At 48.1% G+C, this 121,896-nt stretch overlaps 2 protein-coding genes across 3 annotated transcripts; both read right to left on the reverse strand.

The window, feature by feature from the left end:
- Positions 1-4,999: 4,999 nt before the first annotated feature.
- Positions 5,000-60,792, reverse strand: cetn3 (centrin 3). 2 transcript variants are annotated; one of them, XM_072516249.1, is made up of 5 exons: positions 60,616-60,792; positions 45,505-45,640; positions 42,314-42,428; positions 36,862-37,053; positions 5,000-5,450 (listed from the first exon to the last, which is right to left on the reverse strand). In XM_072516249.1, the coding sequence occupies exons 1-5, from the start codon at positions 60,630-60,632 to the stop codon at positions 5,407-5,409; spliced, it is 504 nt and encodes a 167-aa protein (XP_072372350.1). In that variant the 5' UTR covers positions 60,633-60,792; the 3' UTR covers positions 5,000-5,406. The 2 variants fall into 2 exon arrangements, with proteins under 2 accessions (XP_072372350.1, XP_072372351.1); XM_072516250.1 differs by lacking the exon at positions 60,616-60,792 and adding an exon at positions 54,926-54,948.
- A 13,202-nt stretch (positions 60,793-73,994) lies between these two features.
- On the reverse strand, positions 73,995-113,633 carry mblac2 (metallo-beta-lactamase domain containing 2). Its single transcript, XM_072516251.1, has 2 exons — positions 113,158-113,633; positions 73,995-76,958 (listed from the first exon to the last, which is right to left on the reverse strand). Exons 1-2 carry the CDS (start codon positions 113,615-113,617, stop codon positions 76,582-76,584), a joined length of 837 nt encoding a protein of 278 aa, XP_072372352.1. The 5' UTR covers positions 113,618-113,633; the 3' UTR covers positions 73,995-76,581.
- Between the last annotated feature and the right edge of the window lie 8,263 nt (positions 113,634-121,896).

Genomic DNA, 121,896 nt, shown 5'->3' on the forward strand with positions numbered 1-121,896 from the left:
TACAGGACAGGCATGTTCCTGTGAGGAAGAAAGACAAATACGGCAATTTTCGGGAACCTTGGATGACGAATGATATTGTAGGCCTCGTCAAAAAGAAAAAGGAGGCATTTGTCAGGGCTAAAAGGCTGGGAACAGACGAAGCCTGTGTGGCATATAAGGAAAGTAGGAAGGAACTTAAGCAGGGAGTCAGGAGGGCTAGAAGGGGTCATGAAAAGTCATTGGCAAATAGGGTTAAGGAAAATCCCAAGGCTTTTTACACTTACATAAAAAGCAAGAGGGTAGCCAGGGAAAGGGTTGGCCCACTGAAGGATAGGCAAGGGAATCTATGTGTGGAGCCAGAGGAAATGGGCGAGGTACTAAATGAATACTTTGCATCAGTATTCACCAAAGAGAAGGAATTGGTAGATGTTGAGTCTGGAGAAGGGGGTGTAGATAGCCTGGGTCACATTGTGATCCAAAAAGACGAGGTGTTGGGTGTCTTAAAAAATATTAAGGTAGATAAGTCCCCAGGGCCGGATGGGATCTACCCCAGAATACTGAAGGAGGCTGGAGAGGAAATTGCTGAGGCCTTGACAGAAATCTTTGGATCCTCGCTGTCTTCAGGGGATGTCCCGGAGGACTGGAGAATAGCCAATGTTGTTCCTCTGTTTAAGAAGGGTGGCAGGGATAATCCCGGGAACTACAGGCCGGTGAGCCTTACTTCAGTGGTAGGGAAATTACTGGAGAGAATTCTTCGAGACAGGATCTACTCCCATTTGGAAGCAAATGGACGTATTAGTGAGAGGCAGCACGGTTTTGTGAAGGGGAGGTCGTGTCTCACTAACTTGATCGAGTTTTTCGAGGAGGTCACTAAGATGATTGATGCAGGTAGGGCAGTAGATGTTGTCTATATGGACTTCAGTAAGGCCTTTGACAAGGTCCCTCATGGTAGACTAGTACAAAAGGTGAAGTCACACGGGATCAGGGGTGAACTGGCAAGGTGGATACAGAACTGGCTAGGCCATAGAAGGCAGAGGGTAGCAATGGAGGGATGCTTTTCTAATTGGAGGGCTGTGACCAGTGGTGTTCCACAGGGATCAGTGCTGGGACCTTTGCTCTTTGTAGTATATATAAATGATTTGGAGGAAAATGTAACTGGTCTGATTAGTAAGTTTGCAGACGACACAAAGGTTGGTGGAATTGCGGATAGCGATGAGGACTGTCTGAGGATACAGCAGGATTTAGATTGTCTGGAGACTTGGGCGGAGAGATGGCAGATGGAGTTTAACCTGGACAAATGTGAGGTAATGCATTTTGGAAGGGCTAATGCAGGTAGGGAATATACAGTGAATGGTAGAACCCTCAAGAGTATTGAAAGTCAAAGAGATCTAGGAGTACAGGTCCACAGATCACTGAAAGGGGCTACACAGGTGGAGAAGGTAGTCAAGAAGGCATACGGCATGCTTGCCTTCATTGGCCGGGGCATTGAGTATAAGAATTGGCAAGTCATGTTGCAGCTGTATAGAACCTTAGTTAGGCCACACTTGGAGTATAGTGTTCAATTCTGGTCGCCACACTACCAGAAGGATGTGGAGGCTTTAGAGAGGGTGCAGAAGAGATTTACCAGAATGTTGCCTGGTATGGAGGGCATAAGCTATGAGGAGCGATTGAATAAACTCGGTTTGTTCTCACTGGAACGAAGGAGGTTGAGGGGCGACCTGATAGAGGTATACAAAATTATGAGGGGCATAGACAGAGTGGATAGTCAGAGGCTTTTCCCCAGCGTAGAGGGGTCAATTACTAGGGGGCATAGGTTTAAGGTGAGAGGGGCAAAGTTTAGAGTAGATGTACGAGGCAAGTTTTTTACGCAGAGGGTAGTGGGTGCCTGGAACTCACTACCGGAGGAGGTAGTGGAGGCAGGGACGATAGGGACATTTAAGGGGCATCTTGACAAATATATGAATAGGATGGGAATAGAAGGATACGGACCCAGGAAGTGTAGAAGATTGTAGTTTAGTCGGGCAGTATGGTCGGCACGGGCTTGGAGGGCCGAAGGGCCTGTTCCTGTGCTGTACATTTCTTTGTTCTTTGTTCTTTGTTCATTCTTCTGAATTCCAACGAATACAATCCTGACTCGATCTCTCCTTATATATTAGTCCTGCCATCCCAGGAATCAGTCTGATAAACCCTCGCTGCCCTCCCTCTACAGCAAGAACATCCTTCCTCAGATAAGGAAACCAAAACTGCATTCTCGGTGTGGTCTCACCAAGTCCTGTATAATTCCATGAAGATATCCCTGTTCCCTTACTCGAATCCTCTCGCTATAAAGGCCAACATACCATTTGCCTTCTTTACTGCCTACTGCACATGCATGCTTACCTTCAGCGACTGGTGTACGGGAAACCCAGGACTCAGTGCACATTCCCCTCTCCTAATTTATGGTCATTAGGATAATAGTCTGCCTTTCCATTTTTGCTATCAAAGCGGAAAACCTCGCATTTATCCAAATTATACTGCATCTGCCATTCATTTGCCCACTCACTCAACTTGTCCAAATCACACTGAAGGATCACTGCATCCTCCTCACAGCTCACCCTTCCACCCAACATCGTGTCATCTGCAAATTTGGGGATATTATAGATGTAATTCAACGGCTTTGTCTTGCCCGACTTGGTGACAAGGAGATTTTTTGGTTGAACTGTGCCAATAGTTTGTTCCCTCATCCAAATCATTGATATATATTGTGAATAGCTGGGTCCCAGCACTGATCCCTAAAATACCCCACTAGTCTCAATCTGCCATTTGCAAAAAAGATCCGTTAATTCCTACCCTTTGTTTAGTCTGCCAACCAGTACCCAGTCGAGGATGGCTTGTTCTCCAGTTGGTTCCTCATGTATTGGCCCAGAAAACCATCCCATATAAACTACAGTAATTTCTCCTCTAACTTGATTTGCCCAATTTTAAAAAAATCTTTGTCACAAGTAGGCTTACTTAACACTGCAATGAAGTTACTGTGAAAAGCCCCTAGTCGCCACATTCCGGCGCCTGTTCAGGTACACTGAGGGAGAATTCAGAATGTCCAAATTACCTAACAGCACATCTTGCGTGAGGCAACCGGAGCACCCAGAGGAAACCCACGCAGACACGGGGAGAACATGCAGACTCCGCACAGACAGTGACCCAAGCCGGGAATCGAACCTGGGACCCTGGCGCTGTGAAGCATCAGTGCTAACCATTGTGCTATCATCTGCCCATAGGCATATTAAAATCACCCCAAATTCAGATGTTCTTTTATCGTATGCATGTCTAATTTCCTGTTTAATGCCATCCCCAACATCACCACTAGTTTGGGGGTCTATGTACAAAACCTATAAAAGTTTTTTGCCCCTTGGTATTTCTCAGCTCGGCCCATAGACTCCACATTGTCGGAGCGAATATCCTTCCTCACTATTGCATTAATTTCCTCTTTAACCAGCAATCCACCCTTTTCCTTTTCGATTTGATTTATTATTGTCACATGTATTAGTATACAGTGTATTGTTTCTTGCATGCTATGCAGACAACGCATACCATACATAGGGAAGGAGAGACTACAGAATGTAATGTTACAGTCATAGCTAGAGTGTAGAGATAATAATAATTGTCACTAGTAGGCTTCAATGAAGTTACTGTGAAAAGCCCCTAGTCACCACACTCCGGCGCCTGTTCGGGGAGGCCGGAACGGGAATTGAACCTGCACTGCTGGCATTGTGCTGCACTGCAAGCCAGCTATTTAGCCCACTGTGCTAAACTGTCCTTCCTTGTGCCCTATCCCTCTATATCCATGTGTTTGGATGCCTTTTAAATGCTGTTAATGTATCTGCTTCAACAACCTCCCCTGGCAACGCGTTCCAGGCACTCATCATCTCTGCATAAAAAACCTGCCTCGCACATCTCCTCTAAACTTTGCCCCACGGACCTTAAACCTATGCTCCCTGGTGACTGACCCATCCACCCTGGGAAAGAGTGCCTGTCCATCCACCCCCCTCATAATCTTGTCATTCTAATGAAAATAGTCCCAGTCTATTCAGCCGCTCTGCATAGCTAACACCCTCCAGACCAGGCAATAATCTGGTAAACCTCCTCGGCACCCTCTCCAAAGCCTCCATATCCTTCTGGTAGTGTGACGACCAGGATTGTGCACAATATTCCAAGTGCGGCCGTAACAAGGTTCTATACAACTGCAGAATGGGTTGCCAGTGTTTATACTCGAAGCCCCGTCCAATGAAGGCAAGCTTTCCAAATGGTTTCTTGACTGCCTTGTCCACTTGTGTTGCCACTTTCAAAGATCAGTGGACCTGCACGCCCAGCAATGAAAATCCACCGCGTTTTCCTTGTCGAATTTGCACTTGTCCCACCTCCCCCAGAACTGTGCCCAATACTCGAGGGATCTGAAACCCTCCCTCTCATACCATCTGTTCAGCTATGTATTGAGTTCTAGTAACGTTGAAATCAGAACTGATTCTTAATTCACTTTATTCAAGTACTGCCTTAAATGTATTCATCAATCATCTATTCATAGAACACCTAGTGCAGGAGGTCATTCAGCCCATCGAATCTGCACCGACCCTTCAAAAGACCATATTGAATTCTAAAGGAGGGTCAAAAAACCAAATGGCTTGCTCTTTATAATTTTAGAAGATGGAGTTAAAAACCCGAAAGTCATTTAAGAAACTACTCTATGCAGGGGGAAACCTGGAGAGGTTCTTTTGGAACAATGGAGGAAGAATGTGTGAAATTAGCTGAAGTGATCTTAATTTAGCTCTTCGTGAACTTTGGTGACGCTATTTTGGAAATAAATATTTTAAATCAGTAATGCATTTTGAGCTGGGTGGGGTTGAGGCACATCACTAAAAAGAAACTTTGCACTACATTCAATCTAAAATGCTTGATGACAATGGCATTTAGTACCCAAGTGAAGAATGATCTGTTCCAGTTTCAATTAAAGGATAGAAAAGAATTTCACAAAAGAATAACAAACTTTGATAAATGCATGTGACAGATATCTTTATTAAAAACTACTTGCAGTACCCCACAATGGTATTAATACAATCATTTTGAAAGGTATCAAAAGGAATGGATTGAGTGTAAAAACTGTGCTAAGGTCATTAGTAATGACAAAAATAAAATTATGGTATTTAACACTTCAAGGTTTCTAAACAAAGTAAAACTACTAACAATTATACAAACAACTGAGAGAATAATGACAAAGTGAATTCAAAATTATTTCATAAGCAGCATCAATTACATTTGATTGGTTTTGAGGAGGTTAGCGTAGAAATCCTCAGGATCCTGTGCTTCTTTTTCCTCCGATGCAGTGCTTGAGCAGTGACAACTAAAAAGCCCTCGAGAAATTCAATACTTCTGCAGTACCTTTTTGCATAAAGGTTAGATGTCTCCAGTCATAATAGCAATGAATTCTTCCTGGTTAACTAAGGAAAATAAAAAACATTTTACCTAGAAAAGATTTTTCAAATACAATTTTTTTTAAAAATCAAGGTGTTGACATTCATCTAGATTAATGAGATGGCAGGAATATTTTAAGCACATTAACCCAGTGCTTAATGCACCATAACTGCATGCGTGACTACAAGAATATATTTAGCATTTTTGATGTTGGTCATATCTCATGAAGCTTATAAAGAGTGCAAACCGTAATAGTGTTAAGAGACAACACTCTCCTATCACAAGGTCACTCAGAGGGATACTAGCATCTCATTCTATTTGACTCATAGAATTTACAGTGCAGGAGGCCATTTGGCCCATTGTGTCTGCACCGGCCCTTGGAAAGACCACCCTACTCAAGCCCACACCTCCACCCTATCCCTGTAACCCCACCTAACCTATTTTTGGACACCAAGGGCGATTTAGCATAGCCAAACCACCTAACCTGCACATCTTTAGACTGTGGGAGGAAACCGGAGCAACCGGAGGCAATCCACGCAGATATGGGGAGAACAAACAGATTCCGCTCATGCAGTGACCCAAGCCAGGAATCAAACCCAGGTCCTGGCGCTGTGAAGCAACAGTCTAACCACTGTGCTACCGTGTCGCCCCTTCGATTTTTAGATGATGAAAAAGTGATTGCTCTAGCATAACATATTCAAAATATATTGAATCATAGAATTCCTGCAGTACAGAAGAGGCCATTGGCCCATCTAGTCTGCACCGACCGTCTGAAAGAGCATCCTACCTATGCCCACTCACCCCACCCAATCCCCATAACCCCATCTAACATGTTTGGACAATGGGATAATTTAGCACGGTCAATCCACCTAACCTGCACATCTTTGGACTGTGGGAGGAAATCAGAGCACCCAGAGGAAACCCACACAGACACAGGGAGAAAGTGCAAACTCCGCACGACGGTCACTCAAGGCAGGAATTGAACCTGGGTCCCTGGTGCTGAGAGACAGCAGTGCTAACCACTGAGCTACCATGCCGGCCACTGTGCTGTTTTCTGCTACATACTGTAGCAGAGACAACAGGATACGGAATCTTACCAATCATTAAGCCTATTTTTGGGCTCCTCATCTCGTTAGGAACCAGTAAATAGTAAAGATATGTGAGCCGCCGGCGCAAATCCCGTAATAGCTGGTAAATCTCGAGAGGCGAAAACCAGGATTTGCACGGCGAGGTTTCCAAACTCAATCTTTCCAGCCCCCACCCCCCCCCCCCCCACCCCCACATGACACGATCATGTTCACGCCCAGGAAGGGTGAGAAACCTGATTTGCATGCATTATAATATACTTATCAAGCTTACTGTCACATCCTCCATTCTCAACGAATCTTCCCACCCACCAACTGTAACATCATGGCGGCGCAAATCATTACTGCTCTTTAAAAATGACATGACATCCAAGAGGGAGGATGGAGATGAGCACAACTGGGCACCGGGGAGTCTAAGAGGACAGAGATCATTGGGCAGCCCCAACAGGGGGAGTGCGGGTGGAAAGTAGGAGAAAAGGGGAGGGCAGCTCGCAGGTGGCCACTAATGTCGTGTTCTGTGGACTATGAGCACAAACGTTGCGGCTGTAGAATGAGAGCTCACTCGCTGTGGTGGGTGTGGGGCCCATGAGGTGGAATAAAAGCTAATTACTGCGGATGCTGGTATCTGAAACCAAGGAGAAAATGCTGGAAAATCTCGGTAGGTCGAGCAGTATCTATTGGGAGAAAAAAAGAGCTAACGTTTCAACTCCAGCTTTGACAAAGGGTCACCTGGACTTGAAATGTTACCTTTTTTTCTCTCCCTACAGATGCTGCCAGACTTGCTGAGTTTTCCAGCATTTTCTTTTTGGGCCCATGAGGTAGCGGTGGGATGTGGTAATCACCTTGAGCCGGGTCAGACTGGCTAGGCAGGGTGCCTATTTGCACTGCATGAAGGAGGAACCTATTGTACGCAATTGGTATCCTGAGCTTCATGCAGGTGAAACTAATTGACCCTCACGAGTTAACCCTTAGCACCATCTGCACTCCATGGTTTCAATTACAAGGCTGAGACTCAGTTTTAGGTTTCAGCGCTGTCAGCTCATGGCTCTGGAACAAGTGCCAAGGAGTCACATAACCCCAGGTCAAGGCACCTCCAACAACATCCACCAACCCACTGCCAAGGCGAACCTCAAAGACCAAACGTCCATGGCCAATTTGCGATGACAGAACAGATTTCCTTCCAGAAACCGAGTTCTCAATATATATATATATATATATATATATATATATATATAATAAAAATCTTTATTAGTGTCACAAGTAGGCTTACGTTAACAGCGCAATAAAGTACTGTGAAAATGCCCCTAGACGCCACACTCCGGCATTGTTTTGGTACACTAAGGGAGAATTCAGAATGTCCAATTCACCTAACAAGCACGTCTTTCGGGACTTGTGGAAGGAAACCAGCTCCAATGTAAAGTTGTTGTTTTTCTTACACTCAACAGGGTAGTCACTAAATGTCCCATTTTAGTTGACACCGCAGAAGATATTCAAAATTGTGGCTTGGGTCGCAACATTAGAGACACTTCTGGAACCAATCATGCCTCCAAACAGAAATCCAATAGGACTGCTTTCCAAAGGAGGAAGAAAACATGGAGAAGCAAGTGCAAACTGGTAGGGGCATGCAGCAGTGCCCTGTCCAGCAAAAAAGATATTACAAGAAATTCCAGGATTTCTTCAAAAGCATGCAGCAGTCCCTTTAAAAAGCTCATGGGTAGACTGCTGTAAACTGGAAAAACTAGCCAGATGTGCACAAGTCTTATGCGCCAGCTCTTCTACTGATTTAGCAAAACGGACTGTCATGATATTTAGATCAGCATATGATGGTGCAATCAAATGCACACTGATGGACATGCAGTAGGACCAACCAACACACACACACATCGCAGCCAATCACCAGTGAGAGCACACACACTATAAAAACAGGGGACACTACAGTTCCCGCTCATTCTAGCAGCAGCCAGCTCAGAGCACCGAGCTCAGAGCCTGCCACTCAGACATTCACCATGTGCTGAGTGCCTCACCCAGATAGTAATAGGACAGGGTCCACAGATTAGCTGGTAATGTACATACCCAAGTTAGCAGTGTGCTGTTACAGTTGAGTAGTTAATAAAATTGAGTTACACCATCTCCAGCCGTGTTGGATCGTTTGTACATCAGAACACCCAACACGACATGATACCAGATGTAGACTCAAACCAGCGCCTGTGAGACCTACCTGCAACGTATCAGCAATCCGCCGTCCTGCACCACGGAGTCATATCAGACACCCTGCGCCAGCAGCTCCTTCAGGTCAAGCAACTCACCCTGGTGACTGCCGTCGAGTCCTGCGTCCTACATGAGAACGCCACCAGCCGGTACTCACACATCCAGGCGGCCGAAACAGCGCGGCACGGGCCAAACGTGGCGAAGCGGGTCCCGACGATCGAGTACCTCCCGGGCCACGGCCTGGAGGAGGCCGGCCATTTCGCGTGCTTTCCGAGGCCTTCGCGCTTGTACGCGCAAAAAGAGGGGACGCTGACGCAAAGGAACACGATGCGCAGGCGTGCACTACGCAAGACCGCACTGCGCATGCGCGGTGGCGCAACGAACGCACTGATGCCACAGTTGCTGCACGTTGTGACTCCGCCCATTTAAAGCGGCAATGTCCTGCCAAAGCGCGACAATGCCTACGCTGTGGCAGGTTGGGCCACTATGCTGCCTGCTGTCGAGCAGCTCACCCTGCCAACTCGTAACCAGCCTCGCAGAAACGTTCGGGCAATTCAACCCACATTCACCGATTCCGATCCCGACGTCACACAGACCAGTGACACTGAGGACAGGGAGCCCTTCCGCGTTGCTGTCATCAACAAGAACAAGCCGCCCCGAGTCGAATGCACCAGCCGCTGTCAGTGCACAGCATTGATCCGGATGACGAGTGGTGTGCCACCCCGACGGTCAACCGATCCCAGATCAGATTCCGCCTGAACACTGGTGCCTCCGCCAATCTCCTCACGTGGTCAGTATTCCAGACCCTGAAGGTTAAACCACCTATTCTGAACTCCAACTGTCAACTCGTTGACTATAATGGCAACGTCATCACCGCCACGGGGTCGTGCCAGCTCGAAGTGACACACACAACTCACGTAAAGCCACACTACCATTCGAAATCGTGGGCTCCTCCAAGGACTCTTTGCTATGCGCAAAGGCGTGCAAAATCCTCCACCTCGTTCGGCGTGTACACTCTCTTTCTCCAGAAGGCAGACTTTAGGGCGCAGCTCAATTCAATCCTCACGCACAACCAGGATGTTCGCGAGGGCATGGGCACACTGCCCTACACGTACAAAATCCGGCTTAAACGGGATGCCACCCCGGTAGTTCACGCACCTCGCAGGGTCCCAGCACCCCTCAAGGACCACCTCAAGCAGCAGCTGCAGGACCTTCAGGACCAAGGAGTGCTTTCCCGGGTAACGGAGCAGACTCCATGGGTCAGCTCCATGGTTTGCTTCAAGAAGCCTTCCGGCGAGCTCCGGATCTGTATAGACCCGAAAGACTTAAATCGCAACATAATGAGGGAACACTACCCCATACCCAAACGTGAGGAGACTACGTGCGAGATGGCTTGGGCAAAAATATTCACCAAGCTTGATGCCTCAAAGGGCTTCTGGCAGATTCAATTGGATCAGTCCAGCAGGAAGCTGTGCACTTTCAACACTCCATTTGGCAGATACTGCTACACTAGGATGCCATTTGGCATCATATCGGCCTCTGAAGTGTTCCATCGCATCATGGAACAGATAATGGAGGGCATCGAAGGGGTGCGCGTCTATGTAGACGACATCATTATTTGGTCCACCACACCGCAAGAGCACATCAGTCGCCTCCAGCGCGTCTTTAAATGGATACGGGACCAGGGCCTGCGTCTTAACCGAGCCAAATGCTCTTTTGGACAAACCGAGCTGAAGATCCTGGGGGACCACATCTCCCAGTTGGGGGTGCGGCCGGATGCCGACAAGGTGGGAGCCATCACGGCCATGCAGAAGCCCACAGACAAGAAGGCGGTGCTACGCTTTCTCGGAATGGTCAACTTCCTGGGCAAGTTCATCCCCAACCTTGCTTCCCACACTACAGCTCTCCGGCACCTAGTCAGGAAGACAACTGAATTCCAGTGGCTTCCCACCACCAGCATGAATGGGAGGAGCTCAAGGTCAAGCTCACCACCGCCTCGGTACTGGTATTTTTCGAACCTGCAAGTGAGAAGAAAATCTCGACTGACGCCAGCCAGTCCGGCATTGGGGCGGTCCTCCTGCAACGGGACGACACCTCATCATGGGCTCCAGTCGCCTATGCGTCACGGGCCATGACTCCCACAGAGCAGCGTTATGTGCAGATTGAAAAGGAGTGCCAAGGCCGGTTGACTGGCGTTGACAAGTTCCATGACTATGTGTATGGCCTTTCCCAGTTCACTGTGGAGACTGACCATCGCCCGCTGGTTGGCATCATTCAAAAGGACCTCAATGATATGACCCCTCGCATCCAGCGCATTCTGCTCAAACTCCGGAGGTACGACTTTCAACTTGTCTACACCCCCGGGTAAGGACCTCATCATAGCAGACACTCTGTCCAAGGCAGTCAACACGCCGTCCGACCCTGAGTGGTTCGTTTGCCAAGTCGACGCACATGTAGCCTTCACTTCTGCCAATCTGCCGGCTACTGATGCACGCCTGGCCCACATTCGCGTGAGACTGCGACCGACCCCCTTCTGCAACGTGTGATGCGCAACATGATGGACGGGTGGCTCAAGGGACAATGCCCACAGTTTTGCAACATTCGGGACGACTTGGTAGCCGTTGATGGTGTCCTCCTGAAGCTGGACCACATCGTGATCCCACACAGCATTCACCGGCTTGTCTTAGAACAACTGCACGAAGGCCATCTCGGCGTTGAGAAGTGCCAGCGGACGGCCCGAGAGGCTGTGTACTGGCCGGGAATAAGTGAGGACATTGCTAACACTGTGCTCAATTGCCCCACCTGTCAGCGGTTTCAGCCGGCACAACCCCGTGAGACCCTTCAGCCCCATGAGTTGGTCAAGTCCCCCTGGTCGAAGGTGGGCGTGGACCTGTTCCATGCGCTCGGCAGGGACTACATCATCATCACTACTTTTCCAGCTATCCAGAGGTCATACGCCTGCACGACACCACGTCATCGGCTGTCATCCGAGCCTGCAAAGAGACCTTTGCTCGCCATGGCATTCCGCTCACCGTGATGTCAGACAATGGCCCCTGCTTTTCGAGCCAGGAGTGGTCTTCCTTTGCCAGCTCATACAACTTCACACACGTGACGTCCAGTGCTCTGCACTCAGTCGAATGGCAAAGCAGAAAAGGGCGTCCATATCGTTAAAAGGCTCCTCTGCAAAGCTGCTGATGCAGGATCGGACTTCTGCCTCGCCTTGCTGGCCTATCTTTCGGCCCCACTGTCCACGGGCCTATCGCTGGCCCAGCTGCTTATGGGTCGCACCCTCAGGACCACTGTGCCATCCATTCACGTCCCAGACTTCGACCATGCTCCGGTACTTTGGCGGATGCAGCAACAGCGTGAGCAACAAAAGGCGACACATGATGCTCGGGCGACTGATCTTCCTGCCCTGGTGCCTGGAGATAATGTCCGCATACACCTTCTGGAGGGTGGCTGGTCAGCAACCGCTGAGGTTCTCCGACAGATAGCTCCCCGCTCGTTCCTGGTTCGTCTGTCTGATGGCTCTATTCGCCGCCGCAATCAGCGTGCCCTTCGGCTGGTTCCATGGTCGCTACGTGATACTGCATCGGTGCCGCGCCCTCCTGTTGTCCCTGCAATGGACTTTGTTGACCTTCCGGACACCCTGCATCCTCCTCACTCGACCGTGGCCCGGCCCGTTCCTCAGCCGGTGGATCCTGACCCACCCTTGAGGCGGTCAACCCAAATTCTTCACCCACCTGAGAGACTTAATTTATAAACCTTTTCATATTGGACTCACTGACTTGTTCTGACGTAATGTTTTTGACTTTTTGCCATACTGTTTAAGATTTTGTTATTGTTTGTTAATAATATTGGTTTCGTTCTTGGTGTAACATAGTTAGTTTCTGCACCTGGCACCTTCCTGTGTATATAGTATAGCCACATATACATATTGTTGTAAATATTGCACACACATGATTAGATGCACTCACCACACTTCCTTATTTATTATCATGTAGGCACATATTCTTTGCGAAAAGGGGATATGTCATGATATTTAGACCAGCATATCATGGTGTAATCAAACACACACTGATGGACATGCAGTAGGACCAACCAACACACACACACACACATCGCAGCCAATCACCAGTGAGAGCACACGCACTATAAAAACAGGGGACACAACAGTTCCTGCTCATTCCAACAGCAGCCAGCTCAGAGCACCAAGCTCAGAGCCTGCCACTCAGACATTCACCATGTGCTGAGTGCCTCACCCAGATAGTAATAGGACAGGATCCACAGACTAGCTGGTAATGCACGCACCCAAGTTAGCAGTGTGCTGTTACAGTTGAGTAGTTAATAAAATTGAGTTACACCATCTCCAGCCGTGTTGGATCGTTTGTACATCAGAACACCCAACACGACAGGGACCCTACAGGAGCAGAAAAGAAAAGAAAAGCCAAGAGATAGTAGCTTTCTTCTCCGCGGCGGTCCTGACGCCAAATGGCACATGGCTACAGAAGCCTGCGCGGAAGGAGGCCCCCAGGCCGAGAAGCTGGCCTGCCGATCGGTGGGCCCCAATCGCGGGCAAGGCCGCAATGGAGGTCGTTCCCCTCCCCCACCCCCACAGGCCGCACCCGGCCCCTTCAATGCGGAGGTCTCGCCGGCCCAGAGCATGTTAGAACGCCGTCGGCGGGACTCTGGTATTTTGCTACAGCCGCTCGGCCCATTCAGGCCGGAGAATCGAGAGGCGTGGCACGATTCGCGCGGTGTCCCGGGGATTCTCCGACCCGGCGGGGGGTCAGAGAATCCCGCCCGAAGTTCGGAAGGGCTGGAAAAATAAGCCTTTCTAAAACAAAATCGAAATCACGTGAGGGTAAATGGTAAAGAATTGTTTTCACTGGTTTGCAAATCATTATGAAAACAGGCAAAATTATGTGGGGTTGAGGTTACAATTAGATCAGCAATGATGATCTTGTTGAATCGTGGAGCAGGGTCGAGAGGCTAAGTGGCCTATTTCTAATTTGAAAGGGAATATAAAAAGAAACAACGCACGGAAATGATATTAAGAATAGATAATATTAGTTATCTAGCAGCTGTTTATATGCATTCAGAACATTGGGGGGGGGGGGGGGGGGGGGGGGGGGGGGGTTAGGTATATGCTGGTGTGGGGCTTTGCAAGGAAGGTCTTTCTGACCTTCCCAATCGCACCTGCATCCTCATTGTTGGCGGCGGTGCTGTCAGTGGGGGGGTGGGGTCATCTCGGCGATATACGGAAGGATTTTGGAGGAAGATGGGGTGTCCAAGGCAAAGTGGGAGGAAGAGCTGGGGATGGAGCTGGAGGAGGGATTGTGGTGTGAGGTGCTGCGGAGGGTAAATGCCTCGTATTCATGTGCAAGGTTGGGGTCAATACAGCTGAAGGTAGTATTCAGGGCACACTTTACAAAATCAAGGATGAGCCGGCTGTTCGAGGGGGTGCAAGATGTCTGTGGGCGATGTGGTAGGGGCCCTGCAAACCAAGTTCATATGTTTTGATCCTGTCGGAAGCTGGAAAGATTTGAGGATGTATTCAGTCCAATCTCAGGGGTTGTATATGTAGATGTGCAGCCCTATCTCCTAGAAGCCATATTCAGGGTGTCAGACTGGCTGGAGTTGGATATTTCAGCCTTCGCCTCGCTGATTGCTCGCAGGCAAGTCTCGGTGGGTGGAGGTCAGCATTTCACCCTGTGCCTCGGCATGGTGCGGGTACCTGCTGGAGTTTTTGACTCTGGAGAAGGTGACGTTTGCGCACAGGGGGGGGGCGAGTGAAGGGTTCTACAATTGTGGAATTTGTTCATCGTCCACTTTCAGGAGTTGGTTACACTTGACTGTTTGAGGGTGGAGGGGTTGCAGACGTTTGTTTGGGATTGTTTTGTATTGTAAAATTGTTGGAAAGTTGCTAAATTAAAAAAAATAACGGTTTGTATGCACACTAAAACACGTAATTGTTATGGCTTTATCTTGATGAGCTTCTACAAGTAAAATCATTGGCCTCAACTCAGCAAGTCCCTGAAAACATAGCCAAGTTAAAAAGAACTTAAGGATGTTCTTTCATATAATTGATAGTTTCAGAATTAAAGATTTACCAATTATTTAGTTCTGTTCACAAGAACTGAGAAATCTGAAGTGTCAGGCTTGGTAGTCAACTCAAAAATGAATTAGAAGCTTCAGATAACCTCTTTGATAACTACCAGCCATTAAATTCACTAAATAAATTCCCATAACTATGATGAAGTCCTAGAACAATGCAAGTTCCACCAGCATATCAATTAGAACAAAAAGACAAACCAGACGACAACCAGCCATGGAGTGAGAGGTCGCTTAGTTGGTAGCTCCCGCTCGTGGTGGACTTTTGGGACCTTTTCACCCCCGACTTATTGGGGATTTGATCGAAAAAATGGACGAGATAGAGAGGAGGAATCCCCCACCGATTTATGGAATCATGGAACAGCAGTGGTCTGCAAAGGAGAGATTGTTAGGCAAAGAAGAGAGTGGAGTCTGCAGCACAGGAAAACATGGCGGAGGTTCCGGGAACTGGGATTGCCAGCCCAGTGTTCAATGGAACAGTTGATGAAATTCCTCCAGGAGAGTTTCGCCAAGCAAAGACAACCTGGACCCGATTAAGACGGGGGGAGCAAAGATTAGAAGCCCAGGGACTGGCGATCCAGAAGATGGAAGAGAAGGTGGCTGAGCAAGAGGACCAGCTAACTGCAATGGCAGTGGAGATGGATCTGATGAGGGGATCACCAGAAAAGGCTGCAGGGTGAAGGTGGAGGATCTGAAGAACAGGTCGCGTAGACAGAATTTTAGGATTGTTGGCCTCCCAGAGGGCATCAAGGGATCGGACACAGGGGCATACGTGGAGCAAATGTTCGAATAGCTGCTGGGCGAAGGTGCATTTGCTCAACCCTTGGAAGTGGACAGGGCACACAGAGCGCTTGAGAGAAAGCCGCAGATCAATGAGCCACCGAGGGAGACGGTGGTACGAATGCACCAGTTCCTGGATAAGGAACAGATCTTGAGATGGGCCAGGCAGACGAGGAGCTGCAAATGGGAGTATAGCGAGGTGCGCATTTACCAGGAATTGGATGTGGAGCTGGCCAAAAGGGCGAATATTAACAAAGTTAAATCGGCCCTCTTAAGGGGGTGAAGTTCGGCATGCTGTACCCAACTCGTTAGTGGGTCACTTACGAGGGTCAAGAACTTTATTTTGCAGCGCCGGATGAGGCGATGAACTTTGTGAAGGACAGGGGACTGGCAGTTGTTGGAGGACATTGAACTTGGGGGCGAGTAGGTCTATACCTACGCTGCTAAATTTATTTTCTTTATGGGCTGTGTATGCAGTGTTTTTGTACCAATTTCTTTGGGAAATTGCTCAGCTTTGTATACGGGTTATCTTTGTGGTGGATGGAATTTTCTTGTGTTTGCTGCCCATTGTGATGTTTTCCATATGTTCGAGCTGGGGAGAGATCAGTGGGGGGTAGGATGCTTGGCGCCATGGGCGGGGGCAGGCTAGCTAGGCGGGCGAGCTCACGCAAGCGCAGTGGGGGGCAAGCATGTGACTAGTTGGATTGGGAGTGTTATTTTGTTATTGGTGGGGGGTGGGGATTGTTCTACTGACAGGAGAAGGGCTGGCGCTGGGAGATAAATTGGAAGTCGAGGACTGTGGGTGCCCGAGGGCGGGCCTGAGGAGGTGCAGGACACAAGCTGGAGGCTGGCTCAAGAAGGGTCATGGTTGAGGGGGGGGGGGCATGCCCCCCAACCAGGCTCATCACATGGAACGCGAGAGGACTGAATGGGTCGGTTAAAAGGGCTTGAGTATTCACGCATTTAGGAGGTTGAAGGTGGATGTGGCAATGTTACAAGAGACACACCTGTGGGCAGTGGATCAGTCTAGGTTGAGGGAAGGATGGGTCGGGCAGGTATTTCATTCGGGGCTAGACTCTAAAACTAGGGTGGGGGTTACGATGTTGATTAATAACTGGGTGTCACGGAGGTAGGGAATATAGTGGCGGACACAGCGGGTAGGTATATCATGGCGAGTGGAATCTGGAGGGGATGCCGGTGGTACTAGTGAATATTTACGCACCAAATTGCGATGACACGGAGTTTATGAGGCGGGTGTTAGGGAAAGGGAGGGTGGCAGCCGGCGAAGGAGCTAAAGGAGTTTATGGAACAGATTGGGGGGTGGGGGGGGGGGGGGGGGTTGGAGGACCCGTGGAGGTTTGGACAACCAAGAGCGAAGGAATTCCCCCCCCCCCCACACCACGTACACAAAGTGCACTCCCCGATTGATTTTTCCATTTTGAACAGGGCTTTAGTGGTGGGGTGGTGGATATCAAGTATTCGGCGATAGTTGTGTCGGATCATGCCCCACATTGGGTGGATTTACGGGTGAGTAAGGAGGGGGGGGTCAGCACTCGCAATGGAGATTGGATGTAGGACAGTTAGCAGATGAGGGTGCGTGGGGGTGGGGAGGGCCGTTCAGAACTATTTAGAGATAAATGATACAGGGGAAGGCGCTGAAGGCAGTGGTCAGGGGGGAGCTAATTTTGATACGGGCTCATCGGGAGAAGGTGGAGCGGGATTGTTAAAGGAGCGGCAAAAGCTGCAGATGGAGCTTGGTCTGTTATCTGCAGGGAAAGCGGCGGGGCAGTTGAGGAAGACGAGGGGGGTGGTATGAGTATTGGGAGAAGGCCAGTAGGATGCTAGCACACCAGCTAAGGAAGGAGGAGGAGGCAAGGAAGATAGTGAAGGACAGAGGGGGGGAAAACACGGTCTTGGGCCCAGCAGAGGTGAATGGGCTGTTCAAGAAGTTTTATAGTCGGCTGTATGAGTTGGAAGCCCCAGCTGGGGTGGAGGGGATGAGGCAGTTTTTGGAAGGGTTGGAGTTTACGAAGGTGGAGGAAGGGTCAGTGGAGGAGTTGGGAGCCCCGATCAGGACTGTAGAAGTAGTAGAGGGGTTGGAGGCCATGCAGTCGGGCAAGGCCCTGGACCAGATGGCTATCCTGTGGAATTTTACAAGAAGTTTTCGGGGGATGCTGGGCCCACCTGCTGGTGAGGGCATTTAATGAGGCACGGGAGCGAGGTGTTCTTCCCCCAACAATGCCACAGGCTTCAATCTCATTGATCCAGAAGCGGGAGAAGGACCCAGAGCAATGTGGGTCATACAGGCCAATCTCCCAGAATGTCGATGCCAAATTGTTGGCCAGAATTTTAGCCTCAAGGATAGAGGACTGTGTTCCGGGGGTTATAGGGGAAGACCAGATGGGGTTTGTTAAAGGAAGACAGCTAACAGCCAACATTAGAAGGCTCCCAACGTGATCATGATGCTCTCTGAGGGGAGGAAGACGTAAGTACTGACCTCTATGGACGTGGAAAAGACCTTCGACTGGGTAGAATGGAATTATTTTGTGGGAGGTCCTGGGAGTTTGGGCAGGGCTTTATTGACTGGGTTTGGCTGCAGTACCAGGCACCAGTGGCGAGTGTGCAGATGAACCGGGTGAGTCCGGACTACTTTAGACTGCACCGGGGGACAAGACGGGTGTCCCTCTCTCCCCACTGTTGTTTGCATGATGGCACGGAGAGCTTCAATCAAATGGCTGGAAGGGGCTAGGGCGTGGAACACAGGGTCTCGTTCTATGCAGACAACCTACTCCTGTATATTTCTGACCCGTTTTGGGGGGGGGGGGGGGGGGGCGGGGGAGAGAGAGCATATGCAGATCTTAGGTGAATTTGGCCGGTTCTCGTGGTACAAATTGAATATGAGCAAAAGTGAGGTTTTTGTGATCCAGGCGAGGGGGGCAAGAGATGAAAATGGGGGAGCTGCCGTTTTAAAGTGGTGGGAGGAAGTTTTCGTTATTTGGGAATTCAGGTGGCACAGGGATGGGAGCAGTTACGTAAATTGACCGGTTAGTTTGAACAAATGAAGGAGGACTTTCGGAGGTGGGACATGCTCCAGTTGTCACTGGCGGGGAGGGTACAGACGTAAAAATGACGGTCCTCCTGAGATTTCTGTTTGTTGTTCAGTGCCACCCCTACTTTTATACCAAAGACCTTTTTGAAGCGGGTGAATAGGGTAATCTCTGGTTGTGTGTGGACGGGTAAAACCAGCAAGTATAGAAATGTGAGGTAATGCATTTTGGAAGGTCTATTGCAGGTAGGGAATATACAGTGAATGGTAAAACCCTCAAGAGTATTGAAAGTCAAAGAGATCTAGGAGTACAGGTCCACAGGTCACTGAAAGGGGCAACACAGATGGAGAAGATAGTAAAGAAGGCATACGGCATGCTTGCCTTCATTGGCCGGGGCATTGAGTATAAGAATTGCAAGTCATGTTGCAGCTGTATAGAACCTTAGTTAGGCCACACTTGGAGTATAGTGTTCAATTCTGGTCACCACACTACAGAAGGATGTGGAGACTTTAGAGAGGGTGCAGAAGAGATTTACCAGAATGTTGCCTGGTATGGAGGGCATTAGCTATGAGGAGCGGTTGAATAAACTCGGTTTGTTCTCACTGGAACGAAGGAGGTTGAAGGGCGACCTGATAGAGGTCTACAAAATTATGAGGGGCACAGACAGAGTGGATAGGCAGAATCTTTTCCCCAGGGTAGAGGGGTCAATTAATCGGGGGCTTAGGTTTAAGGTGCGAGCGGCAAGGTTTAGAGTAGATGTACGAGGCAAGTTTTTTTTTTTTTACACAAGAGGGCAGTGGGTGCCTGGAACTCGCTGCCAGAGGTGGTGGTGGAAGCAGGGACGATAGTGACATTTAAGGGGCACCTTGACAAATACATGAATAAGAATAGAGGGATACGGACCCAGGAAGTGTAGAAGATTGTAGTTTAGTCGGGCAGCATGGTCGGCACGGGCTTGGAGGGCCGAAGGGCCTGTTCCGGTGCTGTACTTTTCTTTGTTCTTTGCTGTTAGAGCAGCACAGCCGAACTTTAGGAACTATTACTGGGCAGCAAATATGGCCATGATTAGGAAGTGGGTAGTGGGGGGGTTGGTATGGTAGCGGGTAGAGGCGGCACGTGTAAAGGCACAAGTTTGGGAGCATTGGTAACGGCTCCTCTGCCGTTCTCGCCGACCCCGGTACTCCATCAGCCCAGTGGTAGTGGCAGCTCTGAGTTTGGGGGCAGTGGCGGAAGCATATAGGAGTGGAGGGAGCGTCGGTCTGGGCTCCAATTTGTGGCAATCACCGGTTTGTCCCGGGGAGGTTGGATGTTCAGAGGATTTGGAGGAGGAGATTGAATTGCTGGAGGGGGATGGTTTTCGATATCTGCAGATAATGGATTTTGTGTAAAGGCATGTTTCGGCCTATTCGCTTCTACCGCAACAGGGGAAACAGGACACGGTAGTTTCTAGAACGGGAGTGGGGGAGGGGAAGATTTCGGAAATCGATAAAGAACTTATGGAATGGGAGGAAACCCAGATAGCTTAAGCGTAAATGGGATGATGAGCTGGGAGGGGAGGTAGAGGCGGGTCCGTGGAAGGATGCTCTTGAGCACACGTCCTCATCATGTACCAGGCTCAGCCTGATACAATTCAAGGTGGTTCACTGGTCACACATGACGGTGGTCCAGATGAGCAAGTATATTGGGGTAGAGAACAGGGGCGAAATTCTCAGTTATCGCGGAAAGTCCGCCGATCGGCGCAAATCCCACTTGCGTCACGTCATAAAAATGGGACGATAGTCTCTGGCCCGAAATGGGCTAGCAGCGACGTAACAGGATCCGCGCTTGCGCAGTGGTTCACGCCGTGCAGCGTCATACGCGCTGCACGGCGTGACGGCTCATAAGGCCGCGCAGCTCCCCCCCACCCGACCAGATCACCCGACCGCAACACCCCGACTGGATGGCTGGCCGTCGCTCAGCCCCGAGGTTCGAGTCACGCGATGTGGAGGCGCTCCTGGACGCGGTGGAGCAGAGGAGGGACGCCCTGCATCCCGGGCACGGCCGCAGAGTTGCGCCACGCCACAGCCGGTGTCTGTGGAGGGAAGTGGCAGAGGCCGTCACCCGCTGTGGCCCTGACACCACGGACAGGCACCCAGTGCCACAAGAAGGTGAACGACCTCGTCAGAGCAGGCAGGGTGAGCCTCCCCCATATCCCCCCTCCCCCATATCCCCCCTCCCCCATATCCCCCATAATCCCCCCTCCCCCATATATCCCCCCCCCATATCCCCCCTCCCCCATATCCCCCATAATCCCCCCTCCCCCATATATCCCCCCCCATACCCCCCCCCCATATCCCCCCCCATATCCCTCCTGCCCCCCCACCCCATATCCCCCCCCATATCCCCCCCTCCCCCATATCCCCCCCTCTCCCCCATATCCCCCCCCTCTCCCCCATATCCCCCCCCTCTCCCCCATATCCCCCCCCTCTCCCCCATATCCCCCCCCTCTCCCCCATATCCCCCCCCTCTCCCCCATATCCCCCCCCTCTCCCCCATATCCCCCCCCTCTCCCCCATATCCCCCCCCTCTCCCCCATATCCCCCCCCTCTCCCCCATATCCCCCCCTCTCCCCCATATCCCCCCCTCTCCCCCATATCCCCCCCTCTCCCCCATATCCCCCCCTCTCCCCCATATCCCCCCCTCCCCCATATTCCCCCCCCCTCCCCTCCCCCATATTCCCCCCCCTCCCCCATATTCCCCCCCCTCCCCCATATTCCCCCCCTCCCCCATATTCCCCCCCCTCCCCTCCCCCATATTCCCCCCCCCTCCCCCATATTCCCCCCCTCCCCCATATTCCCCCCCCTCCCCCATATTCCCCCCCCATATTCCCCCCCCCTCCCCTCCCCCATATTCCCCCCCCCTCCCCTCCCCCATATTCCCCCCCCCTCCCCTCCCCTCCCCCATATTCCCCCCCCTCCCCTCCCCCATATTCCCCCCCCCCCTCCCCCATATTCCCCCCCTCCCCTCCCCTCCCCCATATCCCCCCCCTCCCCCATATCCCCCCCTCCCCCATATTCCCCCCCCTCCCCCATATTCCCCCCCCTCCCCATATTCCCCCCCCTCCCCCATATTCCCCCCTCCCCCATATTCCCCCCTCCCCCATATTCCCCCCTAACCCCCCTCCCCCCTCTCCCCATATCCCCCCCTCCCCCATATCCCCCCCTCCCCCATATCCCCCCTAACCCCCCTCTCCCCCATATCCACCCCTCCCCCATATCCCCCCCTCCCCCGTATCACCTGATCACTTTCTGATGTCTAACCATGCATGCTTCATTGCATATCCACCCAGTGATGAGGGGGGCAGCCACAGGCCCCCGTCACATCCGAGCCAGGACACCACTATCCGGGACACCCCTACCCGGGACACCCCTACCCGGGACAGCACTACCCGGGACAGCACTACCCGGTCATCGCAGGACCAAACGTCCAGGCACCCATCCCCGCAGATGCACACCGCCCGCAGGATGCCCCTCGGAGACCACAGGAGACGGAGAGACCCGCACCCTCCAGCATGCGACGCCCGCAGGATGCCCCTCGGAGACCACGGGAGACGGAGAGACCCGGACCCTCCAGCATGCGACGCCCGCAGGATGCCCCTCGCACACCACGGGAGACGGAGAGACCCGGACCCTCCAGCATGCGACGCCCGCAGGATGCCCCTCGCACACCACGGGAGACGGAGAGACCTGGAGCAACAGGGAGACGACACCCCCGTCACGTGCGGGAGCGACCACCCAGTGATGAGGGGGGCAGCCACAGGCCCCCGTCACATCCGAGCCAGGACACCACTATCCGGGACACCCCTACCCGGGACACCCCTACCCGGGACAGCACTACCCGGGAAGACAAAATACCGGACAGTGACTCAGAGTGGATGGGTGGAGACGAACTCCCACCCCAAAGTGCCATGGAGTCCGAGTGGGACGAAGAGCACGACACAACGCCACTGCTGTCACCAACACCCTCCACCATCGCAGAAACACTCACCACGGTTGGGCACTTTGGTGATGAGGCATCTGGTACACTCACTGGTGCGCACAACACAGCCATCCCGGTACAGCAGGTGGAGGTAGGAGCAGCAGAGGGACCGGGCGGTCGGAGGGCAGCCCAGGCCAAGCGAACATCTGCTGCCCAGATGGATCCCGGGTTCCTGCAGTTACCACACCCACACATAGATCCGATGCAACCACCGACACGGAGACGAGCGAATAGGGTGACGGGTGGCTTGCGGCGGCTGCGGTCGCAGGTGGAGGAGTCCACCCGCGTCCAGGAGCTGGGAGTGGTCCCGGTCATGCGTGCCACCCAGGCTGACACCGCACGGGTGGCGTCCGCGGTGGAGGCAATGGGTGCGATGGTGTCAGACATGGGGAACGGTTTGCAAGGCCTGGGGCCTTCCGTGCAGGCGGCGTCTGTGGCCCAGGAAATGGCTGCCCTCTCACAGGAAGCCATGAGCCAGTGCCAGATGGCAGAGGCGCTCAACGCCATAGCCCAGTCTCAGCAGGCCATAGCCCAGTCTCAGCAGGCCATGGCCCAGTCTCAGCAGGCCATGGCCCAGTCTCAGCAGGCCATGGCCCAGTCTCAGCAGGCCATGGCCCAGTCTCAGCAGGCCATGGCCCAGTCTCAGCAGGCCATGGCCCAGTCTCAGCAGGCCATGGCCCAGTCTCAGCAGGCCATGGCCCAGTCTCAGCAGGCCATCGCTGAGGGCATCGGCGCCAGTGGCCATGTGCGAGCCGGCGTCGCACTGTCACAGACAGGGTTTGACAACCCCCTGGGCTCCATGGCTGCAAACCTGCAGACCCCTGTCGATACCAGCACGGGCCTCCAGGACTGGCAGCGCCAGATGTCGGGGGCGCGTCGGATGGCCAGTCCGTTCACATCCCCCACCCATGTAGTATATCACTGTCTTCAGGTGATGTCCCGGAGGACTGGAGAATAGCCAATGTTGTTCCTCTGTTTAAGAAGGGTAGCAAAGATAATCCCGGGAACTACAGGCCGGTGAGCCTTACTTCAGTGGTAGGGAAATTACTGGAGAGAATTCTTCGAGACAGGATCTACTCCCATTTGGAAGCAAATGGACGTATTAGTGAGAGGCAGCACGGTTTTGTGAAGGGGAGGTCGTGTCTCACTAACTTGATAGAGTTTTTCGAGGAGGTCACTAAGATGATTGATGCAGGTAGGGCAGTAGATGTTGTCTATATGGACTTCAGTAAGGCCTTTGACAAGGTCCCTCATGGTAGACTAGTACAAAAGGTGAAGTCACACGGGATCAGGGGTGAACTGGCAAGGTGGATACAGAACTGGCTAGGCCATAGAAGGCAGAGGGTAGCAATGGAGGGATGCTTTTCTAATTGGAGGGCTGTGACCAGTGGTGTTCCACAGGGATCAGTGCTGGGACCTTTGCTCTTTGTAGTATATATAAATGATTTGGAGGAAAATGTAACTGGTCTGATTAGTAAGTTTGCAGACGACACAAAGGTTGGTGGAATTGCGGATAGCGATGAGGATTGTCTGAGGATACAGCAGGATTTAGATTGTCTGGAGACTTGGGCGGAGAGATGGCAGATGGAGTTTAACCTGGACAAATGTGAGGTAATGCATTTTGGAAGGGCTAATGCAGGTAGGGAATATACAGTGAATGGTAGAACCCTCAAGAGTATTGAAAGTCAAAGAGATCTAGGAGTACAGGTCCACAGATCACTGAAAGGGGCTACACAGGTGGAGAAGGTAGTCAAGAAGGCATACGGCATGCTTGCCTTCATTGGCCGGGGCATTGAGTATAAGAATTGGCAAGTCATGTTGCAGCTGTATAGAACCTTAGTTGGGCCACACTTGGAGTATAGTGTTCAATTCTGGTCGCCACACTACCAGAAGGATGTGGAGGCTTTAGAGAGGGTGCAGAAGAGATTTACCAGAATGTTGCCTGGTATGGAGGGCATAAGCTATGAGGAGCGATTGAATAAACTCGGTTTGTTCTCACTGGAACGAAGGAGGTTGAGGGGCGACCTGATAGAGGTATACAAAATTATGAGGGGCATAGACAGAGTGGATAGTCAGAGGCTTTTCCCCAGGGTAGAGGGGTCAATTACTAGGGGGCATAGGTTTAAGGTGAGAGGGGCAAAGTTTAGAGTAGATGTACGAGGCAAGTTTTTTACGCAGAGGGTAGTGGGTGCCTGGAACTCACTACCGGAGGAGGTAGTGGAGGCAGGGACGATAGGGACATTTAAGGGGCATCTTGACAAATATATGAATAGGATGGGAATAGAAGGATACGGACCCAGGAAGTGTAGAAGATTGTAGTTTAGTCGGGCAGTATGGTCGGCACGGGCTTGGAGGGCCGAAGGGCCTGTTCCTGTGCTGTACATTTCTTTGTTCTTTGTTCTTTGAATAGGTCCCCTTCCTATTAGTGAATACGGCCCTGTTATCTGCAGGTGGCCGCACGGCGACGTGCATCCCATCGATTGCGCCCTGGACCATGGGGAACCCGGCAACGGCAGAGAAGCCCACGGCCTGGGCATCTTGGCTGGCCCGGTCCACGGGGAAGCGGATGTGGCGGTGCGCCATGGCATGAAGGGCATCTGTCACTGCCCGGATGCACCGATGTCTGCGATATGCCGGACAGGTCCTCACTCGGTGCCTGGAATGACCCCGTTGCATAAAAGTTCAGGGCCACCGTAACCTTGACGGACACGGGGAGAGTGTGTCCCCCGCCAGTGCCACGCGGTGACAGGTGTGCCAGCAGGTGGCAGATGTGTGCCACGGTTTCCCGGCTCATCCGGAGTCTCCTCCTGCATTCCCGGTCCGTGAGGTCCTGGTATGACTGCCGGGGCCGGTACACACTGGGCGCCCTCGGGTGCCTCCGCTGCCGTGGGGCCGCGACGTCCTCCTCCCCCTCCTCGTCCTGTCGGTCAGGTGTCCCTCCAGCCTGGGCGGCTGCCGCCTGCCCCTCTGCGGCAGCCTGCGCCGCCTCTCTGGCACGCTCCTCCTCCTCCAGGGCAACATAGACATGAGCGGCTGCCACCACGGCGGCCAACATCGCTGGATGGTCTGAAAACATGACGGCCTGGTGGGGGGGGGGAACGACGACATGTCATCATTGCCCATATCCCCTCCTCCCCCCAGCCAGGTGGCATGGACCGCATGGGTCCAACTGTTGGAGGCTGGCACCTGGCCAGGTGGACCAACTCATTTGCCCTCCCATCACCCTCCTCGGCACGGACCCCCTCCCCACCCCAACCTCCACCCCAGCACGGACCCCCCCCCAACCCTCAACCCTCAACCTCCACCCCCTCCCCACCCCAACCTCCACCCCAGCACGGACCCCCCCCCCAACCCCCAACCTCCACCCCAGCATGGACCCCCCCCCCAACCCCCAACCTCCACCCCAGCATGGACCCCCCCCAACCCCCAACCCGGCACGGACCCCCCCCCAACCCCAACCCCAACCCGGCACGGACCCCCCCCCAACCCCAACCTCCACCCCGGCACGGACCCCCTCCACAACATCCACCCCAGCACGGACCCCCCCCAACCCCCAACCTCCACCCCAGCACGGACCCCCCCCAACCCCCAACCTCCACCCCGGCACGGACCCCCTCCCGGCACTCCCCCGGAGCCCAGCCTACTCTAACCACCCCCCCCCCCCCCGCCGCACACACACACACACACAAGCCGAGACACACCTCTCCTCACGCAATCAGTCTGCGGCCACGCCATTTCCTGCCCAGAGCCAACCCCCCAGGCCGTCACTCACCTCCTCGCTGGTCGGCGTGAGCCTGGAGCACCGGGTCACGCCGATGAAAAGGAGGTTTGATTCACGTCGACGTGAACGGTCATCACGTCGACGGGACTTCGGCCTATCCGGGAGGGAGAACATCGGCAGGCCGAAAATCGGCTGCCTTGCGCAGACCCGTGACATTCTCCGCGGCAGCGGCGCCATTAACGCCCCGCTGACTTTTCTCCCTTCGGAGACTTCGGCGGGGGCGGGGGCGGGATTCACGGCGGCCAACGGCCATTCTCCGACCCGGCGGGGGGTCGGAGAATGACGCCCCAGGTCTGTGAGGTGCGCAGGAGGGCCCGCAAACCATATCGACATGGTTTGGGCATGCCCGAAGCTTAGGGGATACTGGCAGGTATTTGTGGATGTCACGTCTACGGTGCTAAAAACGAGGGTGGCGCCGAGTCCAGAGGTGTCGATGTTTGGAGTGTCGGAAGATCCGGGAGTCTAGGGGGCGAGAGAGGCTGACATTTTTGCCTTTGCTTCCTCGTTAGCCCGGAGACGGATATTCCTAGCGTGGAGGGACTCTAAGCCCCAAAGTCGGAGACCTGGGTTAGCGACATGGCTGGTTTCCTTAGACTTGAGAAAATTAAGTTTGCCCTGAGAGGAATAATGTTAGGGTTCGTTCGGAGGTGGTAGCTGTTTATCAAAACTAAACTGTCAGCAGATTCAATAAGGGGGGGGCGGTAAGGGGGGAGTTAGGCTATTTTGTGTTCAGAGTAGGCGGGAACAGTGGAAGATGGAGGGATGTGTTACGCACTGAACTATTTTACATTTGTATCGTTTATTATTATAAAACCATAAATGCCTTAATTACATTCTTTTAGAACAAAAAAGGCAAACCAAATTATGCAAAATGCAGATATCTAGGGCGGGATTCACCGTTGGCTGACGCCGAAATTGTGAAAAGCGATGGGCGCAGAATAGGTTCCGACACTAAAATCGCGATGTGCGCTGATTTGATGGCAAATCCCAATTCTCCGACACCTCAACATCAGCATCAATGCGGTCCGGGACGCACGTACAGTAAACACTATTTGCACATTAAGGGGCCCAACCTTCACGATGGGCCGAGTTCCCAAAGGCACAGTTCACTTGTGCTTTTAAAAATAGTGAAACCTGCATCGTGGCTACTGAGCGAGAGGGGAAGTACGGAAAGTGCCCAACTTCGCCATAGTTTGGCGACCGTTGTCCCGCTGCCCAGAGAGTTTGTCTGGGCGTGGGGTGGATGGGCACGGAACACAATTGCCATAGCCGGCAAGGCAGTAATGCAGCTGCACACGCCGCTAACAGCCCACTGTGAATTTAGAGTCAGGGGTCATATAGGTGTCTCCCCAGGTGCCCTCTGGCACCAGCCGACCCATCAAATGTATGGGCGTGCTCCAGCATAACCAGTGCCATCTTGTTGGCTGTGATGAGTGTGTGCAGGGATTGTAATGTTTACACGCGGCTGCAGATTGACACTTAGGAGGCTGACAATCAAGGACCCGGCGAATCCCGCACTGTTTTTCATTGGAATCGGTTGTGTTCCACGTAGCACACCTGCTAGCCCCTCCAGCAGTTGCTGAAGTCCAGGTTCGGTGCCAGTTTTACTGTCATGAAAGTCCACGAATCCTGCGTCAGTGCCAACACATTCTTAGAAACTGAGAATCCCGGCCCTAATTTTTTTATTTGCTCAGCTGGTTAGGTGGCATACAGTGATCATGGGGGACTTCAATTTTCACATCGGCTGGGCAAACAATCTACAGTAATAGCTGAGAAATAAAATCCATTAAATACATTCAAGACAGTTTTCTAGATCAGCCAGCCAGCAAATCTACAGCAGCATTGATCAATGGGATTCTGATGCTCACCAAACATGTGACAATCAACACCTGATAAAAAGGTACCATATACAATATTAATAAATCAAAAGCACCATCTTTTTGAAAAAGGTCAGCAATCAAGACCATTGCACACTCACTACCAGAGCCAGGAAGGCAGCGTCAAAATGCTTTTGAAAATCTAGCTCGTGTATTTTGTTAACTGAATTGTTTGGTTTGTGATCGTGTAAACTGTCTCATTTTATCAGAATTGATACATTTGGATACATGGGGAAAGGAAAAGAATCAACAAATCTCCAAGTAGGGCCCAGACTTGGCCTTGCTTACATTTTGTCATCTATTTCCTTTTACGCCATAGTGTCCCATTTCTTTCACTCATTGCAGATCTATTAAAAAGGAGGTGAAGGCACTTAGATGTTGCTACTCTGCCCCAACTTGTCAAAATTGGACTTTTAACTCTCATTGCTGTGCAGGGCTGCCTGCCACTCAACAATTTTGCAAGAACCACTAACTGAAAGTTGTCATAGTCCCAGGACCATAGGCTCTCTCCCGCTCGAGAGCACCAAATGGTGTGATTTAACCCGAGGGCCACCACACCTCAGGCAAGGCACAAGGTTGAGAAGACAGGGCCTTCATGGATAACCTCAAGCGGCACAGGAATTGAACCCGCAGTATTGGGTTCCACTTCTGAAACCAGCAGTCCAGCCAAATGGGCTAACTGACCCTGACTGCCAACTAATAGCTAAACAAAATCAAGTTCTTCAGTTAACATCCCTAGTCATTAGATTTCCCTAGAGTAGAGAGGCCAATCAGATTGCTTTCACAACACTTCACAGAACAGTGCTTTCACAACACTTCACAGAACAGTACATACATCTAAATTTATCATTTAGGAGGTGTTCAGAGAGAACAGAGAAGGTAACAAACGGTGTACTATTTTTCTTGCGTTGTTGCACAATTGGTTCTTCAGCTTCCAGGTCATCAGAAAGACAACAATGTAACTGTATTTTGATGAACAGTCACAGTTTGACAGATGTGTGACTTCTGTCTTACAATAATGTGGTAATTAGGCGCAGGCCACAAATCATGGTTTAGCGAGTGACACCCAAAATACACTTATCCACCACTGCATCTTTAAACACAATTCCATATTGTGCGGCTCTACAAATGAACACCCAAGTCACTACATTAGTTGCCAGTTCAACACATGTGGGGAGTGCATTAGACACTTATCTAGGGAACAGTTTATTTTAGATCTAGAATGCATGGCCTGATAGGGTGGTGGCGACCGTTGGTGGAGACCGTTTCAATCAACATACAAATTTGGAACAGGAATATGCCACTCCAGCCAGCTCACCCATTCAGTAAGATCGCAGCCAGCTAGCAACCACAAATCTTTGTGCTACATAAAACTTCAAATAGTGAAGAGTCGAGTCTCTCTTTCTCCTGGGGCATTATCTGGTGCTCACCACTCACTGCGGTACATCAGGTGCAGGTAGGAACCCCAGAGGGGTCGGACGGTCGGAGGGCAGCCTAACCCCAGGGACTGGCTGCCATCCAGACAGGTCTTGCGCTTCTGGAAAGAGCAGCCCGATCAATGTTGGAGATGCAGGCGCTGAGCTGGGGACTACAGGAGAGGGTGTCAGCAACCATCCAGCGTCTGCAGGTCCAATTGGTGGAGTCCATCTGCTTGCAGGGACAGAGGCGGTGCCGAGAATGAGTGCTACCCAGGCCAACACCACACGGGTGGCATCCACAGTGGAGGCCTTCGATGCGAAAGTATCGGCCATGGGTCAAGATGGGCCCGGAGCACTCTGTGCAAGTGGTGGTCGAGGCACAGGATAAGGTAACCACGTCACAGGCAGCCACGTTCCAGGCAACAGGGAGATGGCCCTGTCCATGTGCTCCAAGGCCGTGAGCATGGATAACCTGGTTGTGACAAGTGTGGGCGTCCAGGACTGGCAATAAGATCACGGCCATCTAGCAACCACAACCACCTGTCTTTGTGCTACATAAAACTTCAAACAGTGAAGAGTCGAGTCCCCCACCCTGATTCCAATTGGCAGTGCGTGGTGAGCACCAGATAGTGCCTCAGGAGCAGCTCCCCAGGAGCCTCTTCTTCAACCTTCAACATGCCCAGCCGAAGTGAGTGTCTCTGGCTGGTGGAGAGTGTTGGTGATAGTGGGGGATCCGTCGGACCTCGCTCCAGCCACACCCCCATCCCGGGGGCCACTGGGCACCCCGAGGGAGGGGTTGGTGATGCGGTCCGTGCCAGTGACTCCCAGGGGAGTGTTCATAAACTGCAGCACCTCTGAATCCCTCTCCACCTGTCCCTGGAGCATCCGATGGGCAGCGGGCACCCTGACGACTGCCAGGCCCAGTCACTCCAGAGGGCGACCGCCAAAGGGGAACCAGGTCGCATGGCGAGATACGCAGCAGGCCGCCTCCACTTCTGATGTACTGACTGGGGGACCCACTAGAAGGAGCGTTAGGGCACACAACCTCAAGAATGTTAGACACGAGTTAAGTTGGCATGGGTGAAGCACATAAGTTAGCAATGGGGGCTAGGGCACAATACTACATGTCGCAATAAACACCAGTTCACCGACATTCCGAATTGCTTCTGTCCTCTGTCTGAAGATTGTGAGCGATGGGCGCAGAGGGTGTGCCAGGTGGAAGGGTTAGGAGGCTGGTGACGTAGGGCATGGATGCTGGAAGTCGGAGACCATCCCGGGTTTCGCCCTCGGATGCAGCAGGCTACATGGCTAGATATGTGGGCCACCATGAGGTAGGCGAGGTATGCCACCATCACCACATACCACCCCCATACCCAGCCTGGCGTTCATCCTCTTCCTCCAGCATGTCGCCACTCTGCAGCTGATTACTACGAACTGGGAGACCCTGGGTATCGGGTACAGATGTGCATGACGTGCAGCAGGGGGTCACACCAATTGCATGTTCGACGAGTGGAACCATTTTCGTTTTGTGACGGTCACCTCCTCATATGGCGGTGCTTGTAGGAGGACATGCATCCCGTCAATCACCCCCTGGATCTGGGGCATGCCTGTGATTTTGGCGAAGCCCGCTGCCCAGTCAGTCAATCTTGTAGGGTTGCTCCATTTCCAGGTGGATATATTGCACCAACCAGGCATATAGAGTCTCCGTAACAGCACGGATGCACCTGTGCATGGAGGTCTGGGAGATCCCGGACAAGTCCCCACTCGGCGCCTGGAAGGGCCTCGTGCATAAAGGTTCAGGGCAACCGTCACCTTGATGGCCACCAGAAGTGGTGTCCTCCCCCATACCTCTGTGGCTCTACATGTGCCAGGACCAGGCACAGATGTTTCAGTCTCCCTGCTCAGCCACAGCAGCACGCTCAATCCATGAGGTGCTGCCGATATACGCGTGGCCTTACGCAATACCTCCGTCCCACTTTCTCAGCATGTTGGGTAGCTGGCTCTCCATCATCACCATCAGGAGAATAGAGACACAGAGATCTGGGTGTGCAGGTCCACAGATTCTTAAAGTGACAGCACAGCTGGAAATGGTGATAAAGAAAGCATATGGCATGCTTGCCTTCATAGGACAAGGTATCGAGTATAAAAACTCAAATTGTTACAATTATACAGAACGTTGGTTAGGCCACATTTGGAGTACGGTGTCCAATTCTGGTCACCGCATTGCCAGAAGGACATGGAGGCTTTGGAGAGAGCACAGAAAAGGTTTACCAGGATGTTGCCTGGTATGGAGGGTATTAGCTATGAGGAGAGATTGAATAAACTGGGATTGTTCTCCCTAGAGAGAGACGGAGACTGAAGGAGCGACCTGATAGAAGTTTATAAAATCATTAGGGGTATAGATAGGGTGAACAGTTGGAGGCTTTTCCCCAGGGCGGAGGCTTTTTCCCAGGGCAGAAATGACAATTACAAGAGGGCACAAGTTCAAGGTGAGGGGGGAAAAGGTTCAGTGGAGAGGTGCGGGGGAAGTTTTATTTTAAAAAAGGAGGGTGGTGGTGGCCTGGAGTGCACTGCCAAGTGAGGTGGTTGAAGCAGATACGTTATTGACCTTTAAGACTTATCTGGATGGGCATGAACAGATGGGGTATAAGGATACAGGTGGTTGGTCTAGGTAGGATACATGATCTGCGCAGGCTTGGTGGGCCGAAAGGCCTGTTCTTGTGCTGTATTGTTCTTTGCTTTTTTTGTTATCACCAGCTGGCCCCTGCTCCTCTGGGGCAGGCTATGGTTCTGCAGGGCCATCCGTGAACAGTTACTGCTCATGCAGCCTCAGTGCATCCGCTAGGGCGGTGGTGGCTAGGCAGATGCCAGCCACACCAGATTTGATGCCAAAATTATTGTCTGCAAGGAGTAACAGGCAGATATGTTAGCATAAAATCAAATTATTGCGGATACTGAAACCAAAGAGAAAATGCTGGAAAATATCAGATCTGACAGCATCTGTAGGGAGAGAAAAGAGCTAAGTTTTGAATCCAGATGTCAAAGCATGTCCTTCGACATGTTAGCATGGTGAGTACTCCCATGCCCAGCCAGGTCCAACGGGCTAAATGGTGGCCAAGGCCAGCACTACAGCCCTTACCCCGTATTTTCTGTTGGTCTCTCTTGCACGCCCCCCCCCCCCTCTGTTCCCCCTGACACTTTTACCCTCCGCACCGCACCCCTGGCTCCCGTGCCTGGTTTGGGGGAGCCAGTGACCCCGCCACACCTCCCTGATGGCAAGGTACCAGTGGCTGGTGCTACCCATGCCAGCAGTACACTTTGCAGCCCCTGTCCTGCGTCCTCCTGTGGAGTCTACTGTGGGGTGGGGGTCCTCCTTTGGTGGACTGTGATACCCTGCCAGCAGGACAGTCAGGTTGTCGGTGGGGAGGCGCAATGTGCCACTCCCTGCACCATGCTTGGTGGCATGTGATGGAACTGCAGATGCAGTGTACTGTGCCACACATCGGTTGCGACTATTAGTCTGGGGGCAGGATGGCTGGAGGCAGAAGCTCAGTGGGCAGGCAGGGCTTGGTGAAAGCAGGCAGTCCTGCGGGGTGGGCTAGCTAAGGGAGTCACTGACGGTTCATCTCCCTGCCAAGAGGTAGTGTGCCAGGGTGGGTGCTGACAGCCATGGTACAAGTGTCCGCCGGTTGGGCTGTGCTTCCCGTCTCCTCTGCTGCCCCTGCAGTGAGGCAACGCCTCAGATGGGTGCACTGGAGTGTGCCAGCACCTTTTTTAAAATTGGTTTACGGATATGGTCGTCGCTGGTTAAGCCAGCATTTAATGCCCATCCCCAGTTGCTCTTCAGAAGGTGGTGGTGGGTTGCCTTCTTGAACCGCTGCAGTCCTTAATGTGTAGGTACACCCACTGTGCTGTTGGGGAGGGAGTTCCAGGGTGTTGCCCCAGCGACAGCGAAGGAACGGCAATACATTTACAGTCAGGGTGGAGTGACTTGGAGAGGAACCTCCAGGTGGCGGGATTCCCAGGTATCTGCTGCTCTTGTCCTTCTAGATGGTAGTGGTCATGGGTTTGGAAGGTGCTGTCTGAGGAACCTTGGGAAATTACTACAGTGCACCTTGTAGATGGTACACATGGCTGCCACTGTTCGTCAGTGGTGGAGGGTTTGAATGTTTGTGGAAGGAGCAATCAATTGGGCTGCTTTGTCCTGGATGGTGTCGAGCTTCTTGTGTAGTTGGAGCTGCACTCATCCAGGAAAGTGGAGAGTATTTCATTTCACTCCTGACTTGTGCCTTGTAGATGGTGGCCACGTTTTTCTTCTTGGAGGGGAGTTACTAGTCGTAGGGTTCCTAGCCTTTAACCTGCCCTGGTAGCCATTAATATGGCTAATCCATTCTGATTAATGGTAACCCCAGGATGTTGATCGTGGGGGATTCAGTGACGGTAATGGCATTGAAGGTCATGGGGTGATGGTTAGATCCTCTCTTGTAGGAGATGGTCATTGCCTGACACGTGTGACACGAATGTAACTTGCCACGTCAGCCCAAATCTGGATATTTGACCAGGTCTTGCTGTATTTGGACGCTGACAGCTTCATTATTTGGTGAGCCATGGGCTGCGCTGGGCCACGCCTATCCTGATTTGGCAGGGGTTTATGTGCTCCTAGAAGGTTGGCACCCATACGGCTGGTGGTGCTCTGCACATCCACTGGACACTATGGCAGTCAGTCAGTGGAGTGCGTAGCCAGATGGCTGCCCCCCCACCCCCCGGCCCGGCCTGGGCGTTCACCCCCAGGCCAGCCGCACAACTGGCAGTCCACATTGCGCCTTTGACTTGCCTCCTCTCACCGGCCACAGTGCCCATTTCCCAATTTTTAATTCCACAAGTGAACCGCGGCGTCATCATTTCGATCTGGCAGAGGCCTGAGAACATCGGGTCGGGCACGTTAATAGTATGCTATGGTTGTTGCAGCCCTTGCCGGCATGGACCCCATTCACGCCGCTATCGAGGTGCCGGAACATGGCGTTACGTTGGGCGCTCAGCGCCGACCTCTGTCCGATTGCGACGGAGAATCCCACCCCTTAATTCAGGCCTCAATCCTTCTACCAACTAATTTTTTTCCCCCCAACCATTCTGTCCAGATTGTTGCTGATTTTGCATATCTCTTTCAACCCCTCTTCTAAAAGGGAACTGTCCCATCCTCTCCAATCTATCTGGGTAACTTAAGTTCTTCATCCATGGAACTATTGGAATGTTTTTTGCACACCCCAATTCCTTCACATCTTGTGTGGCACCCAGAACTGGACACAATACTCCAGTTGAGGGAAATTTAGCAGAACCTATAGTACTCTATGTTCGTGATGATAATTGAACGTGCAACATTAACAATTCCTCAGACAGCTACCAGTGTGCAACAAAATATTAACAACATTCATGCTTGGGCCTAGATGCAATGAAGTCATGCTACATACAGGGCAGCACAGTGGCACAGTGGTTAGCATTGCTGTCTCACGGCGCCGACATCCCAGGTTAGATCCCGGCCCACACCCCTAAGATGTGCAGGTTAGGTGGATTTGCCACGCTAAGTTGCCCCTTAATTGGAAAAAATGAATTGGGCACTTTTTCTTTTAAAAAGTCATGCTACACAAGTGCCAGGCAATGATCATCTCCATTACCATCAACATTCTGAGGGTTGTCATTGAGTAGAAACTGACCAAGGTCAGCTGGGTAAATATTGTGGCTACAAGACGCAGAATTCGCAATCTCTGGCCTGCTTAACTCACCACCCGATTCCCCAAATCCTGCCCACCACCACCATCTACACGTCACCACTTGCCTGGGGGAGTACAGTTACGAAAAAAGTAGCTCATCATCATTCAGGACAAAGCAGCCGGCTCAACTGGAACCTGATCCAACACCTTAAATATTCGTTCCCTCTACCACCAATGCATAGTAGCAGCACCGTGTACCAACTGCATTGAAGAAACTCACCAAGGCTTCTTTGACAGTATCCTTGAAGGATAAAGGCAGCAGGCATATGGGAACATCACAATCTACAAGTTCTATTCCAAGCCAGACTTGGGTGTCACTGGATCAAAATGCTGAAACTAGTTTCTGACAGCACTGTAGGTGTAACTACACCAGATGGATTGCAGCATTCAAGAAGGTAGCTCACCACCATCTCCAAGGAGCATCAAATACTGACCTTGGCAACAATGCCCACAATTCCGAAAGCAAAATATATTAGCCTAGAATTTCAATTATATAGGTTTGGCATCACCAAGGCACTAAAGTCTTGCACACTGCTTTGGACTCCTTACAAAAGGAATGCTATACATCACTTTGGAAAGAGTTAGTGAATATAGGTTCACTGGACTTATTCCTAGCATGAAGGAATTGTACATATTAGGCCTGGATTCCCTAGAATTTAAAGAATGAGAGGGGACTCAGGTGAAACAAAATTCTGAAGGGGCTTCGACCGACTGGGAACTCCAGGTGTGAGAAATGTTATCACTCATAGAATGGGACAAAGTGATGCAGGTGTAAAAATCTTTTTAAACAACTTGCTGTGCTTTAAAAAAATAAATGACCTAGAACTCACTGCCTATGGAGGTTGGGGGAAGCAGAGATGACCAAAGATTTCAAAAGAAAACTGGATTGGTACTGGCCAGGAAATGTGTCTGAAGCATGTACTTCATGGGCAAAATGCCCTCTTTCTGTCCTGTAATAACGCTTAGATGGTTGAGAATCATTGACATTCTCTATTGCAGCTGGCACGCTCTCTCCCCGCAGCCTCAGCCCCAAAGAGCAAAAAGGATACAAGTTAAAAAAAATAAACCATGCGAAAAAAATAAAACAATGTTAAATTGAGAGAATTATAGGGAGTACGTACGGAGTTCATTCCAGTCTGAGTTGGATAGATCTTTGGATACTAAGGGAATATGTTGGGAAAGTGGATTGGAGATAGGTCAGTCACGATCTTATTAAATTGAAGGGTAGGTTCAAACACCCAGATTGCTTACTCCTTCCCCTATTTCTTAGGTTACATTGTTTGAATAGAGAAAACAATATTTATCACATCGCTATATAGTAACTTTTTAAAAATTCACTTACTTTCTCCATCTCCATCCTTATCAAATTCATCAATCATTGCACGTAGCTCTTCATCAGTCATGTTTTCACCCAGTTCTCTTGCAACACGACGTAAATTTCGAAGATTGATTTTACCAGAGTCATCATCATCGAACAGTTTAAATGCTTTCATGATCTCTTCCTGTGGATCTCTATCCAAAATCCAATCGGTCACTAATTAGAAAAAACACATAATAGAAATGGCATATCTTTTACAAAATTAAATCCAAGATCAATAATGAGCTTTAAAAAAAAGGGTGGGGGTGTGGCTCGAGATTGACAATTTTAGGCCTGGGCTTGCAAGGTTTAAAGGTTCATCAACATTGTCAATGAAACTTATGGTTAGCTAGGAGAAAATACCATCATATTATGGTACAAACCCAAGGAAATGTACATCAGTTGATGTTGAATGATTCTACTTTAAAGGTACACAGAATAGATATATCCAGCAGAGGAGAAGGCCATTTGGTCTATCTTGTCCGCGCTAACTGACAAGGAACCGACAAGGAACCATCCAGTTTACTCCCACATTTCATTTCTTGATCCATAGCCTCGTGGCTTACAGTACTTCCAAGTGCATGCCCAAATATCATTACATGTTAGGAGGGTTTCTGCCTCTACCAGTCTTTCAGGCAGTGAGTTCCTGAACCCCGCCAATCAAGGAGTCAAAAAAGCTTCCCCCCAGAATTCCCTCTAAATTTACAATTTACTACTTCAAATCTATGCTTCCTGGTTATGGTCCCCTCAACAAAGGAAACCAGGGCTCTTATCCACTATATCTAGAATCTCCCCTCAGCCTTCTCGGTTCCAAAAAGAAAATAACTCTAGCCTAGCCAATCAGTCCTCTAGAACTAACATTCTGCAGTCCAGGCAAATCTTTAATCTTCTCCATAACCACACTATTATGATCACATCTCTCCTATAATGCAGTGGCCAGAACTGTACCTAGTACTCTAGCTGTGAGTCGTGACTGAGCCTTTGTTTATTTAACTCCAACATAACCTTGCGGTTCTTATATTCTGTGCCTCGGCTAATAAAGTGCTGCATGAAATGAATGAAAAATGAAATGAAAATCGCTTATTGTCACAAGTAGGCTTCAAGTGAAGTTAGTGTGAAAAGCCCCTAGTCGCCACATTCCGACGCCTGTTCGGGGAGGCGGTTATGGGAATTGAACCGTGCTGCTGACCTGCCTTGGTCTGCTTTCAAAGCCAGCGATTTAGCCCCGTGCTAAACAGCCCCTAGCATCAGAATGAAAGACGAGCTATACCTTTTACAATATACAGGCAACTGATGTATTTTTGCAATAATTCCTACAGACAGTGCTACATTGAAATAACCATATGTACACAAGAATTAGGAGCAGGAGTAGGTCATTTTGTTCCTTGAGCCTGCTCTGCAATTTAGTTAGATCATAGCAGATTTGATTGTAGTTCAACTCCACATTCTGACCTACTCCTGGGAATCTTGGACTCCTTTTTAGTAAAAATAAAACAGTAAATGACCTGCCTCTTCCGCTTTCTGGGGATGAAAGTTCTAAAGACCCACAGAAAAATAATTCTCCCGAGTGTTAAATGGAAGACCACTTATTTTTAAACCTTGTCCCCTTAGGTTCCAATTTCTTCCACAAGGCAGCCAAGCTACCTCGGGATCATGTATGTTTTAATAAGATCACTCCTCATTCTTCTAAACCTCAATGGATGGAGACCCAACCTTTCCTCACAAATAATCCATTCATCCCAGGAATGAGGTTAGTAATTCTCTGAACTGCTTCTAACATTTATATAGCTTCTTAAAAAAAGACTAAAACTGTACACAGTACAGTTGCAGACTCACCAACACCCTGTACAACTGCAGCAAAAATAAATATAAAAATAAAAATCCCTATTTGTATATTCAATTCCCGGTCAATAAACAACATTGCATTCACGTTACTAATCACTTGCATACTAAACTTTGTGATTCATGTACCAGGACACTCAGATCCCCTTACATCAGTTCTGTAAACTCTCCCATTGAAGTAATATACAACTTTTCTACTCTTCCCTTAAAAGTGGACAGGTTTGCATCTTCCCAAATTATACTCCATATGCTATTTTTGCCCCAGTCACCTAACCTATCTATTTCACTTTGCAGGTTCATGTCCTCTGCAAAACTGACTTTCCTACCCATCTTGGTGCCTCAGCAAATTAGCAATCATACATTTGGTCTCTTCAACCAAGTTTCAATACCAATTGTAAATAGTTTGAGGTCTCAGCATTGATCACTGTTGTCACTCCCACTTGTCAAATTTTGCCAACCCGACAATGATCCATTCATGCCTCCTCTCTTTCCCATTAGCTAATCAATTCCCTATCCTTACTAATAGGTTATCCTCTACACCATGAGCTTATTTTGCATAGTAACTTTTGATGTGGCACCTTGTCCGAGCATATTAACAGGTTCCTCTTTATCCACATTATTCAAAGAACTCTTAATAAATTAGAGAAACAAGATTTCCCTTTCACAAAATCATGTTGACTCTGCCTGATTAACAAGAGGTTTTCTTAGTGCCCTGCTATAAACTCCTTAATATATTCCAGCACTTCCCCATGACACATGTTAAACTAAGTGGCCTGTAGTTTCCAGCTTTTTGTCTCCCTCCCTTTTTGAATAAAGGAGTTACATAGTTATTTCTTTCAAGACCCTAGGTTGAGGTCCAGCCCATCAGAAGATGGGAAGGTCAGCTTTTAATCAAGATATTTTTCTCGTTACCCTTTTGCCGATGATTGCAATTGAATACCCTGTGCCACAGAGATTGATCACAATCCAAAGAACTTCTCAATGGATGCACGTAATGTTAGACAACGCGAACAGTCAAACCTGGATAGTAAATGTGAACAACAGACAAATCTGGATTATTCTCGTGTATTTTTAAGTTGTTGAATGTTTCTCATAAATCACCCATTCTCTTGAACACTCGTAGATGGAGAAGATAATTTCATGATAACCTTGAGCGATGTAACTGCCCCAGCAGCCTCGGACACACCAATTCCTACCATCACAGCTTCCGAAGTTAGATCGGCCTTTTTGAAAGTGAACCCTCGGAAAGGAAAGGGGCCTCCTGGTCGTGCACCCAATTGGCAGGTGTGTTCACGGTCATCTTCAACCTCTCCCTACTCCGTTCCGTGGTTCCCGCCATCATACCTGTGCCAAATATCCAAGCAACGTACCTCAACGACTGTCGTCCGATGGCCTTGTCATCTATCATTATGGAATGCTTCAAGAGTTTGGTCATGAAACCCATCAACTTCCACGTTGCCTTGGTCCACTGCCACAACAGGTCCACAACCATCTCCCTGGACCTTCACTCATCCCTGGAGCATCTCGACAACTAGGACTCCCACGTCAGACTTCTGTTGATTGACTACAGCTCCGTCTTCAACACCATAATCCCAGCCAAGCTCATATCAAACTCTAGAACCTAGGACTTGGCTCCTCCCTCTGCAACTGGATCCTCGACTTCCTGACCCATAGACCACAATCAGTAAGGATAAACAACAACACCTCCTCCATGATAGCGGGGCCCCCTACTATACTCCCTATACACACACACGACTTGTGGGAAAATGTGGCTCCAACTCCATCTACAAGTTTGCTGATAACACGACCGTAGGGTTGGATCTTAACAGTGACGAGTCAGAGTCAGGACGGAGATAGAGAACCTAGTGGCTTACTGTATCAACAATCTCTCCCTCAACTTCAGCAAAAGTAAGGAGCTGGTCATTGACTTCAGGAAGCAAAGTACTGTATACATCCCTGTCTGCATCAATGGTGCCGAGATGGAGACGGTTGACAGCTTCAAATTCCTAGGTGTGCACATCAACAATCTGTCCTAGTCCACCAACATCAACATTACAACCAAGAAAGCACAACAGCGCCTATATTTCCTCAGGAATCGAAGGAAACTCGGCATGTCCACATTGACTCTTACCAATTTTTACAGATGCACCATAGGAAGCATTCTATCTGGCAACATTACAGCCTGGTATGGCAACTGCTCGGTGCAAAACCGCAAGAAACTAGAGAGTCGTGAACACAGCCCAGTCCATCACGCGAAAGCGCCTCCCATCCATTGACTCGGTCTACACCTCCCGCTGCATCTGAAAAGTGGGCAGGATAATCAAAGACTCCTCCCAACCGGGTTATTGTCTATTCCAAACTCTTCCATTGGGTAGGAGATTGAGAACACTCACTAAGATTCAAAAACAGCTTCTTTTATACTGTTACCAGACTCCTGAATGACCCTCATATGGACTGAACTGATCTCTTCACACATTTTCTCTATTGAGCAGTACTACACTCCGCATGTTTCATCTGCTGCCTGTGTCCATGTATTTACATTCATGTAACTATGCATGTCCTACATTTTTCTTGTATGGACTGATTGTATGGACTGCATGCAGAACAATACTTTTCACTGTACCTCAGTACATGTGACAATAAATCAAATCAGAAAATACTTTGATCTTTACCATGATAGCAAACAAGATAACCCAAATCAACTTCACATGTTGAACATAAGAGGTACATTAAGTGGGAGATATTTTATGTTCCTCCATGTCTCCCCCTCCATTTTCCAAGAGGAGCTGGATTTCCTTTCTGTAGATACTTATCAAAGATCAGGAATTTGTCACGCTGAAACTATAGTGCAACATTATTGGGCACTTTCAGTAATGTGCCAACATGGCCCACTTCTACTCAGGTCTTCAAAATAACACTCAAATTAAATTTTTTGCATTTCTACTGATTGGTGGTTCAAGACTAGATCTTGCATCAGCCTAGAAGTGAAACACCCATGATTCTTGAGAAGCACTATATTTTGTTCAAGGCAGGTTGTTGATATTGCATTGTGTAGCTGTTCCATACTCTGCTTCGGAACACAATACACAGTGCTGTCCAGAACAGCTTCATGAGCCTACTCCCCATCCCTCTTCAGCCAGAGGCTTAACCTTAAAATCCACTATACCAGGGTAGCTGGTGCATTTAAGGGGAAAATTAGATATAAAGATATCACAGAGACAGGAATAAGGGTTGAAGTAGTGGGAGGAAGGTCACGTGCAGCATTAAAAAACTGGCATGGATCAGTTGATCCAAGTGGCCTATTTCTGTCCTGTAAATGATAAAATGGAAAACACGATTCCACATCTCAAGAATAAGAAGATAGAATTCATATGTTGTCACATTATGGTACCATTTAGGTGACAGATTTAGCTCAAATTATAAATTAGTTAAAACTAATTTGCTTTTCCATGTGCCAAATGCTTCCTCAGCCTCTCCCATACCAGATTTGATTAGTGCCTGGTGTTTGCATTCACACTCTAGATCATGATTAAAAACAGATATTTTTTAAAAATTTAAGCAAAAGAAAAATATCAATATTTGTGAACGCAATTACCAACTTCATTGAAATCCTCAAAAGAAATTTTGCCTGTGCAATTCCGATCATAATCTTTCAGTATCTTCAACACGTCAGCCTTCTTTACATCAAATCCCAGCGCTCTCATTGCAACCTAACATGGCAGTAAAAAAATATATTAAAAAGGATGATTCTAAATTAGTGGCAATGTACTGTCAAAATGAAAATATCATTGATTTTGATCTTTAATTTCCTATTATTAATTGAAAAGTTTTGGGGTTGGTTTAGCTCACTGGGCTAAATCGCTGGCTTTGGAAGCAGACCAAGGCAGGCCAGCAGCATGGTTCAATTCCCGCACCAGCCTCCCCGAACAGGCGCCGGAATGTGGCGACTAGGGGCTTTTCACAGCAACTTCATTGACGCCTCCTCGTGACAATAAGCGATTTTCATTTCATTTCAAAAAACATATGAAACAGATGCACACTTCCCTATGAGCAAATTAAAAGAACGATCCCAGACACTCCCAACCCAAATGAGCAACCACAAGCTTCAAATAGATTTAGCTAAATACAGCAATTTGAAATGTGACATATATTCTGCATTACTGGGTGCTCGGATTTCCTCCCAGTCAAAAGATGTGCTTTTTTCCCCAGTTAGCGGGGTCAATTACTAGGGGGCATAGGTTTAAGGTGCGAGGGACAAGGTTTAGAGGAGATGTACGAGGCAAGTTTTTTAAATTTTTACACAGAGGGTAGTGGATGCCTGGAACTCGCTGCCGGAGGTGGTGGAGAAAGCAGGGATGATAGTGACATCTAAGGGGCATCTTGACAAATACATGAATAGGATGGGAATAGAGGGATATGGACTCAGGAAGTGTAGAAGATTTAGTTTAGACATGCAGCATGGTCGGCACAGGCTTGGAGGGCCGAAGGGCTTGTTCCGGTGCTGTACTTTTCTTTGTTCTTTGTACCAGGGCCAAAAATTGGAGATTTTGTTCAACATGATAAGATAACTGCAACGTCCACAACGCAAGTACTTTCATTGGTCATTTACATTGATCAAAGTTCATTTTTTTAGCAACCTCTATTCGATCAACATACTGGGAGGATCTGATAACAGAGAAATTGGAAATAGATTCAAAAGTAATCACTAAAAAGGCAGAGTCTGTTTAAGTATTGGCTCAACACATGAACATTAGCACACAAGTGGAGTTAGCCAAGATTCAGTCGCAAATGAAACAAATGGAATTGGAAAGAGAAATACTAACCGTGAATTAAAATTAAAAAGAATGAGAGAACAGGAAAACGGTGTTTCAAAGGGGAAAAAAATCTTGAATTCCAGAGAGAGAGAAGGAAGCAAGGAAATTTGATCTAGTTTCCTCCCACAAGTCCAACTGTGTGCCAGTTAAGTGGGGTTACAGGGTTAGGGCAGTATGCAAGTCTAGGTAGGGTGCCCTTTTGAGGGTAGGTGTGACTCGATGGATTGAATCGAATGGCCTCCTTTCTGCACTGTAGGGATTCTATGGATTGATTAACTGAATAGGGAGTAGCAAGAAAACTTCACTATGATTCTGATTTAATTCCTGATTTTGATTTAGCATGACATATTTGCTTAGTGGCCAAATTCAATAAGGAAGGAGTTAAATGTATTTTGTGCAATTGGAGAAATTTGCCACAAAATTACATGAGGGCAGGAAAACTGGACAGTTTTAATGCAGAGCATGTGGAAAGCGTTCAAAGTATACACCTCTCTTCTCAAATGTGAAAACTACTGACTATGATAGTGAATAATGTTGCTTTAAAGTCTAGGAGTTAGCTTAGGAAGCGCACAGGAAATGTTTAGAAATCGAAGAAAAGAATCAGACTTCCCTTTCGGAATAAGATCCTACCTAGAAGACCAAAATTTCTAAGAGAAGGGCAGCTGCAATAGTTGCTGACGACTAAAAATTGTTTCAAGCATGCAAGTAGCAGCAGACCATTGTTTGCAAGCTGACAGAGAAAGAAGATTTGATAGTGAACTGAACACTCGTTTACAATGAGGAACATAGCAGAAATCAAAAGACATATTCCTCAGACTAGAAGAAAAAGACAGTATGAAGGATACTACAGGTTTGAGACCTGCGATTGATTAATTCACTGATTAATTTCTCCACCACCACTTATTTTGAAAAGTAGTAATCTGAATTTGTAAATTGGATCAAGAGAAAAGGCACTAAAATTAACCGAAGATGAATAAAAAACAAAAAGGAACAAATTTTTATTTTTCCCCCCCACTGTCACAAGGAGTGTTTTTGTTTGAATGTTTGAGCCCACAAACTATAAAATGATTTGCTGCAAAGAAATAAGCATTAAAGATAGAGTCACTGAATAACATTATTTCATTACATTCAATCCTTCAATCATTTGGAACAACTACTGATGGAAGGGAAAATGAAATAACTTATGTATTTTGTATACATGTTCTATTCTGATTAATTAGTCAGAATTAAAATTGGAATTACTGACATTTAACTTACCTTGTGAATGATGAAAGCTGGACTTGCATGGAGGCAGCAGTGAAATTTTAGCTGCCTCATGAGACAATTAAATGCATTTCTAAATGTTGTGTAAGTTTTAAAAGGTACAAAGACTGTGAGACGGAGGCTAGATGGCATTTGCCTCTTGTTGATTTTTAAAAATCTCGACAGTGAAGTGACAAATTCACACATCTTTTCATTCCATCCTCTTATGAAACTACAAGGAGTTAAGGCTGACAGTAGATTATTTTTTAAATTTACCAGGCAACCATTTTTGTATCCCTGCATGCAAATATACAATTTTGATAATTCCCAAGTTTAATTTAAATGGATATTTCCCAATGGTGACAGAAGGAAATTATGAATTGACAAATTAACACCTTGGGCTCTTAAGCAAAGCTACAAGTTTCTCATTTATTTTAAAAAGATGTTCATGACTTTCCAGACCACATGGGGGTTGATGGTATAACAAGAAATCCAAGTGTTTGGTGGTGTGATATTTCACTATTACTCCAAGAAAGAAAGATACGCTTACAAGTCAGCTATTATAAAATTTTCAGCAAGTTCAACTCCAGAACATGCATTTTCCACAGCATATTTTACAATTGTTTGAAGAATGCAATAGATAAATACACAAGTCAAATAGCTGAAGTAATAACAGTTACATTAAATGCACAGTGCTCAGCTATCAAAATGGATTCCAACCAAAACGCACCTTCAGTTCATGATAATCTATTGCTTTATCTTTATCGGTATCAAATAAATCAAAAGCTTCCTTAATCTCCTGTTTCTGCTCTTCTGTCAATTCACGCCGCTTTTTCTTTTTTGGCTTGTCTATGGCAAGTTCGTTTCTGGAAGACAGGGGTAAATGTTTTTATACAATACATTGAATAAATGGCTGCTCAAAACCAAGGCTTCAGCTAGATCAACAGCATTTATGTACATTCACAAAGCACTACAGTATTTTTGAAATTTCATAACTATTATGCACGCAATTTTTAAAAAAATAATAATTTATCAAGTTTTCACAAAATATCAACAACAAAATGTAAAAGGAGCCCAATGGAATTAAATACCAAACAAAAAACAACCTGGTGCCCCCCCTCCCCATATACATAAATAATAAATTAACACCTGCCGAAACACATAGCAAACATACACCCCCTCAGATCCCCCAGTACAGACAAACAAAAATAAAGTAGAACCCCCCCCCCCCCGCCCAGGCTGACCATTGTCTACCGTTCTGCCAGGAAGTCTACCGTTCTGCCAGGAAGTTTAAGAACGGTTGCCACCGCCTGAAAAACCCTTGCACCGATCCCCTCAAGGCAAATTTCACCCTCTCCAATTTAACAAACCCCGCCATATCGTTGATCCAGGATTTCACGCTTGGGGGGCCTTGCATCTTTCCACTGAAGGAGAATCTTTCGCCGGGCTACCAGGGACGCAAAAGGCCAGAATATCGGCCTCTTTCGCTCCTGCACTCCCAGCTCCTTTGCAATCCCAAATATTGAGCCCCCAGCCCGGTTTGACCCTGGATCCTACCACCCTCAACACCGTCCTCGCTGCGCCCTTCCAAAATTCCTCAAGCGGTAGGCACGCCCAGAACATATGGGTGTGATTTGCTGGGCTCCCTGAGCACCTAACACACCTCTCCTCACCCCCAAAAAACCGGCTCATCCTTGTCCTGGTCATGTGCCCTGTGCAGCACCTTAAACTGTATGAGGCTGAGCCTCGCGCACAAAGAGGAAGAGTTCACCCTCCCTAGGGCATCTGCCCACGTCCCCTACTCAATATCCTCCCCCAACTCCTCCTCCCACTTACCTTTCAACTCCTCCACTGAGGCCTCCTCCTCCTGCATCACCCGGTATGTTGCCGAGATCTTCCCCTCTCCAACCCACACCCCCGAGAGCACCCTGTCCTGTACCGTGCGTGGCGGCAGCAGCGGGAATTCCACCACTTGCTGCCTGGCAAACGCTCTTACCTGTAGATACCCCGGGGGAGCCCTTACTTCTCCTCCAGCTCACCCAGGCGCGCAAACTTCCCATCCACAAACGGGTCCCCCAACCTTCTTATCCCTGCCCAGTGCCACCCCGAAAATCCTCCATCTATTCTCCCTGGGACAAACCGGTGGTTTCCCCATATCGGGGTCCACACCGAAGCCCCCACTTCCCCCCTCTTGCCACCTCCATTGCCCCCAAATTGAGGGTAGAAGCCACCACCAGACTCGTGGTATACCTCCTTGGAGGGAGCAGCAGCGGCGCCGTTGCCAGCGCCTCCAGACTCGTACCCTCACAAGACGCCATCGCCAGCCTCTTCCATGCCGCCCCCTCCCCCTCCACCACCCACTTGCGCACCATCGCCGCATAGGCGGCCCAGTAGTCCCTGCAGAGGTTGGGCAGCGGCAGCCACCCCCTCCCCCCCCATCCCTACTCCGCCCCAGGAACACCCTTCTCACCCTCAGAGTGCCTCGCGCCCACACAAACGCCGTTATGCTCCCGTTGACCCGCCTAAAGAAGGGCTTCGGGATAAGAATGGGGAGGCACTGGAACAGGAACAAAAACCTTGGGAGCACCGTCATCTTAACCGACTGCACCCTACCCGCCAGGTACAGCGGCAACGCGCCCCACCTCTTAAACTCCTCCTCCATTTGCTCCACCAGCTTCGTGAAATTAAGTCGGTGCAGGGGCCCCCAGCTCCTGGCCACCTGGACCCCCAAATACCTGAAGCTCCTCTCCGTCCTTTTTAGTGGGTGCTCGCCAATCTCCCTCTCCTGGTCCCCTGGGTGAACCACGAACAACTCGCTCTTCTCCATGTTGAGCTTGTACCCTGGGAAATCCCCGAACTCCCGGAGGATCCTCATTACTTCTGGCATTCCCCCCCACCGGGTCCGCATAGAGCGACACCCTATGCTCCTCCCCAACCTGCACCAGCTCCCTCCAGTTCCTCGACTCCCTCAGTTCCATAGCCAGGGGTTCAATCGCCAGCGCGAAGAGCAGGGGGGGCCAAAGGACACCGCTGCCTCGTCCCTCGTGCAACCAAAAGTACTCCGACCTCCTTTTGTTCGTGGCCACACTCACCATCGGGACCTTGTACAACAGCCTAACCCATCTGACGATCCCCTCCCCAAACCCGTTCAGCACCTCCCACAAGTATCCCCACTTCAAAGGCCGTCTCAGGGGACTTCCGGTTGCGGCGATGCCCAGCTAAGCCGCACGTTTCGGCGGCTCCAGCTCAAACGGACCTTCGGGCTCTTTTAAGAGCCCCAACGGGGAATTTTTTTACGACAAAACCCGGTGTGGGGTGAGCTAATAGGAAGTCCCCCCCCCAACGAAAGAGAAAAATATCGGCGGCGGCGGCTACATCGAGAAGACTCCTCGACGATAGGGACAGGAGGGGAAAAAGAAGCAAGATGGCGGCGGAGAAAGCCCAGGCGACATGGGGGCCCGATCAAGACAAATTCCTAAGACGGTGTGTGGAGCTACTAAAGAGGGAGGTGCTGACCCCGATGCTACAGGCAATTGAGGCGCTTAAGGAGGCACAAAGGACCCAGGAGACAGAGCTCCACGTGGTGGAGCAGAAGGTGACGGATAATGAAAACGAGATCCTGGGCCTGGCGGTCAAAACACAGACGCACGAGGCTCTCCACAAAAAGTGCATTGAAAGGATTGGGGCCCTAGAAAACAGAGCACGAAGGAAGAACCTTCGGATCCTGGGTCTCCCTGAGGGAGTGGAAGGAGCGGACTGCAGGGCTTACGTGAGCACGATGCCAAGCTCGCTGATGGGAGCTGAGGCCCCTTCGGGCCCCTTAGAAGTGGAGGGGGCTCATCGGGTCCCTGCGAGGAGACCAAAGGAGGGAGAACCACCTAGGCCGACAATCGTGCGATTTCACCGCTTTAATGATAGAGAAGTGGTTCTGAGATGGGCCAAGAAGGTACGGAGTAGTAGATGGGAGAATGCGGTGGTACGGGTGTACCAGGATTGGAGTGCGGAGGTGGCGAGAAGGAGGGCGAGTTTTAATCGAGTCAAGGAGGTGTTACACAAGAAGGTGGTGAAGTTCGGGATGCTGCAGCTGGCGTGATTATGGGTCACGTACCAGGAGAGACATCACTACTTCGACACGGCGGAAGAAGCATGGACCTTTATTAAAGACGAGAAATTGGATCGGAACGGAGGGACTGATATTAGAGGGAAATGTCACTGTCGATGTATATAGAGATGTAAATTGGGAAGGGGGGGGGGGCACTAAGAAATGTGGGCGCCGGTGGGGGGGGGGGGGGGGGTGGAAAAGAGACAGAAGCGGAGGATGAGGAATGGGAGTGGGGCGGGAGAGGGAGCTGCGCCACAAGGGGCGGGACAGCTACAGAGAATAGGGAGCCTACTGTCCTTGTTCCCGCGCCAGAAGGATGATGGCGGGAAGATAGGCGCAAGGTAGATGGGAGTTCTCCACACGTTGGGGGTCAAGGAGTGAGCGGGAGAAGCCGGGGTCAGTTGACTTGCGGAAGTAATATGGGGGGAGCAATCACGCTAGATGGGGATCTAGTGGGGGGAGGATAACTGGGTTGCTGCTGCAGAAATCAAAGAGAAACTGACTAAAGAAAGGGTGGTCGGGGCTGGAATGCGCCACCTGGAGAACGAGTGGGAGCGCGGAATCGGGACGTGGGACTGGCCTAGAGAGGGTGATGGCTAGTCGACACAGGAAGGGGGCAGGTAGCCCCCCAGTGCGGCTGATCACGGGGAACGTGAGAGGCCTAAATGGACCGATTAAAAGGGCCCGAGTGTTCGCGCACTTGAAAGGATCGAGGGCAGACGTGGCTATGCTCCAGGAGACGCATCTGAAGGTGGCGGACCAAGTTAGGTTAAGGAAAGGATGGGAGGGACAGGTGTTCCATTCAGGGCTGGATGCAAAGAATAGAGGGGTGGCCATACTGGTGAGGAAACGGGTATCATTCCAAGCAAGGAGCATTGTAGCAGATAGTGGATGCAGCTATGTGATGGTGAGTGGCAGGCTGGAGGGAATGGAGGTCGTGTTGGTTAACGTGTATGCCCCGAATTGTGATGATGCGGGATTCATGAAGCGGATGCTGGGACGTATACCGGACCTGGAGGTAGAAAACTAGATAATGGGGGGAGACTTCAACACCGTGCTGGACCCAGGGTTAGACAGATCCAGATCTAAGACCGGAAGAAGGCCGGTAGCGGCCAAGGTGCTTAAGGGGTTTATGGACCAAATGGGGGGGGAAGTGGATCCATGGCTATTTGTTAGACCGAAGGCCAGGGAGTTCTCCTTCTTCTCCCATGTTCATAAGGTGTACTCCCGGATAGATTTTTTTGTTTTGGGAAGGTCGTTGATCTCGAGGATGGAGGAAACGGAGTATTCAGCCATAGCTATCTCGGATCATGCCCCACATTGGGTGGACCTGGAACTAGGAGAGGAGGGAGCAGCGTGCACTCTGGCGATTAGATGTGGGATTGCTGGCGGATGAGGGTGTCTGTGGAAGAGTGCGGGGATGTATCGAGAGATACCTGGAGGCCAATGACGACGGGGAGGTCCGAGTGGGAGTGGTATGGGAAGCACTAAAGGCGGTGGTCAGAGGAGAGCTGATCTCCATCAGGGCCCACAAAGGGAAAACAGAGGCCAAGGAAAGGGAAAGATTACTGGGGGAGATCTTAAGGGTGGATAGAGAATATGCGGAGACCCCGGAGGAGGGACTGTACAGGGAGAGACGACGACTCCAGACGGAGTTCGACCTTCTGACCACCAGGAGGGCGGAGGTGCTGTGGAGAAAGGCACAGGGGATGAGGTATGAATATGGGGAAAAGGCTAGTCGCCTGTTGGCCCATCAGCTGCAAAAGAGGACAGTGGCGAGGGAAATAGGGGGAATTAGAGACGAAAAGGGGGCTACGGTGCGAAGATAAACGGGGTGTTTAAGACCTTTTATAGGTCCCAACCCCCAGAGGGAAAAGAGGAGATGCGGCAGTTTTTGGACCAATTAAGGTTCCCGAGGGTGGAGGAGCAGGAAGTGGAAGGCCTGGGGGCACCAATTGGGGTGGACGAGGTTACCAAGGGGCTGGGGAACATGCAGGCAGGGAAGGCCCCGGGACCAGACGGGTTCCCGGTGGAATTTTGTAGTAAATATGTGGACTTGTTGGCCCCGCTGCTGGCAAGAGCCTTTAACGAGGCCAGAGAAGGGGGGACTCTACCACCGACAATGTCGGAGGCGACGATATCATTAATCCTGAAGCGAGAGAAAGATCCGCTGCAATGCGGGTCTTATAGGCCTATCTCGCTCCTGAATGTGGACGCCAAGTTGCTGGCAAAAGTGCTGACAATGAGGATAGAGGATGGTGTCCCGGGGGTGGTGCACGAAGACCAGACAGGGTTTGTAAAGGGGAGACAATTGAACGTCAACGTGCAACGGCTATTGGGGGTGATAATGATGGTCCCAGCAGAGGGGGAGGCAGAGATAGTGGTGGCAATGGATACAGAGAAGGCATTTGATAGGGTAGAGTGGGAGTATTTATGGGAGGTGCGGGTTTGGGGAGGGGTTTGTCAGTTGGGTTAAACTCCTCTATGGGGCCCCAGTGGCAAGTGTAGTCACAAATCGACAAAGATCGGAGTATTTTCGGTTACATAGGGAAACAAGGCAGGGGTGCCCTCTGTCCCCATTACTGTTCGCGCTGGCAATTGAACCACTGGCCACAGCGCTGAGAGACTAAGAAATGGAGGGGGGTGGTTAGAGGGGGAGAGGAACACCGAGTGTCACTCTACGCAGATGACCTACTGCTGTATGTGGCGGATCCAGTGGGGGGGGGGGGGGGGGAGGAAGAATGACAGAGGTTATGCAGATATTGAGGGAGTTTGGAGATTTTTCGGGATATAGGCTTAACATGGGAAAGAGTGAGCTTTTCGTAATACACCCTGGGGACCAGAGTAGAGGGATAGATGGTCTGCCGTTAAGGAGAGCGGAAAGAAACTTCCGATATTTGGGGATTCAGATAGCCAGGAGCTGGGGAACTTTACATAAACTCAATCTGACGCGGCTGGTGGAGCAGATGGAAGAGGATTTCAAAAGGTGGGATATGCTGCCGCTGTCACTGGTGGGCAGAGTACAGGCGGTCAAAATGATGGTTCTCCCGAGGTTTCTTTTTGTGTTTCAATGTCTCCCCATCTTGATCACCAAGGCCTTTTTAAAGAAAATAGATAGGAGCATTAGGAGTTGTGTGGGGGCAGGGAAGGCCCCGAGGGTAAGGAGGGGGTTCCTGCTGCATAGCAGGGACAGAGGGGGACTGGCGTTGCCGAATTTGGGCGACTATTACTGGGCCGCCAATGTGGCGATGATCCGCAAGTGGATGATGGAGGGAGAGGGGGCGGCGTGGAAGAGGCGTCCTGTGAAGGAACGAGCTTAAAAGCGCTGGTGACGGCGCCACTACCGCTCTCCCCGAAAAGGTTTACCACAAACCCAGTGGTGGCGACAACACTAAGTATCTGGGGGCAATGGAGGCGACAGAAGGGTGTGTTGGGAGCCTCGGTGTGGACCCCGATCAGGATCAACCATAGGTTTGCCCCAGGAAGGCTGGATGGAGGGTTCCAGAGCTGGCACCGGGCAGGAATTAGGAGAATGGGAGACTTGTTCATAGATGGGACGTTTGCGAGCGCTAGCTAGAGGAAAAGTATGAGCTGCCTCCGGGGAATATCTTTAGGCATATGCAGGTGAGGGCGTTCATGAGACAACAGGTGAGGGGATTTCTGCTGCTCCCGACACAGGGGATCCAGGATAGAGTGCTTTCGGGGGTGTGGGTCGGGGAGGGCAAAGTGTCCAAAATATACCGGGAGATGAGAGAAGAGGGGGAGGAGCTGGTAGAAGAGCTGAAGGGAAAATGGGAAGAAGAGCTCGGGGAGGAGGGTTTGTGGACTGATGCCCCAAGTAGGGTAAATTCCTCTTCCTCGTGTGCCAGGCTTAGCTTGGTCCAATTTAAGGTGCTACATAGAGCACGGGAGCAAGTTCTTCGGAGTAGAGGACAGGTGCGGGAGAAGCCCGGCGAAATACGCACATGTTTTGGTCATGTCCAACACTAGAGGAGTATTGGAGGGGAGTGGCAAGAGTGATCTCGAAGGTGGTGAAGGTCCGGGTCAAGCCAGGCTGGGGGTTAGCTATATTTGGGGTAGCGGATGAGCCGGGAATGCAGGAGGCGAAAGAGGCCGATATTGTGGCCTTTGCGTCCCTGGTAGCCTGGCGAAGGATTTTACTCATGTGGAAGGAAGCGAAGCCCCCCGGCGTGGAGGCCTGGAAAAACGATATGACAGGGTTCATAAAACAGGAACGGATGAAGTTTGCACTGAGAGGATCGGCTCAGGGGTTCTCCAGGCGGTGGCAACCATTACTTGACTACCTAGCGGAACGCAAGGGGAAAATAGATAGCCAGCAGCAGCCCAGAAGGGGGGGGGGGGGGCAGCTGGTTTTGTTCTAGTTGGGGTGGAAGGGGGAGCACTATTTCTTGTTACTTTGTTAGATAACATTATATTTAAATAATGTTATCTATTAGTTATTGTGTTATCGTTTTTGTTGATTTGTAAGGGGGAAAAACTGTTTGAAAACTTCAATAAAATATATTTTGAAAAAAGACATACCAATACACAGGCACAACACAAGAATGATGTCTGGAACACCCTTTGAGGTTTATGGCAATTACAAATGGCATGCCTATCTGTTTAACTGGGCTAACAGTAAAAGAAAAACAGGTTTTTACCCCCCCAATCCCACAGTTCAAAACACAAGCAACACCGTCACATAACTTTCTTTGAGAAGGTGACTGAACAGGTAGACGAGGGTAGAGCAGTTGATGTGGTGTATATGGATTTCAGCAAAGCGTTTGATAAGGTTCCCCACGGTAGGCTATTGCAAAAAATACGGAGGCTGGGGATTGAGGGTGATTTAGAGATGTGGATCAGAAATTGGCTAGCTGAAAGAAGACAGAGGGTGGTGGTTGATGGGAAATGTTCAGAATGGAGTAGTCACAAGTGGAGTACCACAAGGATCTGTTCTGGGGCCGTTGCTGTTTGTCATTTTTATCAATGACCTAGAGGAAGGCGCAGAAGGGTGGGTGAGTAAATTTGCAGACGATACTAAAGTCGGTGGTGTTGCCGATAGTGTGGAAGGATGTAGCAGGTTACAGAGGGATATAGATAAGCTGCAGAGCTGGGCTGAGAGGTGGCAAATGGAGTTTAATGTAGAGAAGTGTGAGGTGATTCACTTTGGAAGGAATAACAGGAATGCGGAATATTTGGCTAATGGTAAAGTTCTTGGAAGTGTGGATGAGCAGAGGGATCTAGGTGTCCATGTACATAGATCCCTGAAAGTTGCCACCCAGGTTGATAGGGTTGTGAAGAAGGCCTATGGAGTGTTGGCCTTTATTGGTAGAGGGATTGAGTTCCGGAGTCGGGAGGTCATGTTGCAGCTGTACAGAACTCTGGTACGGCCGCATTTGGAGTATTGCGTACAGTTCTGGTCACCGCATTATAGGAAGGACGTGGAGGCTTTGGAGCGGGTGCAGAGGAGATTTACCAGGATGTTGCCTGGTATGGAGGGAAAATCTTATGAGGAAAGGCTGATGGACTTGAGGTTGTTTTCGTTGGAGAGAAGAAGGTTAAGAGGAGACTTAATAGAGGCATACAAAATTATCAGGGGGTTGGATAGGGTGGACAGTGAGAGCCTTCTCCCGCGGATGGATATGGCTGGCACGAGGGGACATAACCTTAAACTGAGGGGTAATAGATATAGGACAGAGGTCAGAGGTAGGTTCTTTACGCAAAGAGTAGTGAGGCCGTGGAATTCCCTACCTGCTACAGTAGTGAACTCGCCAACATTGAGGGCATTTAAAAGTTGATTGGATAAACATATGGCTGATAATGGCATAGTGTAGGTTAGATGGCTTTTGTTTCGGTGCAACATCGTGGGCCGAAGGGCCTGTACTGCGCTGTATTGTTCTATGTCTCAAAAGGCAAAATATAGGTTGGTTTCCAAAGCTTCGCATCCTTGTGCATCCATTTCTACCATGGCATTAATTTTCCTGAACAGAATTGAAAATAGCATTCGAGTAGAAACTACTTCTTTCTACAGTACATTTGTACTACATACATTGACATGATGATTCGATCTCTGACCCTCCCAGACAGCAAGATGCTACTGCAGGTGCAGGCAAATGTAGTTCATCTTTAAACCTATGTGGAACATTTAAACAGTTCTTTTTTTTTTTAAAGAATCGCAAATCACACTCAACATATACATTCATGTCTTTCGCCTTCATAGCATAAATCGACTGCGAAGCACTGCAAAAAAGGATGTGTGCAAATGATCTAGACCCTTACCTGGTCAGTTGCTGATATCATGAAAGAGCAAAGAGCACCCACTCCATGCATCAAATTGGATAATTAATGGCTTTAATACGAACTCCAATTATATGGTTCATAGGAGACTCTAAAATGGTAATTATTTTACAGCTCTTAAGCAGATTTCAGACTATTAATAGCACACTACGCATAATAAAGAATTATATTCCATGAAAGTTAGAGCTTCCACAAATTCATTTCCTAAATTTAAGAGAGAATCATTATCGGCGACCATGAGACGTTAGTGCATGCTTCGATTACCTTTTTCATCCTTTAGCTGTTGTCTTATTACACTACGCTACTGGTTTGTTAAATTAATTCACAACTGCCAAGGCCAGCATTCATTGAACATAAGATGGCGGTAAACCCCCTTCTTGAAATGCTGTGGTTCATGTAATGGAGGTACCCCCATGTTACTATTAGATAGCAAGTTCCAGGATTTTGACCCAGCGACAATGAAGGAACAGCAATATACTTTCAAGTCAGGGTGCTACTTGAAAGGTGCAGTGATCCCATGCCCTTGTTCTTCTGGAACCCTTTGGTCCTCCATTCAACATGACACTACTGCAGCTCAGATTTGCTCAACCATACTCTCACACTCAACCGTATAAACCAGAGCCCTCTTAAAACCATTCTCTCTGTTATCTTGGCCATTCCAACTGTCCAAGGGATGCACACTTGAAAGTATTTAGCAGACAACTGGACTACCAGATCTGACGGAATCAGATCCTGCTCACATCTGCAAAAACTGCTCACTTTTCCAAGATTCTCCTGCAATGAAGGCTGGCCTCTTTCATTACTGCAAACTCGTTCCATTCTCAACTCCACTGACAAATACAAAGAGCTCATGAACGTCTTCATCACCACGATAGAGATCCTTCAACAATCTGCTTGTCACTTCCCTCCCTTTCCCATCAGGTCAAACTTCTAAGGCTCCCGTGCTCGCTCTGCTTTTCCTGGTATCTCTCATATTGTCCATCATACCTACCTCCTGTCTGTTTGACTCTAATCCTAAATGCGGACTACTCAACTTCCCTTCCTGGCTCCCCATTAGTGACATTGTTAATATTTCTCTCTACACTGGCTAATATTTCTCTCTCCTAATTTATCATCATTCCTCTCCTTAAAAACCACTGGCACGTTCAGCCTTTCAAACTACTGCCACACCTCCAACCTCCCTTTCCAAAGTCGTGGAACATGTTGTGCATCCTAAATTATGTCTATCTTTTCCAAAACTCCATTTTTATTTTCTCCAAAAGTATGTTTCCATCCTTGCCACTATAATCCCCGCCCTGCCTGAGGACCCCCTATGTATTCGGTCAGCCAAGCTCGGGTAGTGGAGCAACGGCACTGATCACCGCCCTACCCGGGGATTCCACCCATTCTTGCCCTATACGCACCCCAAGTTTCCCATCACGGATTTGGAAAAGTTTTTTTAAACTCTGTCTCTGTAGGTCTTCGTTTACCCTGATCTGTTCTTTTTTGCGTGTGGTTTAAAGAATGCTCTTTGCCACAGCCTCTGCACACACTTTTACTTTCCAGCGACTCTTTGGTCGTTACCCCAACTGCTTTTTACATATTTGACACCAAAGTTTGCTGCTATACACAAACTACCTCAAAACTGGACGAGGAATTGCCCGCCCACTCAATGCATCGACCACAAGCTGCGAGATTCTTGCACTTAAAAGATTTTCGGATGTCTCATCTTCAAAATAGTAATTTCAAGAAAAAAAGATGAGGGGGTCACACATGGTGACGATTCTAATGGGTAATTGAAGTTTAAGGAGAGAAAGACAGACAAACGAGATATTAAACAAAGGTAATAACAGATATTATGCTGGCACCCCCAGGAATATACGAAGATACAAGGAACAAAAAAGACATGGAAGACAGAACTGATGACCCCCATTATGATCGTTGGATCACTACAGTTGCGCGCGTCGACGGCCCCTGTAACTCACACCACACTGGCTCCAAACATGACCATGCAATGTGAGACCCCTAGCCCAGACACCACACCTCACATGAAAATAAACACCGATAACCCCACATGGTGCGAAAACATTGTAAAATGGTATTCCCTCTCATACATGGTAGAAGCCCTATTGGTAATTGCAGTGTTGTTCAGACACTTAGACTTCGAAAATGCCGAAGGAGAGCCTCCCACTCCCTGATATATACACTGAGCCCCTTTTCTTGGAATTCAACAGACCCCACAACATTTTGAACCCCTTTCCCTGATGAATAAAGTTTGCGTTTTCTGTAAATGTAATGAGTTAAGTAGAAATAAGTAGAAATATGATGCTGCTGTTTTTGTATTGTTATTTGCCAGCAGCATAAGTGTAGTTTAGGTAAGGAGTTAGAGGTTCCTTTTGTGTAAATAAGTTAAATGAATGATGAAATGTTATAGTGCCCCCTTAGAATTTATAAATGTGTGATATATTGGAAATAAGTCTTTAAATAACTTAGGTTAATGCTCCAATACATAGGTTAATGCTCCAATACATTGGGCAGAGTAGTACAGAACCTGTCCTTGAACCAAGGGTACCCAGCACACCAAAGAACAGATGGAGGATCAGTATTGTGATCCACCACGCTTTGCGTTTAGGATCAAGAGGACGGACTGTGGCCACCTGGGATGGCAACTTACAAAAGGAGTACAGAACCTGTCCTTGAACCAAGGGTACCCAGCACACCAAAGAACAGATGAAGGATCAGTATGGTGATCCACTACATTTCGCGTTTAGGATCAAGAGGACGGACTGTGGCCAACTTACAAAGGAAACATGGACACTTGCAAAGACTCAAGGGAAATATGTCCCATACAGGATTCAGGCAAACCCAGAGCCTAAAATGTGTATTTGCTAACAGAGAACCAGACAGTATCGAAACCCCTAGCCAATTTGCATTCTAATGGCCCATTCCCCCAGGACAAAGGACTGGTACTCGGAATCGAATGTTTCTCCAGAAACTTTTGTAAAGTTTTTGTCATCTGTTCGAATAAGATATCCTTATCAGTAAACTGAACTCCTGTCAAAACCAGGAGCCTATCTATCTACGTTGCTCACTCTAGTACAGTCAAGTAATTTAAAGGCCAACACAGACTGTGGAAATTCCAGTTTGTGTTTCTGCAGCCTTTTATATAGTCTGCCAAATTCCATTATATAGTCTTCCATGGCGATATCCTCCATTTTCAGGAACTTATCAAAATCCGACCATGCTTCATACGCACTGAACAAGTCATCTTTCTTATAAATCTTATCCATATAATGTAATAAAGTCTCCAGACCTTCTTCGGAGTCTAAATCTTCCAATTCCAGCTCAGAAAGCACTTTGTTTCAGCTTTTACTGCCATATGGTAGAGAAAGAGCCAATGCCATACCTTGTTTTCTCTTTCCCAAAGCAGTTACCTTAGTCCACATAACTACTGCACTTCTCCATTGGTCATATGATTCCCTTTCAGAAAATAAGGGAGGATAATCATAGCCAGCCATCTTTATCCTCGGTTCAGCCATATATCCCTTTTTTTTTTCTCACTCACTCCTTGGTTTGATCTGGAAAAGTTGTATCTTTCAACCCTTCACATTTACACAGCAACCATCCTCTGCTACCAATTGTGACGTTTTAGTTGCTGTTATATGAAGAGTCAAAGTTCTGTTCCTTTTTCACAAACATTTATTTCATTCCAACAGCCTTTGCACAAAACTCTAACTACACATCACCTGACAGAGGCCACCTGATGCCCCTTTACATATCAGTGTCAATTAATAGATACTTAACATAAATGAGACAACAAATTGCAATGTCTCTTAACCCATTACTTCACATGAGGTGGTATCATTTGATACCTGGCGACTCTGAAAGCAATATCCTCATTAATAACAGTCAAGACTAATATCCGACTAAAGTAGATACCCATGACTTGGCAACATTGGTGACGCTGGTGGGATAGTCTTCCACTCATTAAAAGAGCAACATTATTGGCATCTCCGGTGCAAATTGGCAACATTACCTACCTCACTTGCAGCCATGCCCTGCCGTCCTAGACTGAACGAGACTCCTAGCAACCTTGATGTTGACCAAAAAAGATATTTCAATCACATATCCATACAGACACAAAGACTGGCTACTTTCATCTGTCTCCATCTCTTCCACTGCAGAAACCTCTTAAGTTATTAGGTGCAGAATTAGGCTATTTGGCCCATTGATTCGGCTCCACCATGAAAAATGAAAATGAATGAAAATCACTTATTGTCACAAGTAGGCTTCAATGAAGTAACTGTGAAAAGCCCCTGCAAGCATGGCTGCTCTCATCCTGGCCTCAACACCACTATCCTATCCATTCTCCATAACCCATTACTGATTAAAAATATGTCCAACTCCTCGTTGAATTTACTCATTGCCCCAGCATCCACTATATTCTGGGGAGCAAATTCCACAGATTCACATCCCTTTGGGAGAAGCAGTTTCTCCTCAACTCTGTTTTAAATTTCCTGCCTCTTATCCTAAGAGTATGCCCTTTCATTCTAGAATGTCCCACAAGAGGAAGAATCCATCCACGTCTACTTTATCCATATCTTGGACACCTCAATTTGATCACCCCTCATTCTTCTAAACTCTAGAGAGAATAGGCCTAAACTGTTCAATCGCTCTTCCTACATCCATGTCTGCACACTTCAGCATTCCATATACTCCTGGCTGGTCTTCCACAATCTACCTTCCATAACTTGGGAGTCATTCAAAACTCTGCTGTCCATGTCTCAAGCGCACACCAAATGGCACTTATCCATCACCCATTTCACTGGCTGCCAGCTTGACAATGCCTCTATATTCTCAGCATTGTTTCAAAGTCCCTCTATCAATTATCCTCTCTCTGTAATCTCCTCCAATTCCAGCATCCACAAAGATATCTGCACTCATCTAATTCTGACTTTGAGAAGTCCCATCGCTTCAATATTGGGCCAGGCCTCAATCTCTGGGATGCTCTCTCTAACCTCCATTTAAATCTAACTCGTTGTAAACTTCCAGTCCTCAAAATAAAATTTAGATACTGAGTCATATAAGTTAAAGCACCTTGGAGCATTTCATCATGATAAAGGGGTTATAAAAATTCAAGTAATCGTTGATGTGCCGCCACTGCGCAGAAAACAGAACAGCCAATTTGCGCACAGTAAGCTCCCACAGCAACCCCCTTGCTTTTAGCAAGTTAAAGGCCGAATTGTTATTGTCCAAAAAAACACCACCGGCGCCGTTAGTTCACCACGGGGGAAGGTGCAAGTTCCAATTCAACTGAAAGAGGCCGCAGCGCCGCATTTGGCAAACAGCTGGCAACATAACCAGCCCTGCAGGATCACCGGAGGGGGAGAATCACGGAGGGAAAGCCGGGCCTTTATTTCCTACTCCATTGCCAATAATTTCGAACAATACAGGTCGACCTACCTGAGCAACAGACTCATCGCAACAGCTGCTTCCAGCACAGCAACCGGGCAATCCCTAGTCCCACCTCCCGATAACGTCGGCGCCCATTGGGGGGTTCCAGCCACCTGCTGCTTATGACAGGGCGTCGGATCGATACTCCCTTTTCCTATTGGCTGATTGCACTGTCAATTAAAGCTGTATGCCGAACCGTCAGTGAAAAGCTCGAGCGGTGGCGGTTATAACCCCAGCGGCCGGAGGCGGGGCCGGCTCGCCATCCAACCACGTGGGCAAGCGGACCGGGCGATCCCCTCCCCGTCGGCTGAGTGCCAGGATTATTGGTGCTGGCGCTGCCCTGGAAACACTCACGACTGACATAATATAGACTCTTGCACAGACAAGTCACAAACAGGATGTCAAATACTTTGCGAAAAGTGAAAGTTAAAAAAACGGAGTTGCTATATCATCATTCATCTTAAAGTGCGTGTCAATGATTCACCAACTGCAACATTGAGGAGAATTATTAGGCTTCAGGTGGGGAGAAACATTAGTTTTCCGTTTGTTTACCTTCTTGCGAGGGGTTAAAAACCCAGGACACAGAGAAAGAAACACCCAATATCTACCTCAACAGTGGCACCAACTGGGATGGCACAGTGGTTAGCACTGTTGCCTCACAGCGCCAGGGTTCAATTCCAGTCTTGGATGACTGTGGAGTTTGCATATTCTTTCTGTGTTTGTATGGGTTTCCTCATGAGGGATCTGGTTTCCTCCCAGTCCAAAGATGTGCAGGTTAGGTGGATTGGCTATGCTAAATTGCCCTTTGTGTCCAAAATTGCCCTTAGTGTTGGGTGGGGTTACTGGGTTATGGAAATAAGGTGGAGGTGTGAGCTTAAGTAGGGTGCTCTTTCCAAGAGCGTACAGACTCCTTCTGCACTGTAAATTCTATGATCACGGAGTCTGCCGACTACTCCCCTGGAACTTGCACCTCGCACTGACCATTCACATGTATGTCTTATTACCCTCTCAATCTTCTGAAGGTGGCCGGATGTGTCTCCCCTTATATTGGAATCACAGGTCACATGACCTTGGTCTAGAAGCCACAAGATGTGTCTGTACCACCACCTGCTGGTTGGAGGTCGCACACCTCCCAACCATGATATCACCACATGGTCCAGGTCAACGGTGATGTAGTTGGATGCTTGGGCATACAGAACATCCATCTCCTCACGGGTGCACCTGTGAGCTGACGATTGTGTGATGCCATGCAGGTCCCTGCTCAAGCCCTGGAATGACCCAGTGGCATAGAAATTAAGGGCTGCAGTGACCTTTACGGCCACTGGGAGTGGGTGACCTCCTCCACCACGGGGTGCCATCTCCCTGCAGAGACGCAGTCTTCTACAGCACATGCTGTCCATCAGCTCACCGTACGACCATCGGCTCCTGTACAGACGAGCATGTCATTGGTCTCCTTTTCTGGCCCCCTCCTCAACCTGATGGGTGGCCAGGTCTTGAGGGTTTGCTGCAGCCCCCTGCATGTTTGGTGCTGCCTCCAGCCTGCACTGGTCTTGATGCCTTTGGTAATGTCTGCCAACCTCAACAAGCAGAGTAACTCCAATCTCCACAAGATCAACACCAACATTCATCTTTGTATCTGAAGGATTTGAAGGAGCGAGAGACCGATAATCAGTTGGGTCTTCCATCACAGAACTTCAAATCCCCCAAACCTCACCCACTCCTACCATGACTGTCTCGTCTTCTCTCAGAGTGCCATCCAGTGAGCCAGTTGTGCTGGCAACATTCACTCTGTACACTCTCTCCTGCCTAGATCAGGAGCCCCTAGACACAAGATTTATGCCAGGATCATACTCAGTTGTCGTCCACTCATGCAATAGTTATCTTTTGGCCCTAAGAGGGTCATCTCGGTGAACCCCTCCTCTTAACTGTTTGGGGCCAGTTCAGCTAAGTTGGCTAAATAGCTGGTTCATGACGCAGAGCAAAGTCAGCAGCGCAGGTTCAATTCTTGTACCAGCTGAGGTTATTCATGAAGGCCTTCTCAACCTTGCCCTGGTGATCCTCCGGTTCAATCACTACCAGTCAGCTCTCCCCCTCAAAGGGGAAGCAGCCAATTGTCATCTGGCACTATAGCAACTTCACCTTACCTTACTGTTTGATTGTTGGCAGCTTCCTCTATGGAGTACAGACACGCTGTTCAAGCATCAAAGGTTGCAGGACATCAGTCCACAAATCATCCTCTTAGACAGGCCACCCATTCCTTGGAAGCACTTGAAAGTTCAGGGACTGTGAAGTATTTTTGCAATGAACAAGGCTGATCCCTCCTTTGAGATAACATCCGTCAAGCTAGAGGATGCTCACAGTCAATAGGGTGTGAAATGGAATGTGAACACCGAAGTACAAAGGTAAAAAGGAAGGCAGACTGCAACATTGAAAACACAGCCTATTGGAATTTCAAGGGGGGTAAAATGGACTATCGTAAGATAAGTTGTAGCATGGCTCTGCCGTGTGAGAGTTTGGTAGGACAGACAGGCTGCAACTGTGGTTGGCCCTGCTATGGGTCTCCACAATATTTAAAGATAGCTTGGATGTCTTACAAACGCTAAACCCCAGCCCAGCCCAGGAGCTTGCACCCTCCAACCCCCCAATCAGCTCCGGTGCACTTGGGCTGCATGCCAGTAAATGGAATGGACTACTCTCCTCTTCACTTCCCCACAGTATCCATTGCGCCAGGTTCTTGTTTTTGTAGAGGAGTACTAAATGATGTCCGCCTAACGTCTTGCTGGAGGGGGGGGGGGTAATTTAGATTTGTCACGGGTGCCGAGGTACAGTGAAAAGTATTGTTCTGCATGCAGTTCAGGCAGATTGTCCCATACATGAAAAACATAGAATACGATGTAAATATATAGACATCGGGTGAAGTACTACTCAGTAGAGAAGATGCGTGGTGAAATCAGTTTACTCCATAAGAGGGTCATTCGGGGGTCTGGGAGCAGCGGCAAAGAAGCTGTTTTAGAATCTGTTAGTGCGTATTCTCAGACTTTTGTATCTCCAGCCCGATGGAAGGGAGAATAACCCGGGTGGTAGGGGTCTTTGCTTATGCTGGCCGTTTTCCCAAGGCAGTGGGAGGTGTAGACAGAGTCAGTGGGTGAGAGGTGGATTTGTGTGATGGACTGGACTGTGTGCATAACTCTGTATTTTCTTGAACCGTGCAGCTGCCATATCAGGCGGTGATGCAGCCAGATAGGATGCTTTCTAAGGTGCATCTGTAAAAATTTGTCAGAGTCAATGTGAGCATGCCGAATTTCCTTAGTTTCCTGAGGAAGTATAGGCACTGTGTGCTTTCTTGGTTGTAGTGTCGATGTGGGTGGACCAGGACAGATTGTTGTTGATGTGCACACCTAGGAATTGAAGCTGTCAACCATCTCCACCTCGGCACCATTGATGCAGACAGGGGTGTGTACGATACTTCGCTTCCTGAAGTCAATGGCCAACTCCTTAGTTTGAGGGAGAGATTGTTGTTGTTACACCATACCACTAGTTTCTCTATCTCCCTCGTGTATTCTTAATCATTGTTGTTCAAGATCCAACCCACTACAGTCCTGTCATCAGCAAATATGTAGATGGAGTTGGAGTCAAATTTTGCCACAGTCGTGTGTATGGGGAGTGTGGTAGGGGGCTAAATATGCAGCTTTGCGGGTTCCCAGTATTGAGGACTATCATGGACAAGGGGTTGTTGTTTATTCTTACTGATTGTGGTCTATTGGTCAGAAAGTCGAGGATCAAGTTGCATAGGGAGGAGCCAAATCCTAGGTTTTAGAGTTTTGATATGAGCTTGGCTGGGATTATTGTGTTTAAGGCCGAACTGTAGTCAATGAATAGGATTCTAACATAGGAGTCCTTGTTGTCAAGATGCTCCAGGGATGAATGTAGGGCCAGGGAGATAGCATCTGATGTGTGGCAGTATGCGAATTGCAGTGGATCAAGGCATTCTGAGAGTATGGAGTTGATGTGTCTCATGACCAATTTCTCGAAGCACTTCAAAATGATAGATGTCAAAGCCACCTGATGGTAGTCGTTGAGGCACGTTGCTTGGTTCTTCTTTGGCACCAGTAGGTGATCTTCGTGAAGCAGGTGGGAACCTCAGAATGGAGTAGGAAGAGGTTGAAGATCATCATGAACACTCCAGCCAGTTGGTTTGCGCAGGATCGGAGTGCATGACCAAGGACTCCGCTAGACCCGTTGCTTTCTGAGTGTTCACTTTCAAGAAGGCCGATCTGATTTTGGAGGCTATGACGGAAGGGATTGGTGTGTCTGAGGCTGCTGGGGCATTGACAACCGTTCGTTGGGTTCCTGCTTGAAATGAGCATAGACTGCATTGAGTTCATTGGGGAGGGGTGTACTGTTGCTGGAGATTCTTCTCGGCTTTGCATTGTAGCCCATAATGCTGTTTAAGTCTTGCCACAACTGACAAGAGTCCGTGTTGTTCATCGCTGGCTCTAGCTTAGTCTGGTATTGTCTCTTGGCATCCCTAATGGCTTTGCGGAGGTCGAACCTAGAGTTCTCGTATAGAAACATAGAAAATATGTGCATGAATAGGCCATTTGGCCCTTCGAGCCTGCACCAAAAATTAATATGATCATCGTTGATCATGCAAATTCAGTATCCCACTCCCGCTTTCTCGACATACCCCTTGATCCTTTTAGCCGTAAGGGCATTATCCAGCTCCCTCTTGAATATATCCAATGAACAACAATTCTCTGAGAGAAGAAGATCAAGGATCTTAGGGCAGGAAAGGTGTTAAAGCTTATTCAGGTGCCAAACCTCACACTGCCTCCACAATTGTTGTCCTTCCCTCCCCTCCACTAAATCAATTTCTTCAAAATCCTTCCAGAAGAAGAGTGCAGAACTCTAGGGAGAAGCAGAAAGCTGTGAACTGTCCCTCCAATGACATGCACTTTAATGGCCACTGGCCATGCGTGCCTACCTACCTAAACCACAGGGGAAGGAGGTCTTGATCCAGGATGTTGCAGATGTCAGCAACAACCTGACATGAAAACCTGAGTCTCCTGATTAAGCACAGAATTTGAAAGAACTGACTCTGACATAGACCCTGTTTTTGGAATCTTGCCTCCTCCCAGCAGGATTGTTACGTCCATCACCTCTGCCCTGTTGAGCATCATGTGGCTGGGTTTGCTCATGCTGCTATTGGTGTTGCTGCTCCCCCTGTTCCTCACCAGAGGTTCAAGGTGGAGCTGTATTAACTGCTCCCTTCCTGTGGTGAAGCCTGACAGCAGGGAAGTTATCAAGGTAACTAAAGACAGGTAAACGGACTTCAAGAAGTTGGAAATTACCTGTCAAGCAGTGAAAACACACTTTCAGAAGTGCCATGAGCACCTGCCATTCACATGGGCAGGGCTGCAGCTCTTCAGTCTTCAGACTGGCTGAAAGAAGTAGAATGTCTATCTTATCATTGGGATGCATCAGTCTAATTAATTTTGGGAAAACCCTCACTTTCAAAGAACTGTGGAAAGCAAGCCCACATGTTCTGAACCTGAATGATTCCTATCGTTCTTCATTTGTATCTCGCCCTCGAACCCAGGTTGTTGACATCTAAATGCAAGCCAGAATCAGGAAAAGAAACATAACTAATCCCCAAAAAGGACTAGGGGACAAACAGGTGTCTAGGAAGTGCTGCATTACTTGCAGAATGAATAGAATATTTACAACTGATCAGCTTACAAGGGAGCTAAACTTCATTCAGATATCCTGTGCAGAATACAGGAAACAGGATAAGAATGGAAGAGACACTTGTATGGGAATGGAGATTTAATTTAATATATAGTCTTCCAAAAGACTGGCAGTGTGAATAGTGCAATCTTCTGGAGAAATGAAGGTGACTCTGTTGCAGGCGTGTTTGGGACACATATAGCATGCCCATAACGACCATTATCACAATCATGGTATACAATCATATATTCCAACTAAACAGTTAGGTTATCAATCAGATACAGCAAAATCCAGAGCCACATAATTCAGCTCAACTGTTTGGATCTAGCACCCGTGAATAACAAACTATTGATCAATTTGCCCAAGCATAACCAGTCTTTGTCACTCTCGGTAACAGTTTTAGTTTTGGAGAAAATAACGATTCTCTAAATAAAAGGATCGCTGTCTTTATCAAATTAGTTGGTATTCTTCTGCGGCACCCAAGATCAAACTGGCAGCACTCAACAGCAGGATTGCCCAGGAAGCATGGTTTGTAAGGCCAATAAGTGATTAACCAGAATCACCTCTTGCTTTAGTGTAGCATCTGGACTACCTCAGTGTTGATCATCCACTGGTCAGGGTGGATTATAGAAAAAGTGATTCTTATTTTTCCACTCCAGCTACATGATACCAGGAATCTCATTTCTTGGTTCAGAAATCAATGGGAAGCAATAGATGCAATCTTACCCATCTTGCCAGTGGGAGGTCAAAACAGGTTTGGCACCTGTTTGACTCAGGAATGCATTTTGCCCTAGCTGTTATTTTTCCACTCCAGCTACAATGGATACCAGGAATCTCACTTCTTGGTTCAGAAATCAAAGGGAAGCAATAGATGCAATCTTACCCAAGTTTTGCCAGTGGGGAGATCATACCAGGTTGGGAACCTGTTTGATTCAGGAATGCATTTGCCCTGGCTGTTTAACTCAGCCATTGCATTGGCATCTGCTTCAGCATTTGCCAGCCAATGAGAGAGGGTGGGCAGGATGCTGTGCTGAATCTGTCAAATGAAGGATTTCTCAGATGACCTAGCTATGCTAGGTCATAGCTGACATCTGCAGCATCTGGACATGTTTTAGTATGGCTGAACTGGACATTGATTCCTGAAGTTTCAGCAAGCACAAGAATGGAAAGGAAAACTGTGAGGCTACTCCCCGGATATCGTGTACTAAGCTGAAGGCCTGACTGCTAGTTTTGAGGAACTGCAATAAGGTGATATTTGCCAACCATAAGAGCAAGAGGACAGCCTATCAAAGCAACCAGGAGTCGATGCAGGTGTCCCAGGAATTGAGCAGCACGGGTATAGTCCCTAAAACCTGGAGATAGTGCCTGAAGGGGTTCAAGGACTTGAGGAGGGCGGGATCAGTTTTTAACAAATCTGCATATTAGAGCGAGGCAGTAAGCCTTATTCTAATGTGCAGATTCCCAATGTACCTGAGGCTTTGGTATTCGATCCCTTCCCTCGGGGACCACGGGCGTGGGCCACAAACGGTGACCAGACGGAACGGCACTTGTGATGGTCTCCAAGAGGTTTGGAGGCTCCCAGTTGCATGCCCTTTGGGCAGGATGGTGCCCTGGCACTGCTGGTGCCACATGGACATACTGGCAGTGCCACCTGGATGCCAGCCTGGCACTGCTCAGTTGGCACTGCCAGGGTGCCAGTGCCAAGCTGGTAATTTTTTGCACTTGCGTGATTGGGCCAGGGTTGTGCGTCGGGGGCTGGGGACGGGGATTTTTTTCTTTGGCCTCCTCGGGATCATTTAAAAATGGCGTCCCGATCTTTTGCTACAACGGGAAGTTCCAGCGAGCAGAGCATCCCATCGCAAAAAATTAGGGTTATGTGCAGCCTTAGCCGCGCGTTCCCCAGTCGCTTTGAATAGCCACGTGTTTCTCAGCACTGTGAGTGCCGAGAAACATGCGGCTAAGCGCGTCCACTTAGGAATCTTGTTCCCTTTTGAGAAGTTTGTGCCAATAGAGTTTGAAAGAGATGACTCTGAATGTAGACCCTGTTTTTGGGGTCTCTCCTCTCCCAGCAGGATCTTTATGTCAATCACTTCTGTCCTGTGGAGAAGGCAGCTGGTGCTGCTGCTGTTAGATTTGCTTTTGGTGCTGCTGGTCACCTTGTTCCTCATTAGACGTTCAAAGTAGAGCTGCATAAGCTGCCCATCTGCTGTGATGAAGGCTGACAGCAGGAAAGTGCAGATCAAGGTGACTGAAATTCCAGACAGGTAAACTGATATTTGGAAATCACCTGTCAAGCAGTGAAACTGACAAGCTCCAGCTAATCCCTGCAAGGCTGTTATTCACAGCATTTCATCTGGGTTTTGCTGTTTGCTGACTTCCTAGCCTGACAGATTCACTGAACAAGTATTTTCCCCACTATTCTCTCACAGTGCTGTTCCTACCAAGTTCCACTCTGAAGGTGAAAATCTAAAGAAGAGAGTCTCTCTGGTTATTGCCTCCATGTTTAAGCGTGAAATGGGCTGCTTAATGACCACTTTCACCCACCTCTGCCATCTTGGTCTCCACCATTAGGTGGGCCCTGGTACAAGTATGTAGAGGCTTCTCAGAATCAAGCCAAAGACTCCTGCTTTAGCATCAACTGACTTTGAGATGGTCATGCATAATCTGTGCAGAATGAGTTCCCCTAAGCATCACCTGCTGCTGTTCTTCATAAGGGAGAACCATTGCCTCTCTTGTGACACTAACCCAGCCCCAGAACATTGGCATTAGCACATCCTGAGGTCTTGACCCTGCTCAGTGTACTAGAGTGTCCCTCACCTTGAGATGTCCCCATTCATTCACAAGGTGGACACCCAGTTGTTATCTGTCAGACATGACTGTATGGTGGAGTCCAAACATGTGCCATTGCAGGTAGCACTAAGCAATGCAAAACTGAGCCTGAAGCGGGAGCAGAGTGGGTTATTGATACTGAGGCTGGATATGAAACATCCAGCTTAGGTGGGGAGATTTACAATTAACAATAGAAATAAATATCAGAATAAAGCCTTGCAGAGATAGTAATGAAGAATATCTCAATGACTTTAGCATCGAGAACACAACCCACAGACAATATGCAGCCTCTGTGAAACGTTGAAGTCGGAGTATCAAGTTTCACTACTTTGAATATTTATCCAACTTGTCCTTTAAAATGCATTGGTCTTTGCATCAATTATTCTCACAAGGCATTTAGAAAGATAGGTAGGGAGGGTAATTGCTGAACATCAATTAAAAAATAAATGCTGTATAGCTGGCACTCAGAAATGGATGGGACATAGATGAATGACACAAGGAAGTTGCGTCCTTCCTCCCTTTCTGGCATCTCCACTAGCATTGATTGGTTTTTGGTTGAGATTTGCTCCCGCTTGAATCATTTGCCTTTGTTGTCTTGTATTACTTGGGTCGAAGGGTAGTTTGATAAATACTCAATTTCCTCTCACTGATCCTGACACCATCTATGCACCTGTGGCAGAAGAAATTATGCACAGAAAATACCGGTTTGCACAAGAACAACAGGTATTTTACAGCTCCTCTTATATTGTAAAAATATTTAACCCATAAATACTGAATACAGATTCTGGGTGCAAAATTGATTGGCCTATTTTGTTCATTCTAATGTTACTGGTGTCAGCCTAGTATTAAACGAGGAAAGCTCCACCACTACTGGAGTTGGGCAACTGGCAATTTCTTCAAAGCATTTTCCAGTTTCTGTCTTAATGGCCTCTAGTTCTAACCATCGTGAGAAGAAATTCTTCAACTCTCCATAATTCATTTTTAACTTGAGCTATCGGTCCTGGTGGGTAACTAAGAAGCTGATTATTCACTTCTTCACTTTCCAGCTACAACTGGATAGGCTGGGTTGTTTTCCTTGGAGCAGAGAAGGCTGAGGGAGGGACCTGATTGAGGTGTATAAAATTATGAGGGACATAGATAGGAAGAAACCTTTCCCCTTAGCAGAAGGTCATCAACTAGCGGGCATAGATTAGCAGAAGGTCATCAACTAGCAGGCATAGATTTAAGGTAGCGGGCAGGAAGTTTATAGATGTGATGAAAAACGTTATCACCCAGAACGGTGGGAATCTGCCAGAAAGGGTGATAGAGGTAGGAACCCTCGCATCATTTAAGTATTTAGAAGAAGCTTGAAATTCCATAGCAGACAAGGCTACGGACCAAGTGCTGGAAAATGGGATTAGAGCAAATAGGTGCTTGATGGCCAACGTGGACACAATGGGCCGAAGGGCCTCTTTTCGGGTTGTAAAAACTCTGACAATAGTGACCTTACCCAATGACTACATCCATATAATTTACAGAAAATCTCTGGGCTACAATCGGGAGCAGAAATCATGGCTACATTTTCTTCACTGTCATCTGGGGGCATCTTGATTGAAACCAAATCAGTATCTGGGAAAGCCAATTAATCGCTTCACCTCAAAGCTTGGGGGGGGGGGGGGGGGGGGGGGAGGGCAGGAGGGTGGAAGGGCTATTCAGAGAGGTGAGTGAACAACTGCTGTGTAACATACATAAAATTCAAATTTAGGCACTGAAATAAGCATTAGGTAGCCGGATTAAAAGATAATGGGAAAACACTGACTCATCAGGATCACATAGTAGATGAATCCTTCAAGACATATGGCAATGTCTGATTACTGTGAAGAAAGCAAAAGATAGGTTAGGTTGTATGGAAAAAAAAAAGAACATAAGAGATGCTACTCTACTGCAGAGAGCTCTAGGGTATTGTGTGCAATTCTGGAGCTTTCATTAAAGGAAGGATAGCAACCAAGTTGAGTAAAGCATAGAGAAAAGCTCCTGGGGATGATAAGGGAACTGGAACTAAAACAAGAACAGACTCGCTACTGGAGAAAAAGGGATATTATGGAGGGATTCAAATTAAAAATTCTCAGGGATGCAATGGATCAGTCAGGGTTAGGTCATGTTTAGGTTTCACAAGGAGCATTTTCCCCCACTATTCTTTCATGGGATGCAGATGCCATTGGGAAGGCCAGCACTTGTTGCCCATCCCTAGTTTCCCTTGAACTGAGTGGCTTTCTAGGCCATTTCAGTGGGGCAGTTAATAGTCAACCAGATTGTTGTGGGTCTGGAGTCACATGTAAGTCAGACCAGGTAGAGATTGCACATTTCCTTCCCTGAGGAAATTAGTGAACCAGCTAGGTCTTTACAACAATAGAAGACAGTTTAATGGGGCTCAGTATTACCATTGGGATGGAGGGGTTTGGCAACTTCCCATTTCACACCAGTCGACACTATACCTATAACATGCTGTGGGTGGGTTAAATTCAATGACACTGGGACAACGTCTCACCTGGTCAATCTGTTAGGCTGGCAGCACCAAGATCGTATTTGTGAGTGCTACCAGGACTGCAGCCTATCCCAAGAAAAAAGGTCCCATGGATCAAGGAGTAAGACACAGTCAAAGTATTGGACAGGGAGGGTTCGGCTGGCTTAGGGTGGGCTTTGGAGAGCAGGCAGGTAGGAAGAACGGGCCCTCAAACATAGTACACACTTCTTCCCTTCCCAGCCTTTTAAAAACATTTTTAATGAAAACAGCCTGCCCATTTCATGCTGACTGCCCACACCAATCATGTTATGGCATGGCCAAGATATTATTGGAGTTAATTGGCATGTTAACAAGCTCAATTTATCCTTGATGATTTCAATATGGCAGGCAGACCAATTTCAGCACCCATGTGTTATGGGAGAGAGCTTGGAGGTAGGGAGGAAGGTATGGCAACTCCCATTTTACATGCCGTGCAACTCCCATTTTACATGCCAACAGGGGGCACGTATAATCCAGCCAATGGTCACGATTACAGAGACTAGTTTTTATTCCAGATTTATTAACTGAATTTAAGTTCCACCAGGTGCCATGGTGGGATTTGAACCCATGGCCCCAGAGCATTAGCCTGGGTCTCTGAATTACCAGTCTAGTGGTACTACCACTATGTAACCATCTCTCCTACAATTACTCCAATTCTTATTCCAATCAAGAAAACATTTAACAAGGTGAGATTAAATATAGGTGTTAAACTGTTTTATTTCAGTTAGCAAATATGCAAGACAACGGTTATGATTGAATTAGTGAATCAATCAGTATACAGTTCGCAATAAATACAATTTAACTTCCAAGTAATAATACAAAATAACATTTTATATTCACTTGCTTAAAGAAAACGTCATACTACACCCCTGCAATCTTAACATTTTGAACCTGCCAAAAACATGCCTTAAGAACGGTGTTTCAAAATGTTGTATTTATTCCCACTTTAATATTTTGTTCCCATCGAGAAGGGAGGCCAATCAATACAATACCACTTTTGCCAAGCACCGGGGACAAAGGGCCCTCCTTGTTGTGAAGTATTTAGCAATTACTGAGACGGACTAACAAGTTGTTTGTTTTCATTCTTCGAGAATATTAAGAAGCTTACGTCATTAGCATTTTAATTATCCTTAAAACTTTTTACAAATTTGTGCAAATAGTTTGTTTCAGAAACCTCAACACAAATATATTTTGTGGAAAAATGTTGAAAGAAATCCCAATGCATGACAGAGGTATTTGATTTGGTTCAAGATAGCAAAACAATGAGAAATCAGTATAAGATGAAAAAGAGTAGATTCAAACAAGTTGCAAGAAAACATTACTTCAGGGTAAAAATAGAAAGTGCTGGAAATACTCAGCACAATTGGCAGCATCTGTGGAGAGAGAAACCCACTCAGTCAGGAGTGGGGTGTAGTCAGGGAGTCCTGTGGGAAATCAGGGTGTGGGGGTGTACTCCAGAGAGTACACCCCCATGGTCAGGGGGCATCTATTGGTGGTCGGAAGGGTAGACAGGGTATCGGGAGGGCTGTTGGTGGAAGGGTGTAGTTGGAGGGGTATCCCCTGGACCATGGGGGTTGGGTGCAGGGTGGGGGAAGTGCAGCATCCCATGAGAGGTCAGTGCTATAGTTACCCAGAAGCAAGAAGTGGTTTCAATTCTTCCAACACTTCCTGGGTACCTTACATAGCAGTCAGAACCAACCAAAGTTTGGGATTGACATCATATTATTGCTCCCAGTGCCGGGCAATTGCCCATCAGAATTTTGAACTTCCTGAACAATTGCTGTGCAATTCGTACCTGGGATCTTCTGCATCCTTGGTGTACAGCACCCCCCACCCCCGCCCAGAAACACTGTCTCGGAACTTGGAAGCTACGAGCTACGGCCAATGTTTAGAGTTGAATATTGACAAATATATGATTCAATGACCATTTATTTTAACCAGTTTAGCCAAGGGGCACAGCATTTTTACGGAGAAACCATTTCTCTTATTAGTTGAAGGAATACTGATGCAACACGTTAAATCTTTGACTGATGTTCACATGCCCAAAGTATACTGTTGATCTTTTGATTGCAATTTTAAAATCCTGATCTGACATACATACAGGATTATGAAGGACTGAGAAATTATTCATATCTCACAAATAGTCTGAACTGGTAACTCATGAGTAAAGATGAATGTGAATTATAGTAATCACATGATTGATAAATAGATTCCAGATTCTGTGATTTTTCAGATTGTGTTCTGTTTATTCCAGCTTGGATAAAGAGATTCTGAAATGCTAGATAAAAAACATTAATTTTCAACAAGAAAATTACATACAAATTGCAGAACACTATCATTTTACTCACAATATGTTTGTTTCCAATTGTATCATTTGTAGGATATATAAAAGTTGAAGAAATAAAGAGAGAAATATAAATATTTAATTTCTATGGATTGTTTTTGCATCTAATTTCAAAATCTAGTCATGAATTACATTCTTTCCCACTGCCTCAAAATTGCAATACTTCAAACATCTCCCAGTATTCATTTTTAGGTCGGCATCTTGGTTTTTAAAAACATATTTGGCACCATCCACTCAGCTCACCAAAAAAAACAGTGAAGAATATTGCATAGCAGAATATTTGCAAAATTTAGACTGGTTATGCAAATAGGAAAATACTTAAAGTAAATTTAACACTGAGAATATGCAACTATAAAAAAGCACACATGTAAATAATGAATAGAACTGACACAGACTTGGCAAGACAACTGGAAACAGGATGCAGTTCACTTCAAATCTCCTACGAATAGGGAAAAACAATTAAAATGTGAAAACAAATGAAAAATGTATCGAGAACAGAAGTTAGCAAGTATGGAAAGATATTTGCAAGATACTATTCCAAATTTCAGTGAAACTTTGCTTTGATGGATGGGAAAATTGGAATCATTGCCTGGGAATTAAAGAGGATGAAGTAGTCTGATAAAATTTTATTAGACACTGCATGGAGCATAACTCCAGTTTTTGTCAATTAAACTTTAACTAGAGTATGGACAATCAGTTGCATCTCCTGGGCACTTTACAAACCGAAGCAGAGCTAATTTAAGTGTTCTTGGAGAGTTCAAACACTCATTTACTGAACATTTACTAGCCAGAAGCAGAGCTCCATGTGAAGATAAATGCACACCCACAGGGTGTATTTTCCCAGACCATAGCCTAGTAGTGTGCAGAAGTGCTGTCAGATTCAGAATTATAAATTGCAGCCTTGTATCCATGTTCCAGAGGTGCACTTGCATTATAAAAGCTGTCATTAGATTTAATTCTTACAATGACTACTAGACATTTGTTATTCACCACAGTGTATGGCGCAGACTATACCCTTTACACTTATTTTATAATGAAGCCCCTGTAATGAGAACATGCCCTTCTTATTTTCCAACAGTCATGTAGTACTTGAGTGTAAGTCTGTCACCACCATAAGTCCAAAGATGTGCAGGTTAGGTGGATTGGCCATGATAAATTGCCCTTAGTGTCCAAAATTGCCCTTAGTGTTGGGTGGGGTTACTGGGTTATGGGGGTCGGGTGGAGGTGTTGACCTTGGGTAGGGTGCTCTTTCCAAGAGCCGGTGCAGTCCCGATGGGCCGAATGGCCTCCTTCTGCACTGTAAATTCTATGTTATGTTAATGACAGCACTATTGCTGCAACGCCTCACCAAAAAGGACCAGTTCAAAATTTACACCAAATATAGCTCAGCGAACTGCAAATCCACAGATTCTGTCAATCCTGTCGGATGAAACTATGGTCAACCAGGGAATCTACTGAACACATTATGGTAAGACAGACAGACACTTCACTTGTCAAAGTCAATGGTTAAGGGGAATAGCCTGAACAGATAAATCCACATTTTTGAATTTTGGTTAAGTAAATTGTGAGAAAACAGTAGCAAAGAACATTTAAAAAGTGGAAAAATAGATTTAGAACAGATCAAGGAAAAAATATTTACTCAGTAAATGATGTAAGGATTAATATACCAGATGAATAAGATTCAATAGCAGAAAGAACTTGTTTAATTTTTGTGTTCTTATTTTCCTTTATAAAATTATTTACCCAATTGCTGTTGTTAGAAAAGGGGCCTGCCTACCTGCTGACTAAGCTGGATGCACCATGTCATTCATTATTGCTGTTTATCATACAAGATTATTCTTTGTATGCTACCTAACCAATTGAGACATTCACAGGGAAGGATCGTTTGACTGGAACCACAATTTTCATATTCCATTATCATATACTAAATGATCATCTTCAAATTTGTCTTGGCATTAGTATAAAGCCAACGGAGATTTTCCTTCCCCACTCGAGGGGCATTGTTATGTGGATTGGGGGGGGGGGGGTGAGTGCAGAAATAATTAATAAAATCTAAGCAGGGATTTTGTGATATTAATTTACCGACAAAAGCTGGTACGTCACATTTCAGTTGATCTCCCAGCAGGGAACAACATTTCATCAGTCGAATAAGAATGGCATTGAAAGTACAGTGTTTACAATGAACTAATTTTCAGGACTGTCTTTGTTTAAATATAAAATTGATCTACAGTATTAATTTTGTAATTTAAGCTTTTGTTTAGTCAATTTTTGCTTCTATACTTCTGTAACAATGTAGTCACAATTTACTTTACCAAACTATTGTTTTGTTGAATTTTTGCTTCATGACATTACTCCTACTTATGCATAGTGAGTTACAAAACTGCCTCCTACAATTAACAAGTATGAGCCTTAACTATCTAAGATCAGAGCATCATTTGATTTATAAATACACTCCTTCCTCTTGCACCAATCTTATTTAAAGGGAACCTATAAGCTTAAATAATGCTAAACTTGATACATCTTATTGGTCTACTCATCTGCGATAATTCAACCATAGAGCCAGGCGTGTAATGCATCTTGCAGCACACGATAAGATTTTATGGCACACTCCAGCATTAGCAACGTAGCTTGAAGCCAGTCTATAAAGTCGTTCAGCATTGAAGGGATCAAAATGGCCGGGCAGCACTTGTTTCACAAGGTTATTGTCCACTAGAGTCATTAGGTGTTTGCAAGTTTGAATGTAGTCACTGATATTGCTGGAAGGGAGCCAGTCAACCATGGATCCATTGTATACTACATCTCCACTAAAAAGAATGCGGTTCTCCTGATCATGAAGGCAGATGCTACCTCTGGAGTGACCAGGCATGTGTAGAACAGTGAGCTGTCGGTTTCCAAGATTAATAATGTCACCTAACATGAAAAGCATAAAAGTCTCAAATCTCTCTTGGAATCCTTGCCAATTACATTTAACACAATGTAAATATTTGAACTTGTGTCCACATATGCAAGCGTACATGAAATCAGAAGTCATCTCTAATAATAAAGCATCTTGAATTTTACTGTGTATACACAATCATTTGCTCAATATTTTTGTGAAATGTATTGCTACTGCTGAAACGGATTAGCAAAACGTAATGTTTGGACTCTGCAAAATAGGCAGTAATGAATGAGCAGCCCATTTTACATCTGTGCTTGGATGGTTAAAATCCTGAATCAAGAGCGATGTAAAAGAGGCTGCCAATTTGCTATCAAATTTTAAACTAATGGACCACTCTTTGTAATCATAGCGCAGGAGATCTTTGACCCATCGTGTCCACAGCTCTTCGAAAGAGCCATTCAATTCATCCCCTGTTCTTTCCCCATATTCCCCTTCACATATTCATCGAATTCCTTTTAAACATTTTTATTGATTTTGTTTCCACCATTCTTTCAGGCAGTTCATTATAGACCATAAAAATTCACTGCCCTCAAACCAGCCACAGACAGAGCTTGAAAAACAGAAAAAGTAGCAAGAGTCAGTAGAGGAAAATACAGACCACAGACACGCAGAGCAAGACATGGCAGACCCAGAGGGATCACCAACGCAAATACCGACAACCCACCGTCAGGACAATGGTTGGAGCTCCTTACATAGGAGCTCCAAAAACACAAGGACTCCCATCAATTGGACTTCATGGCGCTGATGAGGTCAGCCATAGGATTCGCACTGGCCCCTTCAAAAAGGCGTTGGAACGAATGGAGCAGAGACTGGAGGTCTAGGAGGCGACAGTGCGGGAACTGGAGAAAGTGGCCACAGACCAGACTGATCGGATTGCCTCACCAGAGAGCACTTATGGGGAAGGTGGAAAACCAGGAGAACAGGTCCCGCCACCAGAACCTAAGGATTGTCGGGCTACCTGAGGGCACAGAGGGCAGAAACCCGACACAGTACTTCACCCTGATGCTAGTTTGGGGGGGGGGGGGGGGGGGAGGAAAGAGGTGGAGAAGCTTCACCAAACCCCCAGAGGTAGACGAGGCCCACAGGTTGCTCCGGCAAGGCCCAAAGCAGGAAAACTCCCAAGGGCGATTATCGCCAACCTCCACACAGCTGGACAAGGAGCAAATTCAGAACTGGGCAAGAAGGGCCTACACAAGATCACAGGCTATAAAGAAAGGCTAGGTGGAATATCTGGGGCTGGAGCATCCCTACCCAATGATCTGAACAAGTTTTATGCCCGCTTTGAGCAGTCAGCCAATGTATCAGTGCCACCCGCCCCCCAACAGCCCTGGACACACCCATACCCACTATTACAGCCTCAGAGGTAAGAGCTGCCTTCTTGAAAGTGAATCCGCGGAAAACGGCGGGCCCCAACGGAGTCCCTGGGCGGACACTCAGACCCTGGGCAGACGAGTGTATTCACAGATTTCTTCACCACCTCACTCCTCCGCTCTGAGGTCCCCACATCCTTCAAGAAGACCACCATAATACCAGTACCAAAGAAGAACAAGGTAGCCTGCCTCAACGACTACCGACCGGTGGCCCTCACGCCTGTTATCATGAAATGCTTCGAGCGGCTCGTCATGAGACGGATCACTGCCAGACGGTCTCGATCCACTGCAGTTTGCCTATCACCACAATCGGCCAACAGCAGATGCTATCTCCCTGGCTCTACAATCAACACTCAAACACCTTGACAAGGACTGCTGTTCATAGACTACAGCTCCGCCTTCAACACCATTATCTCAACATGACTAATAACCAAACTCTGCAATCTTGGACTTAACCCCTCACTGTGCAGCCGGATCCTCGACTTTCTCCCCAACTGACCGCAATTTGTCAGGAAGGCAACAGCACCTCCTCCACAATAGTCCTCAACACTAGAGCCCCGCAAGGATGTTTACTAAGTCCTCTACTGTACTCCCTATACACGCATGACTGTGTGGCAAGAATTAACTCCAACTCAATCTATAAGTTTGCGGATGATACGACTATGGTGGGCCATATCTCAAACAACAACGAATCAGACTACAGGAGGGAGATAAATCACTTGGTTGCATGGCGTACCGAAAACAACCTCTCTCTAAATGTTGGAAAGACCAAGGAACTGATCATCGACTTCAGGAAGCGTAGCACGACACACATTCCCGTCTGCATCAAATGCTCCGAAGTAGAAATGGTCGATAGCTTTACGTTCCTGGGGGTCACCACCACCAACAGTCTGTCCTGGTCCACTCACGTTGATGCAACAGTCAAGAAAGCCCAACAACGTCTCTACTTCCTACGGAAGCTAAAGAAATTTGGCATGTCTGCATCGATTCTCACAAATTTCTACAGATGTGTGTTAGAGAGCATTCTATCTGGCTGCATCACAGCTTGGTCGGTCCAAGATCGAAAGAAACTGCAGAGTGTGGTGAACTCAGCCCAACGCATCACACAAGCTTGCCACCTCCACATTGATTCTGTATACACCTCCCACTGCCTCATCCAGCAGAGGACAGTAGAGCGGAGCTGCTGATTAGCTTTTGCAGGGGAAATTTGTATACATCCGTGTGCTCACCCTAACTTGAAGGTATACCTCCGCAAGAGACCCTAGCTGTTCAAGTGAAGACAAGCATCCAGCAGAGGGCAGTAGAGCGGAGCTGCTCATTGGCTTTTGCGGGGGAAATTTGCATACGTCCATGTGCTCACCCTAACTTGAAGGTGGTTTGTGGAGGAGCTGTTGTCAAGTGACACTTAAACCCGAAACACTTCTTCAGTGTTTCCCTCCCTACCCCCTCCTCTAACCAAATGTAAAGATCACGAGGAAGGCTCGAGGGCAGGTAGAAGTCGAAAGAAGTTGAACCGTGACGTCACAGCCTGCAGGTAAGGGACTGACTGGTGACTGGTAAGTAGTTTTTCTTTTATTTTCCCTCAGGTGTTATCGTGTGGGGTGCAGAGGTTGCTGAGTGAGTGCTTGCTGAGAAGGGGAGTGAATAACAGATAAGCTCTTTCTTTCTTTTTCTTTTTTTATCTAGATGGGATGGCAGGGAAGGTAGTGCAATGTTCCTCTTGCAGAATGTTTGAGGTGAGGGACACCATCAGTGTCCCTGCTTATTTCATCTGTGGGAAGCGCGCCCATCTCCAGCGCCTTAGAAACTGGAGCTGGAGGAACTTCGGATCATTCGGGAGGCAGAGGTGGTCGATTTCGGCGGGAGAATCAGCTGGTGAGTCAGTTTCAGCGGGAGCATTGCGGAAGTGGCTGCTGGGAGGTAAGTCAACCTTTAAAAGCACTTGTCTTTGCAGGGGCAGGCCAGTCGATTTCGTCGTGAGAACAGCTGGTGAGTCAGTTTCAGCGGGAGCATTGCGGAAGGAGGTTGCTGGGAGGTAAGTCAACCTTTAAAAGCACTTGTCTTTGCAGGGGCAGGCCAGTCGATTTCGGCGTGAGAACAGCTGGTGAGTCAGTTTCAGCGGGAGCATTGCGGAAGGAGGTTGCTGGGAGGTAAGTCAACCTTTAAAAGCACTTGTCTTTGCAGGGGCAGGCCAGTCGATTTCGGCGTGAGAACAGCTGGTGAGTCAGTTTCAGCGGGAGCATTGCGGAAGGAGGTTGCTGGGAGGTAAGTCAACCTTTAAAAGCACTTGTCTTTGCAGGGGCAGGCCAGTCGATTTCGGTGTGAGAACAGCTGGTGAGTCAGTTTCAGCGGGAGCATTGCGGAAGGAGGTTGCTGGGAGGTAAGTCAACCTTTAAAAGCACTTGTCTTTGCAGGGGCAGGCCAGTCGATTTCGGCGTGAGAACAGCTGGTGAGTCAGTTTCAGCGGGAGCATTGCGGAAGGAGGTTGCCTGGAGGTAAGTCAACCTTTAAAAGCACTTGTCTTTGCAGGGGCAGGCCAGTCGATTTCGGCGGGAGAATCAGCTGGTGAGTCAGTTTCAGCGGGAGCATTGCGGAAGGAGGTCGCTGGGAGGTAAGTCAACCTTTAAAAGCACTTGTCTTTGCAGGGGCAGGCCAGTCGATTTCGGCGTGAGAACAGCTGGTGAGTCAGTTTCAGCGGGAGCATTGCGGAAGGAGGTTGCTGGGAGGTAAGTCAACCTTTAAAAGCACTTTTCTTTGCAGGGGCAGGCCAGTCGATTTCGGCGGGAGTGGAGCTGGCTGGTTAGTCAATTTCAGCAGGAGCTGAGAATTTTTCTTTTTTTTAAAATTAGTTTTTTAGGCGGGAACAGGAAGTCGACCCGCGGACGTCTGGGAAGACCCTCACCAATAAATTCTGGTGGAGAGGAAACCCGAGACACTACACGTGTAGTGTCTCCCACCCGCCCTCCTCCTCTAACCTAATAATAAAACCCATTGGTCTGAGGTAAGTACCATATTTTATTATATTATTATTATTTTTTATAAAAATTTAATTTAGTTGTTAGCCAGATCTTGGTAGAAAGTTAGAGGAATGGCAGGGAAGGGAGTGCAATGTTCCTCCTGCAGGATGTTTGAGGTGAGGGATGCAGTTAGTGTCCCTGCTGATTTTACCTGCAGGAAGTGCTGCCATCTCCAGCTCCTCCAAGACCGAGTTAGGGAACTGGAGCTGGAGTTGGAAGAACTTCGGATCATTCGGGAGGCAGAAGGGGTCATAGATAGCAGCTTCAGGGAATTAGTTACACCAAAGATTGGAGATAGGTGGGTAACTGTAAGAGGGACTGGGAAAAAGCAGTCAGTGCAGGGATCCCCTGCGGTCGTTCCCCTGAGAAACAAGTATGCCGCTTTGGATACTTGTGGGGGGGACGACTTACCAGGGGTAAGCCATGGGGTACAGGCCTCTGGCACGGAGTCTGACCCTGTTGCTCAGAAGGGAAGGGGGGAGAGGAGCAGAGCATTAGTAATTGGGGACTCTATAGTCAGGGGCACAGATAGGAGATTTTGTGGGAGCGTGAGAGACTCACGTTTGGTATGTTGCCTCCCAGGTACAAGGGTACATGATGTCTCGGATCGTGTTTTCCGGGTCCTTAGGGGGAGGGGGAGCAGCCTCAAGTCGTGGTCCACATTGGCACTAACGACATAGGTAGGAAAGGGGACAAGGATGTCAGGCAGGCTTTCAGGGAGCTAGGATGGAAGCTCAGAACTAGAACAAACAGAGTTGTTATCTCTGGGTTGTTGCCCGTGCCACGTGATAGTGAGATGAGGAATAGGGAGAGAGCGCATTTAAACACGTGGCTACAGGGATGGTGCAGGCGGGAGGGATTCAGATTTTTGGATAACTGGGGCTCTTTCTGGGGAAGGTGGGACCTCTACAGACAGGATGGTCTACATCTGAACCTGAGGGGCACAAATATCCTGGGGGGGGAGATTTGTCAGTGCTCTTTGGGTGGGTTTAAACTAATGCAGCAGGGGCATGGGAACCTGGATTGTAGTTTTAGGGTAAGTGAGAATGAGAGTATAGAGGTCAGGAGCACAGATTTGACGTCGCAGGAGGGGGCCAGTGTTCAGGTAGGTGGTTTGAAGTGTGTCTACTTCAATGCCAGGAGTATACGAAACAAGGTAGGGGAACTGGCAGCATGGGTTGGTACCTGGGACTTCGATGTTGTGGCCATTTCGGAGACATGGATAGAGCAGGGACAGGAATGGATGTTGCAGGTTCCGGGGTTTAGGTGTTTTAGTAAGCTCAGAGAAGGAGGCAAAAGAGGGGGAGGTGTGGCGCTGCTAGTCAAGAGCAGTATTACGGTGGCGGAGAGGATGCTAGATGGGGACTCTTCTTCCGAGGGAGTATGGGCTGAAGTTAGAAACAGGAAAGGAGCGAAAGTAACAGGGTAGTTATTATGGGAGACTTTAACTTTCCAAATATTGACTGGAAAAGATATAGTTCGAGTACAATAGATGGGTCGTTTTTTGTACAGTGTGTGCAGGAGGGTTTCCTGAAACAATATGTTGACAGGCCAACAAGAGGCGAGGCCACGTTGGATTTGGTTTTGGGTAATGAACCAGGCTAGGTGTTGGATTTGGAGGTAGGAGAGCACTTTGGGGACAGTGACCACAATTCGGTGACGTTTACGTTAATGATGGAAAGGGATAAGTATACACCGCAGGGCAAGAGTTATAGCTGGGGGAAGGGCAATTATGATGCCATTAGACGTGACTTGGGGGGGATAAGGTGGAGAAGTAGGCTGCAAGTGTTGGGCACACTGGATAAGTGGGGCTTGTTCAAGGATCAGCTACTGCGTGTTCTTGATAAGTATGTACCGGTCAGACAGGGAGGAAGGCGTCGAGCGAGGGAACCGTGGTTTACCAAGGAAGTGGAATCTCTTGTTAAGAGGAAGAAGGAGGCCTATGTGAAGATGAAGTGTGAAGTTTCGGTTGGGGCGATGGATAGTAACAAGGTAGCGAGGAAGGATCTAAAGAGAGAGCTAAGACGAGCAAGGAGGGGACATGAGAAGTATTTGGCAGGAAGGATCAAGGAAAACCCAAAAGCTTTCTATAGGTATGTCAGGAATAAGCGAATGACTAGGGAAAGAGTAGGACCAGTCAAGGACAGGGATGGGAAATTGTGTGTGGAGTCTGAAGAGATAGGCGAGATACTAAATGAATACTTTTCGTCAGTATTCACTCAGGAAAAAGATAATGTTGTGGAGGAGAATGCTGAGCCCCAGGCTAATAGAATAGATGGCATTGAGGTACGTAGGGAAGAGGTGTTGGCAATTCTGGACAGGCTGAAAATAGATAAGTCCCCGGGAACTGATGGGATTTATCCTAGGATTCTCTGGGAGGCCAGGGAAGAGATTGCTGGACCTTTGGCTTTGATTTTTATGTCATCATTGGCTACAGGAATAGTGCCAGAGGACTGGAGGGCAGCAAATGTGGTCCCTTTGTTCAAAAAGGGGAGCAGAGACAACCCCGGCAACTATAGACCGGTGAGCCTCACGTCTGTAGTGGGTAAAGTCTTGGAGGGGATTATAAGAGACAAGATTTATAATCATCTAGATAGGAATAATATGACCAGGGATAGTCAGTATGGCTTTGTGAAGGGTAGGTCATGCCTCACAAACCTTATTGAGTTCTTTGAGAAGGTGACTGAACAGGTAGACGAGGGTAGAGCAGTTGATGTGGTGTATATGGATTTCAGCAAAGCATTTGATAAGGTTCCCCACGGTAGGCTATTGCAAAAAATACGGAGGCTGGGGATTGAGGGTGATTTAGAGATGTGGATCAGAAATTGGCTAGCTGAAAGACAGAGGGTGGTGGTTGATGGGAAATGTTCAGATTGGAGTACAGTCACAAGTGGAGTACCACAAGGATCTGTTCTGGGGCCGTTGCTGTTTGTCATTTTTATCAATGACCTAGAGGAAGGCGCAGAAGGGTGGGTGAGTAAATTTGCAGACGATACTAAAGTCGGTGGTGTTGTCGATAGTGTGGAAGGATGTAGCAGGTTACAGAGGGATATAGATAAGCTGCAGAGCTGGGCTGAGAGGTGGCAAATGGAGTTTAATGTAGAGAAGTGTGAGGTGATTCACTTTGGAAGGAATAACAGGAATGCGGAATATTTGGCTAATGGTAAAGTTCTTGAAAGTGTGGATGAGCAGAGGGATCTAGGTGTCCATGTACATAGATCCCTGAAAGTTGCCACCCAGGTCGATAGGGTTGTGAAGAAGGCCTATGGAGTGTTGGCCTTTATTGGTAGAGGGATTGAGTTCCGGAGTCGGGAGGTCATGTTGCAGCTGTACAGAACTCTGGTATGGCCGCATTTGGAGTATTGCGTACAGTTCTGGTCACCGCATTATAGGAAGGACGTGGAGGCTTTGGAGCGGGTGCAGAGGAGATTTATCAGGATGTTGCCTGGTATGGAGGGAAAATCTTATGAGGAAAGGCTGATGGACTTGAGGTTGTTTTCGTTGGAGAGAAGAAGGTTAAGGAGACTTAATAGAGGCATACAAAATGATCAGGGGGTTGGACAGGGTGGACAGTGAGAGCCTTCTCCCGCGGATGGATATGGCTGGCACGAGGGGACATAACTTTAAACTGAGGGGTAATAGATATAGGACAGAGGTCAGAGGTAGGTTCTTTACGCAAAGAGTAGTGAGGCCGTGGAATGCCCTACCTGCTACAGTAGTGAACTCGCCAACATTGAGGGCATTTAAAAGTTTATTAGATAAACATATGGATGATAATGGCATAGTGTAGGTTAGATGGCTTTTGTTTCGGTGCAACATCGTGGGCCGAAAGGCCTGTACTGCGCTGTATTGTTCTATGTTCTATAGATAGAAGCTTCAGGGATGTAGTTACTCCGAAGAATAAAGATAGATGGGTGATGATGAGAGGGGCTGGGAGGAAGCAGTCAGTACAGGGATCCCCTGTGGTCGTTCCCCTTAGTAAGAAGTATACCGCTTTGGATACTGTTGGGGGGACGGGGACTTACCAGGGGTAAGCCATGGGGTACAGGTCTCTGGCACAGAGTCTGTCCCTGTTGCTCAGAAGGGAAGGGGGGAGAGGAGTAGAGCATTAGTCAGTGGAGAGTCCATAGTTAGGGGGATAGATAGGAGATTCTGTGGGAACGAGAGAGACTCACGGTTGGTGTGTTGCCTCCCAGGTGCCAGGGTGCGTGATGTCTCAGATCGTGCTTTCGGGACCCTGAAGGGGGAGGGAGAGCAGCCCCAAGTCGTGGTCCACATAGGTACCAACGACAGATAGGAAAAGGGATAGGGATGTAAGGCAGGAATTCAGGGAGCTAGGGTGGAAACTTAGATCTAGCACAGAGTTATTATCTCTGGGTTGTTACCCGTGCCACGTGATAGCGAGACGACGAATAGGGAGAGAGAGGAGTTGAACACGTGGCTACAGGGATCGTGCAGGAGGGCTTCAGATTTCTGGATAATTGGGGCTCATTCTGGGGTCAGTGGGACCTCTACAAACGGGATGGTCTACACCTGGACCAGAGGGGTACCAATATCCTGGGGGGGAAATTTGCTAATGCTCTTCGGGAGGGTTTAAACTAGTTCAGCAGGGGCTTGGGAACCTGAATTGTAGCTCCAGTATATAGGAGGTTGAGAGTAGTGAGGTCATGAGTAAGGTTTCAAAGTTGCAGGAGTGGACCGGCAGGCAGGAAGGTGGTTTAAAGTGTGTCTTCTTCAATGCCAGGAGCATCCGGAATAAGGTGGGTGAACTTGCGGCATGGGTTGGTACCTGGGACTTCGATGTTGTGGCCATTTCGGAGACATGGATAGAGCAGGAACAGGAATGGTTGTTGCAGGTGCCGGGGTTTAGATATTTCAGTCAGCTCAGGGAAGGTGGTAAAAGAGGGGGAGGGGTGGCATTATTAGTCAAGGACAGTATTACGATGGCAGAAAGGACGTTTGATGAGGACTCGTCGACTGAGCTAGTATGGGCTGAGGTTAGAAACAGGAAAGGAGAGGTCACCCTGTTAGGGGTTTTCTATAGGCCTCCGAAAAGTTCCAGAGACGTAGAGGAAAGGATTGCAAAGATGATTCTGGATAGGAGCGAAAGCAACAGGGTAGTTGTTATGGGGGACTTTAACGTTCCAAATATTGACTGGAAACGCTATGGTTAGAGTACTTTAGATGGGTCTAATTTTGTCCAATGTGTGCAGGAGGGTTTCCTGACACAGTATGTGGATAGGCCAACGAGAGGCGAGGTCATATTGGATTTGGTACTGGGTAATGAACCAGGACAGGTGTTAGATGATTTGGAGGTAGGTGAGCACTTTGGTGATAGTGACCACAATTTGATTACGTTTACTTTAGTGATGGAAAGGGATAGGTATATACCGCAGGGCAAGAGTTATATCTGGGGGAAAGGCAATTATGATGCGATGAGGCAAGACTTAGGATGCATCGGGTGGAGAGGAAAACTGCAGGGGATGGGCACAATGGAAATGTGGAGCTTGTTCAAGGAACAGCTACTGCGTGTCCTTGATAAGTATGTACCTGTCAGGCAGGGAGGAAGTGGTCGAGCAAGGGAACCGTGGTTTACTAAAGCAGTCGAAACACTTGTCAAGAGGAAGAAGGAAGCTTATGTAAAGATGAGACATGAAGGTTCAGTTAGGGCGCTCGAGAGTTACAAGTTAGCTAGGAAGGACCTAAAGAGAGAGCCAAGAAGGGCCAGGAGGGGACATGAGAAGTCTTTGGCAGGTAGGATCAAGGATAACCCAAAAGCTTTCTATAGCTATGTCAGGAATAAACAAATGATTAGGGTAAGAGTAGGGCCCGTCAAGAACAGTAGTGGGAAGTTGTGCTTGGAGTCCGAGGAGATAGGAGAGGGGCTAAATGAATATTTTTCGTCAGTATTCACACAAGAAAAAGACAATGTTGTAGAGGAGAATACTGGGATTCAGGCTACTAGACTAGAAGGGCTTGAGGTTCATAAGGAGGAGGTGTTAGCAATTCTGGAAGGTGTGAAAATAGATAAGTCCCCTGGGCCAGATGGGATTTATCCTAGGATTCTCTGGGAAGCTAGGGAGGAAATTGCTGAGCCTTTGGCTTTGATCTTTAAGTCATCTTTGTCTGCAGGAATAATGCCAGAAGACTGATGGATAAAAAATGTTGTCCCTTTGTTCAAGAAGGGGAGTAGAGACAACCCCAGTAACTATAGACCAGTGAGCCTTACTTCTGTTGTGGGCAAAATCTTGGAAAGGTTTATAAGAGATAGGATGTATAATAATCTGGAAAGGAATAATTTGATTAGAGATAGTCAACACGGTTTTGTGAAGGGTAGGTTGTGCCTCACAAACCTTATTGAGTTCTTAGAGAAGGTGACCAAACACGTGGATGAAGGTAAATCAGTTGATGTGGTGTATATGGATTTCAGTAAAGCGTTTGATAAGGTTCCCCACGGTAGGCTACTGCAGAAAATACGGAGGCATGGGATTCAGGGTGATTTAGCAGTTTGGAAATGAAATTGGCTAGCTGGAAGACAAAGGGTGGTGGTTGATGGGAAATGTTCAGGCTGGAGTCCAGTTACTAGTGATGTACCACAAGGATCTGTTTTGGGGCCACTGCTGTTTGTCATTTTTATAAATGACCTGGAGGAGGGCGTAGAAGGATGGGTGAGTAAATTTGCAGATGACACTAAAGTCGGTGGAGTTGTGGACAGTGCGGATGTTACAAGTTACAGAGGGACATAGATAAGCTGCAGCGCTGGGCTGAGAGGTAGCAAATGGAGTTTAATGCAGAAAAGTGTGATGTGATTCATTTTGGCAGGAATAACAGGAAGACAGAGTACTGGGCTAATGGTAAGATTCTTGGCAGTGTGGATGAGCAGAGAGATCTCAGTGTCCATGAGTCCATGGTCCACTGAGTGCTGAATTTGGTGCTTTTTGAGTGCTATAGTAAGAGGTTGGTGACCGAGGGAGTGCTGAATTTGGTGCTTTTTGAGTGCTATAGTAAGTTTGGTGACCGAGGGAGTGCTGAATTTGGTGCTTTTTGAGTGCTATAGTAAGAGTTTGGTGACCGAGGGAGTTAGGTGAGGAGGGAGTAAGGTGCTCCTTTCATTTTGTTTCCGACATTTCCGCAAAGAGTGCGAAGAGAGCCAGGAGTTTACAGAAAGTGTAGCTGACTGGGAGCAGAGTCGGAGGGCGGAGATCTAGTTGGTCCACAGGGCAGCTATAGTCTGTCAGGTAAGAGGGGATGGAGGCTAGGCCAGTTACATGCTCCTCCTGTAGGATGTGGGTGGTGAGGGATACCACCGGTGTCCCCACTGACTATACCTGCGGGAAGTGCACCCAACTTCAGCTCCTCAAAGACCGTGTTAGGGAACTGGAGCTGGATGAACTTCGGATCATCCGGGAGGCAGAGGGGGTGATTGAGAAGAGTTACAAGGAGGTAACCACATCCAAGGTACAGGACAAGAATAGCTGGGTTACAGTCAGGGGGAAAAAAACAAACAGGCAGAAAGTGCAGGGATCCCTCGTGGCCGTTCCCCTTCAAAACAAGTATACCATTTTGGATGCTGTTGGGGGGGATGACCTACCGGGGGAAGGCCCTCACGGCCAGGTCTCTGTCACGGAGTCTGGCTCTGGGGCTCAGAAGGGAAGGGGAGAGAATAGAAAAGCAATAGTTGTAGGAGATTCAATGGTTAGGGGAATAGATAGGAGATTCTGTGGTCGCGAGCGAGACTCCCGGAAGGTATGTTGCCTCCCGGGTGCCAGGGCCAGGGATGTCTCGGATCGTGTCTTCAGGATCCTTAAGGGGGAGGGTGAGCAGCCAGAAGTCGTGGTGCACATTGGTACCAACGACATAGGTAGGAAAAGGGGTGTGGAGGTAATAAACAAGTTTAGGGAGTTAGGCTGGAAGTTAAAAGCCAGGACAGACAGAGTTGTCATCTCTGGTTTGTTGCCGGTGCCACGTGATAGCGAGGCGAGGAATAGGGAGAGAGTGCAGTTGAACACGTGGCTGCAGGAATGGTGTAGGAGGGAGGGCTTCAGGTATTTGAATAATTGGAGCGCATTCTGGGGAAGGTGGGACCTGTACAAGCAGGACGGGTTGCATCTGAACCAGAGGGGCACCAATATCCTGGGAGGGAGGTTTTCTAGTACTCTTCGGGAGGGTTTAAACTAATTTGGCAGGGGAATGGGAACCGGATTTGTAGTCCAGCAACTAAGGTAGCCGATATTCAGGACGCCAAAGCGTGTAATGAGGCAGTGGGGAAGGGAACACTGACAAAGGAGAGTACTTGCAGGCACGGAGATGGGTTGAAGTGTGTATACTTCAACGCAAGAAGCATCAGGAATAAGGTGGGTGAACTTAAGGCATGGATCGGTACTTGGGACTACGATGTGGTGGCCATCACGGAAACTTGGATAGAAGAGGGGCAGAAATGGTTGTTGGAGGTCCCTGGTTATAGATGTTTCAATAAGATTAGGGAGGGTGGTAAAAGAGGTGTGGGGGGGGGGGGGGTGGCATTATTAATTAGAGATAGTATAACAGCTGCAGAAAGGCAGTTCGAGGAGTATCACCTATTGAGGTAGTATGGGTTGAAGTCAGAAATAGGAAAGGAGCAGTCACCTTGTTAGGAGTTTTCTATAGGCCCCCCAATAGTAGCAGAGATGTGGAGGAACAGATTGGGAAACAGATTTTGGAAAGGTGCAGAAGTCATAGGGTAGTAGTCATGGGCGACTTTAACTTCCCAAATATTGAGTGGAAACTCTTTAGATCAAATAGTTTGGATGGGGTGGTGTTTGTGCAGTGTGTCCAGGAAGCTTTTCTAACACAGTATGTAGATTGTCCGACCAGAGGAGGGGCAATATTGGATTTAGTACTGGATAATGAGCCAGGGCAAGTGATAGATTTGTTAGTGGGGGAGCATTTTGGAGATAGTGACCACAATTCTGTGACTTTCACTTTAGTAATGGAGAGGGATAGGTACGTGCAACAGGGCAAGGTTTACAATTGGGGGAAGGGTAAATATGATGTTGTCAGACAAGAATTGAAGTGCATAAGTTGGGAACATAGGCTGGCAGGGAAGGACACAAGTGAAATGTGGAACTTGTTCAAGGAACAGGTGCTACGTGTCCTTGATATGTATGTCCCTGTCAGGCAGGGAAGAGATGGTCGAGTGAGGGAACCATGGTTGACAAGAGAGGTTGAATGTCTTGTTAAGAGGAAAAAGGTGACTTATGTAAGGCTGAGGAAACAAGGTTCAGACAGGGCATTGGAGGGATACAAGATAGCCAGGAGGGAACTGAAGAAAGGGATTAGGAGAGCTAAGAGAGGGCATGAACAATCTTTGGCGGGTAGGATCAAGGAAAACCCCAAGGCCTTTTACACATATGTGAGAAATATGAGAATGACTAGAGCGAGGGTAGGTCCGACCAAGGACAGTAGCGGGAGATTGTGTATTGAGTCTGAAGAGATAGGAGAGGTCTTGAACGAGTACTTTTCTTCTGTATTTACAAATGAGAGGGGCGGTATTGTTGGAGAGGACAGTGTGAAACAGATTGGTAAGCTCGAGGAAATACTTGTTAGGAAGGAAGATGTGTTGGGCATTTTGAAAAACTTGAGGATAGACAAGTCCTCCGGGCCTGACGGGATATATCCAAGGATTCTATGGGAAGCAAGAGATGAAATTGCAGAGCCGTTGGCAATGATCTTTTCGTCCTCACTGTCAACAGGGGTGGTACCAGGGGATTGGAGAGTGGCGAATGTCGTGCCCCTGTTCAAAAAAGGAACTAGGGATAACCCTGGGAATTACAGGCCAGTTAGTCTTACTTCGGTGGTAGGCAAAGTCATGGAAAGGGTACTGAAGGATAGGATTTCTGAGCATCTGGAAAGACACTGCTTGATTAGGGATAGTCAGCACGGATTTGTGAGGGGTAGGTCTTGCCTTACAAATCTTATTGAATTCTTTGAGGAGGTGACCAAGCATGTGGATGAAGGTAAAGCAGTGGATGTAGTGTACATGGATTTTAGTAAGGCATTTGATAAAGTTCCCCATGGTTGGCTTATGCAGAAAGTAAGGAGGCATGGGATAGTGGGAAATTTGGCCAGTTGGATAACGAACTGGCTAACCGATAGAAGTCAGAGACTGGTGGTGGATGGCAAATATTCAGCCTGGATCCCAGTTACCAGTGGCGTACCGCAGGGATCCGTTCTGGGTCCTCTGCTGTTTGTGATTTTCATTAATGACTTGGATGAGGGAGTTGAAGGGTGGGTCAGTAAATTTGCAGACGATACGAAGATTGGTGGAGTTGTGGATAGTAAGGAGGGCTGTTGTCGGCTGCAAAGAGACATAGATAGGATGCAGAGCTGGGCTGAGAAGTGGCAGATGGAGTTTAACCCTGAAAAGTGTGAGGTTGTCCATTTTGGAAGGACAAATATGAATGCGGAATACAGGGTTAACGGTAGAGTTCTTGGCAATGTGGAGGAGCAGAGAGATCTTGGGGTCTATGTTCATACATCTTTGAAAGTTGCCACTCAAGTGGATAGAGCTGTGAAGAAGGCCTATGGTGTGCTCGCGTTCATTAACAGAGGGATTGAATTTAAGAGCCGTGAGGTGATGATGCAGCTGTACAAAACCTTGGTAAGGCCACATTTGGAGTACTGTGTACAGTTCTGGTCGCCTCATTTTAGGAAGGATGTGGAAGCTTTGGAAAAGGTGCAAAGAAGATTTACCAGGATGTTGCCTGGAATGGAGAGTAGGTCTTACGAGGAAAGGTTGAGGGTGCTAGGCCTTTTCTCATTAGAACGGAGAAGGATGAGGGGCGACTTGATAGAGGTTTATAAGATGATCAGGGGAATAGATAGAGTAGACAGTCAGAGACTTTTTCCCCGGGTGGAACAAACCATTACAAGGGGACATAAATTTAAGGTGAAAGGTGGAAGATATAGGAGGGATATCAGAGGTAGGTTCTTTACCCAGAGAGTAGTGGGGGCATGGAATGCACTGCCTGTGGAAGTAGTTGAGTCGGAAACATTAGGGACCTTCAAGCAGCTATTGGATAGGTACATGGATTACGGTAAAATGATATAGTGTAGATTTATTTGTTCTCAAGGGCAGCACGGTAGCATTGTGGATAGCACAATTGCTTCACAGCTCCAGGGTCCCAGGTTCGATTCCGGCTTGGGTCACTGTCTGTGCGGAGTCTGCACGTCCTCCCCGTGTCTGCGTGGGTTTCCTCCGGGTGCTCCGGTTTCCTCCCACAATCCAAAGATGTGCGGGTTAGGTGAATTGGCCAATGATAAATTGCCCTTAATGTCCAAATTGCCCTTGGTGTTGGGTGGAGGTGTTGAGTTTGGGTGGGGTGCTCTTTCCAAGAGCCGGTGCAGACTCGAAGGGCCGAATGGCCTCCTTCTGCACTGTAAATTAAATGATAATCTATGATTAATCTAGGACAAAGGTTCGGCACAACATCGTGGGCCGAAGGGCCTGTTCTGTGCTGTATTTTCTATGTTCTATGTACATAGATCCCTGAAAGTTGCCACCCAGGTTGAGAGGGTTGTTAAGAAGGCGTACGGTGTGTTAGCTTTTATTGGTAGAGGGATTGAGTTTCGGAGCCATGAGGTCATGTTGCAGCTGTACAAAACTCTGGTGCGGCCACATTTGGAGTATTGCGTGCAATTCTGGTCGCCGCATTATAGGAATGATGTGGAAGCATTGGAAAGGGTGCAGAGGAGATACACCAGAATGTTGCCTGGTATGGAGGGAAGATCTTATGAGGAAAGGCTGAGGGACGTTAGGCTGGTTTCGTTAGAGAGAAGAAGCTTAAGAGGTGACTTAATTGAGGCATATAAGATGATCAGAGGATTGGATAGGGTGGACAGTGAGAGCCTTTTTCCTCGGATGGTGATGTCTAGCACGAGGGGACATAGCTTTAAATTGAGGGGAGATATAGGACAGATGTCAGAGGTAGGTTCTTTACTCAGAGAGTAGTCAGGGCGTGGAATGCCCTGCCTGCAACAGTCGTGGACTCGTCAACACTAAGGGCATTCAAATGGTCATTGGATAGACATATGGACGATAAGGGAATACTGTAGATGGGCTTTAGAGTGGTTTCACAGGTCGGCGCAACATCGAGGGCTGAAGGGCCTGTACTGCGCTGTAATGTTCTATGGTCTATGTTCAGGAAGGCAGACAGCATTATCAGAGACCCCTCCCACCCGAGCATTGCCTTCTTACAGACCCCTCCATCAGGCAGAAGTACAGAAGTCTGAAGACTCGTACATCCAGACATAGGAACAGCTTCTTCCCCACAGCTACAAGACTCCTCAACGACTCCCCCTCGGACTGATCTGTTCCCTGTAAGAACACTATTCACGACGCCCTATGCTGTTCTTCCTCATGTATTTGCTTCGTTTGGCTCCTTGTTCCGCACTGTAACCAATCACTGTTTGTCGATATACCATTTGTCAATGTTCTTTGTTGATTATTCTTTTGTCTACTATGTACGTACTGTGTACATTGCCTCGGCCGCAGAAAAATACTTTTCACTGTACTTCGGTACATGTGACAATAGACAATAAATCAAATCAAATGAGCGGTCCTGTAAATGGAAGGGAATTACAATCCAAATCTATCAGAACATTGGGGACAACCTGGCCAAGCGCAGGACTGAGTTCAATGGGCCAAGCTGGCTTTATTTAAGAACGAGGGTAACGTACGGCAACGAGTAACATTTTAACACACTGGAAAATGCTGATGAGTTCCTCCAGAACAGACTGCAAAGCCAACAATAGAGGAATTCTATGGATCATGAACAGTGTATATTTGTACTCTAGGCTGAACACTTGCTCAGCCGGGGGGGGGGGTGCACTATCAATTACACCGAGACGAGAGTGGAATGTAATCAAGGCTTTATTACACAGGTGTGTGGCCTCTTACAGCAGCTTTCGAAATGGCTGCTGTTCGGAGAGCACCCACATTTATACTCCGCCTCCTGGGCGGAGCCAGCAGGCGGGGATCCATCCCCGTACCTGAAGTACAGGGGCCTTACCGTAATACCCATATATACAATATAACAGTGGTGATTACCACATTCACCCCCTGTTAAAAATGAGTCCAGCGGGGGGGGGGGGGGGGGGTGGAAAACTATATACATACAGATTGGTCTTAAAATGACAGAGAAGGTTACAAATTCAGACGATCGGGCTCCTTGATCTGTCGTTGAGAGCGCCACAGTGCTGGTGGCGACTTGGGCGTCGGCTTTGTCTTCAGTGACTCCAGGAGCGTGTCAAAATCCTCTTCATCCCCGGGTGGAAGAAAGGGGAGAACGGATTGTCCTGGAGCGGGGGCTGCGGTGGGGTGCGCCGGGGCGGGGGGGGGGGGGGGGGGGGGGGGGGGGGGAGGACCCAGCTGGTGCCAGATCCCTGAGGGAGACTGTGTCTTGGCAGCCGTCGGGGTACGCTACGTAGGCGTACTGCAGGTTCGCATGGAGTAGCTGTACTCTCTCAACCAACGGGTCCGCCTTGTGGAGCCTCACGTGCTTGCGGAGGAGAATGGGTCCTGGAGCTGCCAGCCACGTTGGGAGCGAAACCCCGGAGGTGGACTTCCTGGGGAAGGCAAAGAGACGTTCATGGGGGGTTTCGTTGGTCGCGGTGCACAGGAGCGACCGAATGGAGTGAAGTGCGTCAGGGAGGACCGCCTGCCAGCGGGAGGCCGGGGGATTTCTGGACCGTAGGACCAGCTGGACGGCCCTCCAGACCGTCCCACTCTCCTGCTCCACCTGCCCGTTTCCCCTGGGGTTGTAGCTGGTCGTCCTGCTCGAGGCAATGCCCCTGTTGAGCAGGTACTGGCGCAGCTCCTCGCTCATAAATGAGGATCCCCGGTCATTGTGGATGTAGGTGGGGAAACCGAACAGAGCGAAAGGGGTGTTGACAGCTTTGATGACGGTGGCAGACATCATATCGGGGCATGGGACGGCGAAGGGGAATTGGGAATACGCGTCGACCACATTAAGAAAGTACGTGTTGCGATCGGTGGAGGGGAGGGGCCCTTTGAAGTCCACGCTGAGGCGTTCAAAGGGGCGGTAGGCCTTCACCAGGCGCGCACGGTCTGGCCAGTAGAAGTGCGGTTTACAGTCTGTGCAGACGTGGTAGTCTCTGGTGATAGCCCTGACTTCCTCAATGGAGTAGGGCAGATTGAGGGCCCTTGAGAAGTGGTAAAAAGCGGGTGACTCCCAGGTGACAGAGATCGTTGTGCAGGGTCCGCTGGCACATGTACCTCGGAACAGGGCATTGGGGGACTCGTTGAACTTACCGGGGCAATACAAAATCCCGTAATTGTAGGTGGAGAGCTCGATCCTCCACCTCAAGATTTTATCATTTTTGATCTTACCCCGCTGTGTGTTGTTAAACATGAAGGCAACCGACCGTTGGTCAGTGAGGAGAGTGAATCTCCTGTCGGCCAGGTAATGCCTCCAATGTCGCACAGCTTCATCGATCGCTTGGGCCTCCTTTTCGACAGAGGAGTGCCGAATTTCGGAGGCATGGAGGGTGCAGGAAAAGAATGCCACGGGCCTGCCTGGTTGAGGGTGGCGGCCAGAGCGACGTCCGATGCATCACTCACGACTTGGAAGGGGAGCGTCTCGTCGACCGCGTACATCGCGGCCTTGGCGATGTCGGCCTTGATACGGTTGAAGGCCCGATGAGCCTCGGCCGTCAGTGGGAAAGGGGTGGATTGAATGAGTGGGCGGGCCTTGTCCGCATAGTTTGGGACCCACTGGGCGTAATACGAAAAGAACCCCAGGCATCGTTTGAGGGCCTTGGAGCACTGGGGGAGGGGGAGTTCCATGAGGGGGCGCATGCGATCGGGGTCGGGCCCGAGAACTCCGTTCTGAACCACATAGCCGAGGATGGCTAATCGGTTCGTGCTGAACACACACTTCATGTTGTAAGTTAGGTTGAGGAGTGGCGGTGTGGAGAAATGTGGAACGGTTAGTGTTGTGGTCCTGCTGGTCGTGGCCGCAGATGGTGACGTTGTCCAGGTACGGGAAAGTGGCCCGCAGCCCGTACCGGCCAACCATTCGGTCCATCTCCCATTGGAAGGCCGAGACCCCGTTGGTGACGCCGAAGGGAACCCGAAGGAAATGGTAAAGGTGGCCGTTTGCTTCAAACGCAGTGTATGGGCGGTCCGCCTTACGGATGGGGAGCTCGTGGTAGGCAGATTTCAGGTCCACTGTCGAGAAGACCCGGTACTGTGCAATCTGATTGACCATATCAGATATGCGTGGGAGGGGATAAGCGTTGAGTTGCGTGTACCGATTGATGGTCTGACTCTAGTCAACGACCATCCTGTTTTTCTCCTCGGTTTTCACCACTACCACTTGGGCTCTCCAGGGGCTGTTGCTGGCCTCGATGATGCCTTCCCGCAGCAGCCGCTGGACCTCAGACGTGATGAAGGTCCTGTCCTGGGCGCTGTACCGTCTGCTCCTGGTGGCGACGGGTTTGCAATCCGGGGTGAGGTTTGCAAACAGGGAAGGCGGGTCGACCTTAAGGGTCGCACAGCCGCAAACAGTAAGGGGTGGTAGGGGCACGCCAAATATCAGGGTTTGGCTCTGGAGGGTGCACTGGAAGTCCAGGCTAAGTAGCAAGGCAGCGCAGAGGTTGGGGAGGACATAGAGCCGGAAGCCGCTGAACTCTACGCCCTGGACGGCGAGGGTGGCGATGCAGTACCCCCGGATCGCCACGGAATGGGATCCGGAGGCCAGGGAGATTCTTTGGTTAGCGGGGTGTACCGCGAGGGAGCAGCACCTTACCGTATCGGAGTGGATGAAGCTCTGTGCTCCCGGAGTCCAGAAGGCAGGATATCTGATGCCCGTCGACCTTCACGTTTGTCGAAGCGGTCGCGAGGTTGTGCGGTCGAGACTGTGCGGGTAAGATGGCGGCGCCCACGGGCCGCACGGGTCCTGCGGCAGGTAAGATGGCGGTGCCCATTGGTTCGGAGGCAAGCAAGATGGTGGCGCCCACGGGCCGCACGTGGTCTGAGGAAGAGGGTAAGATGGCGGCGCCAACTGGCCACACGTCGGGGGTGCCGGGACAATAGCGGCGATTGAGCGGGCCTGGCACACTGCAGCGAAATGTCCCTTCTTGCCACAGGCCTTGCAGAGCGCGCTTCGCACCGGGCAGTGCTGCCGGGGGTGTTTTATCTGTCCGCAGAATCCCCCGGGGTTGGTTGGCTGCCGCGCGGCGCAGGTGTGGGGTTGGCGGAGGGCAGTCGCTGATGTGGTCCACGATGGGGTGGCCGCTGGCAGGGTCCACGATGCACGGGGGGGGGGGGGGGGGGGGGGGGGGTGCGTGCAGTCGGGGGCATTAGCCTGTACGTTGCGTGAGGCGACCGTGAGCGAGAACGCAAGTTTCTTGGTCGCTGCGAGGTCAAGCGTGGCCCCTTCTGGAGGCGCTGGCGGATGTAGTCAGACCCTATGCCCGTAATGAACGCGTCCCTCATTAGCAGGTTCAAATGTTCAGTGGCCGAAATGGCCTGGCAGTCGCAGTCTCTCACCAGGGCACGCCAGAAATCTTCCACAGACTCACCGGGAAGTTGATGCTGCGTGGATAGGAGGTGCCTGGCGTAGATCTTGTTGGTCTGCTGAGCGTAATTCTCCTTCAGTTGCGCCATGGCCTCTGCGTAGGTAGGCGCGTCCTGGACGAGGGGAAAAACGTTGGAGCTCAGCCGCGTGTACAGAATCTGGAGTTTCTGTGCTTCTGAGATTGGGTCTGGCGCAGACCCGATGTATGCTTCTAAGCAAGCTAGCCAATGTTGGAAGTCCTTTTTGGCGTTGTCTGCTTGAGGATGCAGCTGCAGGCGATCAGGCTTGTTGCAGAGGTCCATCTCTGAAAAATCTCTCTGTAATAAATTGATGCACTACGGAATTACGAGGAGACAAGATTAGAATGTAATCGAGGCTTTATTACAGAGATGGGTGGCCTCCTACAGCAGCTTACGAAATGACTACTGTTTGGAGAGCACACACATTTATACTCCGCCTCCTGGGCGGAGCCAGCAGGCAGGGATCTACCCCCGTACCTGTAGTGCAGGGGCCTTACCGTAATACCCATATATACAATATAATACAACAGTGCTGACTACCACAGGGGGGCACCACACTGGCAAATATGCTAGTGCGCTAAAGAGTGGGGTGCAGTGCAACCCCTGAAAGGGAGGAGGTCAAAACAACAAGTCTGGCATCCCTCCACCTGTCTGATCTCTCCCTCGTGTTGTGAAGCGGCCTTCACCTTGGTAAATGCCACCCGCTTCCTCGCCATCTCTGCCCCCATATCCTGCTAGATTCTTTCAAGGCTTCCTTCCCACTTCGAATCTGTGCTCTTTGACTCACTTCAAGACCTTCTCTTCATCTCGAAAGCTATGAAACCGAATAATGATCGCACAAGGCGGGTCATTCAGTCAAGCCTTTTGCCGAAGCTTTCAGTGGGCTCCTGTCCAGCACGGGACAGGAAGAGACCATCATTGTTCACCATTTATCAAAGCATCTGTGGTAGATATTCAATGGGATTTGGGCCACCTAACCCCTCCGACAACCCAATGACTGACGTTCTGCCTCCTTATTTGATTTTCAAGGTCGTCAACCTGAGTCTTCAACTTCGTTCTCATCGGCCACCACCGCCACCTCGGCTTCTAACAACTCAAGCTGCTCGCTTTGCCTCGTCAGCGACTTCTCTGCACCCTCCAGCACTATGCCATGCTTCTTCACCGCCTCAAGTCTTATCAAGCTCCACCCAGATAGGGCCCAGCGCTTCCTCTATTGACTTGCGCAATCCCTCCGACACCAACTCCACTGCTTTTCGAAATGCATCGTCAGCACGTCCAAGAGCATGTTCACAGTAATTGGCATGGCCGACACCTGTAGCTCTCCTGTCGCCATTTGCTCTGCAGCGGAACAACGCGAGGCCTCGAAGTCTGCCGAAGAACTGTCCACTTTGGGTTTCTTGGTTTTTGTCCCCTCCCCCTTTGGCATGAGTTCAGTGCGGAGTCCCTGTAGTATCTATCCACAATGTTTTCCTGCGAAAGTCACCCGCCAAAACCCGAGCTAAGACGTCGAGAAAACGCAGATCCTGGTCATAGCTACCTTATGTGCAACCTCCCTCTAACATGCCACCACCAGAAGTCATTCTGTTCTTATATAAATACCATGGTTGGGAATTCTGCCCCGAGTAACTAACCTTCTGACTCCCCAAAGCCTGTCCACCATCTACAATGCACAAGTGAGGAATATGGTGTAATACTTTCCAATTGTCTGGAAAAATGCAGCTCCAACAACACTCAAGATTCTCGACACCAACAAGGACGAAGCAGCCCGCTTTGATTGGCCATAAAAATTCATTCCCTCCTCCACCGACAGATAGTGGCTGCAGTGTGTTTCATCTGCAAGATGCAGCGCAACAAGTCACCAATGCTCCTTTGACAGCACCTTCTTAACCTGTGACCTCTCCCACCCAGGAGGACATGGGCAGACACACACGAACAGCAGCAATTCCAAGGTCCACTCCAAGTCACACACCATTCTGACTTGGAGCTATGTCACTGTTCCTTCAGTCACTGGGTCAAAATCCTAAAAAAAACCTTCCGAACAGCACTGTGTGTGTACCTACACATTGACTGCAGCTGATCAAGAAGATGGCTCTCCACCACCTTCTCCAAGAGCAATCAAGGGGGTAACTAAATGCTGGCCTTGCCAGTGATTCACACAAGAACAATATTTTTTAAAAATCAGATATTGGAATCCAGAATAAAATGTTCAAAATTTGCTGATAACCTGGAAGGTTTTCCAGACAGCGAGGATGCTACTAACTGGCTACAGCACGATAGACTAGCTGAATGAGCAGAAAAGTAATGTAGATTTAATGACATGGTATTAGAAAGAGTGTGTAGGGACAGAGGGACCTGGGGTCCATGTAGATAGATCTTTGAACATGGCAGGGCATATTGACAATGTAGCTAGCAAAAATAGGAAGATAGAGCAGCTAAACACGTGGCTAAACAGCTGGTGTAGGAGGGAGGGTTTCAGTTATCTGGACCACTGGGAGCTCTTCCGAGGCAGGTGTGACCTATATAAGGACGTGTTGCATCTAAACTGGGGAGGCACAAATATCCTGGCCGCGTGGTTTGCGAGAGTTACACGGAAGGGTTTAACTAGTATGGCAGGGAGATGGGTACCGGAGCAATAGGTCAGAAGGTGAAAAAATTGAGGGTGAACTAAGGAATAGGGCCAGTATGGCTCTGAGGAAGAATATAGAATAGAATATAGAAAAATACAGCACAGAACAGGCCCTTCGGTCCACGATGTTGTGCCGAACTTTTGTCCTAGATTAAGAACAAATTAATCTACACCCCATCATTCTACCGTAATCCACGTACCTATCCAATAGCGCTTGGAGGTCCCTGATGTTTCCGACTCAACTACTTCCACAGGCAGTGCATTCCATGCCTCCACTACTCTCTGGGTAAAGAACCTACCTCTGACATCCCCCCCCTATATCTTCCACCATTCCCCTTAAATTTATGTCCCCTTGTAATGGTTTGTTCCACAGGGGAAAAAGTCTCTGACTGTCTACTCTATCTATTCCCCTGATCATCTTATAAACCTCTATCAAGTCGCCCCTCATCCTTCTCCTTTCTAATGAGAAAAAGCCTAGCACCCTCATCTTTCCTCGTAAGACCTACTCTCCATTCCAGGCAACATCCTGGTAAATCTCCTTTGCACCTTTTCCAAAGCTTCCACATCCTTCCTAAAATGAGGCGACCAGAACTGCACACAGTTCTCCAAATGTGGTCTTACCAAGGTTTTTTACAGCTGCATCATCACCTCACGGCTCTTAAATTCAATCCCTCTGCTAATGAACGCTAGCACGCCATAGGCCTTCTTCATAGCTCTATCCACTTGAGTGGCAACTTTCAAAGATCTATGAACATAGACCCCAAGATCTCTCTGCTCCTCCACACTGCCAAGAACCCTACCGTTAACCCTGTATTCCGCATTCATATTTGTCCTTTCAAAATGAACAACCTCACACTTTTCAGGGTTAATTTCCATCTGCCACTTCTCAACCCAGCTCTGCATCCTATCTATGTTTCTTTGCAGCCTATCCATGCCCCTCCTGTTCGTGTCAGCTCTCTGCAAGGGGGGGGGGGGGGGGCGTTTTGGATCCAGCTTGCCAAGTTACCCTGGGCGCCTTACCTTCCTTCGGAGTGTCCCACGTGGGATCTTGTCAAAGGCTTTGCTGAAATCCATACAAACAACACCAACTGCACCATACTCAAACTAACCTCCTCAAAACATTCAATCAAATCTGTTAGGCATGGCCTCCGCGTGACAAAGCCATGCTAACTATTCCTGATCAAACCACGCCTCTCCAAGTGGAGATAAACCTTCAGGACCTTTTCCAATGATTTCCCTACCACTGACGTGAGCCTCACCGCTCTGTAATTCCCTGCTTTACCTCTCCCACACCTCTTGAAAAGTTAAACCACATCCCCCATGCCCAGAGGAATTACAATTTGGGTCAGAGCCCCTGTAATTCCCTTCCTTGCCTCCAACTGCAGCCTGGGATACAGCTCACCCAGACTCGAGTTAGTCCGCTTTTAAAATCGCCAATATCTCCCCACTCCCCATGTCAAAGTGTTCAAAAACCTCAATCTCTCCCCAAAAAATCTGCAGCCACATCCTCGATCTCCTGAGTGAAGACAGATGAAGTACTCGTTTAACACCCTGCCCATGTCCGCCAGCTCCACATACAGATTTAACACCCTGCCCATGTCTGCCAGCTCCACATACAGATTTAACACCCTGCCCATGTCCGCCAGCTTCACATACAGATTTAACACCCTGCCCATGTCCGCCAGCTCCACATACAGATTTAACACCCTCCCCACATCCGCCAGCTCCCCATACAGATTTAACACCCTGCCCATGTCCGCCAGCTCCACATACAGATTTAACACCCTGCCCATGTCCGCCAGCTCCACATACAGATTTAACACCCTGCCCATGTCTGCCAGCTCCACATTCAGATTTAACACACTGCCCATGTCCGCCAGCTCCATATACAGATTTAACACCCTGCCCATGTCCGCCAGCTTCACATACAGATTTAACACCCTGCCCATGTCCGCCAGCTCCACATACAGATTTAACACCCTGCCCATGTCCGCCAGCTCCACATACAGATTTCCCTCTTGGTCCCAACTCTTTCTCTGATTATCCTCTTACTTACAGAATATTCTTCCTAATCCTACCACCAGTGCTTTTTCATACCCCCTCTTTGGTCTCCCAATTGCTTGCTTAATTTCCCCCTGCACTTTCTACACCCTATTAAGCTCCCGAAGGACCTGCTAGAAGCCTCTGTTTTCTTTCTTATCCAGTCCTGAATGTTCCTCGACATCCCAGGGTGCTCGGGGCTTCTTGCTCCTACTTTTCACCCTGAAGGGAACAGGTTGGACAGGGAGATGTTGCTGAAAACAGCGGGACTGGTGGCCTGAAGTGCATATGTTTTAATGCAAGAAGTATAACAGGTAAGGCAGATGAACTTACGAGCTTGGATTAGTACTTGGAACTATGATGCTGTTGCCATTACAGAGACCTGGTTGAGGGAAGGACAGGATTGGCAGCTAAACGTTCCAGGATTTAGATGTTTCAGGCGGGATAGAGGCGTGCCGGAGTTGCGCTACTGGTTAGGGAGAATATCACAGCTGTACTGCGGGAGGATACCTCAGAGGGCAGCGAAGCTATGTGGGTAGAGTTCAGGAATAAGAAGGGTGCAGTCACAATGTTGGGGGTTTGCTACAGGCCACCCAACAGCCAGCAGGAGATAGAGGAGCAGATAGGTAGACAGATTTTGGAAAGGAGTAAAAGCAACAGGGTTGTTGTGATGGGAGACTTTAACTTCCCCAATATTGACTGGGACTCACTTAGTGCTAGGGGCTTGGACGGGGCAGAGTTTGTAAGGAGCATCCAGGAGGGCTTGTTAAAACAATACGTAGATAGTCCAACTAGGGAAGGAGCTGTACTGGACCTGGTATTGGGGAATGAGCCTGGCCAGGTGGTAGAAGTTTCAGGAGGGGAGCATTTGGGGAACAGTGACCACAATTCAGTAAGTTTTAAAGTGCTGGTGGACAAGGATAAGAGTGGTCCTAGGGTGAATGTGCTAAATTGGGGGAAGGCTAATTGTAACAATATTCGGCGGGAACTGAAGAACCTAGATTGGGGGGGGATGTGTGAGGGTAAATCAATATCTGACATGTGTGAGGCTTTCAAATGTCAGTTGAAAGGAAAAAGGATAAATACAGCAAATTTCAGGTACTTTGGATAACGAGATATATTGTGGGCTTCGTCAAAAAGAAAAAGGAGTAATTTGTCAGGGCTAGAAGGCTGGGAACAGGCGAAGCCTGTGTGGAATATAAGGAAAGTAGGAAGGAACTTAAGCAAGGAGTCAGGAGGGCTAAAATGGGCGAGGTACTAAATTAATACCTTGCATTAGTATTCACCAAAGAGAAGGAATTGGTGGATGTTGAGTCTGGAGAAGAGTGTGTAGATAGCCTGGGTCACATTGAGATCCAAAAAGACGAGGTGTTGGGCATCTTGAAAAATATTAAGGTGGATAAGCCTGATGGGATCTACCCCAGAATACTAAAGGAGGCAAGAGAGGAAATTGCTGAGGCCTTGACAGAAATCTTTGGATCCTCACTGTCTTCAGGTGATGTCCCGGAGGACTGGAGAATAGCCAATGTTGTTCCTTTGTTTAAGGAGGATAATCCAGTGAACTACAGGCCGGTGAGCCTCACGTCAGTGGTAGGGAAATTACTGGAGAGAATTCTTCGAGACAGGATCTACTCCCATTTGGAAGCAAGTGGACGTATTAGCGAGAGGCAACACGGTTGTGTGAAGGGGAGGTCGTGTCTCACTAACTTGATAAGAGTTTTTCGAGGAGGTCACAAAGATGAATGATGCAGGTAGGACAGTGGATGTGGTCTATATGCACTTCAGTAAGGCCTTTGACAAGTTCCCTCATGGCAGACTGGTACAAAAGGTGAAGTCACACGGGATCAGAGGTGAGCTGGCAAGATAGATACAGAATTGGCTCGGTCATAGAAGGCAGAGAGTAGCAATGGAAGGGTGCTTTCCGATTGGAGGGCTGTGACTAGTGGTGTTCCGCAGGGATCAGTGCAGGAAAATGTAACTGGACTGATTAGTAAGTTTGCAGACGACACAAAGGTTGGTGGAATCGCGGATAGCGATGAGGACTGTCAGAGGATACAGCAGGTTTTAGATCATTTGGAGACTTGGGCGGAGAGATGGCAGATGGAGTTCAATCCAGACAAATGTGAGGTAATGCATTTTGGAAGGTCTAATACAGGTAGGGAATATACAGTGAATGGTAGAACCCTCAAGAGTATTGACAGTCAGAGAGATCTAGGTGTACAGGTCCACAGGTCACGAAAAGGGGCAACACAGTTGGAGAAGGTAGTTAAGAAGGCATATGGCATGCTTGCCTTCCTTGGCTGGGGAATTGAGTATAAAAATTGGCAAGTCATGTTGCAGATGTATGGAACCTTAGTTAGGCCACACTTGGAATTTTGTGTTCAGTTCTGATCGCCACACTACCAGAAGGATGTGGAGGCTTTAGAGAGGGTGCAGAAGAAATTTACCAGGATGTTGCCTGCCGAGACTTTTTCCCAGGGTAGAGGGGTCAATTACGAGGAGGCATAGGTTTAAGGTACGAGGAGCAAGGTTTAGAGATGTACGAGGCAGGTTTTTTTTTTTTTAAACAGAGGGTAGGGTGTGCCTGGAACTCGCTGCCGGAGGAGGTGGTGGAAGCAGGGACGATAGTGACTTTTAAGGGGCATCTTGCCAAATACATGAATAGGATGGGAATAGAGGGATACGGACCCCGGAGTGTAGAAGATTTTAGTTTAGACGGGCAGCATGGTCGACGCAGGATTGGAGGGCTGAAGGGCTTGTTCCTGTGCTGTACTTTGCTTTGTTCTTTGTTGTTCGAAATAGGATTTGGGGGCTTATCAGTCGAGAACAGAGCATTAAAGTAAAAAATTTATGTTGAACTTCGTAGAGCGTTGATCAGCCCACAACTTGAATATTGTGCTCAGTTCTCATCACTGAACTGAAGGAAAGTTGCAAGGGGCCTTGCGAGGGTGCAACGGAAATTTACCAGAATGGTCCAGGGATGAAGGATTTTAACTACAGTGTTAGGTTACAAAAATTGGAGTTGTTCTCCTCGGAACAAAAGAAGTTGAGGGGTGTACAAGATTATGACAATTTTTGATTTGGAAAACAAGGAAAAACTGTTCTCATTGGCTGATAGCTCAAGGACTAAGGAACACATTTAACGTTTTGAAGAAGAGATACAAAGGGAATGCGAGGAAGAACATTTTTTATGCGCAGTATCTGGTAATGACTTGGAAGTTGCTTCATAGAATATTGATGGAAATGGAGACAATGGACCAGATTTTTGCCACAATGCAGAGCCTCTCCATTCTGGTGAAAATCCAGAACTGATCAGAAATTCTAGAAACTGCCCCCAAACATGCCAATTTCCATTTCCACAGGGGTTACATTGGAGTCATGCAAAGCTTTACACAGGCACAGTTTATGGAGACTTCAGCCATTTTAAATCACCAGCTGGCTCCATTGAAGTGGGATTGTGGCAGGCCAGGCATGGAGTGTGCCGATTAGACCATGTAAGAGGTCTGAACTTGGTTGATTCATCTGAATAGCCAAGGAACTGCTTTGCAGAGGTAAGGTACCCCCCTTTGGGTTTGTTAAAAGTAAGCATAACTGCACAAGAAGTCATAAACTCAAGCTGTCAAAGAACTGTCAAGCTGTTGAGGAACTGTCAAAGAACTATCATGCTGTCAAAAAGCCGTTCAGTGGTCAAGGAGCTGTCATGGAAATAGGACTGACTGAACTGCCGCTGTAGAACCAGCATGGACTTGATGGGCCAAATGGCCTCCTTCTATCTGGCAATTAATCTAGATGATGATCAGAAATGTGGCAAAGCAGTACAATTTACATTTCCCACCACAACAGGAACATAGAATTGTGCAGCACAAGGTCATAAGGCAAGTGCCAGATAATCAAAAGAGGTATCCACTTGCCCCAATCTTATGCTCTTTCCCCATATTATACGAACATATGAAAAAGGAGTAGATCATTCAGTCCCTCAAGCCTGCTTCACCATTCAATAATATCTTGGCTAATATATTAACCTTAAACCTGCTTCCTGCCCAACTCAATAACCCCCCTTGCCAAGGATCTATCCATCTTCCTTAAAATATTCAAAGACTGCTCCCATCTCCTTTTCAGGAAGAGACCCAAAGACTCATGACACTGACTGACAAAATTTCACATGGTCTCCATTTTAATCGGGCGACCCCTTATTTGTAAAATGACCTTTCGTTCTAGATTCTCCCACAAGAGGAAACATCCTCTCCATATTAAACCTGTCAAGACCTTTTAGGATCGTGTATGTTTAAATCACAGTCTGGTCATACATTCCTTGCCCAAATAAGCCTCTAGACAGAAAATAAATCTCAAAATCTTTTTTTTGTGAACATCTAATGAATTCACCAAACAGGGGAATAATAGTTTATCGTTACTTATTTCATCAAAACTTGACAAAATTGTGAATGTTTTGACTATATCTTATGATTTAAAAAAAATCTTTCGATGATGAAAAGTTTCCCATTTACATCGGTCTTTCTTCACAACTGAGGAACCAGGCATCAGTAAGCCTTAATCTCCCACAATTCCAGAATTATTCTTGAGAACAAAGATAGTATCCAGCCTAATTTTTCTGTAATATTCATGCCACTCATTCGTGCCACACAAGTTGCAGAAAATGGCCATCGCCAACGAGAGAATCCATCCACCTCCCTTGATGCACAACAGGCTTGCTCATGGGGGAGGGGGGGGGGGTCACATTTGCATATTTCTCTCATTCAAGAGGCTGATGAGCAAGTTTCAGAATGATTTGGCACAGCAATAAACTGAATTTGAATAAAAATGTTGGGGGTTTTAAGGAAAGAAACAATTTCAGAGCAAACGTATAGCAAAATCATAACAATAAATGGTTACGTTAAAAAAGAGCAATAAAAATCAACAGGGTGTGAGGGTCAGTGTATGTTTGTGGGTGAGTGAGTGGGTGCATGTCTTGGTGTGTGGTGGTGAGAGTGAGGAGGAAAATATCTCCACACAGTCACCCAATGTCTCGCACTCACCCCCAAGCACACCGTCCCGGGCCAGATATGACCTCGCCCTCCCCAGTACGCAGAAAATTGAGGCTGTCTGAGATCTGCCAAAGCAATCTCATGTCCCCCTTTTTGCCCCCCTGATTTCTCTTAACTCTACTCCAACAACCTCGATACTCTTCAAGGGATCCACTTGATCCTAGCTGCCTATGCATGTCATATGCCCCCTTTTTGACCAGGGCCTCAATATCCCGAGTCATCCAGGTTCACTACTTCTACCAGCCTTGCCCTTGACTCTAAAAGGAATGTGCTTATCCCGAACCCTGGTTAACACACTTTTGAAAGCCTCCCACTTACCAGCTGTCCCTTTGCCTGCCAACAAACTCGCTCAATCAACTTTTGAAAGTTTCTGTCGAATACAATTAAAATTGGCCTTGCCCCAATTTAGAATTTTAACTTTTGAGCCAGACCTATCATTCTCCATAGCGACCTTAAAACTAATGGAATTGTGGTCACTGGTCCCAAAGTGATCTGTCATGTGAGAATATCTTTAAGAAATGGGTGTTTATAAATGGGTGTGTATATAAATATCTGTAGTGAGAGTATAGAATAGAATAGAACATTACAGCAGAGTACAGGCCCTTCGGCCCTCGATGTTGCGCCGACCTGTGAAACCAATCTGAAGCCCATCTACACTATTCCATTATCATCCATATGTTTATCCAATGACCATTTAAATGCCCTTAATGTTGGCGAGTCCACTACTGTTGCAGGCAGGGCATTCCACACCCTTACTACTCTCTGAGTAAAGAACCTACCTCTGACATCTGCCCTATATCTATCTCCCCTCAATTTAAAGCTATGTCCCCTCGTGCTAGCCATCACCGTCCGAGGAAAAAGGCTCTCACTGTCCACCCTATCTAATCCTCTGATCATCTTGTATGCCTCAATTAAGTCACCTCTTAACCTTCTCTCTAACGGAAACAGCCTCAAGTCCCTCAGCCTTTCCTCAGAAGATCTTCCCTCCATACCAGGCAACATCCTGGTAAATCTCCTCTGCACCCTTTCCAATGCTTCCACATCCTTCCTATAATGCGGCGACCAGAACTGCATGCATTACTCCAAATGCGGCCGCACCAGAGTTTTGTACAGCTGCAACATAACCTCATGGCTCCTAAACTCAATCCCTCTACCAATAAAAGCTAACACACCGTACGCCTTCTTAACAACCCTCTCAACCTGGGTGGCAACTTTCTGGGATCTATGTACATGCACACCGAGATCTCTCTGCTCATCCACACTACCAAGAATCTTACCATTAGCCCAGTACTCTGTATTCCTGTTAGTCCTTCCAAAATGAATCACCTCACACTTTTCTGCATTAAACTCCATTTGCCACTTCTCAGCCCAGCTCTGCAGCTTATCTATGTCCCTCTGTAATCTGTAACATCCTTCCGCACTGTCCACAACTCCACTGACTTTAATGTCATCCGCAAATTTACTCACCCATCCTTCTACGCCCTCCTCCAGGTCATTTATAAAAATGACAAACAGCAGTGGCCCCAAAACCATCAACCACCACTGTCTTCTTACAGCTAGCCAATTTCTGATCCAAACCGCTAAATCACCCTCAATCCCATGCCTCCGTATTTTGAAATGAAAATCGCTTATTGTCACAAGTAGGCTTCAAATGAAGTGACTGTGAAAAGCTCCTAGTCGCCACATTCCGGCGCCTGTTCGAGGAGGCCGGTATGGGAATTGAACGGTGTTGCTGGCCTGCCTTGGTCTGCTTTCAAAGCCAGCGATTTAGCCCAGTGTGCTAAACAGCCACTAGTAACTGGACTCCAGTCTGAACATTTCCCATCAACCACCACCCTTTGTCTTCTTCCAGCTAGCCAATTTCTGATCCAAACTGCTAAATCACCCTGAATCCCATGCCTCCGTATTTTCTGCAATAGCCTACCATGGAAGACTTTATCAAACGCTTTACTGAAATCCATATACACCACATCAACTGCTTTAACCTCGTCCATCTGTTTGGTCACCTTCTCAAAGAAGTCAATAAGGTTTGTGAGGCACGACCTACCCTTCACAAAACCGTGTTGACTATCTCTAATCAAATTATTCCTTTCTAAATGATTATAAATCTTATCTCTTATAATCCTTTTCAAGACTTTGCCCACAACAGATACAAGGCTCACTGGTCTATAGCTCCCGGGGTTGTCTCTACTCCCCTTCTTGAACAAGGGGACAACATTTGCTATCCTCCAGTCTTCTGGCACTATTCCTGTGGACAATAATGACATAAAGATCAAAGCCAAAGTCTCTGTAACCTCCTCCCTAGCTTCCCAGAGAATCCTAGGATAAATCCCACCCGGCCCAGGGGACTTATCTATTTTCACACTTTCCAGAATTGCTAACACCTCCTCCTTATGAACCTCAATCCCGTCTAGTCTAGTAGTCTGTATCTCAGTATTCTCCTCAACAACATTGTCTTTTTCCTGTTTCCTGTGTGAATACCGACGAAAAATATTCATTTAGCGCCTCGCCTCTCCCATCTCCTCGGACTCGACGCACAACTTCCCACTGCTGTCCTTGACTGGCCCTACTCTTACCCTAGTCATTCTTTTATTCCTGGCATATTATTATTCCAGTACCTTTTAAGGAATGGGTGTTTATTACTGCAGTGATGTCAGAGAGTGGGTGGAGCTGGGCTGTCTGTCAGCTTTTTACTTTCGCTTTAGGCGTTTGCTGCAGGATGGGTTTGGTTTCATTTTAGTTTTGGAGAAGCTGCAATCACAGCAGGATGTGTGTGAATCTCTGCAAGCTTATGCATGTTCATTTGCTGATTTCAACATGGTAACTGTTCTGAGCAGTGAAGTTAAGCCTGATGTCTTTCTGTTTTGAAGGTTTTTTAAAGTCTTATGGATGTTAAAAGGACAGCTTAAGCATTACATAGTGTTGTATTCTTTGGGGGTTGTATTTGAACTGATGGTTGCTAAGATGTTCACTGTATGTTTTAAAAGATTAACTTGAATTCGTAGAACATTGTTTTGCTTTTAAAAAATACTTTTCCATTTCTGCTGTACCACACCTGTAGAGTGGGCCGTGTGCTCCCCATACCACAATCTATTAAAAGTTGTGGGTCAGGTGAACTCCATGATAAACTTTGGGGTTCTCTAATCCCTGGCCCATAACACCTAACTAACACTTCTGTCACCTCCCCTTCCTTATTTCCCAAGAGATCATGGGCCATCCACATACTGAATGAGACATTCCCCCTGAATATACTCAACAAATTTGTCTCCATCCAAGCCATTAATGTTGTCCCAGTCAATGTTGGGAAAGTTAAAGTCCCCAACTATTACCACCCTATTTTTCTTGCAGCTATCTGTAATCTCCTTACATATTTGCTTCTCAATTTCCCACTGACTGATAATACACACCATATTCTCCACTTGACTGGATGAGTGCAGCTGCAATAACACTCATTAATTTCCGTCATCTGAAAGCTTCCTTCCAAATTACCCACAGCTATACTGGTAATCGTTTGCTGCCAAAATGCCAGATCTCACTGTCAAATAGAAGCACCATACAGCAGTGTGGGGTCGCGGATCCGTCCTTCGCAGCGCTCCGGATTGCGCAAATCCCCACGCAGCTGCCGGCTTTTAATAACGCCGGCTGCAAGCGGCCTTTAAAATGGCCACGAACATGTAAAAAAAATTCAGTCAGATTGCGCATGTGCAGTGCATCCGCTATTTTTTTTAAACGGTCGCAGCTTTTTGTTTTACAAGTTTGGGGGGGTTTTATTCGTTTATTTTGTTCATTTAATTTTTTATTTTTTTATTTATTTTTTTACATGTTCCGGGGGGGGGGGGGGATTATTTAATAAAATTCAACGGGAAAAAATGCAGAACTTTGGACAGATGGCGACTCCATACTTTCCGACACCTTCACCGACAGGTTCCATTGGAAGAGCGTGTACGAGGGCCAAAGGGACCCAAAACCATTTCCTCCATTTTTATCAGCAGCAAACAAGGTAAGAGAAAATGGTGGGTCGCTCAGGTCGGCCGGGTTGGGTCCCGAAGGTCGGCCGGGTTGGGTCTCGAAGGTTGGCCGGTTGGTAAAGATGGGTCCCCGGAAAAAAAGTTTGAAGAACACTGCCATACAGTGTTTGGCACCATTCGTGACTCCTCAGATACTGAAGCAGTTTATGTTCAAATGCAGCAAGACTTGGGATAATATCCAGACTTGGACTGACAAGTGGCAAGTCACATTTGCGCCACCCAAGTGCCAGGCAATGACCATCTCCAACAAGAGAGAAACTAACCATTGCTCCTTGACATTCAATGACATTACCATTGCTGAATCCCCCATATTCAACATCCTAGGGGTTACCGTTGACCAGAAACTGAACTGGACTAGCGATATAAAAACTGCTACCAGAACAGGTCAGAGCCTAGGAATCATGTGACAAGTAACTTGCTTCCCGACCACCACTCGCTCCCCCACCACCCCAAAAGCCTGTCCATTATCTAAAGGGCACAAGTTAGGAGTGCAATGGAATACTCTCCACTTGCCTGGATGTTTGCAGCTCCAACACCCTTGTACCATCTACGGAATATACTGCAAGATCTCACTAAGGTTCCTTCAGCAGTACTTTCCAAGCCCACGACCACTACCGGCTAGAAGGACACTGGAGTCATATAGCTGGGAACACCACAATATGGAGTGTCCCCTCCAAATCTCTCGCCATATTGACTTGGGTGATCTATTGTCATTCCTTGTCTGTCGCTGGGTGGGTCAAAATCCTGGAATTCCCTCCCCAGCAGCATTGTGGTTCTACCTGCACCTCGGGGAATGCAGCGATTCAAGGCAGCAGCTCATCATCACCATCTGAAGGGCAACCAGAGATGTCCAATAAATGCTGGCCTTGCCAACAACACACATCCCATGAATGAAAAAATATAAATGAGAAATAGGAGGAAGTCTCTGGAGGCTTCCAAGATAATGCTCCAGAAGGAACTACTGAAATGGGAATGGAATTAGGTGAAGGCAGACCCAGGCAGCTGGACAACTGAGACAAAGTACTGAAGGATTTGAAGGAGTGGGTGATAATATCCAAGGAGAGGGAACCATTAATAGTATCAATTAACACAAGAGATAGGAAGGGAAGTTGAGTGGTTAATCATTGGTGGGAATAGAGGTGGTTGTTCCACAAGCATCCCAAGTCATCATTCATGTATGAACTTTGACACAATGACCATCCCATTTTATCACAGGTATCACGGCATCCGAATCAGACCCGGTCGTTACCCAGTACTAATCTAAACACACTTTAGGTCACAGAGCAGCAATCAAGAACAAAGCACTTTTGAAAAATTACATCATGAATACTGCGGTTAACTAAAACCTACAGCTCAGAATGAATTCAAAATAAAACCTGTAACCTCCCTGGTCAATACAAGGGCTTGGATTAGTTATGAGCACACCATTACAATGATGAAACGTTTACCATGGTCTAGTATCCGGCTAGGTTGCACAGCTTTTACTCTATAATGTTTGGCTCTCCATCCCTTCTGAGGGGTCCTTGTAATCTCCGAATCATACAGCCAAGTGGCTGTTTCGAAGTTGTTGCCCCGCATCAAGGCCTTGGCCTCGGCTCTGTGCACCGCCACTCTGTCGAAGTGGTGCAAGCCTCCCGAGTGCTCGAAGTGGATGTGAGTGGCCACGGCCATGACCGCCTTAGAGCCGATAAGGCCGGTCGCTTCCAGGTAACTGCGCAGGTCCCTCAGGCCCAGGCCTGCGTCTATCACCAGGTCCCGGAGCGAGCCCTGCACCAGCCAGATGTTGGCCCGTTTGTTTGGCTCGAAGAAGCGCTCACGGATCAAATATAATCCGTACGACACCTCCTCCCACCAGAACCAATCCCAATCAGCATCCTCCTGGTTATTCACAATCGGGCTGAACAGCATCCTCACACTACAACAACAACCCGGAGTGACAGCCGCCTTAACCAATCCATACTGCCCACCGGCCCATCCAATCAAAACAGAGCGGAGGCGGGCTCTCTCTCATATGGGATGTGTGTGTCACACACCAGCAAAGTGTGAAAACAAGTCCTTGCATTTCGGCAGCACCTTGAAAAGGGAAGAAGCAACCATGGCGTTCTGCACAGCGTTACCAAACCAATTTGACACTGAGCGACATTTAAAGATCATTAGCACAGTTTGGCTAAAGAGTTAGATTTTAAGGAGTATCTTAAAGGAGAGACAGAGATCCACAGATCCCGACAGTGCAGGTATGGCCCATTTGGTTCATCGACTGCACCAACCCTCTGAAAAAGCACTCTACTGAGGCCCATTCCCCTGTCCTATTCCCGCAACCCCACACATTGATCATAGCCAAGCCACCTAACCTGCACATCTTTGGAATATTGGAGAAAGCCGGAGCACCCAAATACGGTAGAACATGCAAACTCCACACAATCACCCAAGGCTAGAATCGCACCCGAGTCCTTGTGCTGTGAGGCAGCAGTGTTTACCACTGTGCCGCCTGTAGGGCAGAGGTTTCTGGAGGGAATTCCAGAGTTTAAGGCAGAGTTTACCAGATTATCCTCCAATGTGACCTAATTTTAACACTTGAAAATTAATGTTACCCTAGATGCCAACAAAAACAAAACAGCAATAGAGCAGCGTAGCAACATTAGTACATAATTATTAAAGATGTGGAGATGCCGGCATTGGACTGGGGTCAGCACAGTATGAAGTCTTACAACACCAAGTTACCAAACCTGTTGGACTTTAACCTGGTGTTGTAAGACTTTGTACTATAATTATTAAAGATAACAGACACTGCTGCAGCTGTATCAACGATGAAAGTAAGTTGTGAATCTTCGATTGTAATTTAGTTATTAATTAAATCGTTAATTATTATACATCAGCATATAATACATCATACAAATCTAAAAATCTGTGCCTGTAAATATTATAATATGTACTCCCTGGTCCCGTACTTCATCTGAGAGTTCATGGCTAGGATGCAGTGGACAATATTGAAGTTTGCATTTGAGTTCAGCATTGCTGACCTATAGCAATATCACATCAAGGTGTCTTCATAACCGTTCTGGCATAATTGATTTTAATGTGAAATGAGACAAATAACTTTTAAAATTCTCATGCAGCTTTCAGTCCCAAACCCCCAACACACACACATTATAATAATCCCCTCTCCCCCCCCCAACACACATTGTTGAGAGCCCTCTCTCTGCACCTGCCCCATCACACTGTAATTAGCCTGTAATATATTTCAAGATCTGAGTATCTTATTATATTGCCCTTTCTGCTGCCCCCTCTGTTATACGTTTTAGTGTCTGTTGTTTGAAGAGTCAGAAGTCCTGTTCCTTTTCACCAGACACCATTTATTTGACTTCCACAGCCTCTGCACAAAACTCCAACACACCACCTGACAGAGGCCACCTGAAGCCCCTTTACATATCAATGTCAATTAATGGATACTTAACATAAATGAGACAACTAATTGCAATGTCTCTTAACCCATTACTTAACAGTCTCCCCTTCCTTGGAGAAAAGTAAATAATTAGGTGAAAACAAAATTTCAAGAAATTCAAAGACACACATGATTTCCCCCCCCCCCTTTTTTTTGTTTGGACGAGAAAGAAAAAAAAACAGTCACAGAAACAAGCGCCCTTCATTAACAATGTCCAAAAGTTTCTGTGAACTCGCCCCTCTTTTCGTAAAACAGTCTGACAGTTGATAGCTCCTGTCGACCCATTAAATTTTTGTTATTTCCCCTCTGTCCAACATCTGCTTCAAACTTGCGATGTCTATCCGTAACGTCTTTTCATTGACACTTGTTGTAGAGTGCACATTTTCCCACAGGGATTTATTGTCAATGTGACAGTCAATAGGTATATTACCCAAATCCCCTAATCCCAAAATTTCTGTCAATATCATACTTATATAAAAGTCCATATCCACCGCCTCTACAAGGCTTAACGTCTCAGCAGCCAAAGTGCTTTTTACCACTCTCCTTATTTTCTTTGTTTCCCACACAAGCATGTACAAGCAGGCAACATTTACCATTGTTCCCCAAAAGAAAAATTATAAAACCTCCTGCGCTTGAAACCCCATCACGTAAATTTGCATAGGACGCATCACTATAAACTATGAGTTTCAAGTGCCTAAGGTCAAGTAAAACCGGGAACTTCAAAACACACTCCTGCATTTTTAGTTTGGCCAATGCTTTATTTGCTCTTATTATGTCTTCCACTTTGGGATCATTCATTTTTGTACTCAACTCGAAGACACCAAAACTCACGTTTGGTCTAGTCTGTCTACCTAACCAGCTCAGTCGCCCAATTAAACATCGCAGTTGCTCTTTTTCTATCTTTGAAACCATTGCATCTTTTTGTGAAACTCGGCCACGACGAATTGCTATTGGGCTGATGCTTTCCAAATAAGATTGCTGATGTAAAGTTGCCCCTAACTTAGTCTGTCCAATTTCCAGTCCAATATATTTAAATGCACCGGAAGCCTGACTTCCAACCCTGAACTCTTTCCTCAAACCAGAGATTACAATAGCTTCAAAATCACTAGTCCCACCCCACAAAAAATCGATAAAAATGTCAGAAAGATTTCCTCTATAGTGCCAGTAAAACATTGCAGGATCTGCTTTCAACTGGTAACAGCCTAACTTTAACAAAACTGACCTTACCGAAAAACATCAGACTCTAGATGCATCATTTAAACCATATACACATTTGTTCAACTTTCAGAGTACCCCTTCTGTGTTAGCTGCTTCTTGTCATGCAAGAGTGCCTTTAAGAAATGGATGTGTAAGCAATGTACCTTTAAGAAAACAGTGATGTCAGAAAGTGGGTGGGTCTGGGCTTCAGGTCAGCCATTTTGCAGGTTTTAATTTCAGTTTTGAAAAGAACCTGACTGGTTTTTCTGAGAGCAGCTAAAAAGTGCCTGGCTGGTTTTGCTGAGAGCAGTTTAAAAGTATAAAGCCAGTTTGCGACAGTCTCTGCCATTCAATCCTTTAACCTGATGTGATACTGTTTAAAGGTGTTAAGTCTCTTGGAAGTTTGAAGGAACATTTTAAGGAAGTATTTACTGTTGCAATATTTTCTGAGTTATCTTTGAAGTAAGGAGTTTTAAGAGATCCAATGTTTATTTAAGATGTTAAGTTGAGTTCATGGAATAAACAGTGTTTTGTGTTGAAAAACCCACGTGTGCATAATTGTAATCCCACACCTAGGGAAAAAGCAGTGTGCTCGGAAAAGCAACAAATCCATTAAAGGGAGAGGTTGGTTGAACTCCATGATACATTTTGGGGTTCTGAAAAGCCTCGCCCATAACATTCTTTTGGAGGATGGAGAAAAATGTCTCTCTGGTGCTAAACCCCCTGCAAAAAGGCAGCTTTTATATCTATAGATGTGCATTCCCATGCCTTTGTGGCTAATAGAGCCAAGAAGATCTTTAAAATAACCTTTCCTGCTGTAGGTGAATCTACCCTTAAATCCTGATCTTCTAAGTTTTCTTCAAATCACCTTGCCACAAGCCTGGCCTTTGCCTTATAAGTTCCATCCGGAAGAACCTTTTCCGTGCAAATCCATCTGTGGGATAGAGTTCTTTGTCCCATATCCGGTACTTCTGTGTATACCCCAAATTCACTCCAACTATGCAGTTCTTGCTGTTTAGCATCTTTGATAACTTTTCATATAATTTATTGGAAGCCACCAAAATCTCACATGCATGTGGGCTTCTACTCCTATTAGTATTTGTAGTCTTACTCATGTTCCGAGACCTTGATAAACTACGTCCCCTCTCCCGCCTGGTAACTTGTTCTATATTGCTACTGCTTGATCTTTCCTATCTGCTGTGGGATGTCTTTCAAAATTCTCGACCTTTTCCTGCGGACCTGTTCACTAACCGATGTACTATCTGAACTGGCACTGCGTTTCTGTGACCTCCATTTTTGAACTTAGTATTCCCATTCCATTGTCTTAACTCCCTCCCCTGAATGCTGTACATTCAACCAATATGTATACTTTCCAGTGGCCTTCCCTGCTCTAATAACACTTGTATCCTTCCATTGACTAGGCCCTTCAGGCAAGTATGTCACCTTTGTACCAACTTTTGGTAGTTGTCCTTTCGTAAAAATGGCCTTATCCCAGATCTTAAGGTCCACAGCCACAATGTTGTTAAAATCCCTGGCCAAAGGTAGGGTTACTATCGGTCGTGCTGGTGTCCTTCTGTACTTCCTACAAACTTCACAGCAATCACTAACCTGTTCTATCAGTTTAGTATAGTCTTCATCCCTTCCCCCTGCATCCTTTCATAAATTTTTCCAGCCTGCGAGGAGACGGATGTGCAAATTGCCTATGCAGTTTTAATACAACAAGCTTTTTATCAGCGAAAGTCCCATTTTCAACTGCCATTAACACATCCTTAACCACTCTACTTGAAATATTATTTTTCAGTAATGGAATACAATAGTGTCCCGACTGTGTAAATTGTAAGTCCACCGTCTTTCCAAAAACTGTTGCCTTATCCTGTTCCATATCCAGTTTCATGGGTGCTTACTTTTTAAAAAAATTATATTTTTACTAAGAATTTTTCAATGACAATGTTTTCCACCTTACAAATAACCCCCTCCCCCCCGCCACCCCCCGTAACAAAGAAAAGAAAAAGAACTCGCGTGGCAAGACATGAACATGGCAAGTCAATAAAATACAGAACTTTGTACATTGGATTCTTCCCGTACATGTCAGTTTCCGGATCATTCATGTGCTTTCTTGCTCACATGCCCCCCACAGGAACCCCCCTTTCCCCCCCCCCCCCCCCCCCATGAACGATGTCCCCCCCTCCCTCACCCTCACCCCCCTTGGGTTGCTGCTGCTGCTGTCCGACCTTCATCTAACGCTCCGCGAGATGGTCTAGGAACGGTTGCCACCGCCTGTAGAACCCTCTCAAGGCAAACTTTATCCTTTCCAATTTGATAAACCCAGCCATAACATTTATCCAGGCCTCGACGCTGGGGGGCTTCGCCTCCTTCCACATTAGCAAGATCCTTTGTCGGGCTACTAGGGACGCAAAGGCCAGAATGCCGGCCTCTTTCGCCTCCTGCACTCCCGGCTTGTCCAATACTCCAAATAGTGCTAGCCCCCAGCTTGGCTTGACCCGGACTTTCACCACCTTAGATACTGTTCCCGCAAGTCCCCTCCAGAACTCCTCCAGTGCCGGACATGACCAAAACATATGGACATGGTTCGCCGGACTTCCTGAGCACCTCCCACATCAGTCCTCCACCCCAAAGAACCTACTCAGCCTCGCCCCCGTCATCTGCGCTCGATGAACCACCTTAAATTGTATCAGGCTAAGCCTGGCACACGAGGAAGAGGAATTAACCCTACTTAGGGCATCAGCCCATAGCCCATCCTCAATCTCCTCCCCCAACTCCTCCTCCAATTTACCCTTCAGCTCCTCTACCAACGCCTCCCCCTCTTCTTTCATCTCCTGGTATATCGCCGACACCTTGCCCTCCCCGACCCATACGCCCGAGATCACCCTGTCTTCAACCCCCTGTGCCGGGAGTAGCGGAAATTCCCTCACCTGCTGCCTCACAAACGCCCTCACTTGCATGTACCCGAAAGCGTTTCCCGGGGGTAGCGCAAACTTCTCCTCCAGCGCCCCTAAGCTCGCAAACGTCCCGTCAATGAACAGGTCCCCCATTCTTCTAATCCCTACCCGATGCCAGCTTTGAAATCCCCCGTCCATCCTTCCTGGGACAAACCGATGGTTGAGGCTCCCGTCGCACCCCTGTGCCGTCTCCACTGCCCCCAGATCTTTAGCGTTGCCGCCACCACCGGGCTCGTGGTATACCTTGTCGGCAAAAGTGGCAGTGGTGCCGTCACTAGCGCCCCCAGGCTCGGTCCTTTGCAGGACGCCATCTCCAACCTCTTCCACACCGCCCCCTCTCCCTCCATCACCCACTTACGGATCATTGCCACGTTGGCTGCCCAATAATAACCACCCAGATTCGGCAATGCCAACCCTCCTCTATCTCTGCTACGCTCCAAGAACCCCCTCCTTACCCGCGGGGTCTTGCTTGCCCACACAAATCCCGTAATATTCCTGCTTACCCTCTTAAAAAAGGCCTTAGTGATCACAATTGGGAGGCATTGGAATACAAAAAGAAATCTCGGGAGGACCACCATTTTAACCGACTGTACCCTACCCGCCAGCGAGAGTGGCAACATGTCCCACCTTTTAAAATCCTCCTCCATCTGTTTCACCAATCGCGTCAAATTGAGTTTATGCAGTGCCCCCCAACTCCTAGCTACCTGAATCCCCAGATATCGAAAGCTCCTTCCCGCCCTCCTCAACGGTAGGTCCTCTATCCCTATTCCCTGGTCCCCCGGATGGATCACAAAGAGCTCATTCTTTCTCACATTGAGCTTATAGCCCAAAAAGTCTCCAAACTCCCGTAGGATCTGCATTACCTCAACCATCCCCTCCACTGGATCCGTCACATACAGCAACAGGTCGTCTGCATACAGGGACACTCGATGTTCCTCTCCCCCTCGAACCACCCCCTTCCATTTCCCCGACTCCCGTAACGCCATGGCCAAAGGTTCAATTGCTAATGCGAACAGCAGAGGGGACAGGGGGCACCCCTGCCTCGTCCCTCGATACAGCCGGAAATACTCCGCTGGTTCGTGACCACACTCGCCACCGGGGCTTATACAGGAGCTTAACCAAACTAATAAACCCTCCCCCGAACCCAAACCTCTCAACACTTCCCAGAGATACTCCCACTCTACCCGATCAAAGGCTTCTCCCTCCACCGATGGCATCATTATCACATTTAAGAGCCTTCGCACATTAGTGTTTAACTGCCTACCCTTTACGAATCCCGTCTGGTCCTCGTGAATCACCCCCGGAACACAGTCCTCAATCCTCATGGCCAACATTTTTGCCAGCAACTTAGCATCTATATTAAGGAGCGAGATCGGTCTATATAACCCACATTGCAGTGGGTCCTTATCCCGCTTTAAGATCAAAGAGATCGTTGCCTCCGATATTGTCGGGGGCAGGGTACCCCCTCCCTTGATTCATTGAGGGTCCTTACCAACAACGGGGCTAACAGGTCTACATACTTCCTGTAGAACTCCACCGGGAACCCATCCGGCCCCGGGGCCTTCCCTGCCTGCATGCTCCCCAGTCCTTTAACCAGCTCCTCCATCCCAATTGGCGCCCCCAGACCAGCCACCTCCTGCACCTCCACCCTTGGGAACCTCAACTGATCCAAGAATCGCCGCATCCCCTCTTTTCCCCCTAGGGGCTGGGACCAAGACAGTTCCTCGTAAAAGGCCTTAAAAGCCTCATTCACTTTCCCAGCACTCCGCACCGTAGTTCCCCTGCCATCTTTGACTCCACCTATTTCCCTCGCTGCCATCCTCTTACGGAGCTGGTGTGCCAGCATCCGGCTCACCTTCTCCCCATATTCATATATCGCCCCCTGTGCCTTCCTCCACTGTGCCTCTGCCTTCCCTGTGGTCAACAGGTCGAACTCCGTCTGGAGACTTCGTTTCTCCCTGAGTAGTCCCTCATCCGGAGCCCCTGCATAGCTCCTGTCCACCCTTAAAATCTCCCCCACTAACCTCTCCCTTTCCCTGCCCTCGCTCTTCACCCTGTGAGCCCTGATGGAGATGAACTCTCCCCTGACCACCGTCTTCAGCGCCTCCCATACTACTCCCACCTGCACCTCCCCATTGTCGTTAGCCTCCAGATATCTTTCAATACACCCCCGCACCCTCCCGCACACTTCCTCGTCTGCCAGCAGTCCCACATCCAACCTCCACAACGGGCGTTGGTCCCTCTCCTCCCCCAGTTCCAGCTCCACCCAGTGCGGGGCATGGTCTGAAATGGCTATGGCCGAATACTCCGTTCCCTCCATTTTCGGGATAAGTGCCCTGTCCAAAACAAAAAAATCTATCTGGGAGTAGGCCTTATGTACGTGGGAGAAAAAAGAAAATTCTCTGGCCGAAGGTCTGGCAAATCTCTGGCTACTCCCCCCATCTGATCCATAAACCCCCTAAGCACTTTGGCCGCAGCCGGCCTCCCCCCATCCTAGATCTGGAATGATCTAATGCTGGGTCCAGCACCGTGTTAAAATCCCCACCCATTATCAAACTCCCTACCTCCAGGTCCGGAATACGCCCCAA

This window comes from Scyliorhinus torazame, chromosome 9, assembly GCF_047496885.1.
Source record: "Scyliorhinus torazame isolate Kashiwa2021f chromosome 9, sScyTor2.1, whole genome shotgun sequence".
Classification (NCBI taxonomy): Eukaryota; Metazoa; Chordata; class Chondrichthyes; order Carcharhiniformes; family Scyliorhinidae; genus Scyliorhinus; species Scyliorhinus torazame.

Bases quoted from the DNA above. Each gene is read 5' to 3' on its own strand.
- cetn3 (XM_072516249.1), bottom strand. The intron at 37,054-42,313 runs GTAATTGCGTTC...TTTTCTAATTAG, and splicing joins TGAGGATTTCAATGAAGTTG to TGACCGATTGGATTTTGGAT. The intron at 5,451-36,861 runs GTAAGTGAATTT...TATTTTCCTTAG, and splicing joins TAAGGATGGAGATGGAGAAA to TTAACCAGGAAGAATTCATT.
- mblac2 (XM_072516251.1), bottom strand. From the start codon at position 113,617: ATGCTGTTCAGCCCGATTGTGAATAACCAGGAGGATGCTGATTGGGAT. The intron at 76,959-113,157 runs GTAAACGTTTCA...TTTTCATGTTAG, and splicing joins TAGCCGGATACTAGACCATG to GTGACATTATTAATCTTGGA.